Source organism: Chiloscyllium punctatum, chromosome 31 (assembly GCF_047496795.1).
Source record: "Chiloscyllium punctatum isolate Juve2018m chromosome 31, sChiPun1.3, whole genome shotgun sequence".
NCBI lineage: Eukaryota > Metazoa > Chordata > Chondrichthyes > Orectolobiformes > Hemiscylliidae > Chiloscyllium > Chiloscyllium punctatum.
Window position 1 is genome coordinate 56,727,551 of NC_092769.1, and position 124,681 is coordinate 56,852,231.

Here is a 124,681-nt window from a genome sequence, read left to right on the forward strand (position 1 = left end):
CGGAAATATTTCCATTTTCATATTCTCATTCTGATGGATTTTTTTCCTTGTGTGACGCCTGCAATTTGTTACATAAACTATATCCATTTAAGGTAACAATCTGAATCTTTTCCTTTCAGTAATGCCATCTTCTGTATTTGAAGTGAATATGTTTCCTTCTGTTTTTCTCCCTGACCATGAATCAGAGCTCTGCAGTGTCAGTGATGCCAGCCTTATGCAGTTTCAGAGTCAAGGAACTTGTCACCATGTGTTGGTGTTCAGTTCCCAGTGTACAACACTCCATGTTGGACAGGATGTTTGGGCATCTTTGACAATATGTCGTTGGAAATTGTTCAACAAACAGAAATTGCTGACGAAATGGCTAAAGATGTTGCAGAATTTTCTGGAATGAATGCAGAGCTAAACTTCCAGTTCCAGTGAACCTTCTATAAAGCTTTTTGTATTTTTATTTCCAGTATCCATAGTCATTTGTTTAATTGAAAAATTGTTCTGTGCCTATTCATTTCTGGAGAAACTCAGCAGGTCTGTCAACATCTGCAGCGAAAGAGAAACAGAGTTAGCGTTTCCAGTCCAGTGTGACAATTCTTCAAAACTGAATACAATTGCAAAATGGTATTTTAATCCCTTGCCAGATGTAGAGGATGGGTGGCAGGGAAAAGTGGGTGTGGCAAAAGATAAATGGACTTTTAGCAGTGGGGAATGAGAAGATTCCGTATAACGGGTCGAAATTAAGGGTTACTGGGGGAAGGGGGTTCTCTTTATTGAATGCAAGATAAAGAAGACACAACCAGACAAAGTCATACGGAGGCCAGGAGGGAGAATGTTGACCATGTGGTAATATATAGATCTGGCCACAGATTCGTTTTCACTGTCGTGATCATTACCCCTTTTAGACAAAGGAATTCAGGTGCTTGACTTCTTATTGGCACTAGTAAGCGTTTCATGCTGTCTTAGTATTGTAACATGGAGAAAAACAAATCACACTTTGACGTTTGGGCTGAGTGTTGGTTACCTGTCATTTTTAATATTGATTAATTTTGCAGTGCTTATCTTTAAACACTTGTTCTTGAAGTTAGTATCAGATGGAGTGTAGGATGTTGAGGGGTGGCATTATAGAAACATATAAAATCATGAGAGGTATGGATAGGGTGAATAGCCAAGGTCTTTTCCACAGGATAGAGGAATCCAAACATAGAGGGAATAGGTTTAAGGTGAAAGAGGGTAGATTTAAAAGGGACTAAAGGGCAGCAGTTTTACACAGAGGGCGGTGTGGGTATGGAATGAGCTTCCAGAGGAAGAGTGGGAAATGCAAGGACAGCTACAACATTTAAAACTCATTTGGACAAACATATGAATGGGAAACATTTAGAGGCATATGGACCAAATGAAAGCAGATGGGACTAGTATACTTTGGAAAACCTGCCCAGCATGGACATTCAGAAAAGCTTCTCGCAGAGTCAGAGTGGTTTTGTGAAAGGGAAATGATATTTTGCCCTGTTAAATCATGCAAAGTATTTCTGGAGATGCCTGTAAATGTAACAAGTGGACTTGATAAAGGGGATCTGGTGGACACGAGGCTTTCCAGAGATTTTCCACAAGGTATTACAAAACAAACGTTCTTACACAAAACAGAAGCTCTAGAACGTCGGATACTGTATTAACGTGGGATGATGATTGTCTAACACAGAAATCGGAGAGTCAGGATTAATGGATCTAAATGGTAAAGGTGTATCAGCTGGAGTACCACAAATATCAGTCTGATGGCATCAGTTATTTGCAATCTATACTGACAGCCTGAAGGAGGGAGCTGAGTGCAACGCACATCCAAGTTTGAGGATGACACTGAGAATCAAAAGGCAGGCTGTTATTTAATGGAGAGGACTTCCAGAAAAGGAACAGTAAAGGCATTGGAGTTTTCCTGTGTATGAAACATAAAGTCAGCATGCTGGTGCAGCAAGTAACTCGGTTGGTTCAGTCGGCGGTTTCCTGGGATGAAAGGGTTGAGTTATTGAGAATCTCTAAAATGGTGAGGCGATAATTCATTTGGGTTTAAATGAATGAAGAGTGCTACTGCTGAAACATACAAGACACAGAAGGGGTTGGAGAAGGTAGATGTTGAGAAGTTGTTTCCATTCTTGGGCAAAGTGTCGAACTCGAGGACATAGATACCGAATAAGGAACATCGATTTCAATCTGAGATGCATAGTAATGTCTTCTCTCCGAAGGTAGTGAATGTCTGGAATTCCCTGACCCGGAGAGGTGTGGAGGGATACAAGGAGTCGGCAAGAGAGTGGAGTTGAGCCCTGGAGTAGATCAGCCATGTTCTTATGAAATGACAGGGTTAGCTTGAGGGGCCGATTGACCTACTCCTGTTCCTATTTATTAATTTCACATGTTATGCTTTTGGAAAGTAACGGGTTATTTTGCTGGAAATCGTGTTGTACAATGTTGCATTCAGGGAGAGCAGAGGATTTGTTGTTTTAACCCTAGGTGGGATATGTAGCTGTATTCCCAGCGTATCTGGGTCTGCAACATGACCCACATCTGGAGCAGAAGTTACAAAGGGGGGAAGCCTGGAAACAGGGATTGGGGGTGGGGGTGGTGGTCACTTCCTGATCCAGTCTGGATTTTCCAAGTACATTTCCAAAACTGCACCTAACCATCGGAGTGGCTTCGATCTGCCCCTGTTTAGCATGTCTGAGGGCTGAATGGAACATCAGAACATAGGGCTGAGGGACACAAGTGGGCCATTCGGCCCTTTGACACTACTCCACTAATAAATAAGGTCATGGCTCATCTCATTGTGATCCCAGCTGCACTTTTCTTTCCATGCACCATTATCCCTGATTCACCTGTCCATGGAAAATCAGACAAAGCCAGCTTAGATATAATTTAAAGATCTAGCCATCCCAAACTTCTGGGTAAGAGAATTCCCACTTGACTGAAATCCTACTTTGTGTATTTCTCCTAATTCCTGCTCTGATGGAGGTTGGAGGGTATCACTGTTTCCTTTTCTCATCCCATTCCTCCACTGCTGACACATAATTTTAAATGTAACCAGGTTGGTGATATGGCAGATGATAAAGTTCTCAGACTGAGTCAGGTTCAGTGACAGGAACAAGTCAGGAAGATTTCTTTAGTCAGCCACAAGTAACTAATATAACTTACGGATGTGCATGGTGGATCTGTGGTTAGCACTGCTACCTCCCATCACCAAGTAACTGCGTTCAATTCCAACCTCGGGCAACCCTCCATGTGGATTTTGAACATTCTCCCCATGTCTGTGTGGGTTTTCTCCCAGTGTTCCAGTTTCCTCCCACTGTCCAAAGGTATCCAGCTTAGAGCGGATTGGCTATGCTAAATTGCCTATAGCGCCAAGGGATGTGATGGTTAGATAGGTTAGTCATGGGAAATGCAGGGTTACATGGATAGAGTAGGGGGGCAGGTCCGGGGGGGGCGGGGGATAGTGGATACTTTTACGAGGGTCAATGTGGACTTGATGGACGGAATGTCCTGCTTCTACAATGTCGAGATTCTATAAAAACAACAAGGAGTTTTGCTGTACAAACACCCAGTGGGTATCTATCTGATCACTCTCCTCGAGGCTTTGTATGTTTCAATAAGATCACCTCTCATTCCAAGAGTAACCTGTTAAAGCCTTCATAATATAAGACCCTCATCCCTGGAATACATGAAGTGAAATATCTATGAACTGCTTCCAATTTAATTATATCCTTTCTCAGGTAAGGAGACAAAAATAATCTCATACACAGATGAAGTTAATTTTAGTTTTCTCAGTGGTGAGAGTATTTGGAAATCTCTTCCTGGCAGAGCATTGGAGGCAGAGATATTGAATATGTTTGAGGCACACACAGAAGGTTCATAAATAATAACGGAGTCAAGGATTATCGAAGAATGGCAGGAATGTGCAGTGTTGGGGAAATGCTGACAGTGGTAAAAAATCACATTGCTCCAGAACATCCAGGAATATAATGCAAAATGAAATGATAATATCGATAAAATGTTAAGGGGAAATTCAAGATGGTGGCGATCTGGAAGGTCTGCTTTGTTGGGCTCTGCATCACAGCACGGCCAAAGTGCTTCCCTAACCCACTCCATCCCAGGAACTTACTTAAAATGCTTAATTTTGGAAAGATTTGAGATTTGGCAATTGTAGTAGTTTTAGTTTGTGTACTTTTTAAGATCTATGAGACTTTGTTTATTAATGATCAGTAATTCGAGTTCTTCGTCTCTCGAGTTCAAATGTTGCTACAGTGTGTTCTGGGTAATGATGTGCTTAAATAGTCTACCTGGAGCATTAAGGGGAGCCATTAGCCAGAAAAGATGAAAAATTTACTTTCTAGTCTTAAAAAGAGAGGATGGATGTTGTCCTGTTGCAGGAGATGCACCTTGATGACAAAGAACATTTGACTTTCCAGCAGGTCGCGTTTGATCGGGTTTATTTCTCCTCTTTTAATATTACGAGTTGGGGAGAAGCCATAATGGATAAAAAGAATCTTCCATTTAACCTACTAATAATCCCCAAAGCCTTGAACTATGGTAAATAATACAGTATTCTGAATGTTCATTGCACCCCCTTCCCACACCATCCCCCCCGCACTCCCCACCCACCCCACCCCCGGCGCACTCTCTTAAAATCCTGGTAGATGCATTTTCCAAATTCAGTTATCTTGCATCATGGCACATTATTGTAGAAGATTTCAACTGTCTTATGGACCCCACGGTGAACAGAATGTCTTAAGGTGCCCCAATACCCTCGTTATATTGTAAGCAATTAGTGAATTTGTGTGCAGAAAGAGAGCTGGTGGATATCTGGAGGCAGATCCACATCACAAGTAAGGATTTAATTTTCTTCTTTAACCGGCATAAATGCCACACGAGGGTTGATATCTTCCACATTCCTGCAACAATCTTAGATTCGGTGGCATCCTGCACAATTAGGAATATTACCATTTCTGACCATGAAGCAGTATACTTATTGATGAAGATTAAGGGCAATATAATAGATTCGAGACACTAGCGAATCAATCTCTTTAGTATTAAGACTAGTTGGTTAATTGAGTATTTAGATTAGATTACTTACAGTGTAGAAACAGGCCCTTCGGCCCAACAAGTCCACACCGACCCGCCGAAGAGCAACCCACACAGACCCATTCGCTGACATTTACCCCTTCACCTAACACTACGGGCAATTTAGCATGGCCAATTCACCTGACGTGCACATGTTTGGACTGTGGGAGGAAACCGGAGCACCCGGGGAAAACCCACGCAGACACAGGCGTAATGTGTAAACTCCACACAAACTGTCACCTAAGGCAGGAATTGAAGTGGGGTCTCTGGCGCTGTGAGGCAGCAGTGCTAACCACTGTGCCACCGTGCCGCCCACTGCAATGAATTCAGATCTTACTTAGCCATTAATTCAGATTTAACAAGTAAACCATCCATTCGATGGGAAGTTGCTAAGGCTTCTGCCGAGGGATTAATTAATCCTTAGGATGTCGCAGAAGGGTGAGCAGGAACGCTGGTTTGAGGCAGAGCTGAGGCCAGCCAAGAGGGCATACTGTGATAGACCCTCAGTGGCTAAGCTGCAGAGAATCACAATGCTTCGGTCTACGGTGAATTCCACGCTCACACAGACAGCCAAGAAGGTACTTACTTTTGCAAACCAAAGGCTGTTTGAACATGGTGATAAGCCAGGCAGGTATTTATTCTATCTTGCCAGGAAAACGATCGCCCCTCTTAAGCCATTACCTCAATTAGGGAAGGTACTGGGATCCTTCCCTTCAATTCCAAAAAGATTGATGCCCCCTGTCCGAGATTTTTCACCAAATTATTTCAGCCTGAACATTTTGAGGATAGGTGGATTAAGATGGAATCATTTTTCAAGAACCTGGGTCTTCCAGGAGTAACCCCTGAATAAGTGTTGTGCCTTAATGCACCATTGTCAGCGCAGGAAGTTGTGAAGCAACTTCAGAATGTAAAGGTGCACGTTCCTGACGGATTTCTGAGTGAATTTTATAAATGATTTATAAACCTATTGTCAGGGCTGATGTTTAACATGTTCTGTCACTCATACAGTCACGAACCCATCCCTCCATCCTTAAGAGAGACTCATATCTCTCTGATGCTGAAGGAATGAAGACCCCGGAGGATTGTGCTTCTTACACGCCAATCTCACTTTAAAATGTTGGTCTCAAAATCCCGTCTGAAACCCGTGCATTAAGGCTGGAAACTTTGCTGCCTTCCCTTACCAAAGAGGACCAAACAGGCTTTATAAAGGGCGGCAGATTTTTCTACAATGTTAAGTGGTTACTCAATATGATCCAAGAGTGTCAACATCAATTTGTCCAGGGATTATTGATCTCTTTAGATGAGGGAAGGCATTTGATTGGGTTCAGTGGCCGGATCTCTTCTGTACATTAGAACAGTTTGGTCTACGCAAAGTTTTTATCAAGTGGGTGAGGGTCATTTACCGTGATTCTCTGGCTGCAGTTCTCACTAATGGTGTGCCAACCAGTAATATTAATATTTCTCCAGGCAGCCGACAAGATTGACACCTTTCACCATTGTTGTTTACGTTGGGGACTGAGCCACTGGCGGAGGCCATCTGTAGGGATGTCAACATATCTGTCCCAGAGGTGGGATATCAGTCACGAAAGATTACATTATATGCAGATGAGGGTGTTTTTTTTTGTCAAATCCCGCAATTTCGTTCGGTCGTGTGATGCAATGCATTAATTTGCTTGCTGCCTTTCCGGGCGATAAGATTAATTTTACAAAGTTGGAGGCCATGCCTATGGAAGGTCTTAGGGAAATACTTGATACTGTGGGGAAATCCTGGTTTCCTTTTAAATGGTCACTGGGGTGGTTTTCCTATTTCAGTATATTCATTGCATCTGTCTTTGATCATTTAGTTAATGTGAACTATATCTATTTGTTGGACAAAATTAAACAAGACCTTCAAAGATAGGAGACATTTCCAAAATCCTGGCTAGGTCGGATAGCTGTTATTAAAATGAATGTCCTTCCTCATTTCCTTCACCCCGTGTGAATGCTTTTTTTGATGTTTCCCAGACAGATGAGGCATGTGGGCTGCACTGTGGCACAGTGGTTAGCACTGCTACCTCATACTGCCAGTGATCCGGTTCACTTCCCACCTCAGGCGACTGGCTGCATGGAGTTTGCACATTCTCCCCGTGTCTGCGTGGGTTTTCTCTGGGTGCTCCGGTTTCCTCCCACAGTAGAAAAATGTGCAGGTTAGGTGAATTGGCCATGCTAAATTGCCCATAGTGTTAGGTGAAGGGGTAAATGTAGGGGAATGGGTGTGGGTGGGTTGTGCTTCGGCGGGTCGGTGTGGACTTGTTGGGCCAAAGGGCCTGTTTCCACACTGTAAGTAATCTAATCAAAGGATTTTTTTTAAAAAATGGCTGGTTTAGCTCTTTTATCTGGCACCATAAGCGATTCTTTATCAAGCAAACAAAATTGTAACTGCCCCAAAGATTGTGGGGAGTTGATCACCCGATTAATCGCAATCAATTAAGTTTTTTTTCAACGTATTTGAGTGCCTGGGCCGCTGTGGTCTTGGCGTCACTATGGCTAGACATTGAGCCCTCTCAGACAAAGTGAACCCTTTTAGTCTGTCGTTCTTAGAGAAATTGACAACGTTTATGGAGTATTGTCAGAAACTAATGATGATCAATTCTGTTAAAGCATGAAGGACAATCCGTCAGATTGAGGGCAATACAGCCAAAACCATGTTTCTTAACCCCTATAATTGGAAGACCAGGTTGTCAACCAAGGATAATGGATTCCAGGTGTAAACTGTGGGCAGCAAGGGGGATACCTTGCTTGGGTGATTTAGAATTAGTAGAAGCCCTGCAGAGTGGACTCAGGTCCTTGGGCCCAGCAAGTCCACTTCGACCCTCTGAAGAGTGACCCACTCAGACCCATTCCCCTAACATGCTATATTTACCCTGGTTAATGCCCCAACTTACAGATCCTGGAACACGATGAGCGATTTAGCAATGACCAATTTATCTAACCTGCACATCCGCGTGACTGTGGGAGGAAACCTACGCAGACACAGTTGAGAATATACTAACTTCGGACAGCGAGTCACCCAAGGCTGGAACCAAACCCATGACCTTGGTGTTGTGAGTCAGCAGTGCAAACCACTGAGCCACCACGTGTTACTTGAGGGAGAAACAATTATATCATTTGGTCAAATAATTCGTAAGTATGGGCTACCTAGTAGAGACTCCTTCTGTTATTTTCGAAATTAGAGATTTGATTAAAAAATTACTTTGAACAGACACTTATAGATCCGACATAGAGAAGTGGGTTCTTACTGCGAAGAATACACTCTCTGTCAGTACCCTTTATCATTAGTTGGATAGTGTCCGCTCAGACAAGACTGTGAAGCTTCGTGACGTCTGTGCGAGAGAGTTGGGGTTTAGATCTCTTCGGAGACATGGGAGGATATTTGTGAAAATGCTCTAAGGATTTTGATCTGAAATAGGACCCATTCCATACAGTTGAAAATTCTTCACAGGGTCTATCTGACCCTAGATTTTCTGTCAAAATTCAAAGTTGGATTATCTTCAGCGTGTCCTAAATACAGAATGACTACAGGCACTCTGACTCATTGCATGTGGTCCTGCTGCAGGCTTCGTATATATTGGAGCTCTGCGGTAGGTGTGGTAGAGTGGGTCATTGGGACCGAATTGGAGATGGACCCGGTTTGTCTTTTCCTGGGCCTGCCCAGAGTATCTTACACAGATGCACATGGGAAAAAAATATATCCTTACTTTCTGGGCTAGGGAAAATATTATGTTGTGTTGTATGTCTGAAAACTCCACGGATCTGTTGGGACTTTGTAAACTCATCATGGAGAATATCCCTTTGGACTTTCACACCAGCATGGTGCAACAAAAAAACAGAGATTAATATAAGTCATAGAGTCATAGAGTCATAGAGATGTAAAGCATGGAAACAGACCCTTTGGTCCAACCCGACCATGCCGGCCAGATATCCCAAACCAATCTAAACCCACCTGCCAGCACCCGGCCCATATCCCTCCAAAACCTTCTTATTCATTTACCCATCCAAATGCCTCTTAAATGTTACACTTGTATCAGCCTCCCCGACATCACCTGGCAGTTCATTCCATACATGTACCATTCTCTGTATGAAATAGTTGCTCTGTTGTTCTCTATTATATCTTTCCCCTCTCACTCTAAATTTATACCCTCTCGTTCTGACGCCCCGACCCCTGGGAAAAGACTTTACCTATTTATCCTATCCATGCCCCTCATAACTTTGTAAAACTCTATTATGTCAGCACTCAGCCTCCGACGCTCCAGGAAAAACAGTCCCAGTCTGTTCAGCCTCTCCCTGTAGCTCAAATCCTCCAACGCTGGCAACATCCTTGAAATCTTTTCTGAACCCTTTCAAGTTTCACAACATCTTTCCGATAGGAAGGAGACCAGAATTGCATGCACTATTCCAACACTGGCCAAACTAATGTTCTGTACAGCTGCAACATGATCTTACAACTCCTGTACTCTAAACTCTGACCAATAAAGGAAACGCCTTCATCACTATCCTATCTACCTGCAACTCCCCTTTCAAGGAGATTTGAACCTGCACTCCAAGGTCTCTTTGTTCAGCAACACTCCCTGCGACCTTACCATTAAGTGTAAAAGTCCTTCTAAGATTTTCTTTCCCAAAATGCAGCACCTCGCATTTATCTGAATTAAACTTCATCTGCCACTTCTCAGCCCATTGGCAATTTGGTCAATCAGAGGTGACCCTCTCCGCTCTCCACTACACCTCCAATTTTGGTGTCATCTGCAAACTTACTAATTGTACCTCTTATGTCTGCATCCAAATCATTTATGTCAATGACAAAATGTAGTGAATTCTGCACCAATCCTTGTGGCACTGAATTTGTCACAGGCCTCCAGTCTGAAAAACAACCCTTCAGCATCACCCTATGTTTTCTACCTTTGAGCCAGTCCTGTATCCAAATGGCTCGTTCTCCATGTATTCCATGAGATCTAACCATGCCATTCAGTCTCCCATGGGGAACCTCATCAAATCCCTTACTGAAGTCCATATAGATCACATTTACCCCTCTGCCCTCCTCAATCCTCTTTGTTACTTCCTCAAGAAACTAAATCAAGTTTGTGAGACATGATTTCTCACGCACAAAGCCATGTTGACTATCCCTAATCAGTCCTTGCCTTAACAAATACAAGCACATCCTGGCCCTCACGATTCCCTCCAACAACTTGCCCATCACCAACGTCAGGCTCACTGGCCTATAGTTCCATGGCTTGTCCTTAACACCCTTCTTATACAATAGCACAACGTTAGCGAACCTCCAGTCTTCCAGCACCTCACCTGTGACTATCCATATTACAAATATCTCAGCAAGACGCCCAGCAATCACTTCTCTAGCTTCCCACAGAGTTCTGGGGTCACCTGATCAGGTCCTGGGGATTTATCCACCTTTACCCGCTTCAAGACATCCAGTACTTCCTCGTCTGTAATATCGACATTTTGCAAGGTGTCACCATCTATTTCACTACAATTTATATCTTCCATATCATTTTCCACAGTAAATACTGATGCACAATACTCGTTTAGTATCTCCCCCATACTTCATGTGCTAGGAAGAATATTCTGTTGTGTTGGATGTCTGAAAACCCGATTGGGTCTATTGGGTCGTTGTAAGCCCGTCATGGAGAATATCCCTTTGGACGTTCTCATTAGTATGGTGCACCGAAAAGCAGAGATTTATGTAACATATGGCAACCCTTTCTGGATTACCGCGATGCAGGCTTATTTGCCACTCTAAAAAGGACTATTATATAGCCATGACGATATTGTCTAATGAATCACATATTAGGAACTATGAACGTATGAATGTGTATCAGTTGATGCTCTCGAAGAACGAGATTTATCACTTTGTTATTATTTATTTATTATTTATTGTTTATTTTTGTTTTCTTCTGTCCGTTTAGAGACTTTAACTTATTTTGTATATACATGCACATGGGTGTAATTTTGTTCAGTTATTTGAGTTGTTTTGTTATTGGTTTAATATAATAATAAAAATATCTTTTTCAATAAAAAAGTTTGCTAAAAATTAAAATGCTAATATGGATAGATTAGAGTCCCAAATAACTCACATTAGAGAGACCACTCGTGGTGGTTTACGTTGAAGGTCACCACACGGGTGATAGGGTAAGGTTGAGAGAGGATCCCCTTCATGATAACCTCTGGGGAATTGAACCTGCGCTGGTGGCCTCCCTCTGCATCACAAACCAACCATCCAACCAACTGAGTGGGAGACTGTGTAACTGCTACACACAGAATCAGCCGCAGAAAAAGGGCAAGAGAAATTTTAGTGACAAGGAAAAAGGTGTATTTGATACAAAAATGTTCTCTGCTAGAAATTGCATTTTATAATGAGACAAGTGTTTGGAAGCTGTCTTTGGCTGAATACAATAAGGTGAGACAAGTGAAATAACCAGAATGACTAATTGTGATTGGATATCGATAACTATAAAATAAGTCCATGTTTTTGATTGGTCTGTGGAAAGCTTGCTGACTGTTGCATGAATTTATAAATCAGATGAAATATATTGTAAGCAGCGTCCGTCCCCATGAGAAATGCCTTCTGAACACATGCTAGAAGAAACCCGGGGTATGAAGTGTCTGAGAATCGTCTGCTCGGTAACAGAAACCTGGGGGTTGAATGACTGGAAGTTCCTGTAACATGGAGCTGAGAAAACCATCAGATCACCCCCAAACGTATTGAATGTTGGAGCATATTTGAAGTACTGAATGGTCTCATGATGGATTTTAATTGTGTGTGATTTGAAAAACGTGCATCTCTACTCCATTCCTCTTACATGTTACACACTGGGGCACTGCCGTTTTCCTGAAACTGGGAATAAGTTGGAACAATACCTGGAAAATTCCATAATTGGCATTCCCAGGACTATTCTATAACTATGTGGGTGGCATTAGAAAGGCAAGAGAGACAGAGAGAGAAGGTGCAGCATGCAGTAGTGAGAGTGGTGGAGCATGAGCCTTGTTCGGGGGTCGGTGCTATAACAGACATACAGTGAGTGTGAGGGAACAGAGAGAACACGGTGACCCTTAACCCTCCAGAGTGGGGAAGGTTATTGATGCTTTTCCTGTATTGCTGGACATTTCTTCAGACCATAGATACTGCACTGAGCTGGGTGGAGAGAGCAGACTATGCTCGGTGGGTCTGGTAGTGTGGCCCCCTCTGGGAAGAGAATGGTCCACTTTTGTACTTGCCCATCCACCAGGACCTCCATGTTGCTGTCGACAAACCGTGGTGTAATTTCCCCTTCGCTTCCATGTTTGGGGAAAATGTGCAGGGCAGCTCCAAAGTGAGAAAGCGCAACCGTGTGCCCATCGGCCTTTTCAAGATGGCACCAGTGTCAGTGATCACAGAATATCCAGGGGCATCCAGACGATTGTGAGTACCTCCAGTCATGATGGGTGGCAGAATCGGGCTGGCATTGAATGAGAGGGACACTATGGAGTGGGATGTGTAGTTAATGAGATGAGTTTGGTAAGATAGCACCAGGAAACTAGCTCGGCCTCGTGCAGACAACCCCTCTGTCACACCTAATTTAAATGTCACTGCGACAGTTTTTTGTTAGATTCAGCCCAGTGAGGTGAAGACTCTGCTGTCCTCACTCCCAGTTACAAAGCTGCAGAACAAATGCTCATCCAAAACTCTCCATCGCCTGAACTCACAGCAATATCCCTTTCACTCATAATTCTTCAAAATACAGACCCGTGTTGCATGATACTATCGAAATGTCTTCATTCTGAAACCTGTGAACATATCCTTCCATGACATTTTATCTCAGTCTCTCCACCACACCCCCGCCCCCCCGCATCCTATCTCCACCCCAAAACACACTCATTTACAGTCATATTGCACGAGACTGCCAGTATGACTGGTCATTTGGCCTAGCTGGTCCATGGCAACCAAAATGTACATCCAGACTCACCCCATTTCCCTGCCCTTGTTCTGTATCCCTCTAATCCTTTCCTATCTGTGTATTTGTCCAACTGCCTTTTCAATGTTGTTATTGTACCCACCTCAATCACTTCCACTGACAGCTCAGTCCATATGTGTACCACACTCTATGTAAAAAAGTTGCCCCTCAGTTTCCTTTTTATATTTTTTATCCTTTCCAAACATTAATGGATGTCCTCTAGTCATCGATTCACCAAACTTGAGAAAGAAGTTTGAAGTATTCACTCCATGCATGCCTCTCATGATTTTATAAGGGCTACACTTCTATAAGAACCCCCTCAGTTTCCTAAGCTGTAAAGAAATAAGTTCTAACCTCTCCAATCTCTGCCTATAACTTAGAGCTTATAGCCCAGGAAACATCACTGGAAATTTGTTCTGCATACTTTCTAGTTCAATAATATCCATTCTAGAGCAAGATGAACAAAACTGAACACAATACTCCAACTGCAGCCTTACCAACATCCTGTACAATTGCAGCATAACGTCCCAACTTCTATACTCAATGCGTTGATGAAGGCCAATGTGCCAACAGCTTTCTTCACTGTCCTGTGTATCTGTGACTCAAATTTCAGACAACCGTGCACCTGATCTCCAACGACCTTTTGTTCCACTACACGTCTTAAGGCACTATCATTCGTCATTAAACTCCTCCCTGGATTTGACTTTCCAAAATGCAAGACGTCACACTTATCTAAATTAAACTCCATTTGCTATTTCTCAGCCCACTTCCCCAGCTGATCAAGGTACTGCTGCAATTTGTGATAACGTTCCTCACTGCAAATGATGTCTCCTAATTTAGTGTCATCTGCAAACCTACTAACGTTGCGTTGTGCACTCTGGTCCAAATCATTGATATAGATAACAAACAGCAATGGGCCCAGGACCGACCACTAAGGCACTCCACTAGTTACAGGCCTCCAGTCTGACAAGCATACCTCCACCAAAGCCATTTGTTTCAGAACATTAAGCCAATTGTGTCGCCAATTTGCCAGTTTACATTGGAGTCCATGCGATCTAACCTTCTCGAGCGGCCTACCATGTGGAACCTTATCAAAGACCTTACTGAAATCCATATAGACGATGTCCACCATCTTTCCTCATCTACATTCCAGGTCACTTCCTCAAAAATCTCTATCAAACTTTGTCAGGCATGATCTGCCACGCACAAAGCTATGCTGACTGCTCCAAGTCAAACTCTGTCTTCCCAAATGCATCCATATCTTATATCTCCGAACCTTCTCAAGCGGTTTACCGAATACAGATGTGAAGCTTACTGGTCTATATTTCCCAGGCTTTTCTTTGCAGCCCTTCTGAATAAGGGCACTACATTTGCTACTGCCCAGTCTTCCGGGACCTTGCCCCTGAACTACCTTCTCTCGCCTTGTGCAGTGCTATTAGATATATCTGGTCAGGACCAAGAGATTTATCTGACTTTATGCATTCTAATATTTCCAACAACACCTCTACTGTGATATTGACTGTACCAAGATATCGCAACTAACCTCCCAAAGGTCACAGGTCTTCATGTCTTTCTTCATGATAAAAACAGAGGGGAAATTGAGGACCTCACCCATCTCTTGAGGTTTTGCACATGCATGCCCATTTTGGATTTTAAGGCGTCCTATCTCTCTCTAGTTGTTCTTTTTATTTCCTATACTGAATCTGGATTCATCTTCATCTGCTCAGCCAAGGCTATCTCATACCCCATTTTAGCCCTGCTGATTTCCTTCTTCAGTAAACTCCTTTAACCCATGTGTACCTCCAGAGATTCCCTTGGAACCAGCTGCCTGTACCTGAGCGATGCCTCCTTTCTTTCTGCTCAGAGCCGCAATATCTCTTGTTATCCAGGGTTCTCTCTTCCAGCCTCACTTTCCCTTCACCCTCACAGGAACATGCAGACCTTGAACTCGAGCTACCTCACTTTTGAAGCCCTCCCACTTTCCCGGGATCCTTTTATCTGGAAACACACTACTCCAATCAAGCCATGAAATCCCCTGTCTAATGTCAACAAAATTCGCCTTGCCCCAATTTAGAACTTGAATCTGTGGGCCAATTTTATTTCCCTACCATACCTATTTTAACATTAATACATCTCTGGTCACTTTTCCCAAAATGCTCCCCCACTTTATCTCCGTTACCTATCCTGCCCTGTTTCCCAACAGCAGGTCGAGTTTGTCCCTTCCCGAGTAGGACCCTGTATATGCTGCTTGTGGAAGCTTTCCTGAACACACTTAACAAATTACGTTCCACCTAAGTTCTTAACCCTCTGGAAGTCCCAGTCTATGTTAGGATAATTAAAATCACCTATTATGACAACCCTATTGCTCCTGCAAGTCTCGCCAATCTTCCTGCATATTTGTTCCTCTATTTCCCATTGATTATTTGAAGGCTTATAGTGCAACCACTATAACGTCACCAACCCCTCTTATTGTTTGCATCATTTACAAAATCTCATTGGTTATTATCTCAGTTATTTCATCTTTAAATACTAGAGTGATACGTGCCTTGATCAGAACTATTGGTATTTAAATTGTTTCCATTTACATCTCTTCCTCGGAGTGACTTTCACATTCGCAGCATCCCTTGTCAAGGCACAGTGGAGATATGGAGCTGTAAATGGATGGGAGCTGCACATCCTGTCAATTCCAACATTGGTTGCAAGTTTCCCACACTGAGCTGCGATCTAACACAGTGTTACCAAACAATGCAACAATCTGGGTTTATATATGAATGAACCAGTGCGGATTGCACAGCCCCCCACGCTCGACATTAAGCCCAGGATTATAGATCCAGCATTGGTGTGGGCTGCACAGAGTTTCACTCTGCACATAGCTGGGTTGGATTCAGCAGACACTAGCCGGATCTACACAGTGCTCCATCCTGAATATGTGAGTTAGATTGCGAATGTGAGAGAACTAAACATCCGGCTATGTCTTTATTTTTGTTTTAATTCTTGTGATTGGACTCTTCAAATCCTGACTCATCCAGTTAGACCCGACCCTCTGGATGAGTCATGGTAACTGTTGTTACAGCATCTGGGTCTGCAACATGACCAACAAATGGAGCAGAGGCTGCAGAGAGGACAGTCTCCGTAAAATGGAATGAGGGAATCACCATCAGATCAGCCGTGGTCCTAGTGAATGGTGGGGCAGAATTGAATGGACCACTGATGCAACATATTCATATATTTCTGTTTGTTCCAAGCAAACTCCCCTTCTCTCCCAGTGTCCCATACTATTGGGGAGTGAGTCACCTCCTCCTGTCCCTGCGTAATAGGATCCTTGAGCCTCACTATCCTCCAGATTTCCCTGTGCCCCAGTTTTGAGCAGTTGAGTGACTGGCTCCTGTTCATGTGTCCCAGTCTCGAACAGTTGAGTAACTGTCTCCTGTCCCTCTGCCCCAGTTTCAAGCAGTTGAATGACTCCCTCCTGATCCCAAGTTTGTGAAAGTCGATGTCCTCCTCCTGCTCCTGAGTAACAGGCTCCAATAGCTCTGTGCTCACCTGCTGCTCCTGTGGAATGGAGGTGAGGGACTGAATGGCCTCTTCACATTCTTTACAGCTTTTTCTTGACGAAAGACCTTTCCCCTGTTTCTGTAAAACACCATCAAATTCTGAATGATGTATTTTTGTATTTGACTCTCTGTAATTGAGCAAACAAGCCGATTGGCAAAATTCAGAAGCTGAATAGTCTCCTCCTGTTCCTGTGTTATAGACTGAAGAGTCAATAGACTCTCAGAGATGTACAGCACGGAAAAAGATCGTTCGGTCTGGTCATCCATACCGCCAAATATCCTAAATTAATCTCGTCCCCCTTGCCAGCACTTGGCCCATCTCCCTCTACACACTTCCCATGCATATATCCATCCAAATGCCTTTTAAATGGTGTAACTGTACCTGGCCCCACCACCTCTTTTGTCTGTTCAATCCATACACACAGCGGTCTCTGTGTGAAAATGTTGTCCCTCATGTCCCTTTTTAAATCTTTCTCCTCTCACCTTAAACTTTTGTTTTCTAATTTTGGACTCGTCTATCCTGGGAAGATATTGACTGTTTTCCTTATCTATGCCCCTCATGATTTTATAAACCCCTTTAAGGATCCCCCCCCCCCCCAGCCTCAACACTTGAAAATAGCCCCAGCCTATTAAAACTCTCCCTGTAACTCTAACCCTCCAACACCTACAATATTCTTTTAAATCTCTTCAGCACCCTTTCAAGTTTGACAACATCTTTCCGACAGTAGGGAGACCAGAATTAAAGGCAATATTACAAAAGTGGCCAACCCAATGTCCTGTACAGATTTAACATGTCATGCAAATGCTTCGACTCAAAGCACGCACCAATAAAGGGAAGATCACCAAATGCCTTCATCACTGCGCTGTCTACCTGTGACGGCACTTTCAAGGAACAGAGAACCTACACCACGAGTCTAGCTTTGCTGCCTCACAGGGCAGTGACCTGGGTTTAATTCCATCCTTGAATGACTCGCTGTGTGGAGTTTGTACATTCTCCCCGTTTCTGCATGAGTTTCCTTCGGGTGCTATGTTTTACTCCAACTGTATTAACATATACAGATAAGGATAGATTGGCCATGCTAAATTGGGAAATGCAGGCTCAGAGGGATAGGGCAGGTGTTTGTCCAGTGGGATACTGTTTAGAGGTTCGGTGTGCCCTCGATGGGCCGAAAAGCCTGTTTCCCCACTGTAGGGATTCGATAATTTCAATGGAGTTCTCCTTCACTGGCAGCTTTCGATAGGACACTACCTGTAAGTCTTACCTTGATTTGTCTTGCCCAAATGCAACACCTCATATGTAACTAAAATATACTCTATCTGCCACTCCTCGGTTCACCTCAGCAAAGTCTCATTATAGTCTGAGAGATCATTCCTTACTATCGACCACAACACCAATTTTGGAATTATCTACAAACTTACTGACCATACTTCATATAATCAAATGTAAATGATTTGTATCAGTGACAAAAGGCAGTGGACCCACTATTGATCTTTGCGGCACGCCACTGGTCACAGGTCTCCACGTTTAATGAACAAATGTCCATTGTCACGCCCTGTCTCCAATATTCAAGAAAATTTCGGATCCAAATGGCGAGTTCTCCCTGGATCCCAGCCAGTCTAACCTTGCTAACCAGTCTACCATGTAGAACATTTTGGTAATCTTACTGAATTCCATAAAGACAACATCCACTGGCCTGTCTTCATCAATCACCTTCATCACTTCCTCAAAAGATTACACCGAGTCAGTGAGACGTGATCTCCAATGTACAAAGCCCTCTTCAGTCCTTGTCTTTTCAAATGCATTTACATCCTTTCCCACAAAATCCCCTCCAACAATTTAGTCTCCATTGACGTCAGGCTCAGCGATCTATGGTTACCTGTTTTTTTTCCCTTACTTCTTAAATAATGCACTATGTTAGCAGCCCTCCAGTCTTTTGACACCTCACCTGTGTAAATCAATGATACAAATATATCAGCAAAATGCTGACCAATTTCTTTCCTTGCTTCTCACAAACATTTGGGATACAACTGATCAATTCACCTTTATGTGTTTTAAAATGTCAAACACCTCCTTGTAATATAGACACCTTTCAATGTTTCACTGTATATTTATTCATTCTCTCGCTCTTGTAATCTCCTCCTCATTAAATACTGAGGAGAATTTTTGTGTCATATCCCTCCAATCTCGGGTGGTTCCACACATAGGTAGTCTTACTGATCTTTAAGGGGCCCAGTTCTCCCCCTAGTTAATCTTTTACCATTAAAGGATTTGTAGAATTTCTTCAATGCCTCGTTAACCCTATTTCTAAAGCCATCTCGTGTCCACATTTTTTGGCCCGAATTCCCCGTTGACTATACACTTATTGCCCTTATATACCTATCGGGATTCACTTGATCTCAGCTCTGTTTACCTGACATATGCCTCCTTCCTTACCTTGACCATAACATCAATATATCTAACCATCCAGCACTCCCTGCACTCACCAGCCTTGCCCATCACACTAATGGGAACACGTTGGCTCTGGACTCTCTGAAACCACGTTTTGTTGGCCTTGCATTTACCAACCATCCCTTTACCTGTGAATAGGGTATTCCAATCAGCCTTTCACAGGGCTCACCTAACACTTTCAAAATTGGCCTTGTTCAAAGTTAGAACTTTAATGTTGACATCAGGTATTTCCTATTCCACAACTAATTGAAAACTAATATTTATGCGAAACAGACTTGAAAGTTAAATCAACACTTCCTGCCCCTCTATAATGGGCTCGAAAGTCTGACTAGGCTCCTCCTGTCCCTCTGTAATAGACTCAAGAGGCTTAATGGCCTCCTCCAGTTGTTCTAAACACACTCGAGAGGCTGCACGGCCTCCTCCTGTCCCTGTGTAACAGATCCGAGACACAGCAACCCATGGATTGTGAGCAGCCGTTAAACTGTATCTGATGGAGGTCCATCCTTTCTCAGATACAGAAACACAGACAACACAATGTACTGCAGGTGCTCTCTCAGTTACACTTTATGCAGCTGCAGCAACACATCTCTTTGTTCTGAATGATTCTGTTGACAAAATGTGCCAATATTCCAGCTTTCCACCTTTTCAAGTAGCAACAGGCGAATATGGGCTGAATGGTCTTCTCTTCTCCCTCTGTAAGAGGCCCATTGGGAGAGAATTTCTTCGGCCTGTTCCTGAGCAGCAGTCCCAATGCTCTATCTCAAGGTTATGAAAGGATTTGATAACAGGACATTAAAACCAGGATTGGCCGCACACTGGTCAATAAGCACCGTACTTTGTGTTCAGGTATCTAGAAACTTGCCCACAAACCCCCCCCCTTTTTTTTTATGCAGCCGATCAGTTATTTTATAACTGCCTCCTTTCATAAACAGAATAGAACATACATAGACCCCTGCAGTGTTCTGTTAATACTCTCATATACAAGGAAAAAAAGATATAAAATATTGAAAGATTTACGGTCCATCCCTCAGCAACCCTCATCCATTGCATCCAGTAAATGAAAAGTGATGAACTCGTTAACTGATCCTATTTGTTCAGTGACTGTGATTAATGCCAATCTCCATGGATTCTAATTATCCCAGTGGGGAGTTTCCATCTTTTAATGATAAATGGGCTCCGTTCAATGTGTCAACCCATAACATGAGCGGAACCATCACCGACAGCACTGACAGGGATTAGCAGATCCAGAGAGAAGGGGAGGAGAGATCAGAATCAGAGAACATGGGACTGGAATGTTCCAACAATGGAACAGAATCTGAGAACATTAGACAGGAATATTCCAACAATAGACAGGAGCTTAGCCAATTATGTTTGGTATCTTTCTGCATTTGATTGGATGCCCTTATCATTGCGGATCTATTACGCTCTTCTCATAATTCAATACTTTTATTATCCCTTCCTGGCTATCGTTGGTGTTATTGGTGAGTGTCACTATCCAGATTTGGTTTTTTATAAACCAGTTATGACTGTATTATAGTTATTTCATATCGTCTACACTTCCTGCCACTATTATTGTTCCAATCCAATCCAATCTCTCAATCTAGATATTCACTCTACAGACCAGTGCTAACTGCATCAATGAAGGTGTTCAATTACTGTCTCGCTCTCTGCTCTGGCAGTGTTACTCACGGATCTCTATGTTGAACTATTCAGTTTCAGGGGAGAATCATAATGCATCGTATCATTGCCTTTGCTGTTAAGAGCATGGAGGTCACCGTCTACTGTTCTGGTTACAAACTCCACTTCCTTCCACTGTTTCCATCCCATCCCTGGCCAATATCTGCAGCTGAAGCAGACAAGTCACAACTGTGGGATATCTCTTTGACTATGAGCTGATACTTGACACCATTCCCTGACATTTATAACTTGAAATACTCACTACTCCAGAATATATCTCACTGGTTTATTCCATCTGCTGTTTGAACCTTGAGCTATGAAGTACAGGCTTAATGAAGCCAATAATCTGCTGCTGACGGTCCCGGCTTCAAACCTGCCGAAGCAAATCTGATTCGACCTCACACCAAACTCCCATCCATCTGTCATTCATGTGCACGCGGATGTATATTGCTGTTTTGTCTGGCAATGCCTTTATTTTAACATTCTCAAACACTTCACCTCATCTGTCCATGAAACTTCCCTCGTTCTCTCTATTGATAAACAAAAAGCCTGCCAGCTCTTCTTATTTAAAATTGTTTTCTCCATGTGCGTTCCTTCTCAAACAATGAGTTTCGCATTCAACCACGCCTATCGCGCACACTGTCTCAGTCTCTGATGAACACACAGACAGAGCAAACCTTCCCATTATAGGCAGTAATCTGATGCAAGTATAGTTAGCATATGTTAGTATAGTTTTCAATACTCTCCAGATAGTGCAGTTCACTGAGCAACACACTAGCATGGTGTGCACAGCTCTCCATGCTGGGCTGTCATCTTGTCTCGGTTTATGTTTGTTTGTGGTGTTCGGTGAAGCAGATTCAGAATTTGATGTAACAAACCATTTCAGCTGATCTGACAATGCCTGTATTCAATGTTCTCATTCTTGTAATTTTACTCACGAAGATCTCACTTCTGCAGTTAGTCCCACTGCCCTGTCTTTTTCCCCATATTTACACAACATCTTTTCAGTTAATTAACTGCCTGTTTCTGTCTTTAATGTGAATCTCTCTGTCCCTTTGTATCTTTCCCTGGCCTTGGGTTTTGTCTCCCTAATGTATCGAGTGCTGGCATTGTGTAGCTCCGAAATAATGAAATGGCGTGTGTCAGGCTGTTGTTCACTTCCCGGTGTGTCCCATGTGCTGGTTCATGGACAGGTGTATTTCAGAAGTTATGAGACACATCCTTGTAACTTGGTGTGTACCTGTGGCTGTCCCTCTCAGGTGACCTTGCGATCAGTAACACGAGGAAGACCACTGAATAAAGGACCAGGCATCTAAATTGCCTGACAATGCTGTCACTTTTTTAATAAAAGGTTATTTTCTCCTTATTTTTAGTAAGAGGTCTTAAAGGCCAAACTTCCTACTGAAAACGGCTCAAGTAAATAACTTATGGGGGTTTTAGGGTTTTTAATAAATAGTAGTAACCATGGCCAGCTCGCATAGACCAGGCTTTCTAGGTTTCTTTTCATTGTAGCAATAATAATCACCAGGTGCTTGGGGTCCCAGAACGGGTGTAAGTTTTAGTAAATTATCCCTAGCTGCTATTCTCTCTGGAAGCTCACTTGATGCTCTTTCCTCCTGGATTGGAGAACTGTATGCAAGAATGCATGTTTGAATCTTCCTTTTTGCCAAGGGGTGTGTTTAGGTGATTGTAGTATATTGGAACAGTTCTTTTGTAGAAGGTACTGTATCCATTATTCTGTTATGGTTTCCAATAGTTAAGTTAGTCTAAATTCCTCTTCATTGTGTATGGATTTTGATTACAGTGTTTAAATACATTGTGTTTTGTTTAATGGCGAGTGATTTGACGAGTACCATCACATCTGGAACACCCACTTCACATCTTCCTTTAAAATAAGGAAAGGTTGGCATCCAAGATAGCTCCTTAAACAAGTTTGAGTCAGTCTGGTTGGTCTATTGCAAACTGGAGACTCTTATCTGGTTCTAAATCGGTAGCACCAAATTGGGTTTAGAATTACAATCCCTACAGTCCGCAAACAGGCCATTCGACTCAACAAGTCCACACCAACCATCCGAGGAGTAACCTACTCAGACCCATTCCTCAATCCTATTATTACACATTTACCCCGACTAAGGCACCTATCCCACACATCCCTGAAAACTACAAACAATTTAGCATGGCCAATTCACCTGACATGCACACTTTTGGATTGTGGGAGGAAACTAGAGAATCCAGAATAAGCTCATGCAAACACTGGAGAGTATGCACTGGGAGGGTATTGGGTTCAAAGGTCCTGTATGGTAGTTGTTAGTGTCTTTGGTTCCGGATGTTGAATTCGGATGGTTTAAACAGTGTGTTGAGTATAAAGACAATTTTCGTCACTAAGAGTTCTCTGGGTGTGGAAGAAGTAAAGTTAGGGGTTTTACAAAAGGTAATGAAGGGAAGCTGTAGGAATTGGCAGACAAGCTGGAGTTGGGGTTGTGTTTGTCTGTGCGAAAATGAGAGATAATTACAGCTAGAGCTCGGCAATTACATTTGGTGGAAACGCCATCAGAGTCTTTGGAAATGGCTAGAATTCAATTTCAAATGAGGCTCCTTGAACATGAAAAGGAATTGAAACAGTTTGAATTATGATAAAAAGTTGAAATAAAAAAAAAGGAAATGAAGACGAAAGAGAGAAAAAGAGAGAAGAAAAGCAGAGAGTTTCAACTTCAAAAGTTAGTAATTCGAGAGGAAAGTTGACATAGAAGGTGGAGATGAAGGCAGACAGTCGGCTGGATAAGGAGGATAGTGAGGATGAGCAACCCTATATAGCAAAAGGACTGATGGGGATCTGTTTAAGTACATCCAGGTATTATCTAAATTTGATGAGAATGATGGAGGGAGCCTTTTTAATATCATTTCAGAAAATGGCTAAACAAATGCAGTTGCCAGAGAACATGTGGATTTAGTTGATTCAAACAAAGCGGATAGGCATTTGCATCCCTATCAGAGGAGGTATCTGCTGAGTATGAGGAGGTAAAGAAAGCCATTTGAAGTGCATATGAGCTTGTGCAAGAAGTTGACAGACAGTATTTCAGGAATCTAAAATAGCATGCCTGGTTAAACGCACGTTGTGTTTGAAAGGATCAAACAAATTTTGAAAGGTGGGGAAGGGTATTAAAACAGAGCAAACCTATGACCCTGAGAGAGATTCTTATTTTGGAGAAGTTCAACAATTTACTTCCTGCAGTCATGAGAACTCATGTGGAAGAGCAGAGAGTAACAATGGGAAGGTTAGAAGCTAAAATGGCTGATGATGATGATTGAGTTCAGAAATCAAAGTTTGGTTTCTGTGAGAGATTGAGAAGAATGTGTGAGATTTTCTTAGAACATATCCCTGTGAGAGTAAGGTTTACTGGCATAGGCCAGGAGTAGCAGGTAAAGAGGTTAAAGCATTAAGAGGCAAAGAAGGAGGTAATTCTTTTATGCTGAGACATGAGGAGCTATGTCATTCAGAAGGACTATGGGAGAGATGAGAAGTGCTCCATTATGTAACGTGTGGTTGGAGTGTCCAGTGGAAACACCAACAGATTGATTCCCCAATGGGGAAGGAGGCCTTGAGCTTGGTGTTGGTGTTACAACATTTCAGCATTTAAATTGCAAATAACGTATCTGAGACAAATCGTTTTCACTGATCGTGACCCCTTAAAGTTTTTGGAGATGTTTTGGGAGAAAAATACCAGTCTGTGTCGACTGAGCTTATTATTTCCGCCATTCAATATGAGATTATACATGTGACAGGGTTAGAAAATCTAAGTTTTGACACGTTGTAGAAACTTGAGTGAAGAAAGACAAAGGCATTCTGTGGCAGGAGTAAAATGACTGAAATCGAATCTCGTGAACATTTGTATGCTCAGAGTCAATGTAATATATATGCATTGCAGTCAATAGACAATAGACAATAGGTACAGGAGTAGGCCATTCTGCCCTTCGAGCCTGCACCACCATTCAATATGATCATGGCTGATCATTCCTAATCAATATCCTCTTCCTGCCTCATTTCCATAACCCTTGATTCCACTATCTTTGAGAGATCTATCCATCTCTTTCTTAAATGAATCCAGAGGCTGGGCCTCCACTGCCCTCTGGGGCAGAGCATTCCACACAGCCACCACTCTCTGGGTGAAGAAGTTTCTCCTCATCTCTGTCCGAAATGGTCTACCCCGTATTATTAAGCTGTGACCTCTGGTTCGGCACTCACCTATCAGCAGAAACATGTTTCCTGCTGCCAGAGTGTCCAATCCTTTCATAATCGTATTTGTCTCAATCAAATCCCCTCTTCGTCTTCTAAACTCAAGGGTATACAAGCCCAGTCACTTCAGTTTTTCAGTGTAAGGTAATCCCGCCATTCCTGCCACTCTACTCATAGAGGAAGATTAGGAGGTCTAAAATGAATCCCTTTTTGTATATTGATGGATCATTTTATTAAAGGTGGAGTTGTGAGTATACTATCACTATAAAAAGGTTATTTTATCTAGGGATTTTTTTTTGAAGAGAGGTTATAAAGACAGAGGTGCAGAAATGCTGTCTGAAAACAGTTTAAGTAAATAATTGAGAAAGCCTTTAGGTTTTATTAAAACATTGGTAACAATGGATGGGCAGCGGCCAGCTCTCCCAGACCAGGTTTTCTTGGTTTGTTTTTAGCTGCAGCATTCAGAAGCTGTTGAGGATCCCGGAAAGGGTTGGAAGTTTCAATACCTGATCCCCAGCTGCTTTTCTCTCTGAGATCTCTGTTGATGTCGATATAACTTCGATCGGAAAACTGCATGTAAGGATCTGTATTTGAATATATCTTTGTGCCAAGCAGTGCATACCAAGAAGATACGGTATCTATTGTTTGTGTAAGTGTTCAAACAGAAAAGCTATTTCAAAATGTTCTTTTCTTTAAGTGCATTTTAACTAAAGCATTTCAATAGATTATATTTTGCTTAATGTCGAGTAGTTTGACCAATCACAACATATCTGGAACGCAAACTTCACATCTATTTGAAAAATAAGGAAAGGTCTAAGCGACCTTCTTAAAATATTTTGCAGGGATCTGGTCTGGTCTACAACACTTATAGTTGAGGAGTTTCTGACTGACTCTTATTGAAAATGTAGTGGAGGGGTTGGGGATGGTTTGCTGGAGGTTTGTGCTGTGAGCTGCCTGAGACATTCAGGGACACATGAGGATTTGCTGACCCATCTTTGGGTGGAGCCTGGGGACTGTAGTTACAGCGTCTGGGTCAGTAACATGAGCAACAAATGGAGCAAAGGTTACAGAGTGGGGAAACACTGAAAACACAGAGTTAGTATATGTGTGGAAAGGGATCTGTTGGAACCACCCGAGTTTTCCATTAACAGCATCGCAAGCTACACTTAATCCAGGAGCAGAGTGTGAGGGGACACTGATTAAACAAGGAGCTGGTCACAGAGCAGTGTCACCTCCTTTAACGCGTCCTGCAGCTTCACCCCAGGGGAAAGGACGGTGCTGCCAGTGGCTGTTCGGGTCACAGTTTCATTCAGCTTCTATGTTCTGGAACTTTCCAAACAGGACTGGGTGACATAGCAGTCATAGCCCAGTATGTTGCCATCAATGTAACCATTCGGTGACAGAGGATATATATGGTGGATGAGGTAAATACATTGTTTCACCCTCATCAGGGAGCTGCTGGGTGTATCCAGTATAATGGGATTCCCGATGGTGTACATGGCATCTGCAGAGTACCCATGTCAATGGGGAGAGGTAGAGGAACTGAAGTAGCTCTCTCTCTGTTAATGTTACCGTGTGTCCATGCACAGTACACTATGTTGGTGAATACCTCTGTCCTGACAGCAGCCACAGTTCCTTCATTCACAAGCAGACAGCAATCCCATCGTCTTCGGGTCTCCATGTAGAAAGGAATGAATGTATCTTGGATAAAGGCCGTCCCCTTAATACATGCTTGAAAACAGTATCCCCATCACCAACCAAACACTTCAAAACATTCCATGTGTACGGAGAGCAATGGGGTCACTTGGAGTGTCTGGGAGCAGACGATCAAGATGGAGAAAAACCTCACATGTCTGAACGGGTCTGAGAGAACCCCCCAGGACACAGTATCATTAATCCCTGTAATCCCTCTCCATTTCAGTAACATACTGCCTTCCATTATTACTGTAAATGAAATTACAGGTTATATCATGTTATATTGCACCTGCCAAATTATTATCCATTGCCTTTACATCTCTTGATAATTTAATCTCTTGCTTATCACAGCAACATGACCAAACTCAGTATCTCTATATCTGTTCCATCCTCCTGATCATTGATACAGATTGTAAATAGTGGAGGACCCAGCACTGGTCACTGTGTGACTCCACTGGTGACGTTCTGTCAAAGTGATTTAGACTGATTTTTCCGGAGTACCTGCTTCCTGTTTGATACACAGTCCTCTCCCATTACTGTGTAACACAGTGGAAAAGCTGAATATGAATGAGGAGAATCAGTCAGGAATCCAAACTCTCGAATCTACTCCGCCATGGAATACAATCTTGGCTGATGTCATCGCGACCACTGTTCCACATCCCTGCTATCTCTCGATCGTTAAACTCTGGTCTCTTGTTGGAAATTGCGGCTGATGAAAAAAATATCCACTCCACATCTGCACTTTCAATTATATTTCGCATTTTACAGACCTCAATGAGCTCTCCTATCGTTCTTAAAAAATCGAGAGTATAGGCCTGAACTGCTCAATTTCTCTTCATAAGACAAACACTTCAAATGTGGAATCATTCTAATGAAGCTCTTCTGAATTGCGTCCAATGGAAACACCTCATTCTGCAGGACACCCAAACTGTACTCCAGTTGCAGCCTCACTAATGCCTTGCATAGCTACAGCAACACTCCCTACCTTTCTACTCTATCCTTTTACAAATAAACGATGAAGTTATACTTGCATTTCTCAGTATTTGAAGTACCCGCAAGCAAGTTTTCTGTGATATGCAAGCAGGCACCCAGATCCCTCTGCACTTAAGCTCTTTGAAGTTTCTCTCCATTTAGATAATAATTTGCCTTTTTATTAGACTGGCCAACTTGAATAACCCCATATTTATCCACTTTAGTTTTCATTGCCAAATGTTTGCCCATTCATCCAATCTATACATATAGTTTTTAAATCTCTTGCATCATCATTCCGAAGTAATTTCCCGCCAATGTTAGTGTCATCTGAAAATGTAGCTATAGTATTTTCTATCCCGTCAACCGAGTAATAATGTCGATCCCAAATGGTTGAGGCATGAGAACCGAAATCTATGGCACCCAACAAATTGCATTTTCCAATATAAAATGATACATTTAATTCATCTGACTGCATTTTGTTGGTTTACCAATCCTCCATCCAAGCCAATAAATTACTCCTAAACTGATGCTGTCTGATCTTACCACTCACTCTTTGGAGAAGCGACATATCCGATGCCTTCACAAAGACCAGATATATTCCATCTCCAGGATTCCCACTATCCACCTTGTTTGTCACAACTTTAATAATTCAAGAAAACACCTCAATCGTAGTTTATCTTTTGTAAAACCATGTTGAGTCCGATGGATTGTGGTTGACGTTTGCAAATGTCCTCAACAATGGATTCTAATAATTTGCCTTAAATTACAATACTTTATTGTGACATTTTACTCCCTAATGTATACAGCTATTTTAAGTTCTTCCCTTTCTAAAACCTTTACGTTTTCTTTGAATTCCTGTTTGATGGGCAAAAGGGTTTTAAGAGATGTGCTCCAATTGCTGCATAAGCGGTATGTGTGGCTGACTGGACTCATCATCCTGCTGGTGTACAAAGTCAATGGGATGAAGTCTTTCTGGGGTTCCCATGTTGTCATCCAGAAGGCCAGAATGACCACCTCCTGTTGATGCGTTAGAGGGGTGGGGGATTATGGAATCTTCCCATTGCTGTGTAACATTTTGAGGGGCTGATGGGTCTTCTCATAATTTCTCCATAATCGGTGGAGATACTAAACGGTCTCCTCATGTATCCCAGAGATGGGACGAAGGGAGCAAAAGGTCTTCACTTGTTCCCATACAACAGGCACGTGTCTGAATTACCTCCTCCTTTCTCATGAAAGAAGTCTCAGATAGTTTTTATCCTAACACATTTCCCTTGCAAAAGATTCGGTGGGTCTGAATGGCCTCCTGTTATCCCAGTGTAACAATCTCCAGTCATTGTGTGACCTCTTCCAGTTCCTTTGTTACGGACTTGAGGAGGCTGAATGGACTGATCCTGTTGCTGTGTAACAGGATACTGGTGCAGCATTGCCTACTCTGGGTCCAGTGTTATAGATTCAAGGGGCTGATTAGCCTCCTCCTATAAATATACATCAGGCTCGAGGGGCTGAACAGCCTCGTCCTATTCTGGTGTAACAGGCTCGAAGGCCTGAATATCCTCCTGTTGTTCCTGTGTAACAGGCTGGAGAACGGAATGGATTCCCCCACGATCTGTGTAATTCTCTTCAGTTCTTGGCTCCTTACTGTCATCAATGTTGAAATAAGATCATCCTTTATTTTTGTAAACTCCAATGGATACTGGATGAACCTGATCATCCTTTCGTTATAAGCTAGCACGTTCATAGCAGGAATCAGCTGAGGGAACCATCTCTGAGCTGCCTCCAACATAACAACATCCTTTCTTCATTGAAGAGGTTAAATCTGTACACACTACTCCAGATGTGATCTCACTAAGATCCTGTACAGCAGCAGCAATGCTTTACCAGCCTGCTGTAAGGTTCCCACCCAGGTTAGAGCTGTTTCAGCACGCTGGGGCAAATATAGAGCATTTATGAACGATCATTGTCCTTCTCTACTTCACTAGCATAACGGGAGATCTGGAGAAAATGTCACAATGATGCTTAAGAAGATCATAAATGATGTGGCGAGATGATCTCTACCATTAATCTCCCCAAATCCCACATCGCTCAGATTCTCCAGAATCTAGTAAGGTGGAGTGCAAAAACAGCAAGGAGAAGGAAACATTGATGGGAGTTATATATCAAAGTGAAAGCTGCAATACAAATGCTGGACATGTTATAAAACGGGAAATGAGATATACACATTTGTGGCTACTGCAGTAATAACGTACTGTTGACATTATATCTAAACTGTGTTAACCCAACTGAATGCTAATGCTGGGAAAAATGGATTTCATGAGCATGTGTTTGATAGCTGGCATTAACATTTTGTCGAGCACTGAGCTAGAGATCAGGTTATTTAGAAATTGATGTTGAATGATCAAAAGAACTAATTGAAAACTTTGCTGTAAAGGACCTTTTGGGAACAGTGAACACAATGCATTGATTTTCTTTTATGCTGTTTGAGTACACGGTAGTTTTTGTTTTATTTGAAGTAACTGTTATAAATCTGAATCATGCAAGCCCTGAAGGTGTGAGGAGAAATTGGGGACTGCAGATGCAGGAGATCAGAGTCGAAGAGTGTGGTGCTGGAAGATCAGAGTCGAAGACTGTGGTGCTGGAAGATCAGAGTCGAAGAGTGTGGTCCTGGAAAAGTACAGTCAGGCAGCGTACTAGGAGAAGGAGAATTGACGTTCTGGGCATAAGCCCTTCATCAGGAATGAGGCTTATGGATGAAGGGGGGCTGAGAGATAAATGAGAAGGCTGTGTGGCAGGAGGGAGGTAGCTAGGAATGCGATAGGTAGATGAAGGTGGGGTTGAAAGTGATAGGTGATGAAGGGAGACAGAACGCCTCATCTACTACATACATTAAAGCCAATGTGGTCTTCTCTACATTGGTAAGGCAGGTGGATCATTTCAGAGAACATATCTGGGATAGCCACATTGACCAACTCCACCGCCTTGTGGCTGAGCACATTAACTCCCCTTTCCACTCTGCCAAGGACGTGAGAGTCCTGGGCCTCCTCCATCGCCAAACCCTAACCACCCGAAGCACAGATGAAGAAAGGCTCTTCTTCTACCTTGGGACCCTCCAACCACAGAGGATTAATGTAGGTTTCACCGGTTTCCCCATTCACCCTAACTCCACCTTTTCCCAGTCCAATCTTCCAACTCAGCATCCTCCCCCCTTTTGAACGTTCCTATGTGTTCATCTTCCTTCCGATCAATCTGGTCCACCCACCTCCCCGACCTAACCCTTTCAGCCTCATCTTCCACTATCTAGTAGATCACAGGAATTAGCTTCGAAAAATGCCAAGTACCGTAGTAAGCCAGGGGATTCGGAGAAATATAGGACCCAGTAATGGATGACCAAGAAAAGAAAATCAAAAAGCGAAAAAGCATAAAAACAAAAGAAAAACATAAAGACTGCTAAAAAAAAGTACATCAGTGTATGAAACAAAAATAAAAACAAGGTCAAATATGGAACATGGGTGTGCGGACAGAATAATTTATTGAAGACAACAGAGAAATCGCAGGGAAAAGAAACAGTTTCTTTGTGTCTATCTTCAAGGCAGAATATCCAGAAATTCTCCCAGAAATACCAAGTGACCATGGGGCTTGTGTAAGTAAAGTCTAAGATTATTCTTATAAGTGTTGAGGTCATGTTTTAAAAGAAAGCTGGATTGAGTATTTATAAATCTGACAGATCAGATGTACTTGATACAAGAATTTCAGAGGAAGCAGCAATAGGCATATTGATAGCATCGCAGATTATCACGTTGTTTTCCAATACATTCCCGAAAGATATTTAGCCAATCTGGATAAGGCAAAGGTTACAAATATTATCCAACAGTTTAAGAAAAGATGAAGATGGAGAGTGGTGAACTACAGATCAGTAACTTGTCATCCGCGGTCGGGTGTCTGTTGGGCTCGATTATAAAGAACGTGTTACTGGATATATAGAAGGTAATGGGAAAACTGGGGAGGATGATAATGCATCGATGAAACGAAAACCATAAGCAGCAAACATTTTTTGGAATGGTTTGAAGATGATTCTTGTGGACATAGGCAATGAGGAGCTAATGGATAACGTATCTTTGGATATTCAAGAGGACCTTTTTTAAGAACTCTCCCACTAACATCATAAGAAAAGTTAAAGTAAAAGGAATTGGGAAGAATTAGGTGGCACAGTGGTTAGCACTGCTACCTCACAGCGCCAGAGACACAGGTTCAACTCTCGCCTCAGGTGACTGACTGTGTGGCGTTTGCACATTCTCCCCGTGTCTGCGTGGGTTTCCTCCGGGTGCTCCGGTTTCCTCCCACAGTCCAAAGATGTGCAGGTCAGGTGAATTGGCCATGCTAAATTGCCCGTAGTGTTCGGTAAGGGGTAAATGTAGGTGTATGGGTGGGTTGCGCTTCGGCGGGTCGGTTTGGACTTGTTGGGCCGAAGGGCCTGTTTCCACACTGTAATGCAATGTAATCTAAACACAAGCAAATAGGAAACGAAAAATTAGGTTTACATTCATGTGAATGTAATTGAAATATAGAAGATGCCATGCGCCAGCTGCACAGAGTGTTGCTGAGACTAAACTGAGAGTATTGTGTCCCGTTTGGAGTCCCAATCTAAGATAGAATATACTACAGACGAACTGCAAAAGGTATTCTCCAGATTAATCCCTAAAATGGCAAGATTGTCAGATGTGGAAACTCAGCCTGTGATCTCGAGTTTCAAAAGATGAGAGGTGATTTTACTGAAACTTAGAAACATAGAGGGGAGACAACAACCGAGGGACATGAAGAAGTGCAAGCAGGAGAGATGAGGGAGAATCCCATGATATTCTACACGGACAAGTAGAACAGAATAATCAGCAACAGTTCGTGTCCATTAGAAACCAAAGGGGCAATCTGTGTGTCAACCCGGAGAACATTGATAGATTGTTACATGTAAACATCACAGCTGTTTTACTTGGGAGAAGGAGGATGCAGGTACAGAATTCAGGAAGATGGACTGGAAAGCTCTTGGAAAGAGATTGATGTAAAATACGAGCGGCGGTTTGAGGCTTTGTCTGGTATAAAATTGGACCAATCTGCAGGTCTGGATACTGTTGGAGTCAAGGGAGGAAAGACGCTGACTGGAAATTTTAATTAGAATCTGACAATAGGGGAGGTGCCAGAGGACTGGAGAACAGCTATTATGATTGCACTTCACAGTAAGGGTGGTAGAGATAGACCAGGAAACTATAGACGAGCGAGTATTAAATCACTGTTCGGGAAACTACTGGAGAAAATAGAGAAGGAGAAAATTGAACTCCAATCAGAATGGCATGGCTTGATCAGGGATAATCATCATGACTTTATCAGAGTGAAGTCACACTAATGGAGTTGATTCAATTAGTTTGAGGAGGTCGCTTATTTAGTTTTGATGCAATGCCTTTGACAAAGTTCCACATGGGAAACTGAAAAAAAAATAAAGTTAAATCTCAGAGTATCAAGGATAACTTGAAAAGTTACAGCGAAAATTGTCTTAGTGTCAGGAGGCAGAGGGTGGTGGGAGAAGGCTGTTTGTGTGATTGGAGACCAGAGTCCCCTGGTGTACCACAGGGATCAGTGCTGTGTCCCTTATTGTTTGTAGCATTCATAAATGATATAGATGTGAATCTGGAGGGGGAGTGGGGGGAGGGGTGGGAGTTGTGCTAAGTAAGTTTGTGTTTGACACAAAGATTGGCCGGGTGGTTGGTAGTGAGGAGGAAGTTCTGATTTTGCAGGAAAATACAAGTGGAATGATCAGATGGGCAGATCAATGGCAGATGGAATGTGATCCTGATAAATATGAGGTGATGTACTTTGGAAGGAGGAACTAGACATGGGGTGTACACAATGATTGGCAGCACACTAGGGAGCTCAGAGGGTATTTCTCCACACATCCCTGAATGCGACTGAACAGGGTAATGGACTAGTTAAGAATTGAACCGTGGGTGGAGCGTTTATTAATCATGGAGAAGATTATAAGTGCTATACAGGGCTTGGTTTAGTCCATGATGGAGTACTGTATGTCGGTCTGGGACCCTCATTACAGGAAGGATGTGATTGTACTGGAGGGGGTTGCAGAGGAGATTCACCAGGATGTTCCCTGGGATGGAGCATATCAGCTATGGAGAGAAGCTGGATAAGCTCGGGTTGTTTACTTTGGACAGAGAGGCTTAGGGGGATGTGATTCAGAAGGATAAGTTAACAAGGGGCATCGACAGGGTGGACAGACAGCAACTGTTCCTTCTAGACAGAGGGTCAAGAACAAGGGACATCACGTTTAAAGTGAAGGGTTTGAGGTTCAGAGAGGATTTAAAGATGACGTTTTCTTCACCCAGAGGGTGTTGGGGTCTGGAAAGTAAATTCTGAGAGGGGGGTTATCAAGGTTAACCTCTCAACTGTTAAAAGTACTTGGCCAAGCACTTGGAAGTGCCATAACATTCCAGGCTATCAGCCTTTTGTCGGAATGTGGGACTAATATAGATCGTGCTGTATTTCTGTTGGCACAGAGACTATGCTCCTGTGAGTATATGATGTGGAAGGTCAATGATTGAGCCGCTTTACACAAGAATTGATGGGTTTCTGAAGATAATGTTCACAAAGGTTATAAGAGTGAACTGTTATAGCTTGTCAAATTATGTCAATGTGAGAAGTATGAAAAAGAAGTGGAGGTTTTTTCCAGTTTGAAACCAGAGAATGGAGAATGGGAAACAGGGAAATGGCAAAACTATGAATCCACTGCTTCAGTTCTGTCTTCACAGTACACAGACAATACCAGGAAAACCAAGTCTGGCGTGGAAAACGAAATAGTACATGGAACATAGAACATAGTAAGTAAATCGTTTGGGAGAAATGATTGGGACTGAAAGTAATGGTCATAGACAACACTAACACAGGTTTATGAAATGGGAATTATGTTTGAGAAACAGACTGGGAGAGAAATGAAAGAGAAGCAATGGATGTAAAACATGTGGATTTTCAGAAAGATTTTGGTAAAGCTCCAAGCCTAGTTTGCAAAATCAAATCTTCGTGGATTGGGGTGAATATATGGCCATCCTTCTAGAATGGGACAGCTGGCAGGAAACAGTGAATAGAAATAAACAGACTTGTGAAGCAACAGCCTGACATTGTATTTAAGGTCTGATTCTGTGAGTATGACTATACCCCTGACACCCCATCACCTTCCCCGGATATCTCCTCTCTCACCAGCAGGACAGACAAAGCAGAAGTGGTGGCACCGTGGGATACAGTTTGAAGGGAATTGTTCTGGGAGTCCTCAACAGTGACTCTGTATCCCATGAACTCTCATGGCGTTAGTTTACACATGGGAAAGGAAACCTCCTGCTGATTACCATGTACCAGCCTCTTCCAACTGATGAGTCAGTACTCCTCCAAGCTGACCAACACTTGGAGGAAGCTCTGAGGGTGGCAAAGGCACAAAATGTACTCTGGGTTAGGGACGTCAATGTCCACAAAAAGAGTGGTTCACAGCAGCATTACTGATTGAGCTGGTTGGGTCCGAAAGGATATAACTTCTCGACTCGGTCTGCGGCAGGTGGTGAAGGAACCCACAAGAGGGAAAAGCCATATTTGACTACAGCCTTACTAATCTGCCAGCTGCAGAAGTATCTGTCCATGGCAGTATCGTGTAAAAGTGACCACTGCATAGTCATTGTGGAGATAAAGTCACACTTGCATATTGAGAATAACCTCCACCATTTTAGGTGGCACTGTCACCATGCTAAATAGGACAGACTTTGAACAGATCTAGCAGCTCAAGTCTGGGTTTCGATAATATGTTGTGGGTCATCAAAAGCAGCAGAATTGTGCTCCAGCACAACCTCATGGCCTAGCATATCCTCCTCACAACAATTACCATCAAGCCAGAGGATCAACCTTGATTCAATGGAGTGTGCAGGAGGGCAGGAGCAGCACTGGGAATACCTGAAAATGAGGTGTCTGCCTGATGAAGTCACCAACCATGACTACCTGCGTGCCAAACAGCATAAGCAGTTCGTCATAGACAGAGCTAAGTGATCCCACAAGCAACGGTGCAGATCTCAGCTCTGCAGTCCTTCTACTTCTAGTAGAGAATAATTATGGACAATGAAACAAGTAATCGGAGGAGGACATTCCACAAGTATCCCCATCCTTAATGATGGAAGAGCCTAGCACTTCAGTGCAAAAGATAACGTTCATGCATTCGCAACAATCTTCAGTCAGAAGTGCTGAGTGGATGATCCATCTCGGCCTCCTCCAGTGGCCCTCAACCATTCAGTTACCAGTCATCAGCCAATTTGATTCACTCCACAAGATATCCAGATTCAGTTGGAGACACTGGATACCTCAGAGGGTACATAACCTGACAACATTCTGGCAATAGTACTGAAAAGTTGTTCTCCAGGCCTTGTCACTGCCCTCACCAAGCTGTTCCAATACCGTTACAACAACATTTCCCCGATTACATGGAAAATTACCCCATGTATCTCCTGTATATAAAAAGCAGACCAAATCCAATCCGGCCAATACCACCGCATCAGTATACTCTCGATCATCAGTAAAGTGGTGGAAGGTCTCAGTGCTTTCAAGCAGCACCTGCTCAACAATACCCTGGTTAATGACGCCCAGTTTGGGCTCCACCAGGGCCACTCAGCTCCTGACCTCATTACCGTGGTTCAAACATGGACAAAAGAGCTGAATTCCAGAGGTGGGGTGAGAGTGATAGCCCTTTAAATCAAGGCTGCCTTCGCCCAAGTGAGGTATCAAGGGGTCTTAGCAACACTGGAATCAATGGGTATCAGGAGCAAACTCCCCGCTGGTTAGAATCATACCTGACACGTAGGAAGATGGTCATGGTTGATAAAGTTCAGTCAACTCAGCTCCAGGATAAATCTGTCGGAGTCCCTCGGGCAGTGGCCTAGGCCCAAACATCTTCAGGGCTGCTTCATCAATGACCTTCCCTCCATTTTAAGGTCAGAAGTGGAGATGTTTGCCAATGATTGCACAATCTTCTGCAACATTTGTCGCTCCTCAGATACTGAAGCAGTCCATGTTCAAATACAAGACCTGGACAGTATCCAGGCTGACAAGTGGCAAGTAATATTCACGTCACACAAATGCCAGACCGTGAACATCACGACTAAAATACAATCTAACCTGCCCCTTGGCATTCAATGGTGTTACTGTCACTGAATCCACAGTGGACTGCGGCGGTTCAACAAGGCAGCTCACCACCACCTTCTCAAGGGGCAACCAGGGACAGGCAATAAATGCCGGCCCAGCCAGTCACACCCAGATTCAGGAAATAAATATCATTTTTAAAAAGAATAACAGAGGAAGTTTTCTGGGATATCACAGAGATCGGTGCTCAGGTCCCAGTTGTTCACAATACCCATTAAACATTTAGTTGCAGGAATCAAACACAATATATCCCAACCTGCTGATAGAACTAAAGGATGTTGGATTGCGAGTGGGTGAGGAGGTTGTAAAAAAGCTTCAAGGTGACTAAGACAAGTGGAGTGAATGGGCAAATACGTGGCAGATGGAGAGCAAGGTGGGTTGAGGTGACAGTGTGCCCTTTGGTTGGAACAAGAGATTGGCAGCTTTTCGTTTGAAAAAGGATTGTTTGAAACATGTTGATCTGAAAAGCGACGTATGGGCCTTTTTGTTGTTTCCTTCTACGCGCCCCTCTGAGGTCCCTGCAGCACAGTGAGGTCTGAACCCACAAGGCAACACTGGGATTGGCATTCACACGCTGCCCAGTGTACATAGACCTACCAAGTGGGGAGCTGTAACATTGCAAAGGATCTGGATCTCCCTGTAGACCAGTCACTGAAAGCAATATTGCAGGAGCAAGAACCAGATAGGAAGATCAATGATGTGCTGACCTTCATTTCAGGGGGATTTGAGTCCAGGAGTAAGCGTGTCTTACTGCAGCTGTAGAGAGCTTTGGTGAGACCCTATCTCAAACACTGTGCAGTATTCTGCTGATTTGGTCTGAGTACATAATAACGGACAAACCTGACATTGAGGGAGAGCAGTGAAGGATGACCAGACCGATCTCTAGGATGACAGGCTTGTTGTGGGAGCAGAGTTTGGGGCGACTGGGCCTGTATTCCATGGGGTTTAGGAAAATGGGTGGAGATCTCAGTGAGATATATAAAGATCTGACAGGGTGAGATGGATTGGAAGCAGGGATTATAATTCCCCTGGCTGTGGTGTCTAAAACAAGGGCCCACAGTATTAGGTACAGACAGACCATTCTGCAATGAGATGACAATAAATGTCTGCACTCAGCGACTGGTGAACGTGGGGAATGCGCTCGAACCTGGAAGCCAAGACACTGAATATAAATAAGGATTTAGAGATAGTAAAGGAATGGTGGGAGAGAACGAGAACGATATGGAAATAAAGGGTCAGGTATCATTATATTGAATTGGGTAGCAAACTCGACAGACCAAATGGACTACTGCACTTCCTACTTTATAGCTTCCCACAGTTAATCACATTAAGGGATGTGTACAGTGTGTGGGAAAAGTGCAGTGTGTATATATTTGAACATGAACTGGAATGGGGAAGGCTCAATGTGTTGTATGACCTACTCCATTCCCGATGTTTCTATGTAGTCTGTAAATGTTGTCACAAGCTCTCAGATGTTAGGAAGGAGGTCTCTGCAGGGTCAACAGGACTGTGTTTCTCATTCAATTATTCCGATACTGAGGCTGGGGCCGGGTGTTCTGTCTGGTTTTATCCTTTAGACCTCGGAACAGTTTGATACAATAGAATGTCTTGTTTGGCGGATTCAGAGACCATTGAAGAGTTTATCACATGTCTGTGTGTCTGCAGTCACGTTTAGGCCAGACCAGGAAAGCACGGGAGATTCATTTTCTAAAAGGACATTTGTGAAGCAAATTGGTGTGAACAATCGACATTGGCTTGAAGGTCACTATTTACGGACACCAGATTTTGCATCCTAATATTTTGTCAATTGTGTTTAACTTCCACCAGCTGCCAGTGCATTAGCCTGGTCTGGATTAGTAATCCAGTGACCTTTCCACAGCAGCACCATCTCTACATGGGGACCTATCTGAAATCATACTGAGCAGGTTATTTCTGTGCTGTTTGATAACTCTGTCAAAAAGAACTCCCACCAATTTGACTGTCGAGGTGGGTCTGAGGGGGAGGTAACTGGTCAGATTGTAATTATAATCCTCTTAGGAACTGGACATAGTTGAGTAATTTTCCACATTACCAGGGAGATGTCAGAGTTGGAGCTGGAATGAAACAGTTTCCCCAGGGACACGGCTTGTTGTGCAGCACAAGTCTTCAGTCCTATTACAGGAATGGGGTCAGGGACCATTGCCTTTTTCGTACGTACTGTGTTCAGCTGTTTTTTCATGTCACGAACAGCAAATTGAATTGGTTGAAGACGGGCATCTGTGATTCTGTGGGTATCATGGCGAGGGTGAGGTGGATCATCAACTCCACACTTCTGGCTGAGGGTGGTGCAGATACCACATCCTGGTCTTTTACACTGATGTACAGGACTGTTCAATTATTTAGGATGGGGATATTTGTGGAGTCCTTTGCTCCAGTCATTTGTTTAATCATCCATCACCATTTATGACAGAATGTGACAGGATTGCGGAGCTTCGATCAGATCTGTTGGTCAAATGTGGTAGCTTTAATGGGTGAGCATCAGGTTTAGGTTCACGTGGTTCTGACCCTGTCATGTTCACTCACAGTCATTACTGAAACATAGATCGTATTGATGGTAATGGCAGACTGAGGAAATTATTCGAGGCTAAAAGTTACAGGTTGTGGTTGAATGCTGTTTTGCTTCTCCTGCTGTAGTCTACAGCACTACATAAATACGCAGTTTTGAGCTGCAATATCTGCAATGCAATTCTGCTGTCTGTCCCTTAGTTCACATCGAGACCCATTCACCCATCAGTCATGTACTCAGTGACCTACTCTGGTTTCTGATGTGGTAACACTTCCATTTTCATACTCTCATTCTGCTGAGGGTCTCTTCCCGGGTCATGCTTTCAATCTGACACATTCTGCAAAACAATTAACTGATTTTAATCAATTGTTTAATTCATCTGAATCTTTTTTCTTGAGTAATACCATTTTCTGTGTTTAAAGTGAATGAGTTTCCTCTGTTTCTCTCCCTGACCATGATTAAGAGCTCTGTTGTGTCAGTGATGCCAGCCTTATGGAGTTTCAGAGCCAATGAATTCTCTGGATTCCCAATCATCTTCACCACATTGTATGTTTCTTTTTTTGGTTTGATGCCTTATTACTCATGGTTGCCTTGTCCTGCCATGAGTATGTTTCATCTCCTTTGGGATGAATTTCTGATATCCTCCGAAATATCCCCAGAAATTCCTGCTTTTGCTGTTCCATGGTCTGCCCTGCTCAGCTCCCCTTCCAATTAACTCTGGCCAGCTCCTCCCACATGCCTTTGAAGTTACATTGCACATTTATAATCACATTACATCAAGAAGAGAGCAATAGATATAAACCGAAAGAAGGAGCTTTGAGAGAAGAGACGCAAAGAATAATTGGTACATTTCTTAACTAGATACAAAGAGAGAAAGAGCGAGACAACATAGATGAGGAAATGTGAAAAATGAGAAAACTAGATCATCGAAAGAAATAGATGCATATCCCTCAATGTTTTGGCAATTCCTGTGCGCTGTGGTCATTTGTATAGTGCATGGACAACAGAGCAATGTGTTCAAATGCTGGCTCTGATGCCAGAATTTTTATTTCCAATAATATGACAGACACTAGCTTTGGAAAATATCCAACAGGCCAACATATTGAATTCTGGTAGAAAGGGGATTAACTGAAATAAGTTGGGACACCAGAAGCAAGCATTTATAACACATCCTGATAAGAAGGAGAGATTGGAGTGGAGAATTCCAGAAAAGGAGGGATCGTTGAGAGAAAGGGAACATATCATTTTAGATGAGAATCAAATGATGTTTTAATGTTTTATAAATTCTTTACATCATATGCATCACTTTTTGTTAACTGTGTCTCCGTTATTCATTTAGAATGTGTTGTGCACATATGAAAAATGTTACTTATCTGCACACACACATTGATTAAACAGTGCATATAAAATCATTGTTCCACCATTGAAACTGTCCTGTTGTTGTGTTACGCGGATACACGAACACCAACTAGCCACCAAAAGACAGGACGCACTATCACTATGTTCCATACATACAGACAAAGAAGGGCACCACTTTGACTGAGACAAAGTACACATATACTAAGACACGCAAGGACATTCTGAGAGGAAAGGCATTCTGACCAGAAGTCCATCAATAAACGCATCAATTTAGATCCTATCTACCTACTCTTGTAAAACAAAAGAACTGGAAATGACATCACCCATCTTAAGAACCCAAGACCTAAAAATAGAGAGGCGCAACATACCACCAGCACTTCAGCAGAGACTCTCACTGATGATGTTACCTAGTCATAGTATCGAATCATCAGAAAACAAACCTTCAAGCACAGCGGGCTAACTTGCATACATACAAACTGTTATTTTTCTTTTATTAGTGGAATTTGGGAGTTCTTTGTCACTCATGTATTAACAGATTACGAGGTGAGGTGAGCTTTCTTGGGTTTGTGGTTTTAATTAACAGAAGTGCTCGACATAGATGTCTCCACAGTTTGGGGCCATGCCGTAATGGACTGGGACAGATTTGAACAGATTTCAGGTACAAAATGTCCCAGCAAATTCCAACACGTTGCAATTAGTGACCTAGATCTTCAAATAAAACCGGTCTGAAAATCTGTTTAATTTTGTTTACTGGTGGTTGTTTAAATTAAAAGTGAGGGAAAAGGCTTTTAAAATTACTAAAGAGGTTCCCAAATTTGCCAAGAAAGTTTAGAAAGACAGAAGCAGGACATTTTTTAGAATTAGCAAATAGGTTGGAATTGGGTTTAACCAGGGACAAAAGGAAAGCTGAAATTGTAATGGATTTGGTCAAGCAATTTGATGTATCAAAGAAACAGACAAGTGCAGTCGAGTTAGAAAAAACTTAAATTGCAAATATGGCAACTGAAGTTAGAAGATAAAGAAAGAGACCGAAACAGAGAGAGAAAAAAGAGGAGAGGAAAAAGAAAGAGAGAGAGAATTTGAGATTCAGAAGTTGGGAATTAGACAAGAAAGTTGAATTAACAGGATGGAGATGAAGGGAGAACGTCGGGATGTATACAAATATATTAGTACCTTGCCATATTTCGGTGAGAAAAATGTCAAAACTTTTTTTATTTCATTTGAAAAAAATGACTCGGCAGATGACGTGTCCAGTGAACTTGTGGGGAATGCTCGTTCAGACTAAGCTGGTGGGCACAGCTGGTGAGGTATGTGTAGCGCTGTCAGATGAGGGATCAAGAGATTATGCAGGTGTCAAATTGGCTATTTTGATTGGTTATGAATTGGTACCAGAAGCATGTAGACAGAGGTTCATTAAAATAGAGACGGAACCAGGTCAGACTTATGTTAAGTCTGAAAGAATTAACTGCAGTCATTTTGATAGTTGTGTGCTGGACTTAAAAATAGATAAGACCTGTGAGGCTCGAAGGGAGATTATTCTGCTGGAGATGTTTAAAGACTCACTTCCAGAGATGGTAAGAATTCATGTGCACGAACAGAAAGTTCAAGAAGCGAGAAGCGCGGCAGAAATGGCAGGTAAATATGCATTGGTGCATGAGATGAAATTTAGCTTCCGGGAGAATTTACATGCAATGAGGGATAGAAATTGGGAGAAGGGAAGTTCACACATTACAAAGCAAACAGTAGCGCACAATAGTTTACCACAGGTGAAAAAAGAAGCCCAAAGGGGTTGAAAGGAGGTGAAAGGCCTCAGGTGTTCTCAGTATAAGGGAGTGGAACACAGAAAATGACAGTGCTGATGGTTTAGGGAGGGCACTGGGAAAAGGTGTTTTCATTGAAGTAAGCTGGGACACACTGTGATGGTCGTTGAAGGAAGGCACTTTGGGGAAAGATGCGGTAGAAGAGGCTAAGCCAGTGGCATTAGTGAAACTGGTAAAGGAGACCCCAAGTAGAGCCGAGGAGCTGCAGGAGAGTGCACAGCCGAGGCAGGGTCTGGGTATGGAGTCGGTACCTGATCTCTGAAAGAATTCACCTCTGTAGATAAAGTTTACTTAGAAAGATCGGGGGAGAAGGACAAGAAGTTATAATTTTGTGAGATGTGGGATCTGCTCAGTCTCTAATAGTTGAGAAGAGAGACGCTGGAAAAGCACAAAAGATCAGGCAGCATCCAGACAGCAAGACAATTTAATATCAGGCAGAAACCCATCGTCAGGAATTTGGGGGGGGGGGCGGAGACAAGGGGGCTGAAAGATAAATACGAGGGTAGTAGCTGGGCTGGTGGGAGGGTCACTGGGAAGGCGATAAGAAGATGTAGGTTGGAGTAATAGTGATATATCGGTTTGGAGGGTGGAGTCGGTAGGTGGGAAGGAAGCTGGGCAGTTCAAGAGGGCAGTGCTAGGTTGAACGGTTGGATATGGAAGAGGTTGGTGGAGGGGAGATTTGGAATTTGGTGAAGTCAACGTTGATGATGGTTCTAGTTTGAGGGTTCTAGTTGTCCTACCACCTATCCACAACACCCTCCTCTCCGAGCTATCACCATCACACCCCACCTGCGTCTACCTATCGCCTTCCAAGCTATCTTACACCCAGCTCCACTCCCACTCTCCTATTTATTTCTTGGCCCCCTTCCCCCTCCCTTACCCCACCTCCCACTTTCCTGATGAAGAATTTATGCCTGAAACGTCAACTCTTCTGCTCCTCAGATGCTGCCTGGTTGGCTATGCTTTTCCAGCCCCACACTTTTCAACTCTCACCTCCAGCATCTGCAGCCCTCACTTTCTCTCGGCCTCGAATAGTGAGAGATGAACGTATTTTCACTCTTTCTGTCATATTAATCAAGATCGTGACAATTTGTGGAATGGGGTTAGAAATTAAGTATTCCCTTGTGTAATATCAGGATGGAATGCCAAATCAAGGTTGGGGCAGTAACAGTGACAGTGAGTAACAGAGTGTCAGTTCCAGGAGTACAGTTTATTCTTGTGAACGATTTAACAGGATCCAAGGTGGGAGTGGCACCCCTTGTATTGGAGAAGGCAAAAGGAAAACTAGGGAATTGGGGAGTTAAAAGAAAAATACCCAGGATTTTTCCAGACTGTATAGTAACAAGATTCCACTGTCATCAGTTAGAGCAGGAAGGAAAACCGAAATAAAAAGCCAAAGGAGTTGATGTGCAGTTAACTGACCCCCTGTTTGCAGGAAAAACCTGAACAGGCAGAGGGTCAGGCAGAGGGGTTTAGTCCAGAAAGGCTCATGGACTTACAACAGATATATACACACACATTCACAAACACATACACATGCACACACACAGAAAAGGAATCAGAATATATTGTCGAACATTATTAACTTAAAGATAGAATCATAAAATTAAAATGGAGACCCCGATAGGTTACTGCAGAAGGGAAATGGGCTGAAGTGCACGATATTGTGTTAGCAGTAACGTACAGTGTTACGGGTAGCACATAAACTAACTGCAGGGGGTCACCTAGGTGGACAGAAGAATCAGGTTAAGGTACAGAGGCATTTCTAGTGGCCTGGAATGCACAAGTACGTGGTTTTTTTTTGTTGCACATGTCAAACATTCTAAACGATAGGTCAGTCACAGGCAGTAATAAAACCAGCACCTTTGTTACCAATTCCTGCATTCGAAGAACATTTCACGTAGGTTATGATTACTTGTGTCGCTCCCCTATCTAAAAAAAAGGTGGAAACCATTATTTGCTAGCCATAATGGATGTGTCTACCAGATTTCCAGAGGCAATTCTATTATGGAGTGTTAAGGTAAAAAGGGAGGTGGAGGAGTTGGTATCTTTCTTTACTCACTGTGGGCTCCGCAGAGAGATTCAGTCAGACCAAGGTCTCATGTTACCGCTCAGCTGTTTAAGGAAGTCATGGATAGCTTAGGCATACAGCAGTTTAAATCAAGGGCGTCCCATCCTGAATCCCAGGGAGCCTTGGAAAGTTAGCATCAGACGCTGAAGACCATATTAACAGTGTACTGTCAGGATTACCGGAATGATTGGAATGAAGGTGTCTCATTGAATTGTTTGCCATTGGACAAAAATTATTTGCCCCAAATAAATCTACTCAGTTTACTTCCTTTGAGTTAATATATGTACATGAAGTGAGAGGTCCTTTGAAATTAATTGAATATAAATTAACAGGACCGAAGTCAGAGATCTCACACTCGGATTATGTATCTGAGGTGAGGGAGAGATTAGATGGAGTAGGTGAGTTCGCTAAACAGCACCTGAAGGGCACAGCATAGAATGAAGCAAGTGGCAGATAAAAACTCGGAAATTTTGACGATTTCCTGTGGGGATGACGTATTGTATTGTCACCAGTGATAGGAATTCCCTTCACAGCCAGGTTTAGTGACTCAGGAACAGAGTTACAGTCAGATGAACAAATTGTGCAGTTTAACTGTATGATGTAGTGACCTTTAGCAAGTGATTTAAAGCTCACACGTTACAGTTGGCAGAGCATGTTGAACGATTACAAGAAGCAAACTTGGTAATAAACTTAAAGAAAACAGCATTCACGAAGGCAGAGGTGCCGTTCTTGGGACATTACATTAGACATGGAAGATTGACCCCATGGAACACAAAGACGAAGGGCTTTGAGGAATTTCCACAACCAACCTCGAAGAAAGAGGTGCTTCGATTTTTGGAACTGAGTGGATTCTATTGGAAGTTTGTTCCAAACTTCAGCAGCTTATGAGCACCACTGATGGACTTAGTAAAGAAGAACACCGAATTGTGGTGGACAGAACAATGCCAGGAGGCATTTGAGAATTTTAAAGCAGGATTAATCACCGCACCAGTTTTAGCCATACCAAATATTCTGAAACCCTCGGGATATCGGGGTCGGAGATGTATTGATACAGAAATATGATGATGGGATTGAATGGCCAATTGGCTACTTGTCAAAAAAACTCAATATCCACCAGAACCAAAATACAACATCTCCATTACTGAAAAAGAATGATTAGGTTTCGCACTGGCCTGACAATATTTTAATGTTTATGTGACAAATAAATTGTTGGAGATGGTTGTGGACAACGGCAAACATCTCGCGTTTTTTGGAATATTTAAAGACCAGAATATGAGAATATTTCATTGGAGTCTTATCACGCTGACTTTAAACTTACACAATGTACATGCTGTGGGTCCTAAAATGTGATAGCAGATGTGTTTTTGCGGATTTAAAGGAACAGGTGTTGATAAGATTTGACTTATCCCAGTGTTTTATATGTGTGCAAAATTAATATGAATGATATAACTGAGATTAATACTTTTGTATTTCATAATAATGGGATTAAGAATTAGAGGAAAGGAAACGAAGCCATCTTTTCATTCTGATGGTTCTTTTTTTTCTGAAGGGGGGTGGTGTTATGAAGCCGAAAGCATGTCAGGTCACTTTAAGACAGAACGGGTTTTGTTGAATACAAAGTACAGCACAGATGCCAGCTAAATGTCTGATTGTTCCATATGTCACAAATATTATTGTTTGGGTACCTGGAAAGCAATCAAATGTGAGAATTATTGTATCATTGGAAGTATATATATCCAGCATTTTGAACACTAGAGGGAGAGCCGCTGCCATCCAACAGCAGAGTAACTGCTGCAGAGCAGGAGTGGTAACTGACCATCTCAAACACTCTCTATCAAAGATACATGTTCATGTAAACCTACTTGCAATAAAAACATGACCCAGGGAGATCAGCAGCTGGAAGAGTGAACACAGCAGGGAAGATAGAGACTGTGTGGTCTTGAGATTGTTATGTTTCATATGTGGGTTGTTGGAACAGCAGATTTTGACAGAGTCAGAGTCAGATAGTAAGTAGCTAAGAAAAGAGGGGCTTGTATTTGTGAAGCCCCTCTAGTGTTCACTATTAAAGTTTCGAACTTAACTTGTTAATTTTTGTTTAAATAGTGGAATGTAGGAGATCGCTGTCGCTCATATTTTAACAGATTACGAGGTGAGGCGAGCTTTTCTGGGTGTTTGGTTTTAATTAACAGAGGGGTTCGAGTCCACCTTGTAAATGTCCATCCACGCTAACCCCAATTCCCTGCAGTTGGCCAATATCATCCTAGACTTTTCCTATCCACATATTTATCCAAATGCTTTTGAAATGTTGTTAATGTACCCCCCTCAACCACATCTGCTGGCAGCTCATCCACGTACCAGCCTCTGGGTAAAGAAGTGGCCCCTCAGGTTCCCTTTTATTCCTTCCCCTTTAACCTTAAACTGATCCCCTCTAATCCTCGATTCTCTACACCTTGGAAAAAGACTGAGAGCATTAACCCTACCATCGTGATCTTATTCAGCTCTAAAAGGACTCCCTCAGTCTCCTTCACGCTAAAGAAAGGGTGCTCGCTTGTCCAAACTCTCCCTATAACTCAGACCAATGGGTCCTGGCAACGTCCTTGAAAATTTCTTCTGCACTCTTTCTAATTTAAGAGCATCCTCCCTATAACAATGTGACAAAACTGAACACAATACTCTCAGTGCAGCCTGACCAAAGTCCAGTATAACTGCAACATAACTTCCCAGCTTCTCTGTACTCAATGTCCTCCCTGATGAAGGCCACTGTGCAAAAAGCCTTCTTCACTGCCCTGTCTACCTGTGACTCCACTCTTAGAGAACCGTGCACCTGAACTCCAAGGTCTCTCTGCCCACTACACTCTTGAAGATCTTTCCATGCACCATGAATCTCCTACCTTGATTTGAGTTCCCAAAATGTAAGACATCACCCATCTCTATTAAATTCCATTTGCCATTTCTCGGCCCACTTCCCCACTTGATTAAGGTCCTGCTGCAATTTCTGATAAACTTCCTCACTGATCACGTTACCACTTATTTTAGTGTCATCTGCAAACTTACTAATCATACCTTGTACATTCTCAACCAAATCATAGATAACAAACAGCAATGGACCCAGCCTCCGGTCTGACAAACAACCTTCCACTCAATCCTCTGCTTCCGACCATCAACCCAACTGTGTATCCAATTGGACAGTTCCCCCAGCATTCCACGTGATGGAACCTTCCTGAGCAGCCTGCCATGTGGAACCTTCTCAAAGGCCATACTGAAATCCATAGAGACTACGTCGACTGCTCTGTCCTCATCAACCTTCCTGGTCACTTCACCAAAGAACTCTAAGAAATTTGGGAAGCATGATCTCCCACTCACAAGTCTATGCTGACTGCTCCGAATCAAACCCTGTGTAACTAATGGGTGCAGTCAATGGTATGCTGTCTTCATTGTAAGATGATTCGAGTACATAAGTAAAGCCATCTTCCTGCTGTTGTAGAGCCTTGCTGAGAGAGCATTCGGGGCACTCTGTACAGATTTGATGCTCTTTGTAAGGAATGATCTCCTTACCACAGACACTGGTGATGGTAACATGAGGATAGAGTGAATAAGCTGAGTGTTTAATCTGTAGAGCTGTGAGAGACGAAGAAATTGTGATGCTGAAACACGAGGAGTGGCAGCGATCACTTATTTCCAAAAGAGACATTGATAGGGAGAGAAATTCCATACTTTACCCAGGATTGATTGGTTTGATTTATTGTCACGTGTACCTCAGTACAGGGAAACACGTTGTTTATGAGCAGTGGGGGAAGATCATATTAAGCAAGGCCAGACAAATCATAGGGTGGAAATAGACTTGGACAGAGTAAGGCATACAGGTTACACTGAACAGGACATGCACTAGACAAGGTCAATATGAACAAGATCACCATTATTTGAACTTAGAGAGTCCATTCATCAGTCTATCGTGACTTTCCTAATAGTTTATTTGCCTAAATTAACTCTCCCCACGTTATTGTGCAGTCGGCGTGTGAACCCTGTACTGAACATCAGGTTATTCACAATCCCTAACAGCAGCCACAATACCTTCCATCTGAAACAGGTAGCCATTCCCACCAGCTTCCACCCTACATAGAGAACACCAGGCAGCCTTCTCGGAGATGGTACGTGCCTTCTTGAGATTTCACACAACACATATGATTTCCCTGCTCACCGTGAGTAACCCACGTTAAAGTCCCACATGTGTATCATGAGCGTTGGAGCCACGAGGTACAACGTGGAGCAGTCTGTTTGTGCAGCCTCTGCTCCAATTGTTCATCACGTTAGAGCATCAATTAGGAGACACTGAGAACTGCCCATGCTGGAGATCAGAGTAGAGAGTGGTTTGCTGGAAAAGCACAGCAGGAGAGTCGACATTTTGGGCATAAGACATTCATCAGGATCAGCATCAATTACCTTATTCTGCCCCCGTGTAAGTGCATTGAGGTGGAAATGGCCTTCTACTGTTCCTATATAAATGGCTCAACTGGCTGAATGGCCTCCTCTTGTTCATGTGTAAGTAACTCAAGGGGCTGAATGGCCTCGTTCCGTTTCTGTGTAATTGACTCAGGGGACTGAATGACTTCTTCCTTGTCCAATTGGACAGGGCCAAGGGCCTGACCTTTTACCCCTGGTTCCTGTTTGAAAGCTCGATGTACTGACAAGTGTGATAATGCTGCAGCTTTAAGAGGTTATTTTGTCCTGGTTTCTTTTAAGAGAGAGATTGAATGATCGTTACCAAGCTGGTTAGTTAAGACCACTTGAGTAAACAGCGAGGGAGGCCTTAGGTTTATTTTAATGCAGCCTGAATGGGTGTGACCAGCTCTCACAGATTAGGATCTTTGAGTTTGTGGCAATCTGTGACGGAATATTCAGTTTTGCCAAAGGCTGTCTTTATGGGATTTTCGTATATCGGAACAGTTCATTAGTAATATCTCCACGCTATATTATTCTGATAACTTGTCCAATAGAATTAAGTTATTCTAATTTCCTTTTTCTTTGGTTTCATTTTATCTTTCGTGTTTAAATAGTGTTTAGCTTCACACCGAGTATTTTGACCAGTCACATTGCATCTGGAACAGACAATTTACATTCCCTTTAAAATAAGAAAACATTAGAGTCGAGGAGACTGCCTTCCAATATTTTCGAGGGGCTCTGGTGTGGTCCATCACACTAGACTCCTTCTCTTCCTGAGTAATAGGCTGGAGGCACTGAATGGGCTGTCCCTGTTCTTCTCCAATAGTGTCAATGGGCTGAATGGCTTCCTCATATTCCTGTGAAACCAGCGTGAGGTGCTGAATGAACTCTATTTTTACTGGGGCAATGTGCAGTGTCAGGCAGTGCTGTTACATGAATGTTACTGATACTTTAACAGCACAAGTCTCAATGGAGTCTGGGTCTTGTTGCACATGAACACAGATCAGTTCAGGAGCTGAGAGGGGAACAAAATGTTCTGAACATTGTGGAATCTTCAGTGACTATCCCCACTTCTGTTCTTATGTTGAGCAGGGTGAGGTTGGGGAGACATTGATGAAGCAGCTGAAGATGTTTGTGAAGAGGAAGCTACCCTGAGGATCTCCCACAGAGGTGACCCAGGACTGAGATGATGACCATCTTCCTTTGTGCCATGTTTGACACCAAACACTGGAGAGTTTACTCTGATTCCCATTAAGTCCCGTTTTGTTAAGCTCCTTTATGTCAACAGACTCAACCACTGTCTTGATATCAGGGTCTGTCATTTTTACCTGAACCCTTGTCTCAACCTCTTTTGTGCACATCAATAAACCATGATATAGGAGCAGCAAGTGTTTTCTTCAAACAGGTGGGATTGAATGTCAGGATTTCTCTTCTCAAGAGTGTTCGGGGAGCGAGATGTCTGAAAGTATTTGAAGAGGAGGGAGATGGATATTGATCTGTCAGAGAGGTGAGGGCTATGAGGAATTGGATATGAAAGAGGATTTGAGACCAAGAGCAGATCAGTCACGATCTTAGTGAAGGGCAAGGCAGGTTTGGGGAGTGAATGACCTGCCCCTGTTTCTGATGTTCTTACATTCTGTTATTGGAGTGTTAGTGGGTGTTATTTTCATGAATGTGCAATTACTAAATATTGCAGTCAGGGAGACCAGATGATTTTGTGAGCCAACTCTGGTTGAGGTATGGGGGCTGTATTCACAGTGAATCTGGGTCTAACCATGACCAACAAATGAAGCACAAGTTGCAGAGAGGGGAAGCTCTGTAAAGAGAGATGAGGGGCCTCTTTCATACCCGTGCCTGGATTTTCCAATTACACTTCCCAAATCACTTCAAAGCATGTGGGACAGTATTGAGAGGATGAATGGTCTCCTCTATTTCTGTGCACCAGGTTATAGGAGTAAGTAGCCTCCAACTGCTCCTGTCTAGCAGGTTTGAGGGGCTGAATGGAACACAGGAACATTGGACTGAGGAGCAGGAGTGAGTCATTAGATACTTTGAGCCTTCTCCACCTGGCAGTAAGATTGTGGCTGATCAGGTTGGGGTCTCAGCCCCACTTTCCTGTCTGTGTCCCATTATCTGTGACTCACTTCTCTGTCAAATATTTAACTAATGCAGCTTTCAATCAATGTGAACATAGAGGCACGATAAACTTCCAGTGAAGATAATTCCCACTTGAAAGGTCCTTTCAGAATTTTTCGTCATCCTTCTTATAGAATCAGAGAGTCATGCAGAATGGAAACAGACCCGTTAGTCCAATCTGTTCTCTCCGATCAGATATCAAATCTGATCCAGTCCCATTTGCCAGCATTTGACCAATATCCCTCTTCTTTCAGATACTTTTTAAATGTGTGATTGTAACCGCCTTCAGAACTTCCTCTGACAGCACTTTATGTACACACACCACTCTCTGTGTGAAACATTTATCTTCAGGTCCCTTCTAAATCATTCGCCCTCTCCCCTCCAACCTATGCCCTCTTGTTCTGGACTCCCCAATCCTGGGGAGCAGAACGTGGCTGTTCAGAATATCCATGCCCCTGATGGTTTTATAAACCTCTATAATGTCACCCTTCAGCCTCTGACACTCCAGGAGAAAGCACCTCAACCTAGCCAGCCTCTCCCTACAGCTCAAACCTCCAGTCCTGGAACATCTGTGTGTCAGTCATTTCTGCAGACAACCAAGTTGTACGCAGTATTCTTAAAGTGGCCTCACCAACATCCTGTACAGATGCACCATACCACCACAACTCCTATATTCAATCCTCTGACTGATTAAGGCAAATGTGCCAAATGTGTTCTGCACCACACTGTCTATCTGCGACTCCACTTTCAAGGAACTATGCACCTGCAGCCCTATGCCCCGTTGTTTCACAACATGCCCCAGGACCTGACCAACAATTGTATAATTCCTGCCCTGGTTTGCATTTACAAAATGCAAAACCTCGTATTTATCTAAATTAAACTTCATCTGTCCATCCATGCCCCTTTGTTCCATCTAATTGTGGTCTTGTTGTAATCTGAGATAATCTACTACACCACCTTTCTGATGTCATCTCTAACCTTTCGAACTATGGCCCCAATATTCACATCTAAATCCATTACATAAATGATGAAATGCAGTGAACTCAGTATTGATTCTAACAGCACACTGCTGCTCACAAGCCTCCAGTCTGAAAAATATCCCTCTTCCTTCAAGCCAATTGTGACGAGCTTCCTCTGTATCCCATGTGACAGAAAGTTACTGATCTGTCTACCAATCGGAATGAAATACTAGCTATGAAGAGAGGCTGAATAGGTTAGGTTTATTTTCACTGGAAAAAAGGAGATGGGGTGGGGGGTACCTGATTCAGGTTTACAAAATCATGAAGGGTATAGCCAGGGTGGATAGAGAGGGGCTTTTTCCCAGAGTGAAGGATTCAGTAACGAGAGGTCGTGCTTTCAAAGTGAGAGGTGGAAAGTTTAAGGGGGATACACGTGGTAAGTACTTCACACAGAGGGTGGTGGGCATTTGGAACGCTAGCAGAGGTGGTGGAGGCAGGCGCGGTAGATTCATTTAAGATGCGTCTGGACAGATGCAGGAGTAGGTGGGGAGCAGAGGGATACAGATGGTTAGGAATTGACCGACAGGTTTAGACAGTACATTTGGATCGGCTCAGGCTTGGAGGGCGAAGGGCCTGTTCCTCGGCTGTAAATTTTCTTTGGTCTTTGTTCTTTAAATGAACACCTTGCTGAAGCCCATATAGTCAATGCCTACCAAACTGCCTTCATCAATCTTCTTTGTCACCTCTTCAAAAAACTCAACCAAATTAATGAGACATGATTTCCCATGCAGAAAGCCATGTTGTCTACTCTGAACAGCCCTTTCCTTCCCAAATGTATGTAAATGCTATTCCTCAGAATCCCCTCCAACAACTTACCCACCACTGACATCAGGCTCACCCGTCTAGAGTTCCCCGGCTTTTTGGGGTCACTGTTTCCTTTTCTAGTCCCACTCCTCCACTGCTCACAACAAATGTTAAATGTAACCAGTTTGGTGATATGGCTGATGATATCGGTCTCAGACTGGGTCAGGGTCAGTTTTAGGAACAAGTCAGGCTAGTTTCTTTAATCTGCTCAAACAACACGTTTATGATCGAGAGCAATGTTACTCCAACTATGGTGGAAAGATTAATGGCAAAGTGTTTGGGTATTGCAAATATATAATCAATGGCTTAGAAAGGATGGATGCTAAGAAATTGTTTCCGTTAGGCGAGGAGACTAGGACCCATGGATACAGCCTTAGAATCAGAGGGGGTCAATTCAGAACAGAAATGCGGAGACATTTCTTCCGCCAGAGAGTGGTGGGGCCTGTGGCATTCATTGCTGCGGAGTGCAGTGGAGGCAGGGATGCTAAATGTCTTCAAGGAAGAGACTGCTAAATTCTTGATGTCACAAGGTATTAAGGGCTACGGGGAGAATGCAGGTAAGTGGAGTTGAAATGCCCATCAGCCCTGATTAAATGGCAGAGTGGACTCGATGGGTCCGATGGCCTTACTTCCCCTCCTATATCTTATGGTCTAATATTTCCCTTTCTAAACACACATACACAGACACAGACACACACACACACACACACACACACACAGACACACACACACACACACACACACACACACACACACAGACACACACACACACAAACACATGCATACAAACACATGCATACACACACACACAGATTAACAAAATTTCCGCAATTTTAACTTGAAACAACTTTGTCCAGATATTATTGTAACTCCTGATAAAAGTAAAAATTGAGATTGTCCAAAACGTTATTCTGCTTCTGAAGATATTGTACTCACACAGCTGCTAGCAATGGGATTTCATCCTGGGAGAGTTGAATTTGGCTGAATTCCCTTTGGTTTAGGCAGTGAGGAGATTCCAGTGAATTCGGCTCAGGGAGCACCCAAAGGGTAGCACGGTGGTTAGCACTGCTGCCTCCGAGCACTAGGAACTTGGGTTCAATTCCAGCCTTGGGTGACTGTCTCTGTGGAGTTTGCACATTCCCCCCTTATCTGTGTGAGCTTCTAATGGGTGATCCAGTTTCCTACCACAAACTGTGTAGGTTCGGTGGATTGGTCACGCTAAATTGTCTGTAGTGTTCAGGGATTTTTAGGTTAGCTTCATTAGTCAGGGGTAAATATAGGGCTATGGGTTGTGAAGGTTGGTATGGAGTTGTTGGGCCGAAGGGCCTGTTTCAACACTGCAGGGATTCTATAAAAATAAGAATGGTAACGATGACTGCAGATTTTTTTTTAGCTCGCGCACGTTGCTGTGATGAGGAACCACAAAGGAGAGAGTGCAAGAGGCCATTCTTTTTCGGGCAGATTACAGTTTCTCCCTCTCTGAGTTGAATCACACAGTAATGTCATCCTCTCCCAAACTGGACCATGTGAGGTCTCCTTGTACATTGTCCAAACTATGTCTCCATCACATTCCCTGTTCCATGTAGGTACATCATTGCTACTGTCATACACCGAGCCATATCCTTAGCAGAAAATGGTCTCGGCCGATTTGAAATATGTTTACATGGCCTTGCGTCAATAAAAAATAAAATAATTAATGTATTCAGAATACCTGTGTTAAAATGCATGCATTTTGTAACAAATACAGAAATTTGCTGGAAAAGCTCAGCAGGTCTGTCAGCATCCAGATGCCTTTTACATGCAGTAGTTGGACCAGCCTCCATCACTTCCTCTGGCAGCTCATTCCATACGCACACCACCCTCTGTGTGAAAATGTGCCCTTTAGGCCTCATCAAAACTTTTCCCCTCTGGTTCAGAGTCAGGGACACTACCCACTACACTACCATACCCAGACTTGGGTCAAATTTTAGTGCCCACTTTCAGCTCAGTGTGGATTTATTATAATCAGGTTCCCATTACTGAACTACACAAAACACTTTGTATTGTTAAACAAATACAAGATATTTGTCTCAACTGTAGGATATTGAGTGTACTTGCTATGCTATCAAAGTTAACTATAAACATCTTTAATTGCTATTATCTGTAGTCTGCAATATTAAGGAAAGAAATCCTGCAAACACACTCTGCCCAATGAAGAGTCTTAAATAGATATTTATTACTGAACACCAGAGACGAAGGAAGAGCTTAATTTCTGACTCCAAAACACCGATCACTCTTACCCACCTCTAACGTGCGACTGCCCTCTTCCTAAAACCATGAAGTGACACCAGGCCGCTGATTACTGTCCAGCCTCTCCTCCCCACTGACTGTGTCTGCAATCTGTCCCTCCTCTCCCTAACCACACAAGGCAAACCAAGCTCAGGGTCTTTGTGATAATCAAGGCCGGAGTGTGCAGGCCTCCTGGAGAGGGAGATGGGCATTTTAAAATTGAAGGGTGAGGGGGAGGTGACAGTCATATCACACACTGGGCTGAGGGGTGGCAGATGGAGTTTAGTTTGGATTAATGCGAGGCATTGGATTTGGTAAATCAAACAAGAACAGGACCTATACAATTAAAAGTAGGGTCTTTGTCAGTGTTGTAGAACAGAGACCTAGGCCGTCAGGTTTAATTCTTTAAAATTTGCATCTCATATAGATATTGTGGTAAAGAAGGTGTTTAACACACTTGTCTTCATTGGTCAGACCCTTTGAGTATCGGAATTGGGATATCATGTTGAGGATGTACAGGACATTGGTGAGACCTCTTCTGGAATACTGTGTCTGGTCTGGTCATCCTGCCCGCTCACTCCATAGGCACACCACCCTCTGGGTGAAAAAGCTGCCCCTTAGGTCACTTTTAAATGTTTCCCCTCTCACCTTAAGTCTATGTCCTCTAGTTTTGGACTCCCCGTGCCCTAAGAAAATACCTTGACTCTTCACTTTAATATTATTGACCTTGATATTATTAAACTGGAGAGGATTCAGAAGAGATTAACCTGGATGTTGCTGGGAAAGGAGGGAGTGAGCTACAAGGAGAGGCTGGATAGGCTGGGACTGTTTTCACTGAAGCATATGAGATTCTGCGGTAACTTTACACAAGGGCTGATGTCTTTTCCCTAGAGTTGGGGATTCAAAACTGAGGGATATTTTAAGATGTGAGGAAAAAGATTTACAAAAGTCAGGAGAGGTAATTATGTAAGACAGAATCTGGCTTGGGTGTGGAATGAACTTCTAGAGGAAGTGGTGAAAGCAGGGACAGTTACAATGTTTTGAGGACATTTAGATCAGTCCATGGATAAGACATCAGTTTGGATGGTGCGGTGAGCAGCTGCCCTCTCCCTCCCCCTCTCTGAAAGTATCCCTGTTGGTTTTCACCCTCTGCAAATGCCTGTGCATTGGCGTGTGGAGGCTAGCAGAGGGTGGCATTGCATCACTTTAAGCACCACAGAGACTGCCAGACCTGCCCCACACACAGACACACAGATACACACAGCAATTGTTAGGACACAACATTGAGCTCATCTGGTAATATAAACGAAACATAAAGAAACGCTCAATTTGTCTTGTAAACTGTTAAAATATGAGTGACAGAGAACTCCCAAATTCCACTGTTTAAACAAAAATATCAATTTATTTTTAACTCTGAAAGTGAACATTTTACATCAACTATTCACAACTCTGAGAGCCCCTTTCTTTAACTGCTTATTACCCTACTCCAACTCTACAGTAATGTACTGTTTCAAAAAGACACTTATTAAAATTACATAAACGTAATTTCAAACCCACACAGCAGCTGTTGTTCCATCTGACCTCACACCAAAATCCCTTTTTCCCATCTTTCCTGGGAAGACAGGCTCATGTTACAGGATGTTATCGAAGTGTCTACATTTCAGCATTCTGAAACCTGGGAACACATCCTTCCATGACACTGTCTCTCAGTCTCCCCCTCTCTGTCTATACCCCAAACCCCTCCCATGTGGTGATATTTAAACTGATTCCCCGCCTGGTCTCTGTGGCAGTGAGGTTCATACCCACAACACCCCCTTGTCATGGCAACAATGGGGATATGGAGCTGGAAATGGGTGGGAGCTGTACATCCTGTCAGTTACAGAACGGGCTGCAAGTTTCCCCACACTGGGCAGGGATCTAACACAGTGTTACAGAGGAATGCCCTGGGGTGGGGTACAGAGCTCCACATGCTGGGAGGGCAACTGCTCCTGGGTTACAGATCAATGCACTGGGGTGGGGTACACAGTCCTACATGCTGGGAGGGTAACTGCTCCTGGGTTACAGATCAATGTACTGGGGTGGTGTACACAGCCCTACATGCTGGGGGGGTAACTGCTCCTGGGTTACAGATCAATGCACTGGGGTGGGGTACACAGCCCTACATGCTGGGAGGGTAACTGCTCCTGGGTTACAGATTAATGCAATGCGGTGGTGTACATAATCCTACATTCTGGGAGGGGAGCTGCTCCTGGTTTACAGATGAATCCATGGGTGATCACTGCACAGGTCCCTGTGCTGGTCAGACTATCTAGTTGAGGTTTATAGATAATACAATGATGTGGTTTGTGCAGCTCCCAATGCTGGATGGATATTTGTTTTAGGTTTAGACATTAGTGTCCTGTTCTGTTCTGCACAGCTCCCCGTCCTGGACAGATATCTAGTCTGGGTTTATGGATCAATGCACTGCTGTGGTCTCCACAGCTCCCTGTCCTGGACAGATATCGAGTCCGTGTTTATATATCAATGCACTGCTGTGGTCTGCACAGCTCCCCGTCCTGGACAGATATCTAGTCCGGGTTTATAGATCAATGCACTGCTGTGGTCTGCACAGCTCCCCGTCCTGGACAGATATCTAGTCCGGGTTTATAGATCAATGCACTGCTGTGGTCTGCACAGCTCCCCGTCCTGGACAGATATCTAGTCCGGGTTTATAGATCAATGCACTGCTGTGGTCTGCACAGCTCCCCGTCCTGGACAGATATCTAGTCCGGGTTTATAGATCAATGCACTGCTGTGGTCTCCACAGCTCCCCGTCCTGGACAGATATCTAGTCCGGGTTTATAGATCAATGCACTGCTGTGGTCTGCGTTGCTTCCCGTCCTGGGCAGATATCTAGTCCGGGTTTATAGATCAATGCACTGCTATGGTCTGCACAGCTCCCCGCCCTGGACAGATATCTAGTCCGGGTTTATAGATCAATGCACTGCTGTGGTCTACACAGCTCCCTGTCCTGGACAGATATCTAGTCCGGGTTTATAGATCAATGCACTGCTGTGGTCTACACAGCTCCCCGTCCTGGACAGATATCTAGTCCGGTTTTATAGATCAATGCTCTGCTGTGGTCTGCACAGCTCCCCGTCCTGGACAGATATCTAGTCCGTGTTTATAGATCAATGCACTGCTGTGGTCTCCACAGCTCCCCGTCCTGGACAGATATCTAGTCCGGGTTTATAGATCAATGCACTGCTGTGGTCTGCATTGCTTCCCATGCTGAATACTCGCTGGAGGAACACCGCAATCCAGGCAGCATCAGGAGGTATAGAATTTGATGTTTCAGGTGTAGCCCTCCTTCAGGATCCTTACAGAATGGTTACACCTCCTGATGCTGGCAGGATTGCTGTGTTCTCCCACCTTCCTGACTGTCTTCTTTGGACTGCAGCATCTGCAGCTTTTCTCTCTCTATCACAGCTTCCCAAACTGGACAGATGTCGAGCCTGCGTTTGAAGATAAGTGCCCTGACATGATCTGTGTGCAGTGTTCCACTCTGGACAGATTGCTGGATTGTATTGACCAGTGTAATGGATGAATCTGGACAGATTGCTGGGTTGTACTGAGCAGGACACTGGCCTGGTCTGTACAGTGAACCACGGTGAACAGATATCTCCTCTGGGTGTATGGTGTCTGGGCTGGTTCTGGGAGGTGGATTGAGAATGTGGTATATCTAACCATTTCAGCTGATCTGGGAATGCCTTTAGTTCCCATTCCTGTGATTGGACTCTCCTTCTCTCACCTCATTAATGTTACAGTGTGTCCAGGAACAGTACCTCATGTTGGTGGGGTGGGTAGGGGGGAAAGGTCATGGACAGGTCAAGGGGTTACCCGGAACGTTCTGTCCCCAACATTCTATAACTGACATTTCCCGGAACGTTCTGTCCCTGACATTCTATAACTGCCATTCCCCGGAACGTTCTGTCCCTGACATTCTATAACTGACATTCCCCGGAACGTTCTGTCCCGACGTTCTATAACTGACATTCCCCGGAACGTTCTGTCCCTGACATTCTATAACTAACATTTCCCGGAACGTTCTGTCCCTGACATTCTATAACTGACATTCCCCGGAAGGTTCTGTCCCTGACATTCTATAACTGACATCCCCCGGAACGTTCTGTCCCTGACATTCTATAACTGACATTTCCCGGAACGTTCTGCCCCCGACATTCTATAACTGACATTCCCCGGAACGTTCTGTCCCTGACATTCTATAACTGCCATTCCCCGGAACGTTCTGTCCCTGACATTCTATAACTGACATTCCCCGGAACGTTCTGTCCCGACGTTCTATAACTGACATTCCCCGGAACGTTCTGTCCCTGACATTCTATAACTAACATTTCCCGGAACGTTCTGTCCCTGACATTCTATAACTGACATTCCCCGGAACGTTCTGTCCCTGACATTCTATAACTGACATCCCCCGGAACGTTCTGTCCCTGACATTCTATAACTGACATTCCCCGGAACGTTCTGTCCCTGACATTCTATAACTGACATTCCCTGGAACGTTCTGTCCCTGACATTGTTTGCGAACGGCCGGACGTCAGTGAATTGAACAAACGATAAGATCCCGAGGGAAGAGATCCCGTTCCAGGGAGAAGGAGACACTGTTCCGAAGGCCCCTCAGGCAGTTAAAGGGGTGAATACATTTTCCCTGCGTTTACATTTCTCCCCGACACAGGATCGACCACAATTTAGACCAAAATACAGGAATTCCCAAACTCCGTTTGTCTTCAGGAAACTGGGAGAGAATCCTCCAGGACAGCAACGTTCCCACCCTCCGTATTAGGAACTGGGAAGGAGTGACCTGTGTCTGCTCTCGAGTGATCGAGTATGTGGGAATATTCTAGAAACCATCTGTCCTTATGGATGTGTCTCTGTGTGTTTGGGGAGGGAGGGTTTCTTGTGGTAGATGTCACATTTTTGTAAGTAATTCCGACCTTCCCATTTGTTATTCCAGCTCCAATTATTTTAATAAATCCCTGAATACAGGGACACATTTGAAAATCTCACTGGGTCCCCAATCAAACGGGTCCCTTTGCCTCCAGGCTGATGGATAATGGGTTTGTTTTCCTTCCTCACAGTTAACGTAGTGACCATCTACGTCCTGCTTTATAAAGATTGTGGATTGTCTCCATGTGTCAGACGTTACCTGGGGGCCATGGCAGCGGCGGATCTCCTGGTCATTATCCTTGACCTGATCCTGAGACACATTCCCATTGTTTATGAGGAACAGTTTTATTTCCTGAGGGACTCCGTCCCCGTGTGTAATATCCACGCCGTCCTGCTTTATGCAGCCACTGACTGCTCTGTCTGGTTCACCGTTACTTTCACCTTTGATCGGTTTGTGGCCATTTGTTGCCAGAAGCTGAAAAGTAAATATTGCAGAGAGAAAACGGCGGCTGTGGTTCTGGGAGCAGTGACTGTGCTGAGCTGTTTAAAGAACATTTCCTGGTATTTTATGCTCAAGGCTCGGTATTGGCTGATGAACGCCCCCTGGTTTTGTTATGTAACAGAGGCTGTTCAATCCTCCATTGTCTGGGTCACAATCGAGTTCCTCCACCACATTCTAACCCCGGGTGTCCCATTTCTCCTGATTCTGCTGCTCAATGTTCTCACCGTCAGACACATTTTAGTGACCAGCAGAGCCCGCAGGAGACTCCGCGCTCACACCAATGGGGACGCTCAGTCTGACACTGAAATGAGAAACCGAAAAAAATCCATCATTTTACTGTTTGTGATCTCGGCCAATTTCATCCTGTTATGGTCAACGTTAATGCTGTTTTCTATATGGAGACGGATGTGGTGGATTGGGTATCGGTCTGTGTATCTCCATTACTTTGTGCAGGAATTGGGCTTCATGCTGCAGCTCCTCAGTTGCTGCACAAACACCGCGATTTATGCCGTGACCCAGACTAAGTTCAGGCAGCAGCTGAAGAATGTGCTGAAATATCCCTTCACCCAAATCCATCCATCCATCAAATTCCCTCATTAATCAATCAATCCGGGATTTTCTCATTTCAGTTCAGTGTTTCAGCGATGGAGCAGCCTGTCGCTATGGTAACAGACTGAGGGGAGCGCTGGTTTGTCCATCCTTATCCCCCAGGGGGGTTACAGGGAAACATTTCAATGTTTCTCACAACTCAGGGGCCAGTGAGAAAAGGCACCATCCCACTGACTGTATCCATCACTTCCATTTGTAACCAATAACAATGTTGATTAAATCGTGCCGAGCAGCAGAGTGACCGATGTTGTTGTGTGTCTTTGTGTTGGAGAAGCTGAGCTGGAGAGAGACAGACTCAGCCCCAAGTCCTGGTCCTCAGTGAAGGGGAGGGCACCGCGCCCTGAGCTCAGGAGCTGGGTTTAACTCCCTCTGTCCCCCCCCACACTGCAGCCTGGCCTCCCCATTTCCTCACCCCCACTTTTCCTCCTCAATTCTCTCCCTCTCTTTCTGCACACTCTCTCTTTCTCACCACCTCTCCCTTTCACTCTCCCTGGTCCCCTCTCAGACATCCCCCCCAACCCCGGTTTCTCCACCTGCCTCCACTATTCTTTCTGCCTCACTCTCCCCTCTCTCTCACACCCCCAACATGAATTTCTCCACCTGCCTCCATTCTTCTCTCTCCCCCTCACCCTCACTCTCTCTCTCTCCTGCCGTCTCTGTCTCCCTCCTGCAATTCCGTCTCTACCCCCATTTTCCCCGAACTCCTACATCCCGCATCTCTCTATCGTCTCACCCCCAACCCCCACACGCAGCCTCAACACCACCCCCAGTCTCTGGGTCAGAGTAAGAGGGAATGACCTGGGAGATCGGACTATGTCAGATCTAGAGGAAGGGTGGGAGAGAGATTCAGTCAAAGAGAAACGATGGGAGGTGGGGAGAGAGAGAGAAACGGAATTCAGGGGATCGAGAGTAAGAGAAGTTGGAGAAAGAGTGATGGAACAGGGAGAGAGAGAGCAAGAGAGAAATAGGGTGAGAGGGGGAGAGAGAGAGAGAGAGAGACAGGGGAAGAGATAATAAAGAGGGGCGAGAGAGAGGGGCGAGAGAGTGAGGGTGAGAGAGAGGGGAAAAGGGTGGAAGAGAGGGGGAGAGAGGGGAGAGAGAGCAGGGGAGAGAGAGTGGCCAGAGAGAGTGGGTAGAGAGAGTGCGGAGAGAGAAAGTGGGGGAGAGAAAGAGGGGAAGGAGAGAGAGGGGAGAGAGAAAGGGGAGAGAGCGCGGAGAGAGAGAGGGAAGAGAGAGCAGATAAAGGGAGAGGGAAATGAGCGAGAGGGGAGTGAGAGTGGGAGAGAGAGGAGGGAAGAAAGAGGAGGGGAGAGAGAGGGGGGACAGAGAGGAAGAAAGAGAGGAGGAAGGAGAGAGGAGGGGGAGAGTGGAGGGGACAGGAGGGCGTGAGAGAGGAGTGGGGGTAGAGAGAAGAGGGTAGAGAGAGGGGGTTAGAGAGAGGGTGAGGAGAGAGTGGGGTAGAGAAAGGGGCATAGAGGGAGGGGCATAGAGAGAGGGGGTAGAGAGAAGGGAGAAGACGGGGGGAGAGAGTGAGATGGGCAGAGAGAGGGCTGGGGAGAGAGACAGGGGAGGGAGAGGATGGGGGAGAGAGAGAGGGTGGGAGAGAGAGAGGGGAGGCCGAGGGAGTGGAGGGTGAGAGAGGGGGCGGGAGAGAGAGGGGGAGGGAGAGTAAGATGGGAGGGAGAGTAAGAGGGGAGGGCGAGAGAGGGGATGGAGAGAGAGGGGAAGGACAGGGAGAGGGGAGGGAGAGTGAGAGGGGAGGGAGATTAAGGGGAGGGAGAGTGAGAGGGGATGGAGAGTGAGAGTGGAGGGCGAAAGAGGGGAGGGAGAGAGAGGGGAGTGGGTGAGAGGGGAGGAAGAGTGAGAGGGGAGAGAGAGTGAGAGGGGAGGGCAGGAGAGAGGAGAGGGAGAGAGAAAGGAGGGAGAGAGAGTGGAGGGGAAGGCGAGAGTGAGGGGAGGCGAAAGAGAGAGGGGACGGCGAGATAGAGGGGAGGGCAGGGGTGAGGGTGAGAGGGGGGAGGGCGAGAGAGGGGGAGGGAGAAAGAGAGCGGAGGGTGAGAGAGAGGGGAGGGAGAGTGAGAGGGGAGGGAGAGTAAGAGGGAAGGGAGAGTAAGGGAAGGAAGAGTGAGAGGGGAGGGAGAGGGAGACGGGAGGGTGAGAGAGGGGAGGGAGAGTGAGAGAAGAGCGAGAAAGAGAGGGGAGAGAGAGTGAGAGGAGAGGGAGGGTGAGGGGGAGGGAGAGTAAGAGGGGAGAGAGATTAAGAGGGGAGGGCGAGAGAGGGGATGGAGAGAGAGGGGAGTGGGAGAGAGTGGAGGGAGAGTGACAGGGTAGGGAGAGTGAGAGGGGATGGAGAAAGAGAGGGGAGTGTGAGTAAGAGGGAAGGGAGTGTGAGAGGGGAGAGAGAGTGAGAGGGGAGGGCGAGAGAGGGGGAGGGCGAGAGGGGGGAGGGGAGGGCGAGAGAGAGGGGAAGGACAGTGAGGGGGAGGGAGAGAGAGGGGAGGGAGAGTGAGAGGGGAAGGAGAGTGAGAGGGGAGGGAGAATGAGGGGAGGGTGAGAGAGGGGGAGGGCGAGAGGGGGGAGGGGAGGGCGAGAGAGAGGGGAAGGACAGTGAGGGGGAGGGAGAGAGAGGGGAGGGAGAGTGAGAGGGGAGGGAGAGTGAGAGGGGAGGGAGAATGAGAGGGGAGGGTGAGTAAGAGGGGAGGGAGAGTGAGAGGGGAGCGTGAGGGAGAGGCGATAGAGAGAGAGGGGGAGAGCGAGGGGGGAGGTCGGGGGAGGGCGAGAGAGGTGAGGAGAGGGCGAGAGAAAGGGGAAGGACAGTGAGGGGGAGGGTGAGTGAGGGGGAGGGAGAGTGAGAGGGGAGGGAGAGAGAGTGGAGGGAGAGTGAGAGGGGAGGGAGAGAGGGAGGGAGAGTGAGAGGAGAGGGTGAGAGACAGGAGGGAGGGAGGAGGGAGGTAGAGAGTGGAGAGCGAGAGTGAGAGGGGAGAGAGGGGGTGGGATGGAGACGGGAAGGAGAGGGGGGAGAGTGAGAGGAGGGTGAGAGAGGGGAGGGTGAGTGAGAGGGGAGAGCGAGAGAATGGAGGGGAGGGTGAGAGAGATTGGAGGGAGAGTGAGAGGGGATGGAGAGAGGTGAGGGCCAGAGAGGGGAGGGTGGTAGAGCAGATGGTGAGAGTGGGGAGGGCGAGAGAGGGGAGGGAGAGAGAGGGGAGGGAGAGAGACGGGAGGGAGAGAGAGGAGAGGGAGAGTGAGAGGGGAAGAAGAGTGAGAGGGGAGGGAGAGTGAGAGGGGAAGAAGAGTGAGAGGGGAGGGAGAGTGAGAGGGGAAGAAGAGTGAGAGGGGAGGGAGAGAGAGGGGAGGGAGAGTGAGAGGGGAAGAAGAGTGAGAGGGGAGGGAGAGTGAGAGGGGAAGAAGAGTGAGAGGGGAGGGAGAGTGAGAGGGGAGGGAGAGTGAGAGGGGAGGGCGAGAGAGATGCAAGGAGAGAGAGAGGGGAGGGAGAGAGAGGGGAGGGAGAGAGAGGGGAAGGAGAGAGAGGAGAGGGAGAGTGAGAGGGGAAGAAGAGTGAGAGGGGAGGGAGAGTGAGAGGGGAGGGCGAGAGAGATGCAAGGAGAGAGAGAGGGGAGGTCGACAGAGCGGAGGGAGAAAGAGAGGGATGAGAGAGTGACAGGAGAGGGAGAGTGAGGGGGAGGCAGAGTAAGAGGGGAGGGAGAGTGAGAGGGGAGGGAGAGGGGAGGGAGAGAGACGGGAAGGAGAGAGAGGAGAGGGAGAGTGAGAGGGGAGGCAGAGTAAGAGGGGAGGGAGAGTGAGAGGGGAGGGAGAGAGGGGAGGGATGGAGACGGGCGGGAGAGAGAGGGGAGGAGGAGTGAGGGGAGGGTGATCAATGAGAGGGTGAGAGAGATGGAGGGAGAGTGAGAGGGAAGGGAGAGAGAGGGGAGGGAGGGTGAGATGGGAGGGCAAGAGCGAGGAGAGAGAGAGTGAGAGGGGAGGGCAAGAGAGGGGAGGGAGAGTGAGAGGGGAAGGAGAGTGAGAAGGGAGGGTGAGAGAGGGGAGGGATAATGAGCGGGAGAGTGAGAGATGGGTGGGAGGGAGACGGGTGGGAGACAGAGGGGAGGGAAAGTGAGAGGGGAGGGAGAGAGGGTAGGGATGGAGACAGGAGTGAGAGAGAGGGGAGGAAGAGTGAGGGGAGGGTGAGAGATGAGAGGGTGAGAGAGAGGGAGGGAGAGTGAGAGGGGAAGGACAGTGAGAGGGGAGGGCCAGAGCGAGGGGAGGGAGAGAGAGAGGCGAAGGAGAGAGAGGAGAGGGAGAGTGAGAGGGGAAGGAGAGTGAGAGATGGAGGGAAAGAGAGAGGGGAGGGCGAGAGAGATGGAGGGAGAGAGAGAGGGGAGGGAGAGAGAGGGGAGGGAGAGAGGGGAGGAATGGAGACGGTAGGGAGGGAGAGAGAGGGGAGGGAGAGAGAGGGGAGGGTGATCAATGAGAGGGTGAGAGAGAGGGATGGAGAGTGAGAGGGAAGGGAGACAGAGGGGAGGGAGGGTGAGATGGGAGGGCAAGAGCGAGGGGAGAGAGAGTGTGAGGGGAGGGAGATTGAGAGGGGAAGGACAGTGAGAGGGAAGGGCCAGAGCGAGGGGAGGGAGAGAGAGAGGCGAAGGAGAGAGAGGGGAGGGAGAGTGAGAGGGGAAGGAGAGTGAGAGATGGAGGGAAAGAGAGAGGGGAGGGAGAGAGAGGGGAGGGAGAGAGGGGAGGGAGCTTGAGAGGGGAAGGACAGTGAGAGGGGAGGGCCAGAGCGAGGGGAGGGAGAGAGAGAGGCGAAGGAGAGAGAGGAGAGGGAGATTGAGAGGGGAAGGAGAGTGAGAGATGGAGGGAAAGAGAGAGGGGAGGGCGAGAGAGATGGAGGGAGAGAGAGAGGGGAGGGAGAGAGAGGGGAGGGAGAGAGGGGAGGAATGGAGACGGTAGGGAGGGAGAGAGAGGGGAGGGAGAGAGAGGGGAGGGTGATCAATGAGAGGGTGAGAGAGAGGGATGGAGAGTGAGAGGGAAGGGAGACAGAGGGGAGGGAGGGTGAGATGGGAGGGCAAGAGCGAGGGGAGAGAGAGTGTGAGGGGAGGGAGATTGAGAGGGGAAGGACAGTGAGAGGGAAGGGCCAGAGCGAGGGGAGGGAGAGAGAGAGGCGAAGGGGAGAGAGGGGAGGGAGAGTGAGAGGGGAAGGAGAGTGAGAGATGGAGGGAAAGAGAGAGGGGAGGGAGAGAGAGGGGAGGGAGAGAGGGGAGGGAGCTTGAGAGGGGAAGGACAGTGAGAGGGGAGGGCCAGAGCGAGGGGAGGGAGAGAGAGAGGCGAAGGAGAGAGAGGAGAGGGAGAGTGAGAGGGGAAGGAGAGTGAGAGATGGAGGGAAAGAGAGAGGGGAGGGCGAGAGAGATGGAGGGAGAGAGAGAGGGGAGGGAGAGAGAGGGGAGGGAGAGAGGGGAGGAATGGAGACGGTAGGGAGGGAGAGAGAGGGGAGGGAGAGAGAGGGGAGGGTGATCAATGAGAGGGTGAGAGAGAGGGATGGAGAGTGAGAGGGAAGGGAGACAGAGGGGAGGGAGGGTGAGATGGGAGGGCAAGAGCGAGGGGAGAGAGAGTGTGAGGGGAGGGAGATTGAGAGGGGAAGGACAGTGAGAGGGAAGGGCCAGAGCGAGGGGAGGGAGAGAGAGAGGCGAAGGGGAGAGAGGGGAGGGAGAGTGAGAGGGGAAGGAGAGTGAGAGATGGAGGGAAAGAGAGAGGGGAGGGAGAGAGAGGGGAGGGAGAGAGGGGAGGGAGCTTGAGAGGGGAAGGACAGTGAGAGGGGAGGGCCAGAGCGAGGGGAGGGAGAGAGAGAGGCGAAGGAGAGAGAGGAGAGGGAGAGTGAGAGGGGAAGGAGAGTGAGAGGGGAGGGAGAGAGAGAGGGGAGGGAGAGAGAGATGGAGGGAGAGAGAGAGGGGAGGGAGAGAGAGGGGAGGGAGAGAGGGGAGGGATGGAGACGGTAGGGAGGGAGAGAGAGAGGCGAAGGAGAGAGAGGAGAGGGAGAGTGAGAGGGGAAGGAGAGTGAGAGGGGAGGGAGAGAGAGGGGAGGGAGTGAGAGAGGGGAGGGAGAGAGAGGGGAGGGAGAGTGAGAGGGGAAGAAGAGTGAGAGGGGAGGGAGAGTGAGAGGGGAGGGCGAGAGAGATGCAAGGAGAGAGAGAGGGGAAGGAGAGAGAGAGGGGAGGTCGACAAAGCGGAGGGAGAAAGAGAGGGATGAGAGAGTGAGAGGAGAGGGAGAGTGAGGGGGAGGCAGAGTAAGAGGGGAGGGAGAGTGAGAGGGGAGGGAGAGTGAGAGGGGAGGGAGAGAGAGGGGAAGGAGAGAGAGGAGAGGGAGAGTGAGAGGGGAAGAAGAGTGAGAGGGGAGGGAGAGTGAGAGGGGAGGGCGAGAGAGATGCAAGGAGAGAGAGAGGGGAGGGAGAGAGAGAGGGGAGGTCGACAGAGCGGAGGGAGAAAGAGAGGGAGGAGAGAGTGAGAGGAGAGGGAGAGTGAGGGGGAGGCAGAGTAAGAGGGGAGGGAGAGTGAGAGGGGAGGGAGAGTGAGAGGGGAGGGAGAGAGGGGAGGGATGGAGACGGGCGGGAGAGAGAGGGGAGGAGGAGTGAGGGGAGGGTGATCAATGAGAGGGTGAGAGAGATGGAGGGAGAGTGAGAGGGAAGGGAGAGAGAGGGGAGGGAGGGTGAGATGGGAGGGCAAGAGCGAGGGGAGAGAGAGTGAGAGGGGAGGGCAAGAGAGGGGAGGGAGAGTGAGAGGGGAAGGAGAGTGAGAAGGGAGGGCGAGAGAGGGGAGGGATAATGAGCGGGAGAGTGAGAGATGGGTGGGAGGGAGACGGGTGGGAGACAGAGGGGAGGGAAAGTGAGAGGGGAGGGAGAGAGGGTAGGGATGGAGACAGGAGTGAGAGAGAGGGGAGGAAGAGTGAGGGGAGGGTGAGAGATGAGAGGGTGAGAGAGAGGGAGGGAGAGTGAGAGGGGAAGGACAGTGAGAGGGGAGGGCCAGAGCGAGGGGAGGGAGAGAGAGAGGGGCGAAGGAGAGAGAGGAGAGGGAGAGTGAGAGGGGAAGGAGAGTGAGAGATGGAGGGAAAGAGAGAGGGGAGGGCGAGAGAGATGGAGGGAGAGAGAGAGGGGAGGGAGAGAGAGGGGAGGGAGAGAGGGGAGGAATGGAGACGGTAGGGAGGGAGAGAGAGGGGAGGGAGAGAGAGGGGAGGGTGATCAATGAGAGGGTGAGAGAGAGGGATGGAGAGTGAGAGGGAAGGGAGACAGAGGGGAGGGAGGGTGAGATGGGAGGGCAAGAGCGAGGGGAGAGAGAGTGTGAGGAGAGGGAGATTGAGAGGGGAAGGACAGTGAGAGGGAAGGGCCAGAGCGAGGGGAGGGAGAGAGAGAGGCGAAGGAGAGAGAGGGGAGGGAGAGTGAGAGGGGAAGGAGAGTGAGAGATGGAGGGAAAGAGAGAGGGGAGGGAGAGAGAGGGGAGGGAGAGAGGGGAGGGAGCTTGAGAGGGGAAGGACAGTGAGAGGGGAGGGCCAGAGCGAGGGGAGGGAGAGAGAGAGGCGAAGGAGAGAGAGGAGAGGGAGAGTGAGAGGGGAAGGAGAGTGAGAGGGGAGGGAGAGAGAGAGGGGAGGGAGAGAGAGAGGGGAGGGAGAGAGAGGGGAGGGAGAGAGGGGAGGGATGGAGACGGTAGGGAGGGAGAGAGAGGGGAGGAGGAGTTAGGGAAGGGTGAGAAATGAGAGGGTGAGAGAGAGGGATGGAGAGTGAGAGGGAAGGGAGAGAGAAGGGAGGGAGATTGAGATGGGAGGGCAAGGGCGAGGGGAGGGAGAGTGAGACGGGAAGGAGAGTGAGGAGGGAGGGTGAGAGAGAGGAGGGAGAGTGAGTGGGGGAGGGGAGGGCCAGAGCGAGGGGAGGGAGTGAGAGGGGAGGGTGAAAGAGGGGAGGGAGAGACAGTGGGGAGCGCGAGAGAGAGGGGACGGAGAGTGAGAGGGGAAGGAGAGTGAGAGGGGAGGAAGAGTGAGAGTGGAGGGCGAAAAGAGGGGAGGGCGAGAGTTGGGGGAGGGAGAGAGAGTGGGAAGCGCGAGAGAGAGGGGAGGGAGAGTGTGAGGGGAAGGAGAGTGAGAGGGGAGGAAGAGTGAGAGGGGAGGGCGAGAGAGAGGGGAGGGCGAGAGAGGGGAGGGAGAGTGAGAGGGTAAGAGAGAGGGTAGGGAGAGTGAGAGGGGAGGGAGAGAGGGGAGGGATGGAGACGGGAGGGAGAGAGAGGGGAGGAAGAGTGAGGGGAGGGTGAGAGAGGGGAGGGCGAGAGAGAGGGGAGGGCAAGAGCGATGGGAGGGAGAGTGAGAGGGGAGGGAGAATGAGAGGGGAGGGCGAGTGACACGGGAGGGATAGTGAGAGGGGAGAGTGAGAGAAGGGAGGGAGGGAGACGGGAGGGAGAGAGAGAGGAGGTAGAGTGAGAGGGAAGGGAGAGTGAGAGGGGAGGGCCAGAGCGAGGGGAGGGTGAGAGAGGGGAGGGCGAGAAAGGGGAGGGCGAGAGAGAGAGAGGTGAGCGAGAGAGGCAGTTGAAAGAGAGGGGAGAGTGAGAGAGAGGGAGGGTGAGTGAGGGGGGAGGACGAGTGACACGGGAGGGATAGTGAGAGGGGAGAATGAGAGAAGGGAGGGAGGGAGACGGGAGGGAGAGAGAGAGGAGGGAGAGTGAGAGGGGAGGGAGAGTGAGAGGGGAGGGAGAGTTAGAGGGGAGGGCCAGAGCGAGGGGAGGGTGAGAGAGAGGGGAGGGTGGGAGAGGGGAGGGCGAGAGATGGGAGGGTGAGAGAGAGGGAGGGAGAGAGAGGGGGAGGGGAAGAGAGGGGGATGGAGAGTGAGAAGGGAGGGCGAGAGAGGGGCGGGCGAGAGAGATGGGAGTGAATAGAGAGGGGAGGGCGAAAGAGGGCAGGGAGAGAGAGGGGAGGTAGAATGAGAGTGGAGGGAGAGTGACAGGGGAGGGAGAGAGATTGGAGGGCGAGAGAGAGGGGAAGGCGAGAGAGAGGGGAGGGCGAGAGAGAGAGGGGAGGGTGAGAGAGAGGGGAGGGTGAAAGAGAGAGGGGAGGGTGAGCGAGAGGGGAGGGTGAAAGAGAGAGGGGAGGGTGAGAGAGAGGGGAGGGTGAAAGAGAGAGGGGAGGGTGAGCGAGAGGGGAGGGTGAAAGAGAGAGGGGAGGGTGAGCGAGAGGGGAGGGTGAAAGAGAGAGGGGAGATTGAGAGTGCGGAGTGCGAGAGAGCGGAGTGTGAGAGCGTGGAGGATGAGAGAGGGGAGGGCGAGACAGAGGGGTGAACGAGAGAGGGGGTGAGAGAGAGGGGAGGGCGAGAGAGAGATGGGAGTGCGAGAGAGAGGGGAGGGCAAGAGAGAGCGACAGGGAGAGAGAGAGGGGAGGGCGAGAGAAGGCGACAGGGAGAGAGATGAGAGAGAAAAGGGTGCAAGAGCGTGATTGAGAGGGTATGAGAGATCGAATGAGGGAGAGAGTTTACGAGAGAGATGGGGGAGCAAGGGGGAAGACTGAGAGAGAGGGAGGGGGATAGAGAGAGGGAGAGAGGGGACAGATACGAGAGAGAGTGTCTGACAGAGAGAGAGAAAGAGAGACAGTGAGCGAGCAAGAGAGATGGTTGAGACAGAGAGAGAGAGAGAGAGAGAGAGAGAGAGAAGGGGCGGGATAGAGAGAGAGAGAGAGAGGACTGCAGAGAAATAGAGGTGGGAGAGTGAGAGAGAGAGGTTGTGAGAGAGAGAGAGAGTGAGAGAAGGGAGAGCAAGATAGAGAGACGGGCCAAGTGAGAGGTAGAGAGTTGAGAGAGGGGCGAAAGAGAGAGAGGTCGCAAGAGACGGAGGGAAGGCCGAGAGAGACAAAGACAGACCGAGACAGAGGGGTGAGAGATGAAGAGAGGGTGCGAGAGCGATGAGGCAAGAGCGAACGGGGGAGAGAGGTGGCGAGAGAGAAAGAGAGAGGCAAGAGAGAGAAGCAAGAGAGAGGGGCGAGAGAGAGAGCGAAACTGATGGGAGAAAGACAAGAGCGAGACAGATTGAGAGAGGAGAGAGAGGCGGGTGATAGAGGGAGGGATAGAGAGAGAGAGGGAGAGAGTGACTGAGAGTGGGGTGAGACAAGGGTAAGAAAGAGTGAAAAAGAGAGAGAGAGAAAACGAGACAGAGAGGGAGAGAGGTGAGAGTGAGAGAGCAAGAGAAAGGACAAAGCAAGGGTGGGAGAGAGGGAGAGTGTATATGGAAGAGAGGGTGAGGGAGAGAGGGAGAGAATGAGTGAGAGAGAGCAAGAGAGGGACGACAGAGGGGCGAGAGAGGTGCGACAGAGAGAGAAAGGGGAGAGAGAGGAGTGAGAGAGAGAGTGAAAGAGGAGAGAGGGGGAGAGAGAGGGACAGAAACTGCGAGGGGGAATAGAGAGAGGGATAGAGAGAGAGCACAAGCGAGCGAGGGAGACCAAGCGAGTGAAAGAGAGACGGGGAGAGCGAGAGAGAGGAGGACAGAGAGAGAGAGATGGGGACAAGCGAGAGACAGAGTAATGAGAGAGAGGGGTGCAAGAGAGAGAGGAGCTGGGGGGGGGAGGACTGAGAGAGAGAGAGAGAGAGACGGAGAGAGAGAGCAACAGACAGACAGAGAGAGAGAAAGAGCAAGAGTGAGAGAGAAGAGTTGAAAGAGGGAGGGAGGGCAGAGAGAGGGAGACAGAGACACAGACAGACAGACAGAGCACAAGCAATAGAGAGAGAGCACGAGTGAGAGAGAGCGAGCAAGAGAGAGAGTGAGATGAGACAGAGAGGGAGGCAAGAGAGAGGGAGAGAAGGAGGGAGAGAGAGACCGTGAGAGCGTAAGGGAGGGTGAGAGGGTGAGAAAGCGCGAGCGAGATGAAGAGAGCGAGAGGAAGAGTGAGAGAGAGAGAGGGGGCAAAGAGAGGGATAGAGATAGAGCGGGAGAGAGAGAGAGGAAGAACAAGAGAGAGAGGATGCGAGCGAGGGACAGAGGGATGAGAGAGAGAGAGGGCACAAGAGCGAGACAGAGGCAGTGAGAAAGGGAGGGAGAGCTGAGAGAGCTGAGAGAGCTGAGAGAGACAGAGAGACAGACGGTGTGAGAGAGATAGAGGGGGCGAGAGAGAGATAGAGGGATGAGAGAGAGGGAGAGAGGGGCAAAAGACACAGACAGAGGCAGCAAGAAAGGGAGGGAGAGCTGAGAGAGCAAGAGAGTCCGGGAGACAAAGAGACAATTTGAGAGAGAAAGAGGGGCGGTGGGGGGGGTGGGGCGGGAGGCAAGAGGGGGATGGAGAGGGGGAGGGAGCGGGAAGGGGGCAAGCGAGATGGCAGAGAGAGAGGGCAGAGAGAGTGGGGGAGAGAGAGGGGGAGAGAGAGGGGAGAGAGAGGGGAAAGAAAGAGGGGGAGAGAGGGTAGAGAGAGTGGGGGAGAGAGGGGGAGAGAGAGGGTGAGAGAGAGGGGAGAGAACGGGTGTAGAGTGGGAGTGAGATTTTGGGGAGAGGGTGGGAGAGACAAGGAAATAGAGGGGGGAGAGAGAGGGGAGGAGAAGGGGGAGAGAGAAGGGGAGAGAGGGGTGAAAGAGAGGGGGAGAGAGAGACGGGGAGAGGGAAGGGGAGAGAGAGGGGAGAGAAAGGGTGTAGAGAGGGAGTGAGAGTTTGGGGAGAGAGTGGGGGAGCGACAGGGAGAGAGTGGGAGAGAGAGAGGGGAGGAGAGAGATAGGCGTGAGAGAGCGAGGGTGAGAAAGAGAGAGAGTGAGTGAGAAAGAGAGCGTGGGTGAGAGAGAGGAGGGTGAGAGAGGGGTTGGGGGTGAGAGGGGTGTGAGAGAGAAGGGGTGAGAGACAGAGGGGGTGGGACAGAGAGAGAGAGAGAGACAGTGTGGTGAGAGAGTGACATGGGAGACAGAGAGGGTGAGAGAGAGAGAAAGAGAAGGTAAGAGAGAGAGAGGGGTGAGAAAGAGGGAGAGTGAGTGAAACAGAGAGAGTGTAAGTGAGACAGATAGAGCGTGAGTGAGAAAGAGAGAGCTGGTGAGAGAGAGGAGTTTGAGAGAGAGGGGGGGTGGGGGTGAGACGGGGATGAGAGATAATGGGTGATGGAGAGAGTGAAAGTGGGAAGGGGGAATAGGGAGAGTGGAGTGAGAAGGAGAGTGTGTGAGAGAGAGTGGGGTGAGCGAGAGGGGTGAGCGAGAGGGGTGAGAGGGGGAGGAGTTAGAGAGAGAGCGCGGGGTAAGAGAGAAAGGGTGTGAGAGGCGATGAGAGAGAGGGGTGAGAGTGAGGGCGTGAGAGACTGAGGGTGTGAGAGAGTGAGGGGCCGAGAGAGTGAGGGGGTTTGAGAGAAGGGGTGGTGAAAGAGAGAGAGGCAGTGAGAGAGAGGGAGTGTGAGAGAGAGGGGTGTGAGAGTGAAGGGTGAGAGAGAGGTTGAGAGAGAGAGGGGGTGAGAGAGAGAGGTGGGATGAGAGAGAGGGAGGGTGGGGGTGAGAGAGAGAGGGATGAGAGAGAGAGAAGGTTGAGAGAGAGGGGTGGGAGAGAGCGGTGAGAGAGAAGAAGGGGTGAGAGAGTGACAGGGTGGAAGAGAGGGGTGGTGGGAGAGAGGGAATGAGAGAGAGAGAGAGCTGGGTGAGAGGTCGGTGAGAGGGAGAGGTGGGAGTGAGTGACAGCGAGGAGGTGGGGGAGAGAGAGGGGGAGAGAGAGGGAGGGTGAGAGAGAGAGATGGATGTGAGAGAGAGCGAGGGGTTGAGAGAGAAGGGAAGAGACTGAGGGGGTGAGAGAGTGAGGGGATGAGAGATTGAGGGGGGTTGAGAGAGCAGGTGGTGAGAGAGAGGGGTGTGAGAGAGAGAGGCTTGACAGAGAGGGGTTGAGAGAGAAAGAGAGGGGTGAGAGAGAGTGTGAGAGAGAGTGATGAGAGAGAGGGGGGTTGAGAGAGAAAGAGAGGGGTGAGAGAGAGAGGGGAAGGGAGAGAGAGGGATTGGTGAGGGGGTGAGAGAGTGAGGGGATGAGAGAGTGAGGGGGGTTGAGCGAGAGGGTGGAGGGTGAGAGAGAGGGGTGAGAGAGAGCGGGGTCGAGAGGGAGGGGTTGAGAGAGAGAGAAGGGGGTGAGAGAGAGTGAGGGGTTGAGAGAGTGGTGTGAGAGAGGGGGCCGAGAAAGGAGGGGAGAGAGGAGGGGAGAGAGCGGGAGAGGGGGCAGAGGGAGTGAGAGGGGGCAGGATTGGGGGCAGAGAGAGAGGGCGCAGAGAGGGGGGAGAGAGATGGGGAAGAGAGAGGGGGAGGGAAGGGTGAGAGAGGGGGGAGAGAGAGGGGTAGAGAGGGGGAGAGAGATGGGGAGAAGAGGAGGAGAGAATGGAGGAGATGGGGAGAGGGAGAGAGAGGGGGAGAGAGGGGGTGAGAGAGAGTTGTTGAGAGAGAGGGTGTGAGAGAGAGGAAGTCAGAAAGAGCGGGTGAGAAACAGGGGTGTGAGAGAGAGAAGGGGTGTGAGAGAGAAGGGGTGTGAGACAGAGGGAGTGGGAGAGAGAGGGAGATGTCGGCTAAGAGAGAGAGAGTGGGGTGAGAGAGTGAGATGGGAGTGATAGAAAGAGGGTGTGAAAAACAGGGGGAGAGAGGGTGTAGAGACTGGGGTCAAGAGAGGGGGTAGAGAGAGGGGAGAGAGAGAAGGGAGAGAGTGTGGGAGAGAGAGGGGGTGAGAGAGAGGGGGTGAGAGAGAGTGGGTGAGAAAGAGAGAGAATGTGAAAAAGAGAGAGTGGGAGAGAGAGAGGTGTTGAGAGAGAAGGGTGGGTGAGGGGGTGAAAGAGAGAGAGTGAGAGAAAAAGAGAGAGAGTGAGAGAAAAAGAGAGAGAGTGTTGAGAAAGAGAGAGTGTGAGTGAGAAAGAGAGAGCAGGTGAGAGAGAGGGGGTGAGAGAGGGGTGTGGGGTGAGAGGGGGTGAGAGACAGAGGGGGTTGGACAGAGAGAGAGAAACTGTGGTGAGAGAGAGAGGGTGAGAGAGTGAGATGGGAGTTAGAGGGGATGTGAGATAGGGCTAAGAGAGAGAGGGAGTGAGAGACAGGGAGTGTGAGAGAGCGGGGTGAGAGAGCGAGGGGTGAGAGAGAGAGAGAGGGATGAGAGAGAGAGGATTGAGTGAGAGGGAGGTGGGAGAGAGTGGGGTGTGAGAGAGAGAGGGGTGAGAGAGAGAGGGGTGAGAGGGTGAGAAGGTGGAAGGGAGGGGGTGTGAGATAGAAGGGGGTGTGAGAGAGAGAGGGGGTGAGAGACAGTGGGTGTGAGAGAGACGGGGATGTGAAAGAGAGTGAAGGAGATGGGGAGAGAGGGGGTGAGAGAGAGGGGGAGAGAGGGGTAGGGAGAGGGGGAGAGAGGGGGGTGAGAGAGAGTTGGTGAGAGAGATTTGTTGAGAGAGAGGGTTGTGAGAAAGTGGGTGAGAAACAGGGGTGTGGGAGAGAGAAGGGGTGTGAGAGATAAGGGGTGTGAGACAGAGGGGGTGGGAGAGAGAGAGAGATGACGGTTAAGTGAGAGAGAGAGTGGGGTGAGAGAGTGGGGGTGTGAGACACAGGGAGAGAGAGGGAGTAAAGAGTGGGGTGCAAGAGAGGGAGGGGAGGGAGAGAGTGGGAGAGAGAGGAGTTGAGAGAGAGGGGGTGAGAAAGAGGGGGTGAGAAAGAGAGAGTGAATGAAAAAGAGAGAGAGTGTAAGTGAGAAAGAGAGAGCGTGAATGAGAAAGAGAGAGTGGGTGAGAGAGAGGGGGTGAGAGAGGGGGGTGGGGTGAGCGGGGTATGAGAGAGAAGGCGTGTGAAACAGAGGGAGTGGGACTGAGAGAGAGAGAGACTGTGGTGAGAGAGAGAGGTGAGAGAGTGAGATGGGAGTGACGGGGGTGTGAGAGAGGGCTAAGAGAGAGAGGGAGTGAGAGAGATGGAGTGTGAGAGATCGAGGTGAAAGAGCGAGGAATGAGAGAGAGGGGTTGAGAGAGGGGTTGAGAGAGGGGGGTGAGAGAGAGGGAGCGAGAAGGAGAGAGAAGGAAGAGAAAGAGGCAGAGAGATGGTGGGAGAGAGGGAGGGGGTGAGAGAGCGAGGATGTGTAAGAGTGTGTGTGAGAGAGAGGGTGATGTGAAAGAGATTGGGGTGGGGGAGAGAGGGGTGATGGAGAGAGAAAGGAGAGAGAAAGAGGAGGTGAGAGAGAGATGGATGTGAGAGAGAGGGGGGTGAGAGAGAGAGGGGTGAGAGAGGGGGGTTGAGAGAGAGAAGGGGTGTGAGAGAGAGAAGGAAGGTGAGAGAGAGGGGAGTGAGAGAGACGGGGGTGAGAGAGAGAGGGGTGAGAGAGAGTTGACGAGAGAAAGGGTTTGAATTAGAGGGGGGAGAGAGGATGAGAGAGAGAGGGGTTGAGAAAGATGGGTTGAAACAGAGAGGAGGTGAGGGGGAGGACTAAGAGAGAGAGACGGAGATAGAGCGACAGACAGAGAGAGATATAGAGCAAGAGTGAGAGAGAAGAGGTGTGAGAGGTAGGGTGGACTGAGAGAGATGGAGGGAAAGAGACAGACAGAAAGAGCATGAGCAACAGAGAGAGAGAGCGAGCACGAGCGAGAGAGAGTGAGCGAGAGAGCGTGAGATAAGAGAGGGAGGAAGGCAAGAGGAAGGGAGAGAGGCAGGGAGAGAGAGAGAGCGTGAGAAGAGGGTGAGAGAGTGAGAGAGAGAGAGCACGAGGAAGAGAGCGAGTGGAAGAGTGAGAGAGAGAGGATGCGCGAGAGAGAGAGGGGGTGAGAGAGTGGTGCGAGAGAGGCAGGCGAGAGAGGAGGGGAGAGAGGGGGCGAGGGAGCGGGAGGGAGAGGGGCGGGATTGGGGCAGAGAGACGGCACAGAGAGGGGGGAGACAGATAGGGAAGAGAGAGGGGGAAAGGAGGGGGAGAGTGGGGGAGTGAGATGGGGAGGAGAGGGGGAGAGAGTGAAGGAGATGGGGGAGAGAGGGAGTATGAGAGAGCCGAAGAGCGAGAGGGTGAGAGAGGGGGGTGAGAAACAGGGGTGTGAGTGAGAGAAGGGGTGTAAGAGAGAATGCGTGAGAGACAGAGGGGGTGGGAGAGAGAGAGAGACGATGGCTGAGAGAGAGAGAGTGGGGTGAGAGAGTGAGAGTGGGGTGTGAGAGAGGGGGTGTGAGAGACAGGGGGAGAGAGGGGGTAAAGAGTGGTGGGCAAGAGAGAGGGTAGAGAGAGGGGAGGGAAAGAGTGGGAGAGAAAAAGGAGTTGAGAGAGCGGGGGTGAGAGAGAGAGGGGGTGAGAAAGAGAGAGCGGGTGAGAGGGGGTGAGAGAGGGGGGTGGGGTGAGAGGGGGGTGAGAGAGAAGGGGTGAGAGACAGAGGGGTTGGGACAGAGAGAGAGACTGTGGTGAGAGAGAGAGTGAGATGGGAGTGAGAGGGGGTGTAAGAGAAGGCTACGAGAGAGAGAGTAAGAGAGAGAGAGTGTAAGAGAGAGGGGTGAGAGACGGAGGGGTGATAGAGAGTGGTTGAGAGAGAAGGTTGAAAGAGAGAAGGGGTGAGAGAGAGAAGGAGGGTGAGAGAGAGGGGAGTGAGAGAGAGGGGGGTGAGAGAGAGACGGTGGAAGAGAGGGGGTGTGGGAGAGAGAGGGGGGGAGAGAGCTGGGTGAGAGGGTAGTGAGAGGGAGAGGTGGGAGTGAGTGACAGAGAAGGGGTGCGAGAGAGAGGGGTGATAGAGAGAGGGGATGAGAGAGGGAGCGAGAAGGAGAGAAAGGGGATGAGAAAGAGGCAGAGAGTTGGTGGGAGAGAGGGAGGGGCTGAGAGAGCGAGGGTGTGTGAGAGTATGTGTGAGAGTGTGTGTGAGAGAGGGGATGTGAAAGAGATTAGGATGGGAGAGAGAGGGGTGACGGAGAGAGAGGGGAGAGACAGAGGGTGTGAGAGAGGGATGGATGTGAGAGAGAGAGACAGGGGTTGAGAGGGGGTGGTGAGAGAGAGAGGGGGTGTGAGAGAGAGAGGGGTTAGAGAGAGAGGGGAGAGAGAAGGGTTGAGAAAGATGGGCTGAAAGAGAGAGGAGGTGAGGGGGAGGACAGTGAGAGGGAGAGAGAGAGAGCGACAGACAGAGAGAGAGAGATAGAGCAAGACTGAGAGAGAAGAGGTGAGAGTGGTAGGTTGGACTGAGAGAGAGAGAGAGTGAGACAGACAGAGAGAGCATGAGCGACAGAGAGAGAGAGAGCACGAGCGAGAGTGAGCGCGAGTGAGACAGACCATGAGATGAGAGCGAGAGGGTGACAAGAGAGAGTGAAAGAGGCAGGGAGAGAGAGAGAGAGCGTGAGAAGAGGGTGAGAGAGTGAGAGAGACCGCAAGAGGAAGAGAGAGAGCGGAAGAGTGACAGAGAGAGGATGCGAGAGAGAGGGGTGTAAGAGAGAGGTGCGAGAGAGGGGGCTGAGAGAGGAGGGGAGAGAGGAGGGGAGACAGGGGGCGAGGGAGGGTGAGTGGGTGGGATTGGGGGCAGAGAGACAGCACAGAGAGGGAGGAGAGAGGGGGCAGAGAGGGGGAGAGAAAGGTGAGAGTGAACTGGAGAGAGAGGAGGAGAGAGACGAGGGAGAGAGGGGGGGAGAGAGAGAGGGGGGAGAGAGGGTTTGAGAGAGAGGTGTTGAGGGAGAGGGCGTGAGAGAGAGGAAGTGAGGGAGAGGGGTGAGGAAGAGAGGTGTGAGAGAGAGAGAGAAGGGGTGTGAGACAGAGGGGGTGGGAGAGAGAGAGACGTGGGGTGAGAAAGAGAGTGAGTTGAGAGAGTGAGAGTGGGGTGAGAGAGTGAGATGGGAGTCAGAGAGGGGGGTTTGAGAGACAGGGAAGAGAGGGGGTAGAGATTGGGGACAAGAGAGGGGGTAGAGAGAGGGGAGAGAGAGAGGGCAGGAGAGAGGGGAGAGAGAAGTGAGAGAGGGGAGAGAGAGAGGGGGTTTGAGAGAGAGGGGGTGAGAGAGAGGGCGTGAGAAAGAGAGAGAGTGAGTGAAAAAGAGAGAGAGTGTAAGTGATAAATAGCGAGCATGAGTGAGAAAGAGAGCGGGTGAGAGAGAGGGGGTGAGACAGAGGGGGGGATGAGAGGGGGTTGAGAGAGGAGGGGTGCGAGACAAGGGGGGGACAAAGAGAGAGAGACTGTGGTGAGAGAGAGGGGATGTGAGAGAAGGCTAAGAGAGAGAGAGAGGGAGTGAGAGAGGGGTTGAGAGAGTGGGGTGAGAGAGCGAGGGGGATTGAGAGAGAGGGTTGGTGGTGGGAGCGAGAGGGGTGAGGGAGAGAAAGGGTTTAGAGAGAGGGAGGTGGGAGAGAGAGGGGGTGAGAGAGAGAGCTGGCTGAGAGGGCAGTGTGATGGAGAGGTGGGAGTGAGTGACAGAGAGGGGGTGGGAGAGAGAGAGGGGTGAGTGAGGGAGGGGGTAAGAGAGAGGGAGCGAGAGAGTGGGTGATGTGAAAGAGATTGGGGTGGGAGAGAGAGGGGTGATGGAGAGAGAGGGGAGAGAGAGGCGGGTGAGAGAGAGATGGACGTGAGAGAGAGAGGGATTGAGAGAGAGGGGGTGAGAGACTGAGGGGGAGACAGACTGAGGGGATGAGAGATTGAGGGGTGTTGAGAGAGGGGGTGGTGAGGGGAGTGAGAGAGAGAGGGAGTGGGAGAAAGAGGGGTGAAAGAGAGGGGTTGATAGAGAAAGAGAGGGGTGAGAGAGAGACGGGTGAGAGAGAGGGTGTGAGAGAGAGTGGTGAGAGAGAGGGGTTGAGAGAGAAAGAGAGGGGTGAGAGAGAGAGGGAAAGAGAGAGCGGGGTGAGCCATGGGGGTGAGGGGGGAGGAGTTAGAGAGAGAGCGCGGGTTAAGAGAGAAAGAGTGTGAGAGAGAGAGGAGTGGTGAAAGACGGTGAGAGAGTGAGGGTTTGAGAGCAAGAAGGGGGTCAGAGAGAGAGAAGGGGGTGAGAAGGAGGGTTAAGTGAGAGGGGTGAGAGAGAACGGTTGAGAGAGAGAGGGGTTGAGAGAGAGACGGGGGAAAGAGGAGGTGTGTGTGAGAGAGAGAAGGTTTGAGAGAGGGGGAGAGAGAGGGGTTGAGAAAGATGAGTTGAGAGAGAGGAGGTGAGGGGGAGGACTGAGAGAGAGAAAGACGGAGAGAGAGAGTGACAGACAGAGAGAGAGATAGAGCAAGAGTGAGAGAGAAGAGGTGAGAGAGGTAGTGTGGACTGAGAGAGAGAGAGAGAGAGAGTGAGACAGACAGAGAGAGCATGAGCGACAGAGAGAGAGAGAGCACGAGGGACAGAGAGCGAGCGAGAGAGACCGTGGGATAAGAGAGAGGGAGGCAAGAGAGAGGGAGAGAGGCAGGGAGAGAGAGAGCGTGAGAAGAGGGTGAGAGAGTGAGAGAGAAAGAGCAAGAGGAAGAGAGCGAGCGGAAGAGTGAGAGAGAGAGAGGACGCGAGAGAGAGAGAGAGAGGGGGGTGAGAGAGTGGTGCAAGAGAGGGGGCGAGAGAGGAGGGGAGAGCGGAGCGGAGAGAGGGGGCGTGGGAGGGGGAAAAGGGCAGGATTGGGGGCAGAGAGATGGTGCAGAGAGAGGGGGCAGAAGGGTGAGAGAGAAGGGGAGAGAGAGGGGGTAGAGAGAGGAGGGAGAGAGAGGGGGAGAGCGGGGAGAGAGAGGGGTAGAGAGAGGAGGGAGAGAGAGGGGATGAGAGAGAGGTGTTGAGAGAGAGGGGGTGAGATAGATGAAGTGCGAGAGAGGCGGTGAGAAAGCGGGATGTGAGAGAGAGAAGGGGTTTGAAACAGAGGGGCAGGGGGAGAGAGAGAGAGGGGTGAGAGTGACAGTGGGGTGAGAGAGTGAGATGGGAGTAGAGAGAGGGGGTGTGAGAGACAGGGGAGAGAGGGGGTAGAGAGTGGGGGCAAGAGAGGGGGTAGAGAGAGGGGAGAGAGAGGGGGGGGAGAGAGAGAGGTGTTGAGAGAGAGGGGGTGAGAGAGAGGGGGTGAGATAGAGGAAGTGCGAGAGAGGCGGTAAGAAAGCGGGGTGTGTGAGAGAGAAGGGGTTTGAGACAGAGGGGAAGGGGGAGAGAGAGAGAGAGGGGTGAGAGTGACAGTGGGGTGAGAGAGTGAGATGGGAGTGAGCGAGAGGGGGTGTGAGAGACAGGGAAGAGAGGGGGTAGAGAGTGGGGGCAAGAGAGGGGGTAGAGAGAGGGGAGAGAGAGAGGGGGAGAGAGAGAGTGGTTTTGAGAGAAAGGGGGTGAGAGAGAGAGGGAGTGAGAAAGACAGAGAGTGAATACAGAGAGAGAGTGTAAGTGAGAAAGAGAGAGTGAGTGAGAAAGAGAGAATGGGTGAGAGGGGGGAGAGACAGGGTGTGATTGAGAGAAAGAAAGTGGGGTGGGGGGTAAGAGAGAGTGGAGTGAGAAGGAGATGGTGTGAGAGAGAGAATAGGCGAGAGAGAGAGGGGGTGAGCGAGAGGGGTGGGGGGAGGGGTTAGAGAGAGAGAGAGTGAGGGGTAAGAGAGAACGTGTGTGAGAGAGGGTGAGGGGGTGAGAGAGAGAGGGATTGAGAGAGAGGGGTTGAGAGAGAGGGGTGAGAGAGAGAGGGTTGAGAGACAGAGGGGGTGTGTGTGAGGGTGTGAGAGAGTGAGCGGATGAGAGAGTGAGGGTGGTTGAGAGAGATGGTGGTGAGAGAGAGGGAATGAGAGAGAGGGAGTGAGAGAGAGGGAGTGAGAGAGAGGGGTGAGAGACAGAGGGGGTGAGAGATAGTGGGGTTGAGAGAGAGACAATGGGATGAGAGGGAGGGGTCTGGGGGTGAGAGAGAGGGGTGAGTGAGAGGGTTGAGAGAGAGAGAGCGTGGAAGAGAGAGGGGGTAGGAGAGAGAGGGGGTGAGAGAGAGAGCTGGGTGAGAGGGGGTGAGACAGAGGGGGGTGAGAGAGAGAGGGGGAGTGCGAGTGAGAAGGGTGTGAGAGAGAAAGAGGTTGAGAGAGAAAGAGGGGTCTGAGAGAGAGAGAGGGGTGAGAGAGAGGGGAGTGAGGGACAGAGAGGGGTGGGAGAGAGTGAGGGGGATGAGAGAGCGAGGGCGTGTGAGAGTGCGTTTGAGAGAGGGGGATGCGAAAGAGATTGGGGTGGGAGAGAGAGGGGTTGACAGAGAGAGAGAGGGGGAGAGAGAGAGGGGTGAGAGACAGAGAGAGTGCGAGAAAGAGGGGTGATAGAGAGAGGGGTTGAGAGAGAAAGAGGGGGGTGAAAGAGGGGGAAGAGAAAGAGGGGGAGAGAGAGAGAGGAAGAGAGCAAGACGAAAAGTGAGAGAGGATGCGAGAGATTGAGGGGGGCAAGCGAGGGGAGCGAGGGGGGTGAGGGAGGGGGAGGGAGAGGGGGTGGGAGTGGGGGCAGTGAGAAGGGGAGAGGGAGGGGTGAGAGAGGGGGAGAGAGGGGAGAGAGGGGGGAAGGGGGAGAGAGATGGCAAGAGAGAAGAGAGAGTGGGGAGAGAAGGGGAGAGAGAGAAGGGGCAGAGGGGGGAGAGAGAGGGGGAAGGGGGAGAGAGAGGGGAAGAGAGGGGGGAGAGATGAGAGAGATGGGGAGAGGGGGGAGTGATGGGGAGAGAGTGGAGGAGAGGTCGTGACAGAGATGTGTTGAGACAGAGGGGGCGAGAGAGAGGGAGTGAGAGAGTGGAAGTGAGAGAGAGGGTGTGTGAGAGAGGTGGGGTGAGAGAGGGGGTGAGAGAGAGGGGCTGAGAGAGAGCGTTTGTGATAGAGGGGGTGGGAGGGATGGGAGAGAGAGGGTTTGGGAGAGAGAGCTGAGTGAGAGGGGGTGAGAGAGAGAGGTGAGAGGGGGAGTGGGGAGAGAGAGTGAGGAGAGAGGGGGGAGGGGTAAGTGGAGGGTGACAGAGAGAGGGGGTCTGAGAGAGATCATGTTGTTAGAGAGTGGGGGAGTGAGAGAGAAGGGGAGTGAGACAGAGGGGGTTGGAGAGAGACAGAGATGGGTGAGAGAGAGGGGTAAGAGAGAGGGGGGTGTGAGAGAGAGTGCGAGTGAGAGGGTAAGAGAGAGGAGGTTTGAGAGAGAGAGGGAGAGAGAGAGCGAGTGAGGGGGTGAGAGACAGAGGGGTGGGAAAGAGAGGGGGAATGGAAGAGAGTGGGGGGTGGGAGAGAGAGGTGGGTGGGAGAGAGAGTGGGGGGGTGAGAGAAAGGGGAGAGATAGAGAAGGGATTGAGAGAGAAAGGGGGACAACAAGAGAAAGAGGGATGAGAGAGATGGGACGCGAGAGAGAGAGCAAAAGTAGTGAGAGAGGTGGTGAGATAGACAGTGAATGACGGGTTGAGAGAGAGAGAGAGAACGAGTGAACGGATGAAAGAGTTAGAGGGGTGTGAGGGAGATGGGGTGAGAGAGTGGGCGGTAGAGAGAGAGACAGAACGAGAGCAAGGAGGAGGGAGGAAGAAAGGGGTCAAAAGAGAGAGAGAAATGGGGCAAACGAGAGAAAAAGGGAGCGAGAGAGGGAGTATACAGAGAGAGAGAGAGAGCGGGGTGTGAGACAGAGTGCGAGAGGGAAAGGGAATGAGAGAGAGAAAAAGGGAGCGAGAGACAGAAGGCAATAGAGCGAGAGAGAGGGCGGGATAAGAGAGAGGGCAGGGGAGAGAGGGGTGAGAGAGAGAGAGGGGAGAGAGAGAGAGACAGAGAGGTGGATAAGAGAGAGAGGGTGTGAGCTGGGGAGAGAGGGTGAAGGGGAGTGTGAGAGAGAGAGAGGGGGGTGAGGGAGAGGGTGTAACGGGCAGAGAGGGTGAGCGGTGACAGAGAGAAAGGGGTGAGAGAGAGAGGGTGAGAGACAGCGAGGGGGAGAGATATAACAAGGTGAGAAAGAAAGGGGGTGTGTGAGAGAGAGGGCTGAGAGAGAGAGAGGGGCTTAGAGAGAGAGAGCGTGAGAGAGAGAGGAGGTGAGAGACAGGGGGTGAGAGAGATAGTGAGTGGGGAGAGAGAGGGAGTGAGTGGTGAGAGAGATGGAGTGAGAAAGAGAGGGGGTGAGAGAGGGGTGAGAGAGGGGGAGAGGTGGTGCAGAGAGAGGGGTGTGAAGAGGTGAGAGAGTTAGAAGGGCGTGAGAGAGGGTGTAATAGAGAGGGGGAGAGAGAGTGGGATGAGAGAGAGTGAGGGGGTGAGAGAGAGCGAGGGGGAGAGATATAACAAGGTGAGAAAGAAAGGGGGAGTGTGAGAGAGAGGGGCTGAGAAAGAGGGGCATAGAGAGAGAGAGGGGGTGAGAGAGAGGGGGTGAGATAGGGAGAGTGAGAGAGAGGAGGGATGAGAGTGGGAGGGGAGAAAGAGGGACGGGACGAGAGAGGGAGGGTGAGAGAGAGAGGGGTGTGAGAGGGGAGGGAGGGGGAGAGACGGGGAGCGAGAGAGGGGGGAGAGAGGGGGAGAGAGGGAGGGTGTGAGAGAGAAGGGTGTGAGAGCGAGGTGAGAGAGAGGGTGAGAGAGAGGGGTGGGGGGAGAGAGAGAGAGGGGAAGAGAGAGTGGGAGAGAAGGTTAGAGAGTTAGAGTGGTGAGAGAGGGGTGACAGAGAGAGGAGGTTGAGGGGGGTGTAAGAGGAGGGTGGGGGGATGAGAGGGGGCGGTGCGTGAGGGAGTGTGTGGGGGATGGGGTGGAAGAGGGGGTAAGAGAGGGAGGTGAGGGAGGTGAGGGGGAGATAGCGGGGTTTTGAGAGGGAGATGGGAGAAAGAGAGGTGTGTGAGAGAGCTGGGTGAGAGGGCGGTGAGGGGGGCTGAGAGAGAGAGAGGTGGATGAGAAAGAGAGTGGGGGTGAGAGAGAGAACTTGGTGAGAGAGGGGGGATGAGAGAGAGCAGAGGGTGTGAGAGAGGGAGATGGGAGTGAGAAAGAGGGTGGTTGAGAGAGGGGAAGAGAGAGAGAGGTTGAGAACGAGGGGGGTGAGAGAGAGAGGGGGTGAGAGAGAGGGAGTCAGAAAGAGAGAGGGGATGAGAAAGAGATAGAGAGAGGGTTGGAGAGAGGGAGGGGGTGAGGGAGAGAGGCTGTGTGCGAGTGTGTGTGTGAGAGAGAGAGTGATAGAGGGAGGTCAGACAGAGGGGATGTGAGAGACATTGGGGTGGGAGAGAGAGGGGGTGACAGAGAGAGAGGGTAAGGGTGTGAGAGAGGGTGTGAGCGAGGGAGAGAGTGAGGGGTGTTGAGAGGTGAGGGTTGAGAGAAGGGGGTGAGAGGGAGGGGTTGAGAGAGGGGGTGAGAGAGAGCGGGTGAGACAGAGGGTGTGAGAAAGAGAAGGGGTGAGAGAGAGGGGTGAGAGAGAGAGAGGGGTTAAGAGGGGTGGGTGAGGGGGGTGAGAGAGAGAGGGTTCGAGAGAGAGGTGGAGAGAGAGGGTGGTTGAGAGAGAGAGGGAGAGAGAGAGGGAGAGAGAGAGGGGGTTGAGAGAGAGGGGTGAGAGAGAGAGAGAGTTCGAGAGTGAGGGGGTAAGAGAGAAAGCGGCTGAGAGAAAGGGGTGAGAGAGAAGGGGTGAGAGAGCGAGGGGCTGACAAAGAGAGAGAAGGGTGAGAGAGAGCGAGGGGTGAGAGAGGGGGGTTTAGAGAGAGAGGGGGTTTGAGAGAGCGAGAGACAGCGGGTGAGAGAGAGAGGAGGAGGAGGAGGGGTGTGAGAGAGAGAGGGTGAGAGGAAGGGTGAGAGAGAGAGAGTTTGAGAGAGAGGGGGTGAGAGAAAGAAGGGTGAGAGAGAGAGGGGTTAGAGAGAGAGAGGTGAGAGAGGTGTGAGTGAGAGAGGTGTTGAGAGTGAGGTGGGTTGTGAGAGAGAGAGGGAGTAAGAAGGAGAGTGGGGGATGAGAAAGAGACAGAGAGAGGGTGGGAGAGAGGGAGGGGGTGAGAGAGAGAGGGGTAAGAGAGAGGGGCAGTTTGAGAGAGTGCGAGTGAGAGGGTAAGAGAGAGGAGGTTTGAGAGAGAGAGGGTGAGAGAGAGCTAGTGGGGGGGTGAGAGACAGAGGGGTGGGAAAGAGAGGGGGAATGGAAGAGAGTGAGGGTGGGAGAGAGAGGTGGATGGGAGAGAGAGTGGGAGAGAGGGGGGGTGAGAGAAAGGTATTGAGAGAAAGGGAGACAGCGAGAGAAAGAGGGATGAGAGAGATGGGACCCGAGAGAGAGAGAAAGCGAAAGGGGTGAGAAAGGGGGAGAGATAGACAGTGAATGAGGGGTTGAGAGAGAGAGACAGAGACAGAGAGAGAGAACGAGTGAACGGATGAGAGAGTTAGAGGCGTGTGAGGGAGAGTGTGTGAGAGAGTAGGGCGCTAGAGAGAGACAGAACGAGAGCAAGGAGGAGGGAGGAAGAAAGGGGGCAAAAGAGAGAGAGAGAAATGGGGCGAACGAGAGAAAGAGGGTGCGAGAGAGGGGGTATAACAGAGAGAGAGAGAGAGTGGGGTGTGAGACAGAGCACAAGAGAGAAGGGGAATGAGAGAGAGAAAAAGGGAGCGAGAGACAGAATGTAATAGAGCGAGAGAGAGGTGGGGATGAGAGAGAGGGCGGGGGAAAAAGGGGTGAGAGAGAGAGACAGAGAGGCGGGTAAGAGAGAGGGTGTAAGCAGGGAAGATAGAGTGAAGGGGTGAGAGAGATAGAGGTGAGAGAGAGGGTGAGGGGTGACAGAGAGAGAGAGGTGTGAGTGAGAGAGCAGGGTGGAGAGAGAGAGGATGTGAGAGAGAGAGAGAGGGTGAGAGAGGAGTGAGAGAGAGGGGGTCAGAGAGAGCAAGGGGGAGAGATATAACTAGTTGGTTGAGAAAAGGGGTATGAGAGAGAGGTGCATGAGAAAGAGGGCCTGAGAGACGCGGTGAAAGAGAGGCGGTGAGAGAGAGGGGGTGAGAGAGATAGTGAGTGGTGAGAGCGAGAGGGAGCGAGAAAGAGTGGGTGAGAGAGAGGGGTGAGAGAGAGGGGTGAGAGAGGGGGAGAGAGGGGGGAGAGGTGGTGGAGAGAGGGAGGTGTGAAGGGTATGAGAGAGAGGGTGTAATAGAGAGGGGAAGAGAGAGTGGGATGAGAGAGTGGGGTGAGAGAGAGGGGGGCTGTGAGAGTGGGAGGGGCTGAGAGAGAGAGATGGGCTGAGAGAGAGGGGGTGAGATAGGGAGAGTGTGAGAGAGGAGGGAAGAGAGTGGGAGGGGGAAGAGGGACGAGATGAGAGAGGTAGGGTGAGAGAGAGGGGTGTGAGAGGGGTAGAGAGGGGGAGAGAGAGAAGGGGAGAGAGAGGGTGGAGAGAGAGGGGAGAGAGAGGGGGAGAGAGTTAGAGTGGTGAGAGAGAGAGGGATGAAAGAGAGAGTGGGTTGAGTGAGGGGGTGAAAGAGGAGGGTGAGGGAGGGGGAAGAGGGAGGGGAGTGAGAGGGGGCGGTGTGTGAGGGAATGTGTGGGGGATGGGGGTGGGAGAGGGGGTGGGAGAGGGGGATGAGGGAGGTGAGGGGGAAGATAGAGGGGCTGTGAAAGGGGGATGGGAGAGAGAGAGAGGTGTGTGAGAAAGAGCTGGGTGAGAGGGTGGTGAGGGGGTGCTGAAAGAAAGGTGGGTGAGAGAGAGAGTGGGGTTGAGAGAGAGACGTTGGTGAGAGGGGGGATGAGAGAGAGGGGAGGGTGAGAGAGAGGGGTATTGAGAGAGAGAGATAGATGGGAGTGAGAGAGAGAGTGTGTGAGAGAGGGGAAGAGAGAGAGAGAGGGTGAGAATGAGGGGGGTGAGAGAGAGAGGGGGTTAGAGAGATGGAGTCAGAAGGAGAGAGAGGGAATGAGAAAGGGATAGAGAGAAGGTGGGAGAGAGGGTGGGGTGAGGGAGCGAGGGTGTGTGTGAGTGTGTGTGAGAGAGAGAGAGTGAGAGAGGGGGGTGAGAGAGAGGGGGAGAGAGGGAGGGTTTGAGAGTGGGAGGGTGTGAGAGAGGGACGGGATGAGAGAGGGAGTGTGTGAGAGAGAAGGGTGTGAGAGAGAGGTGAGAGAAAGGGTGAGAGAGAGAGGTGGGGGAGAGAGAGGGGAAGAGAGAGTGGGAGAGAAGGTTAGAGAGTTAGTGTGGTGAGAAGGAGAGGGATGACAGAGAGAGGAGGTTGAGGGGGTGTAAGAGGAGGGTGAGGGGGGTGAGTGGGGGAGGTGCGTGAGGGAGTGTGTGGAGGATGGGGTGGAAGAGGGGGTGAGAGAGGGGGGTGAGGGAGGTGGGGGGGGAGATAGCGGGGTTTTGAGAGGGAGATGGGAGAAAGAGAGGTGTGTGAGAGAGCTGGGTGAGAGGGCGGTGAGGGGGGGGCTGAGAGAGAGAGAGGTGGATGAGAAAGAGAGTGGGGGTGAGAGAGAGAAATTGGTGAGAGAGGGGGGATGAGAGAGAGCGGAGGGTGTGAGAGAGGGAGATGGGAGTGAGAAAGAGGGTGGTAGAGAGAGGGGAAGAGAGAGAGAGAGGTTGAGAACGAGGGGGGTGAGAGAGAGAGGGGGTGAGAGAGAGGGAGTCAGAAAGAGAGAGGGGATGAGAAAGAGAGTGGGGGTGAGAGAGAGAAGTTGGTGAGAGAGGGGGGATGAGAGAGCGCGAAGGGTGTGAGAGAGGGAGATGGGAGTGAGAAAGAGGGTGGTAGAGAGAGGGGAAGAGAGAGAGGTTGAGAACGAGGGGGGTGAGAGAGGGGGTGAGAGAGAGAGGGAGTCAGAAAGAGAGAGGGGATGAGAAAGAGATAGAGAGAGGGTTGGAGAGAGGGAGGGAATGAGAGAGAGAAGGGTAGGAGAGAGAGATGGTGTGAGAGAGCGGGTGAGGGGGTAAGAGAGCGCGGAGGTTTGAGAGAGAGAGGTTGAGAGAGGGTTTGAGAGAGAGAAGAGGGGTGTGAGAGAGAGAGTGAGAGAGGGAGGTGTGAGAGAGGGGATGTGAGAGACATTGGGGTGGGAGAGAGAGGTGTTGACAGAGAGAGAGAGAGAGAGAGTGTGTGAAGGGTTGAGAGGGGGAGTGAACGAGGGGTGTTGAGAGGTGAGGGTTGAGAGAAGGTGGTGAGAGAGAGGGGTTGAGCGAGGGGGTGAGAGAGAGGGTGAGACAGAGGGTGTGAGAAAGAGAAGGGGTGAGAGAGAGGGGTGAGGGAGAGAGGGGTTGTGAGGGGGGGTGAGAGCGAGGGATGTGAGGGGGGGTTGAGAGAGAGGTGTGAGAGAGAGAGGGTTCGTGAGAGAGGGAGAGAGAGGGGGTGGGACAGATGGGGAATGGAGAAAAATGGGGTGGGAGAGAGAGGGAGAGAGAGAGAAGGGTGAGAGGGAGAGTGAGTGAGAAAGAGGGGAAGTGGAAGAGAGAGAGGGGTGGGAGAGAGAGAGTGGGGTGAGAGAGAGTGGGGTGAGGGAGAGAGCGGGTGAGTGAGAGAGTGGGGTGTGAGAAAAAGGGGGAGAGACAAAGTGGGAGTGAGAGTGGGTCAGAGAAAGAGTGGAGGTAAGACAGAGAAGGGGTGGGAGAGAGGGCGTGGGAGAGAGAGGGGTGGGAGAGAGACGGTGAGAGGGAGATGGGGTAAGAGAGAGAGGAATGAGAAACAGACAGAGAGAGGGTGGGAGAGAGGGAGGGAATGAGTGAGAGAAGGATAGGAGAGAGAGAGATGGTGTGAGAGAGCAGGTGAGGGGGTAAGAGAGCGCGGAGGTTTGAGAGAGAGAGGGGTTGAGAGAGGGTTTGAGAGAGAGAAGACGGGTGAGAAAGAGAAGGGGTGAGAGAGGGGGGTGGGAGAGAGAGTGGTTGAGAGAGAGGGGTGGAGAGAGGAGGCGTGAGAGCGAGGGGTGTGAAGGGGGTGAGAGCGAGGAGTGAGAGGGAGAGGGTTCGAGAGAGAGGGAGAGAGAGAGAGATGGGGATGGGAGAGAGAGGGGTGAGAGAGAGAGACGGTGAGAGTGAGATGGGGTAAGAGAGGGAGTGAGAAGGAGAGAGGGGGTGAGAAAGAGACTGGGAGAGAGGGTGGGAGTGAGAGAAAGAGAAAGGTAAGAGAGAGGGGGTGTGAGAGAGAGTGGGTGAGGGGTTAAGAGAGAGAGGAGGTTTGAGAGAGAGAGACGGGTGAGAGACAGTGCGGGTGAGGGGCGAGAGGGGGTGAGATATGGGGTTGATAGAGAGAAAGGGGGTGAGAGAGTGGGGGGCTGAGAAAGATAGAGAGGGAGGGTGAGAGAGAGGGGGTTTGAGAGAGCGAAAGAGAGTGGGCGAGAGAGAGAGAGGGGATGAGGGGGTGAGAGAGAGTGTGAGAGAGAGAGGGTGAGAGAGAGGGAAGGGGGTGAGAGAGTGGGTGAGAGAAGGGTGAGAAAGAGAGAAGGGGAGAGAGAGAGAGGGCTGAGAAAGAGAGAGAAGGGGAGAAAGAGAGGGGGTCAGAGAAAGAGTGGATGTGAGGGGTGTGGGAGTAGGGGTGAGAGAGAGGTGGTGAGAGAGCGGGGATGAAAGAGGGCAGGGTGAGGGAGAGGGGGGCTGAGAGAGAGAGAGGGTGAGAGAGAGAAAGGGTGAGAGAGAGAGGGGTTGAGAGAGAGGGGTTGAGAAGAGGGGTTGAGAGAGAGGGGATGAGAGAGAGAGGGGGTTTGAGAGTGAGAGGGATTGAGAGAGAGGGGAGTAAGAGAGGGGGTTGAGAGAGAGGGTGTGAGAGAGAAAGGGGTTCGAGAGAGACGGGATGGGGGAGAGATGGGGATGGGAGAGAGACGGGTGAGAGAGAGAGAGGGGTTGAGAGAGAGGGGTTGAGGGAGGGGTTGAGAGAGGGGTGAGAGCGAGGAGTGAGAGAGAGAGGGTTCGAGAGAGAGGTTTTGAGAAAGAGTGGTTGAGATGAAGAGGGGGTGGGAGAGAAATGGGGATGGGAGAGGGGGTGAGAGAGAGAGAGAAGGGTGAGAGAGAGAGTGGGGTGAGAGAGAGAGGGGGTGAGAGGGAGAGGGAGTGAGAAAGAGAGGGAGTGGAAGAGAAAGAGAGAGGGTGAGAAACAGGTGGTGGAAGAGAGAGAGGTGCCGGAGAGAGAGTGGGGTGAGAGAGAGAGTGGGGTGAGAGAGAGAGAGGGGGTGAGTGAGGTGAGGGAGAAAGGGGGACAGACAAAGTGGGATCGAGAGTGGGTCAGAGAAAGAGTGGAGGTGAGACAGAGAGGGGGTGGGAGAGAGGGGGTGGGAGAGAGGGGGTGGGAGAGAGGGGGTGGGAGAGAGAGAGGGGTGTGGGAGAGAGGGGGTGGGAGATAGAGGGGGTGGGAGAGAGGGGGTGGGAGAGAGGGGGTGGGAGAGAGAGAGGGGGAGAGAGAGAGGGGGTGGGAGAGAGAGGGGGTGGGAGAGAGGGGGTGGGAGAGAGAGAGGGGGAGAGAGAGAAATGGGAGAGAGAGAGAGGGGGAGAGAGAGAGAAATGGGAGTGAGATGGAGTAAGAGAGAGAGGGATGAAAACTAGACAGAGAGAGGGTAGGAGAGAGGGAGTGAGTAAGAGTGAGAAGGGTATGAGGGAGAGGCAGTGTGAGAGAGAGCGGGTGAGGGGGTGAGAGAGAGCATGTTTGAGAGTGAGAGGGGTTGAGAGAGAGGTGTTGAGATAGAGAAGAGGCGTGAGAAAGAGAAGGGGTGAGAGAGAGGGGTGAGAGAGAGGGGGATTGAGAGTAGGGGTTGAGAGCGAGGGGTGTGTGGGGGGTTGAGAGCGAGGGGTGAGAGGGAGAGGGGTAGAGAGTAGGGGTTGAGAGCGAGAAGAGGGGTGAGAAAGAGAAGGGGTGAGAGAGAGGGGTGAGAGAGAGGGAGATTGAGAGTAGGGGTTGAGAGCGAGGGGTGTGAGGGAGAGGGGTTGAGAGTAGGGGTTGAGAGAGAGAAGAGGGGTGAGAAAGAGAAGGGGTGAGAGAGAGGGGTGAGAGAGAGGGGGATTGAGAGTAGGGGTTGAGAGCGAGGGGTGTGAGGGGGGGTGAGAGCGAGGGGTGAGAGGGAGAGGATTCGAGCAAGAAGGGGAGAGAGAGAGATGGGGATGGGAGAGAGAGGGGTGAGAGAGAGAGAAGGGTGAGAGTGAGAGACGGTGAGAGTGAGATGGGGTAAGAGAGGGAGTGAGAAGGAGAGAGAGGGGATGAGAAAGAGACTGGGAGAGGGTGGGAAAGAAGGAGTGACTGAGAGAAAGAGAAGGCTAAGAGAGAGAGGGGGCGTGAGAGAGAGCGGGTGAGGGCTTAAGAGAGAGAGGAGGTTTGAGAGAGAGAGGGGGGTGAGAGACAGAGCGGGTGAAGGGGCGAAAGGGGGGTGAGATATGGAGTTGAGAGAGATAGAGAAGGGGGATGAGAGAGAGGGCCTGAGAAAGAGAGAGAGGAATGAGAGAGAGAGGGTGAGAGAGAGAGAGGGATAAGGGGGGTGAGAGAGAGGGTAAGAGAGAGAGAGTGAGAGAGAGAATGGGGTGAGAGAGAGAGCGGGTGAGTGAGAGAGAGGGGATGAGGGAATGAGAGAAAGGGTGAGAGAGAGAGAGACGGGGGTGAGAGAGAGGGTGAGAGAGAGAGTGGGGTGAGAGAGAGTGGGTGAGTGAGCGAGAGGGTTGTGACAGAGAGAGGACGATGTGAGGGGGTGTGAGAGAGAAAGGGGGAGAGAGAAAGGGGAGGAGAGACAAAGGGGGAGACAGAGTGGGTCAGAGAAAGAGTGGAAGTGAGACAGAGAAGGGGTGGGAGAGAAGATGTGGGGGAGAGAGAGAGATTGAGAGAGAGGGTGAGAGTGAATTGGGGTGAGAGCGAGAGGGAGTGAGAAAGAGAGAGGGGAGGAGAAAGAGAGAGAGTGGGAAAGAGGGAGGGAGTGAGAGAGAGAGGGTAAGAGAGAGAGAGATGGGCTGAGAAAGAGAGAGGGAGTGAGAGAGAGGGGGTGAGAGAGAGGGGGATTTGATGGTGTGAGAGAGCGGGTGAGAGAGAGGGGATGAGGAGGTGTGAGAGAGAGAGGGTGAGATGAGAGGGTATGAGAGAGAAGAGGGTGAGAGAGAGAGGAGGTGAGAGAGTGGGTGAGAGAGAGAGGGGTGAGAAAGGGAGAGAAGGGTGAGAAAGAGAGAGGAGGAGAGAGAGAGGGCTGAGAAAGAGAGAGGTGGTAGAAAGAGAGGGGGTCAGAGAAAGAGTGGATGGGTGGGGGGGTGAGAGAGGGGGTGTGGGAGAGGGAGTGGGAGAGAGGGAGAGTGGGGGTGAGAGAGAGGTTGGTAAGAGAGCAGGGATGAGACAGAGGAGGGTGAGACAGAGTGGGGATGAGAGAGAGAGATGGGAGTGAGAGAGAGGGGGGTGAGAGAGAGGGGAGTGAGAGAGAGGGGGGTGAGAGAGAGGGGAGTGAGAGAGAGGGGGGTGAGAGAGAGGGGAGTTGAGAGAGAGGGTGTGAGAGAGAAAAGGGTTCGAGAGAGACAGGGTGGGAGAGAGATGGGGATGGGAGAGAGAGGTGTGTGTGAGAGAGAGAGAAGGGTGAGAGAGAGAGTGGTGAGAGAGAGGGGGGTGAGATAGAGAGGGAGGGGTGGGAGAGAGAGTGGAGTGAGAAAGAGAGTGGGCTGAGAGTGACAGCGGGTGAGTGAGAAAGAGGGATGAGAGATGGGAAAGAGAGAGGGGTGAAAGAGAACGAGAGAGGGGAGAGAGAGATATGGTTTGGAAGAGCGAGAGAGAGCAGGTGAGAGATAGAGGGGATGAGGGAGGTGAGAAAGAGGGTGAGATGAGAGGGTGAGAGAGAGAAGGGGTGAGAGGGAGAGCGGGTGATGTGAGGGGGGTGAGAGAAAGGGGAGAGACAAAGGGGAGAGAAAGAGTGGAGATAGAGAGAGGGGGAGAGAGGGTGTGGGATTGAGAGAGAGGGGGTAAGAGAGAGAGGTGGTTTGAGAGAGCGAGAGAGAGCAGGTGAGAGAGAGAGGGGTGAGGGGGGATCAAAGAGAGAGAGTGAGAGAGAGGGGTGTGAGAGAGAGGGGAATAAGAATAAGAGAGATTGGGGTGGGAGAGAGAGGGGGTGACAGAGAGAGGAGTGAGGTGGGAGAAAGTGAGGGGTTGAGAGATGGGGGTTGAGAGAGGGGGATGAGAGAGAGGGGGGTTGAGAGAGGAGGGTGAGGGAGAGAGGTGGTGAGGCAGAGGGTGTGAGAGAGAGAGAGAGGGGTGAGAGAGGGGGAGTGAGAGAGATGGGGTTTGGGAGAGAGGGGGTGAGAGAGAGAGGGGGTAAGAGAGAGAGGGGGTGAGAGAGAGAGGGGGTGAGAGAGAGGGGTGTGAGAAAGGGTAGTGAGAGAGAGGGGATGAGAGAGAGAGGGAGTGAGAGAGAGGGGTGTGAGAAAGGGGTAGTGAGAGAGAGGGGGGTGAGAGAGGGGGTGGTGAGAGAGAGCGGGGTGAGAGAGAGGGGGAGAGAGAGAGGGTGAGAGAGAGTAGGGGTGAGAGAGAGAGTGGGTATGAGAGAGGGGGGAGTGAGAGAGAGGGGGTTGAGAGAGAGGGGCAGTGTGAGAGAAGGGTGAGAGAGAGAGGGAATGAGAAAGAGAGAGGGTGGGAAGAGGGGGAGAGAGGGGGTGAGAGATGGGGTGAGAGAGAGAGGGGAGAGAGTGACGGGTTGAGAGAGAGTGATGGGTTGAGAGAGAGAAGAGGGTGAGAGAGAGAAGGAGTGAAAGCGAGGGTTGAGATGGAGAGGGGTTGAGAGGGAGGGGGGTGAGAGAGAGGGGCTTTGAGAGAGAGGGTGTGAGAGACAAAGTGGTTCGAGAGAGACAGGGTGGGCGAGAGATGGGGATGGGAGAGAGAGGAGTGAGAGAGAGAAGGGTGAGAGAGAAGTGGTGTGAGAGAGAGAGTGGTGAGAGAGAGGGGGTGGGAGAAGGAGAGGGGTGAGAGAGTGGACTGAGAGAGAGTGGGGTGAGAGAGACAGCGGGTGAGTGAGAAAGAGGGGTGAGAGAGAGGGGTGTGAGAGAGAGGGGTGAGAGAGAGATCGGGTGAGAGAGAGACAGGCTGAGAGAGAGAGAGAGGGTGAAAGAGAGTGGGTGAGAGAGAAGGGGTGAGAGAAAAGGGGTGAGAGAGAGGTGAGAGATAGTGAGGGGTGAAAGAGAGAGAGGGGTTAGAGAGAGAAGGCCTGAGAGAGAGGAGGTGAGAGAGACTGGGTGACAGAGAACTGGTGAGAGAGGGGGAGAGAGAGAGATTTGTGTTAGAGAGAGGGATAAGAGAGAGAGGGGTGAGAGAGAGAGAGGGATGAGAGAGAGGGGTGCGGTAGAGAGAGTGGTGGAAGAGAGAGCGGGTGAGAAAGAGACAGGGGGTGACAGAGATACAGGCTGAGAGAGGGGGGAGGGAGAGAGTGGGTGAGAGAGAGGGGGTGAGAGAGAGAGGAGTGAGGGAGAAAGAGGGGTGGAAGAGAGAGCGGGTGAGAAAGAGACATTGGGTGACAGAGAGACAGGCTGAGAAAGAGAGGAGGTGAGAGAGAGAGAGGGCCTGAGGGAGAGGGGGTGAGTGAGAGAGGGTGACAGAGAAGGGGGGAGAGAGAGAGGTGTGTGTGAGAGAGAGGGGTGAGAGAGGGGGTGTGTGAGAGAGATCAGGGTGGGAGAGACTGGGGAGAGAGAGGGGGCTGAGAGAGAGAGAGGGCTGAGAGAGAGGGGGTGAGAGAGAGAGGGGTGTGAGAGAGATCGGAGTGGACGAGAGAGCGGGTGAGAAAGGGGGGGTGAGAGAGAGACAGACTGAGAGAGGGTGAGAGAGAAGGTGAGAGAGAGGCGTGAGAGAGAGGGGATGAGAGAGGGGGTAAGAGAGAGTGAGTGGAAAGAGAGTGAGGGGTGAGAGGGTGAGGGTGAGAGGGGCGATGAGAGGGATCGGGGTGGAAGAGAGAGCGGGTGAGAAAGAGAGAGGGGGTGAGAGAGAGTGGAGGAGTGAGAGTGGGTGAGAGATGGGTGTAGAGAGTGGGAGAGTTGGGGAGTGATGGAGAGATGGGGAGAGGTGAGAAAGGGGTGAGAGAGGGGTGTGAGAGAGAGGTGAGAGAGAGGGGGGAGAGAGAGGGGGGAGAGAGAGGGGTGGGGAGGGGAATGAGAGAGGGGTGTGAGAGAGGGGTGAGAGAGAGTGGAAGAGAGAGAGGGGGAGAAGGGGGAGATAGAGGGAGGTGAGAGAAAGTGGGTGAGAGAGAGGCGGAAGAGAGAGGGGGAGAGAGACAGGGGGAGGGAGAGGGGTGAAAGAGAGGGTGAGAGAGAGAGTGGGAGAGGGGGAGAGAGAAAGGGGGTGAGAGAGGGGGTAAAGAGAGGGGGAGAGAGAGGAGGGAGAGAAAGGGGAGAGGGTGAAAGGGGGAATGAAGCGATAGGGTGAGAGAAAGGGGGTGAGAGGGGGAAGAGAGCACGAGAGGGGCAGAGAGAGAGGGTAAGAGAGTGAGAGGCGGGAGAGAAACAGGGTGAGAGAGATGGGTTGAGAGTGCGAGGGGGTGTGAGCGAGAGAGAGAGGGGGGGCAAGAGAGAGAGAAAGGTGCAAATGAGCAGGAGGGAGGGGATGGAAATGAGACAGAGAGTTTGAGAGCGAGAGAGCGCACGAGAAGGGGACAAAGAGAGAGAGAGCGAGCGAGAAAGAGAGAGAGATAGCGAGGAGGCAGAGCGTGATAGGGAGAGATAGAGGGCGATCCAGTGACAGAGGGATGAGAGAGAGAGGGATGGGAGGGGAGAGAGAAGTCGGGTGAGAGAGAGAGTTTGGGTGGAGAGTGAGTGAGGGGGTGAGAGAGAAAGAGAGGGTGAGAAAGAGAGAATGAGAGTGAGGGGGTGAGAGAGAGAGTCAGAGAGAGATGTCTCAGGGAGGACCAGTCCAGCAGAGGTGAAAGCAGGTCCCTCACAAGATGATGTGAATGAAGCCTAGAATGTAGCTGTTCCTTCCCCAGCTCTGTGTCTATGTCCTGTCTTCCAGGTCTGAATACAGAAGGTCACTAACCCCTCCCTGTGCTCTTCACTGTGAGTGATCTTACCGACTGCAGGATTTACTGAAGGCTCCAGACCTCCCTCTTCATGTCTCTCTGACTGACCAACCGTCTTTGATGTGGTTATGGACGAGACAAGAGTTAGGAATTCGGCTGAGACAGGAACATCCAGATGACCTACAGGAGAAAGAGAAACAGACAGAATGGGAAATTAGACTGATGCAGTGAAGGTTACACATGGAGAATGGCACTGAGTCCACAGAGATCTGGAAAATCCCTGTCTCCATCCCTGGCCTGTGCTGCTGCGTCTCTCTGGAATGGAGAATTCTGTTGGCTCAGGATCTGGAGTAGCTGCAAGAGTGAGAGACGCTGACAGAGGCAGCAATCAGACCCACACAGTGAGGGATACCACATGGAGAGATACTGAGTGATATCACCAGAGTGCAGGAAGGTATCAGGATCACACAATGGTCATGATGAAAGGGTTGTGATTCATGGTGCACGGGGATCAGTACTCAGTGACGGTTGACCTACGAGTGGGACAGGTGATGGCCTCGTGCTATTCTCACCCGACTGTTCATCCAGATGTTAATGCCGGTGTCCAGTATAACCCATCTAACTGCTTAATATCCTTTTAGGAAGGAAATCTATTGTAGACAGCGGGTCTGGCCTACACATGATCCAGACCCAGAGCGATGGGGTTGACTCTAAACTGATCTCTGTAATGATCCAGCAAGGCACTCAGCTCAAGGGCAGCTTGGGGTGGGCATGCGATGCTGGCCAGCCAGAGACAGCAACATCCCATGAGTGAATTAAACACAACACTGCTGGGAGCAGTGTCCTGGTCAACCATGTCGGTAGGCTTATGGACAGGGCTTTAAACTGACAGAGAGGATGCAGGGCCAGGGTTCAGGTGAAAGGAACTTTCCAAATCCAAAGAGAAAATGGTGATGTAGCTGAAGACAAGCAGAAAGGAACAGGAAGAGACAGAGTTTAACTGAAACTGTACATCAGTGAATTGGACTGTGACAAGAAATTGTGGAAAGAGTCAATTGTGATGTTCTTTTTTGGAATGGACAAAGTCTCTGCAATAAGGAGGATGGACTGGGGCACAGAGATAAATGAGATTTAGTGGTGACAGGGTGAACAATTGGTGGAACATGAATATTTTATTGTACACCTCCTTGAGGGGTGTCAGGGAGTGCAGGATGGGTAACCCTGACAGTAATGGGTAACAAAGGCATTACAGCGAAAGCATTTGGCCTTAGATTATGCAGCTGAATCAGTCTGAATGCAGATTCTGGGTCACGTGTCAAAAACACAAGCAGGAGAACAGTTTAGAGGCTGCCTGACAGCAATTCATTGCTCAACCCTGTTACACATTCCAATGTATTCCTGTGTAATGCAAAGGCACTGTGATAATTCTGGGAGACTTCAGTCTTTGTATAATCTGGGACAGTCACATCGGCAAAAGGGATGGTCTCCGAACTACTCTTTGAATGTTTGTGTCAGTGTTTCTTGAAATAACACATTGTGGAAACGGCCAGGGAGGTGACTATCTCAGATCGCCCGTTGGGTGATGACGCTGAGGGAAGGAGTAATGTCCCACTGAGATATCCTCTGGGAAATTGTAGTGTAGTGGAATTCAGTGAGATGATGGATTTTTAAAGTGACCATAAAGCACACCCAACAATCACAACCAAAGCCATTGACATGTGTTTGAGAGGAGAACTGACCAAGGTAAACAGGGGAAACAGTGAAGTGTATGGCTGGAAATGGACAGTGCAAAACATTTACAGTCAGAGAGATGTCCGGCACAGAAACAGGGCCTTCGGTTTCCAACTCATCCACACCACCCACCTATCCTAACATAATCTCATCACATTTGCCAGCACTTGGCACAAATCCCTCTCAACCCTTCCTGTTCATATACCCATCCAGATGCCTTTTAAATGCAGTAATTGTACCAGTCTCCACCACTTCACCAGGCAGGTCATTCCATACACGCAACACCCTCCACATCAAAACGTTGTTCCTTACGTTCCTTTTATATCTTTCCCCACTCATCCTGAACCTAGGCCCTCCAGTTCTGGACTACCCCATCCCAGGGAAAAGACCTTGTCTGTTAATCCTAACCATGCCTCTCATGGTTTTATAAACCTCCATATGGGTTACCCCTCAGCCTCAGACATTCCAGGGAAAACATCCCCAGCCCATTTCACCTCTCTCTTTAGCTCAAATCCTCCAATCCTGTCAGCGTCTTTGCAAATCTTTTCTGAACCCTTTCAATTTACACAACATCATTCCAAAAGGGAGGAGACTAGAATTGCACGCAATATTCCAAAACTGGCTTATCCAATGTCCTGTGCAGCCACAACATGACCTCCCAACTCCTCTACGCAATGCACTGATCAGTAAACACAAGCATACCAAACTCCTTATTCACTATCCTATCAACCTACAATTCTCCTTTCAAGGAACAATGAACCTACACTCCAAGGTCTCTTTGTTCAGAAACACTCCCTGGGACCTTAATATTAAGTGTATCAGTCCTGCGAAGAGTTGCTTTCCCAAAATGCAGCCCCTCCCATTTATCTAAATTAAACTCCATCTGCCACTCCTCAGCCCATTGGCCCATCAGTTCACTATCCCATTGTAATGTGAAGTAACATTCTTCACTGTCCACTACACCTCCAATTTTGGTATCATCTGCAAACTTACTAACTCTACCTGCTGTGTTCACATCCAAATCATTTATATAATTAATGGAAAGTAGTGGACACAGCACCGATCCTTGTGGCACTCCACTGGTCACAGGTCTCCAGTCTGAAAAAAACACCCTCCACAACCACCCTCTGTCTTCTACCTTCGTGCCAGTTCTGTATCCAAATGGCTGGTTTTCCCTGTATTCAGTGAGATCTATCCTTGCTCTCCAATCTCCCATGTGGAAACATTTCGAATACCTTACTGAAATCCATGTCGCTCACATCCACCTCTATGCCCTCATCAATCCTTTTGTTACTTCTTCAAAAAATATCTTGAGCCATGATTTCCCACGTACAAAGCAATGCTGACTATCCCCAATTAGACATTGCCTTTCTGAACACATGTAATTCCTGTCCCTCATGTATCCGTCTCTCAAGTGCCCACGACTGACGACAGGCGAACCAGTCTGTAGTTCCCTGGCTTGTCCTTACCACCCTTCTTAAACAGTGGCACCATGTTAGCCCAACCTGCAGTCTTCTGGTACCTCACCTGTGAATATCGATGATACAAATATTTCAGTAAGAGGCCCAGCAATCACTTCTCTAGCTTCCCACAGAGATCGAGATTACACCTGATAAGGTCCTGGGGATTTATCCACCTTTAACCATTTCAAGACATCCAGCACCTCCTCCTCTGTAATGTGGACATTTTGCAAGATGACATCATCTCTTTCCCAATGCTACTTCTCAAACCATCATTCTATTCGATATCTTCCATGTCCTTCTCTACAGGAAATACTTGTTCAGTTCCTCCCCCATCTCCTGCAGCTACACGTGCAGGCTGTCTTGATCATTGAGGGGCCCTATTCTCTCCCTAGTAACCCTTTTGTCCTTTTTGGATTTATAAAAACATTTTGGATTCTCCTTAAATCTATTTGCCAAAGCAATCTCATGTCCCCTTTTTGCCCTCCTGATTTCCCTCTATCCCTAAACAACACTGCACTCACCCCCTCCCTGACTGATCCCTACCCAACACTGCAATCTCCCCATCCCTGACTGATCCCAGCCAACACTGCATTCTCCCCCACGACTGATCCCAACCCAACCCTGCAATCTCCCCCTCCCTGATTGATCCCTACCCAACACTGCACTCACCCCCTCCCTGACTGATCCCTGCCCAACACTGCAATCTCCCCCTCCCTGACTGATCCCTACCCAACACTGCAATATCCCCCTCCCTGACTGATCCCTACCCAACACTGCAATCTCCCCCTCCCTGACTGATCCCTACCCAACACTGCAATCTCCCCCTCCCTGACTGATCCCTACCCAACACTGCAATCTCCCCATCCCTGACTGATCCCAGCCAACACTGCAATCTCCCCCACGACTGATCCCAACCCAACCCTGCAATCTCCCCCTCCCTGATTGATCCCTACCCAACACTGCACTCACCCCCTCCCTGACTGATCCCTACCCAACACTGTAATCACCCCCTCCCTGACTGATCCCTGCCCAACACTGCACTCACCCCCTCCCTGACTGATCCCTGCCCAACACTGCAATCTCCCCTCCCTGACTGATCCCTACCCAACACTGCAATATCCCCCTCCCTGACTGATCCCTACCCAACACTGCAATATCCCCCTCCCTGACTGATCCCTACCCAACACTGCAATCACCCCCTCCCTGACTGATCCCTACCCAACACTGCAATATCCCCCCTGACTGATCCTTACCCAGCACTGCAATCACCCCCTCCCACGGAAAAAAAATAACTAGAGAGAAAATAGGACCCTTCAAGGACCAAAGTGGACGTGTGTGCAGAATCAGAGGAATTATTTCCCCTCTGTGTTGACCTTGGAGAAGGACAAAGAGGCTTGGGAACTTGGGCAAGTTAGTGATGATCTCTTGGTGTCAGTCCATATGTGATGAGGATGTTAGGGGATTACAGGGTGACCTGGACAAGTTAGGTGAGTGGGCAGATGCATGGCAGATGCAGTTTAATGTGGATAAATGTCTGGTTATCCACTTTGGTGGCAAGAACAGGAAGGCAGATTACTACCTCAATGGTATCAAATTAGGTAAAGGGGCTGTTCAGAGAGATCTGGGTGTTCTTGTCCACCAGTCAATGAAGGCAAGCATGCAGGTACAGCAGGTCGTGAAGAAGGCTAATAGCATGCTGGCCTTCATAACAAGAGGGATTGAGTATAGAAGCAAAGAGGTGCTTCTGCAGCTGTACAGGGCCCTGGTGAGACCACACCTGGAGTACTGTGTACAGTTCTGGTCTCCAAATTTGAGGAAAGACATTCTGGCTATTGAGGGAGTGCAGCGTAGGTTGACGAGGTCAATTCCTGGAATGGCAGGATTGCCTTACACGGAAAGACTGAAGCGACTGGGCTTGTATACCCTTGAGTTTAGAAGACTGAGAGGGGATCTGATTGAAACGTATAGGATTATGAAAGGATTGGACACTCTGGCAGGAGGGAACATATTTCCGTTGATGGGGGAGTGCCGAACCAGAGGACACAACTTAAAAATACGGGGTAGACCATTTAGGACAGAGATGAGGAGAAACTACTTCACACAGAGAGTGGTGGCTGTGTGGAATGCTCTGCCCCAGAGGGCAGTGGAGGCCCAGTCTCTGGATTCTTTTAAGAAAGAATTGGATAGAGCTCTTAAAGATAGTGGAATCAAGGGTTATGGAGATAATGCTGGAACAGGATACTGATTGGGAATGATCAGCCATGATCATATTGAATGGCGGTGCAGGCTCGAAGGGCAGAATGGCCTACTCCTGCATCTATTGTCTATTGTCTATTGTCTATTGTCATATCACAGGAGAGGATGTGTTGAATGCATTAGAATGTATGAAGTTGGATAAATCTCCTGGACCTGACCAAACATATCCAACAGCACCTCAAGAGGCGAGGGAAGTTCTTGTGGAGTCCCTGCTGATCTTTTTGCCTCACTGTTAGCCACGGGTGAGGTCCCGGAAGACTGGAGGACAGCATATGTTGCGCCCTTATTCAAGAATGGCTGCAAAGATAAACCTGGGAACTATAGATCAGTAAATCTAACATCCGTGGTAAGTAAGTTACTTGAGAAGATGCTGAGAGATTAGATCGACATGCATTTGGAAATACAACATTTGATTGGCAGTAGTCAGCAAAGCCTTGTGCATGGGAGACCATGCCTCACAAATTTGTCAGCGTTCTTTATTGAAGTGATCAGGAAGTTTGACGAGGGCAGGCCAGTACATGTAGACTCTACAGATTTCAGGAAGGCCTTTGATAAGGTTCCACATGGTACCTTGCTCTGGAAGGTTAGATCGCATGGAATCCAGGGGGCGTTGGCAAGCTGGGTACACAATTGGCTTGATGGTAGGAAGCAGAGGGTAACAGTCAGACTGGAGGCCTGTGACTCGTGGTGTGCCTCAGCGGTCATAGAATCATAGAATCCCTCCTCTGTGGAAACAGGCCCTTCGGCCCAACAAGTCCACTGGCCCTCTGAAGATTATTTCACTCAAACCCATTCACCTACTTTATTACTCTGCATTTACCCCTGACTAATGCAACTTACTTACACATCCATGAACATTCTCGGCAATTGAGCATTGCCAATTTACTTGACCTGCAGATCTTCGGATTGTGGGAGGAAACCGGTGCACCCAGAGGAAATCCACGCAGACATGGGGAGAACATACAAACTCAGTTGGTGTGGCATGGTGGCTCAGTGGTTGGCACTGCTTCCTCACAGCGCCAGGTACCCAGGTTCGACCCCAGCCTCGGGTGACTGTGTGGAGTTTGCACATTCTCCCTGTGTCTGTGTGGGTTTCCTTTGGGTGCTCCGGTTTTCTCCCCATTCCAAAGATGCGCAGGTCAGATGAATTGGCCAGGCGAAATTGCCCATATTGCTAGGTGCATTTGTTAAGGGTAAATGTTGGGTAGGGAGAATGGCTCTGGGTGGGTTACTCTTCAGCAGGTCGGTGTGGTTTGTTGGGCCAAATGGCCTGTTTCCATACTGTAGGAAATCTAACCCTAACAGAATCTAACCCACACAGACCATCCAGTGAGGTTGGAATTGAATCCAGATCCACGGTGCTGTGAGGCAGCAGTGCTAACCACTGATCCATTGTGCCACGCAGCTGGTCAGTGCTAGGCCCATTGCTGTTTGTCATCTATATCAATGATTTGGATGAGGATGTTTAAGGCATGATTAGAAAGTTTTCAGATTACACTAAAATAAGTGAGGAAGGGTCTCAGCAATTGCAACAGGACCTTGATCAGCTGGGGAATTGGGCTGAGAAATGGCAAATGGAGTTTAATACAGACAAGGGCGAGATCTTACATTTTGGAATGTCACATCAAGACAGGGGTTTCATGGGGAATGGTAGGGCCTGAAGGAGTGCAGTGGAACAGAGGGTCCTTGGATTCCAGGAGCACGGCTCTCTGAACTCAGGGAGACAGGGCAGTGAAGGAGGCTTTTGGCACACTGGGCCCTTCACCAGTCAGGGCATGGAATATCGAAGTTAGGAAGTTCTGTTGTAGTTGTGCAGGATGTTGGTGAGGCCGCACTTGGAATATTGTGTTCAGTTTTACCCACCTTGCTATAGGAAGGATGTTATTGTTCTAGAAAGAGGACAGAAAAAATTTACAAGGATGTTGCCAAAACTCAACTAGACAGATAAAGAGAGAGGTTGGACAAGCAAGGACATTTTCTTTCGTGTGTAGGAGACTGAGGGGTATCCTTATAGAGGTGTATAAGATCATGGGAGGCATGGATAGGGTGAATGCACTCAGTCTTTATCCAAGGCTTGGGGAATCAAGGATGAAAGGGCATCAGTTTAAGGAGAAAGGGGAAGATTAAAAGGGAACCTGAGGGACAATGCTTTTACCCAGGGGGTGGTACACATACGGAATGAACTACCAGTGCAAGTGGTCGAGGAGGATACATTTAAGAACAATTAAAATGCACTTGGACAAATACATAGAGAGGAACGTATTGGAAGGATTTGGTTCAAGTGCATGGAAACGGGGTTAGTGTAGATGGACCAGTTTGGGCCAAAGAGCCTGTCTCCATGCTGTAGAACTCTATGACTCTATGAGTATACCCAGGTGTCCCATAATACAGAAGCGACCAAAGCAATAGGAACACGAGCCGGGACAAATGTGAAACAGTCCTGCAGAATTTCACAGGAAGCCAGCTTGGCCTTGCAGTGAAGGGTTCCTGGTACAGGAGCTGTGGTGAGATGCCCATAGAGAACCGGGGAAGGAAGCTGGAAGGCTCACTCCACTGACGATAGCCTGGAGGACCCCCAGCTGGGATAAGGCAGCTGGGATCCGGTCACCCCAGGGAAACCTACAGGCTGTGACCGAGCTTGGTCTCCGACACAATGAGCAGGACAGAAGGTTGCAGGAACATGGGACTACTCCAGTTCCAATTGGGAAGAGCCCAATCCAGTGAAAGGAGGGTCTCTGGGGATGGGGAGGCAGCCTCAGGTTACATTGACAATCTGGAAGGACAGTGTATGAGCTCCAAGCAGCTGCATGGGTCCTGTACACCTGCAACATGGAACAACACACATCAGGCCCTAGTAGGAGGTGTCAGGAGCAAATACAATCCCTAGGGAACTAGGGGTCCTCCCAGAATGGGATAATGTGTGCCTTTGGGGTTCTACCTCCCCAGGGAGATAACATCCACACCCGCTCACAGATGGGGACTCCCACTGCCTTGTTCTCAGGTCACTGCATCTTTTGCCCCCAGCCCTGACCCACAGCCGAACTCAGATTCCATGAATCCTGTGGTTCCCCAGTGTAAAGCAGCTTATGGTCTTCACTCCGTACACAACAGCCATTCCAGGCACCCAGCTGGTGGGCAGCACCAAAAAGGCCACTCTCTTTGATCCTGTCTCAAACCCAGATACATTTTTGAATGAGATAGACCGACAGTCTGTCATACACGGACTGGATGCTGACAAATAAATTAAATTAATCACCATGTGACTTTGTCCACCAGGCCATTCAGCCCTCCCTGAGGGACAACAGTGAGGGAGGGACATCCATGATGAAATGAAGGCAGCAGTCCTCACTGCTCGAGAAAAGTCCCATCCCGGATTAGTAACAAACAGCGTAAATATTTGTTCCAGGAGAACACCCACACTAACATGTCTCACTGTCAGTTACAGCAGCTCACCAAGGGCTGGGTTAATGACAGCTGTAAGGACACTTTCGGTGGGGCACTGGGCCGGGTGCGAGGGATTCCAGTTATCCCAAGTGATAATGTTAGGATGGGGATCTTTGAAGACGAACGTATCGGAATTATATTAAAAAAGGTACTTGGATGGGTTATCATGATTCCCTCCCACATGCTGTGGAGATAGAGGGGACATTGACAGGGACCACACTTACGTAAATAGAGAATAGACAATAGACAATAGACAATAGATGCAGGAGTAGGCCATTCAGCCCTTCAAGCCTGCACCGCCATTCAATATGATCATGGCTGATCATTCCCAATCAGTATCCTGTTCCAGCCTTATCTCCATACCCCTTGACTCCACTATATTTGAGAGCTCTATCCAATTCTTTCTTAAATGAATCCAGAGACTGGGCCTCCACTGCCCTCTGGGGCAGAGCATTCCACACAGCCACCACTCTCTGGGTGAAGTAGTTTCTCCTCATCTCTGTCCTAAATGGTCTACCCCGTATTTTAAAGTTGTGTCCTCTGGTTCGGCACTCCCCCCCATCAGCGGAAATATGTTTCCTCCTGCCAGAGTGTCCAATCCTTTCATAATCCTATACGTTTCAATCAGATCACCTCTCAGTCTTCTAAACTCAAGGGTATACAAGCCCAGTCGCTTCAGTCTTTCCGTGTAAGGCAATCCTGCCATTCCAGGAATTGACCTCGTCAACCTACGCTGCACTCCCTCAATAGCCAGAATGTCTTTCCTCAAATTTGGAGACGAGAATTGTACACAGTACTCCAGGTGTGGTCTCACCAGGGCCCTGTACAGCTGCAGAAGCACCTCTTTGCTTCTATACTCAATTCCTCTTGTTATGAAGGCCAGCATGCTATTAGCCTTCTTCACGACCTGCTGTACCTGCATGCTTGCCTTCATTGATTGGTGGACAAGAACACCCAGATCTCTCTGAACAGCCCCTTTACCTAATTTGATACCATTGAGGTAGTAATCTGCCTTCCTGTTCTTGCCACCAAAGTGGATAACCAGACATTTATCCACATTAAACTGCATTTGCCATGCATCTGCCCACTCAGCTAACTTGTCCAGGTCACCCTGTAATCTCCTAACATCCTCATCACATTTCACCCTACCACCCAGCTTTGTATCATCAGCAAATTTGCTAATGTTATTGCTGATACCATCTTCTATATCATTTACATATATTGTAAAAAGCTGCGGTCCCAGCACGGATCCCTGCGGTACCCCACTGGTCACTGCCTGCCATTCCGAAATGGAGCCGTTAATCACTACCCTTTGTTTCCTATTAGCCAACCAATTCTCTATCCAATCTAGTACTTTGCCCACAATACCGTGCGCCCTAATTTTACTCACTAACCTCTTGTGTGGAGGAACAGGCCAGACCATGGCATTCCCATTGCCTGTCATTAAAGAATTCGGGTCCTCTCACATCAAGCTGTGGTCCTAACCACACTCACCTTGATATATCTCGGGATACCGGTGGTTAGGATTGCAGGCTGTAACAGATGGGTACGATCATGGTGAATAATGCCTGGATACACCCCCAGGGACTGGAAGGTAGATGGAACTCCCCGGGTGATCACCTTAGTTTCCTTCATTTGCAGTGTTTGAGTGTTCCTGGCTGGGTCAGTATTGATTGCCTGTCCGTAGCTGCTCGGGAGCTGGTTTTGGTGGTGAGCTGTCTCCTTGAACTGTTGCAGGTGGTGGACCCACAATGTCCTTCGGGAAGGAATTCCTGGAGTTTGAGCCAGGAGGTCCCATTCCCTTGCATTTATTCTGCTCACCGGATGTTGGCTATGCATCACAATTCTGTATGGATTCTCAGAACGGAATATGTTTTGTCGAAACAGTTTGGAGAGCCACAGTCACTCAGTGGTGAGCACTGTTACCTCACAGCGCCAGAGACCTGGGTTTGATTCCACTCCTGAGCCACTGTCTGTGTGGAGTTTGTACATTCTCCCTACATCTGTATGGGTTTTCTCCCACTGTTCAATGGTGGGCATTTTTGACAGATTGCCCATAGTGTCGAGGGATATCCGGTTAGCTGGAATAGCCATGGGAAATGCAGGGTTTCACAGATATCATCAGGGGATAGATCTGAGTTGGATTCTCTTCAGAGGGTCATTGTGGTCTCGATGGGCTGAAGGGCCTGTTTCTGTTCTGTAGGGATTCTATGATATCACTTATCAGCCATATGATAATCGGTTTGACCAATGTACAAAATGGCTTTCGCTCAAACAGCAGGCTACTCTGACAACAAACATAACCAGCTTTTAAAATTAGGTTTGTAATTCATTGTATAAGCTTCTTTCTATTCAAAAGACTGGGTGGGGGAGGGGGAATGGGTGAAATGTTCCTGCCTCCTTGCTAAAACACAGGTAGACAGCTAAGAGATGCTGGGTATATTGGACAAGTTATACTCCCAAATCACAAAAGCCAGACAGCAGCCAGATGGTTATCCCATCAGCATAATGTAAAAGGCAACAGTTCCCCTGGGCAGACATATCCCTAATAACGTCTCCACCAAACAAAGGAGGGCCCAGACAGGAAGGTACCGGGTCCTGCTACACAAAGAAACTAACAGGACCAAGCCATCCAAATGATTAGCAACGCTTCAAACTATTAACTGATTCTCTGAATTGGCCAGAAGTATAGAAAGTTCGGAGAAACCATCCAGAAATGAACGAAACCAGGGATCACCTGCTGACTGATCTCTTGAATTTTCTGGAGGCTTTCTGAGGTGACCAACATGGCAAGGGACAGAGACCAGCTCACCATCCAGAGAGAGGGAGAGAGAGAGGGAGAGAGAGACAAGCTGAAGGAAACCTCAGGAGCATGGGAGAGAGGGAGTGTGAAAAACCATTGAGAGAGAGAGAGCTGGAACCAACTGGAATACTGAGTGTCACCCCTTCAGTCTGTCCATGCTTTAACGCCTGTTTGTCTCAGTCTGACTTCCCCTTCTCTCTTTGTCCTTCTGTCTCCCTGTCTGTCTCTTTCTCTCAATCTGCCTTTCTCTCACACCATCCCTCTCACTATCTGTCTCTGCCCCATCTTTCTCTCATCCCCCTTCTCCATCCCCACTCGCTCTACCTCTCTCTCTTTTTCTCACCCTCCCTTTCTCTTTTTCTTTATTTCAGACCTGAAAGTGCTCACCCAATTTTGACCCCGCTAAAAACATTTGCCCCTCATTTTAACTCTCCTCCCAAATTTATTCCCTTCCCCAAATACCTTCCCTCCCTAATACCTACCTTACCAACTGTGCCCCCCTCAAATATTTCGCTGCCCCCAACATTGCTGTGATCCCCACTCCCTGAGGCAGAGGGATTTGAGTGGAAAAGTGTGGAGCTGGAAAAGCCCAGCAGCTCAGGCCTGACCCATCGACTCTCCTGGCTGACCTGCTGTGCTTCTCCAGCTCCACACTTTGTAACTCTGACTCTCCAGCATCTGCAGTCCTCACTTTCTCACACAGGTAAATGAGTCTGGGTTGACTGACTCGCCTGTAACGATTTTAATGTACAGCAAGATCCCAGTCCGAGAATTACAGAAGGTTTACATCACAGATGGAGTCCTTTCTGCCCATCATCCCCCCTCACCCATTAAATGATCCTGGACCGGTTCAGGATCCTCAGGATTGGCCCCTGAATGGCCTCATTGACTATCCTTCCTGTGCAGACCTCTTCACAACCCTGTCTCAGATTTTGCATCACATGCTATCCCTCCCTCCATCTCTCTCTGACAACAGCCCCTCCTTTCTCCACCAACCCCAAAACCCCATCAAACCCTCCCCCTGTCTCTGGCTGTCCCACTCTCTCCTTGTCTCCCACTCTCCCCCTTCCCATGCAGACTCACAGTCCCTGGGCTGGAGGACATAGTGCAGAGACTAACTCACCTTTTGACTGACTGCAGTAATGCACAACAAGATCCCACTCTGAAACCATCGCCAAGTACACACACTGTCCTTCTCCCTCCATATATGCCCTTCTCACTTTCTGTCTCTCCCTGTCTCTCTCACTCTGTCCTTTTCTCACTCCACCTCCTTGACTCTTACTGCCCATTTCTCTCTCTCCACTTTCTCCATCTCCACTCTCTCCATGTCTTTCTCTCTTTTTATCATTCTCCCTTTCTCTTTCTCTTTTTCTTTATTTCAGACACACTCAGAAAATTACTTCATGTTCCTTCCACTCACCCCCTCCCCACAGTGGGTGTAAAACCTAGGAGAGACCAGGCACTGAGGCAAGCTCTTCCCAATGCCCCTTCCCCCAGTCACTGGGACAGAGCAGAGGGGTCCAGGGAGAAAGAGGGAGAGCAACTACAGGAGAGAAAGAGAGATGGATGGACAGACAGTGAGAGGGAGGGAGAGAACAAGAGAAAGGCAGAGGGGGGTAGAGGAAGTGAGAAGAACTGAGAGAGAGCAGACAGAGACAGACAGAGAGAGAGAGAGAGTGTGTTAAACTCCAGGAAGAGAAATACAATGTCAGACAGATACAAGGAGAAAATGGGAGGAGAAAGACAGGGAGAGTTCAGGCAGACAGCAAGACAGAAATCCCAGGGAGAGATATAGGACAGAGAGAGAGAGGAGTTACAACAGCAGAGAGATAGAGCTGAGAGAGTGGGGTGGTAGTGGGGGCTATGATGTTGCTAGAGTGATGTACAGACAGGAATAGCAAGATCCCACAGAGCTGAGAGACAGATGCAGAGAGAGATGAGCAAGGTGTTAGTTTTGTGAAAGACTGAATGATTAAGCATTCCTGAAAAACCAGGTGAGGTGACAAAGGGGGAAGGGAATCTACTGGGAAATGTAAACAGGACAGAGATGTGAAGGATGGTGAGATATAGAGATTGAAGGAAAGATGTGGGAGAGAGAACTGGGAAAAACAAAAACAGACATGAGAGCTGCAGAGAGAGAGGGAAGGAGTGAAATCTGTGGGATCAGATCCCTCTCTAGCATTATGCTCCTTTGTCTCTCCCCGTTTCCACAGACGGCCTGAATCCCACGATTTGTGTGTGTGTGTGTGTGTGTGTGTGTGTGTGTGTGTGTGTGTGTGTGTGTGTGCTCTCGTCTGATAATTCCGTATCGCAGAATAATTTGATTCTCTGTCTCTGTACTGTCCAGGTTTCAGCTCCCAAATCAATACTAAATCATTCACGATTCTATTGAATAGTAGAGCAGGCTCGATGGGCTGAATGGTCTCCTCCTGTTCCTATTACAGATGGTTTTATGTCCTTAACACTACCTCCCAGCTCTTGGTCCCCACACTGGAGGTTATGACTCCACAAGGCCCTGATCTGTAGAGTGCTGCACCCTTCCGTGAGTCTCGGAGGGAACCAGTCTGATTTGGATTGGAGTTGGAGCCTCTCAGTGAGAAGTGAAATCTCCTTGAGGTTCCCCTCAGTCTCTCACTGTAAGGTGGAGCAGGCCAGTCTCAGGGAAGCAAACAGCAGGCCCGGTCTGCCCTGTCCTCCAGCTCCATTTCAGAAGGCCACATGGGAGGGGCTTGGTTCCTTCATCAGCTTCCCGTGCTCTCCCTTCTGGGTTAGGGTGGGGGCCGAATGGCCTTGCTCCTGGCTCTTCTTGAGGTGCAGTCTGGCAATGATTGTGTTATACACGGCATGCCCCTGGAGTGAGGTTGGTTAGCTCAGTTGGCTGGTCAGTTAGCTTACTACACTAGCTGAAGTTACTCTGAAGGACTCTCCTTCCCAACCTCTCCCCTCAGTTGGGCCATAGTCACCCTCTGATTAAATCCCCACCAGACCCCGCTCTGTAATGAGGAGCTGTCCCATGCTCTGGTAAGACTACGGTGACATTACATTGGTTTGTACCTGGAGCTCTGTGTGCAGGACTAGTCACTGCATTACCAGAGGGATGTTAGTGTGTGGGGAAGGTTTACTGGATGAATCCCCACTGGAATGAACAGCACTCTCTTTCCCCCAGTTAATTCACTCTTGCAGCCTTTGTGTCTTTGGAGACACGAGGACCACCTCACCTGAAATAGCAGCTGGATTTTATATTCATGGGCACCTGATAAGATTGGCTAGTTTACACACACACACACACACACACTCTCTCTCTCTCTCTCTCTCTCTCTGTCTCACAAACACTCACTCTCTCAAACATACACACACTCTCACTCCCTCAAACACATACACACACACTCTCTCACAAACACACACTCAGACAGACACGTAAAAAAACACATAATCCCTCTCTCACACACACAGACACACAGAGATACGCACACATGCACTCTCTCTCACACACACGGACAGACACTCGCTTTCTGTGTCTCTCTCTCACAGAGATAAGCACACAAAACCACAGTTACTGTACAAACGTGGAGGAAGGTTCAATGGAGAGGTCACTTTCCAAGGACTGAACCCTGATCTCGCATGATGACTGCTCCAGGGAGACAAACAGCAACTGCAAATGACTTGTTGGATCTTCCTGTGCACCGCATCTTGCATCGATAGCATTGGTCTGTTTGGGTGCCTGCTTTTCTAGAGAGTCTCCAAGCATCAAGTGACCATACATTGACAACAGTTTTTCTCCAATCCATGTTTAAGGCACCTGGTGATGTTATTTTTCACTGATTGTTTAAAAAGATCTGAATCTTTTAAAATGGACGTGGCCTCCATCCCAAACCATTTCCACAAGCCACGCTGACCATCCCTAATCAATCCTTGCTTTTCCAAATCCATGTAAATTGTCTCTCAGAATGCTCTCCAACAGCTTACCCCCCACTGCCATCAGGTTCACAGCTCCATAGTTCAATGGCTGTTCCTTGCAGCCTTACTTCAATAATGGCCCATCATTAATCACCCTCCAGTCTTCAGGCACCTCACCCGTTGCCACTGATCGGTCCATCTGACAAGGTCATCTCCATCCTTCTGTAATCTAAGGCTATCATCCTCAGTATTTATCACCCAACCAATCTTCATATCATTCATGAACCCAATGATTAACCCTCCACCATTCAAATCTAAATCTTTTCTATCAACCACATCAGTAAGACCCCAACAGTGAGACATGAACAGACAGAGATTTCTAATTGGGCCATCACTGTCTGCTTCCTGCCACTCAGCATTCTGCGCCAAATTCCTTGGATCTTGAGTTTTTATGTTCACTATCAGTTTCCAATATGGGTCCTGATAAAAGCCTTACTGACCTCCAAGCAGGCGACAGGAAAGTATTGCCCTTATTTAAACACCTGGTCACCTCCTTAAAAAGTGCAATCCCATTGGTCAGACCCGACCCCTCCTTAACACAACCATTCTGACTGGTCTTCATGTACTCCAGTCTCTTTAAATGCTGATTAATTCTCTCTCCCAAAATTGCTTCCAACAGACGTCCCACCCACGATATTAGCCTGACTGGCCTGTAGCTGCCTGGTATATCCCATGTCCCTTCTTGAATAACAGTACCACATGGTCAGTCCGACGACACCTCTCCTGTGGCCAGAGGGGATTTGAAAATGTTTGCAAGTGTACCTGCTACTTCCTCCATCACCTCATTCGGTAAACTGAGATACATTTCCACCGTCTTTGGAGATTTATTGGGTTGGAAGAAGGCCAGACCACTCAGAACCATCTCTCTCTCTATATATATGCTAATTCATTTAATTGTATCAAGGAGCATCTTCACAATTTCATATCAACCCTGTCCCAATGAGCACTGACAAAATGAATCCATTCACTGTAGCCTCTGGGTCCATGCACAAATTCTCACTGTGTTCCACAACTTACTCTTTCTGTCATTATCAATTCACCCTTAATGTCACTGTAAGGTACTTTCAGATTTTTATTTCCTCTCTTAGCACTCCTCTCTCCCAGGTAATTCGCCTGCGATACGATTTGGAGGAGTGTGGATTAGCATTGGGAAGCTAAGAAATGAGGAACACCCGACTGTGCTGAGTGTGGGGCAGTGGGATTCATTTGGGATGAGGACATGGAAGCTGAGGAATAAACCTCAGTCCTGCAGCATGAAAATATACAATTGAGCTGGCAGGTCAGTCACACGAAACGAAAACTTGATCCCTGGGAAAAGAGGGTGGTAACCAAATGAAGGCGGTCTGTTTGAACACAGTCTCTGGAATCTGGACGTGGGAATCATTGCTGAGCAGGGTATGTAGGAAGCAGAGGCAGAAATATACTGAACAATTTCAGATATTCCTCTTAGACCACAAGACATGGGAGCAGAAATTAGGCCATTCAGCCCATCTGATAGTGTGGCACTCACTCAGTCCTGCCTCTCTTACAATGCAGGGATCCCCCAGACTGATGCGCTGACAGTGCAGCACTCCCTCAGTCATGATCCTCTGACAGTGCAGCACTCCCTCAATACTGACTCTCTGACACTGCAGCACTCCCTCAGTACTGACCCTCTGACAGTGCAGCACTCCCTCAGTACTGACTCTCTGACACTGCAGCACTCCCTCAGTGCTGTCTCTCTGACACTGCAGCACTCCCTCAGTACTGACCTTCTCACAGTGCAGCACTTCCTCAGTACTGACCTTCTCACAGTGCAGCACTGCCCCCAGATTGACCCTCTGACATTGCAGCAATCCCCCATTACTGACCCCCCTGATAGCGCAGCACTCCCTCAGTAGTATCCTCTGACAGTGCAGCATTTCCACAGTACTGACCTTCCGACAGTATGGCACACCTGCAGTGCTGACTCTCTGACAGTGCAGCCCTCCCTCAGAACTGACCTTCTGACAGTGCAGCACTGCCTCAGTACTGACCCCCTGACAGTGCATATCTCCTACAGTACAGTCCCTCCGACAATGCAGCTCTCAACAGTACAGACCCTCGGACATTGCAACACTCCCTCAGTAATGACCCTCTGACAGTGCAGCACTCCCTCAGTACTGATCCTCTGACAGTGCAGCACTCCCTCAGTACTGACCCTCTGACAATGAAGCACTCCCTCCGTACTGACCCTCTGACATTGCAGCACTACCTCAGTCCTGACCCGCTGACAGTGCGGCCCTCCCTCAGAACTGACCCTCCGACAGTGCGGCACTCCCGCAATACTGAGCCTCTGACAGTGCAGCGCTCCCTCAGTACTGATACTCTGACAGTGCAGCACTCCCTCAGTACTGACCCTCTGACAGTGCAGCACTCCCTCAGTACTGGCCCTCTGACAGTGCAGCACTCCCTCAGTACGGACCCTCTGACAGTGCAGCGCTCCCTCAGTACTGACCCTCTGACAGTGCAGCACTCCCTCAGTACTGATCCTCTGACAGTGCAGCACTCCCTCAGTACTGACCCTCTGACAGTGCAGCACTCCCTCAGTACTGACCCTCTGACACTGCAGCACACCCTCAGTACTGACCCTCTGACAGTGCAGCACTCCCTCAGTACTGACCCTCTGACAGTGCAGCACTCCCTCAGTACTGATCCTCTGACAGTGCAGCACTCCCTCAGTACTGACCCTCTGACAGTGCAGCACTCCCTCCGTACTGACTCTCTGACACTGCAGCACTCCCTCAGTACTGACCCTCTGACAGTGCAGCACTCCCTCAGTACTGGCCCTCTGACAGTGCAGCACTCCCTCAGTACTGACGCTCTGACAGTGCAGCACTCCCTCAGTACTGGCCCTCTGACAGTGCAGCACTCCCTCAGTACTGATCCTCTGACAGTGCAGCACTCCCTCAGTACTGACCCTCTGACAGTGCAGCACTCCCTCAGTACTGACTCACTGACACTGCAGCACTCCCTCAGTACTGGCCCTCTGACAGTGCAGCACTCCCTCAGTACTGACCCTCTGACAATGCAGCACTCCCTCAGTACTGGCCCTCTGACAGTGCAGCACTCCCTCAGTACTGATCCTCTGACAGGGCAGCACTCCCTCAGTACTGACCCTCTGACAGTGCAGCACTCCCTCAGTACTGACTCTCTGACACTGCAGCACTCCCTCAGTACTGACCCTCTGACAGTGCAGCACTCCCTCAGTACTGATCCTCTGACAGTGCAGCACTCCCTCAGTACTGACCCTCTGACAGTGCAGCACTCCCTCAGTACTGACTCTCTGACACTGCAGCACTCCCTCAGTGCTGACCCTCTGACAGTGCAGCACTCCCTCAGTACTAACCCTCTGACAGTGCAGAACTCCCTCAGTACTGACCCTCTGACAGTGCAGCACTCCCTCATTACTGGCCCTCTGACAGTGCAGCACTCCCTCAGTACTGACCCTCTGACAGTGCAGCACTCCCTCAGTACTGACTCTCTGACACTGCAGCGCTCCCACAGTGCTGTCTCTCTGACACTGCAGCACTCCCTCAGCACTGACCCTCTGACAGTGCAGCACTCCCTCAGTACTGACTCTCTGACACTGCAGCACTCCCTCAGTACTGACCTTCTCACAGTGCAGCACTGCCCCCAGATTGACCCTCTGACATTGCAGCAATCCCCCATTACTGACCCCCCCGATAGCGCAGCACTCCCTCAGTCGTATCCTCTGACAGTGCAGCATTTCCACAGTACTGACCTTCCGACAGTATGGCACACCTGCAGTGCTGACTCTCTGACAGTGCAGCCTTCCCTCAGAACTGACCTTCTGACAGTGCAGCACTGCCTCAGTACTGACCCTCTGACAGTGCAGCTCTCCTACAGTACAATCCCTCCGACATTGCTGCACTCAACAGTACAGACCCTCCGACATTGCAGAACTCCCTCAGTAATGACCCTCTGACAGTGCAGCACTCCCTCAGTACTGATCCTCTGACAGTGCAGCACTCCCTCCGTACTGACCCTCTGACATTGCAGTACTCCCTCAGTCCTGACCCTCCGACAGCGCCGCCCTCCCTCAGTACTGACCCTCCGACAGTGCGGCACTCCCTCAGTACTGACCCTCTGACAGTGCAGCGCTCCCTCAGTACTGACTCTCTGACAGTGCAGCACTCCCTCAGTACTGACACTCTATCAGTGCAGTACTCCCTCAGTACTGACCCTCTGACAGTGCAGCACTCCCTCAGTACTGACCCTCTGACAGTGCAGCAATCCCTCAGTACTGGCCCTCTGACAGTGCAGCACTCCCTCAGTACTGACCCTCTGACAGTGCAGCACTCCCTCAGTACTGGCCCTCTGACAGTGCAGCACTCCCTCAGTACTGACACTCTGACAGTGAAGCACTCCCTCAGAAATGACCCTCTGACAGTGCAGCGCTCCCTCAGTACTGATCCTCTGACAGTGCAGCACTCCCTCAGTACTGACCCTCTGACAGTGTGGCACTCCCTCAGTACTGACCCTCTGACAGTGTGGCACCCCCTCCATACTGACCCTCTGGCAGTGCAACTCTCCCTCAATACTGTTCCGATGACAGTGCAGCACTCCCTCAGTACTGACCCTCTGACAGTGAAGCACTCCCTCAGAACTGACCCTCTGACAGTGCAGCACTCCCTCAGTACTGACCCTCTATCAGTGCAGCACTCCCTCAGTACTGACCCTCTGACAGTGCAGCACTCCCTCAGTACTGACCCTCTATCAGTGCAGGTCTCCCTCTGTACTGAACCTCTATCAGTGCAGCACTCCCTCAGTACTGACCCTCTGACAGTGCAGCACTCCCTCAGTACTGACCCTCTGACAGTGAGGCATTGCACGTATACTGACCCTCCCACAGTGTGGGGCACCTTCATACTGACTTTCAGATGATGCGGCACATTCTCTGATCATTCAGTACTCCCTCAGAACTGACCCTCTGACACTGCAACAGCCCCTTGGCCCTGCGCCCCTGACGGTGCTGCAATCCCTCAGTACTGACCCTCTGACAGTGCAGCACACCTTCAGCACTGCTCCTTTTACACTGTAGCACACCCTCAGAAATGACGCCCTGACACAACAGCATTCCCTCAGTACTGACACTCTGACACTGCAGCACTCTCTTTGCACTGACATTTCTACAATGTGGCATTCCCTCAGTACTGACCCTCCGACAATGTAGCCCTCCCTCAATACCGATGCACTTACAGTGCAGCACTCCCTCGATACCGACCCTCTGATAACGTGGCATTTTCTCAGTACTGACTCTCCGACTGAGCAGAACTCCCTCAGTACTGACCCTTTGGCAGTGCAGCTCTCCCTCAGTACTGACCCTCTGAAACAACACTCCCTCAGAACTGACACACTGACCGTGTAGCGCTCCCTCAGTAATGACCCTTTGAGTGTGCATCACTCTCTCAGTACTGACCCTCTGGCAATGCAGAAATCACTCAGTACTGACTGTCCGGCACATAGTGTGGTGCTCCCTCAGTACTGACCCCCTCACAGTGCGGTGATCCCTCAGTACTGACCCTCTCACAGCGCAGTGATCCCTCAGTACTAATCCCCTCAGAGTGTGGTGCTCCCTCAGTACTGACCCCCTCACAGCGCGTTGATCCCTCAGTACTGACCCCCTCAGAGTGTGGTGCTCCCTCAGTACTGACCCCCTCACAGTGTGGTACTCCCTCAGTACTGACCCCCTCACATCGCGGTGATCCCTCAGTACTAATCCCCGCAGAGTGTGGTGCTCCCTCAGTACTGACCCCCTCACATCGCGGTGATCCCTCAGTACTAATCCCCTCAGAGTGTGGTGCTCCCTCAGTACTGACCCCCTCACAGCGCGGTGGTCCCTCAGTACTAATCCCATCAGAGTGAGGTGCTCCCTCAGTACTGACACCCTCACATCGCGGTGGTCCCTCAGTACTGACCCCCTCGCAGTGTGGTGATCCCTCAGTACTGACCCCCTCACAGCGCGGTGATCCCTCAGTACTGACCCCCTCACAGCGCGGTGATCCCTCAGTACTAATCCCCTCAGAGTGTGGTGGTCCCTCAGTACTGACCCCCTCACAGCGCGGTGGTCCCTCAGTACTAATCCCATCAGAGTGAGGTGCTCCCTCAGTACTGACACCCTCACATCGCGGTGGTCCCTCAGTACTGACCCCCTCGCAGTGTGGTGATCCCTCAGTACTGACCCCCTCACAGCGCGGTGATCCCTCAGTACTGACCCCCTCACATCGCGGTGATCCCTCAGTACTAATCCCCCTCAGAGTGCAGTGCTCCCTCAGTTCGAACCCTTTCACAGTGCAGTGCTCCCTCAGTAGTAACCCTCTCACAGTGCGACACTCTGACAGCATGGCCATCCATTAGTACTGACCATCAGAGAGTGCGCACTTCATCATTACTGACCCTCTCACTGCACAGCAATCCCTCCGTCCTGACTCACTGACAATGCAGCACTCCCTCCATACTGACCCTCTGACAATGCAGCACTACCTCCACACTGATCCTCTGTCAATACAGCACTCCCTCCACACTGACCCTCTGACAATGCTGCACTCCTTCCACACTGACCCTCTGAGAATGCTGCACTCCCTCCACACTGATCCTCTGATAATGCTGCACTCCCTCCATACTGACCCTCTGACAATGCAGCACTCCCTCCACACTGATCCTCTGACAATGCTGCACTCCCTCCACACTGATCCTCTGTCAATACAGCACTCCCTCCACACTGACCCTCTGACAATGCTGCACTCCCTCCACACTGATCCTCTGACAATGCTGCACTCCCTCCACACTGATCCTCTGATAGTGATGCACTCACTCAGTACTGACTCTGACAGTGTGGAAGTGGCCCTATACTGACCCTCCGACAGTGTGGCCCAATCTCAGGACAAAACCTCTGACAGTACAGCACTCCATCATAACTGATACTCTGACAGTACAGCACTGCCTCAGTACTGACTCATTGACAGTGTCGCACTCCCTCTGTACTGACTCATTGATAGTGAAGCACTCCCCCAGTACTGACCCTCAGGCTCGGTCCTGCTCCTCTGACAGTCCAGCAGTGCCTCAGTACTGACCCTCTGACAGTGTAGCACTCTCTCTGTACTGACCTTCTGACAGTATGGTGCTCCCTCAGTACTGACCCTCTGTAATTTTTGACCCACCCTAAGCTTCTTCATTACGCTGATTTGAACAGAGGTAAAGAAACAGAGTTAGTGACCATCCACCGTCACCCTGTTATAAAACTTATTTTCAAATGTGGCTTGTATGTGATTCCCACAGCCTCTAATAGTTGCCTGGAAGGTGGGGGTGAGCTGTACTCTCCTGCTGCAGTCCTTGGGTGTCCCACAGTGATGTTAGGGAGGGAGCTCCAGGAGTTTGACCTGAACCATGTAAAGAGCTCTCTTACTGGAGTGCCCTTTTTAAAGTTGGGAAGTTAATATAGACCAGGAGGACCCAAGAGCTGCAGTCTTGTCAGGGAGAGAGGCTGGTGGGTCACACACCTCAGGTGAGAGGCGAGGTTGAGAAGCTGGGGCCTTCATGGTAATTTCAGACATGATAGAGATTGAACCAACAATGTTGGCATCACGAACCTGTTAGCTGTGGTAACAGACCCCCCTTTGTAGCAGAGGGATTCAATCCCTTTAATAGAGCAAGCTGGAGAATTCAACACTAAAATCAATCTGTACGGACGCACTAGAGACCTGAAACATCAATACAGAGATTGCTGAAGAAGCTCAGCATGTCGAGCAGCATCTCTGAAGGGAGAGGGAGAAAGAGACAGAGAGAGAGTTCACCTTTCAATCCAGTGATTTCTGCGGGAAAGTTCCTTCAGAACAGACCGTTTTGAGGAAGAGTCACTTGGAATGCGAATTGTTCCTCTCTCTCTTCACCGTTGCTACCTGCTGAATTGTGCTGAATTTCCCCACCATCTGTTTACTTGAGAACTTGACCTGATCCAAGTGTCACTGAGTAATTCAGTCTGTGTTCAATGCCCTGAGGCTGCTTCTGCTGAAAGTTGACAAACAGGTTTAAGGCTGTGTAAGGTATTGTATTCGGAGGGCGGGCTACATGGGAGAACAGATACAGAACAAAGGCACACGGAAATGTTAGGTCTGAGCTGTTCCTTCTGAACTAATATCACAAAGTTACATTGATCAGGATCTTTGTGAAGTGCCTTTGTCAAGTGACCCTTCCTCAAAACCCTGAGATTGGGCCACACTGTCAGAGGGTCAGTATAGGGCCACTTCCACACTGTCAGAGAGTCAGTACTGAGGGAGTGCTGCACTGTCAGAGGGGTCAGTACTGAGGGAGCACTGCACTGTCAGAGGGCCAGTACTGATGGAGCGCTGCACTGTCAGAGGGTCAGTACTGAGGGAGTGCTGCACTGTCAGAGGGTCAGTACTGAGGGAGTGCTGCACTGTCAGAGAGTCAGTACTGAGGGAGCACCACACTGTCAGATGGTCAGTCCAGACGGCAAGCCTCACTATCAGAGGATCTGCACTGAGAGAGCACTGCACCATCAGAGGGTCAGTACTGAGGGAGTGCCTCATTGTCTGAGGGTCAGTACTGAGGGAGTGCTGCACTGTCAGAGGGTTAGTACAGAGAGAGTGCTACACTGTCAGATAGACAGTACCCTGAGGCACTGCTGGACTGTCAGAGGTGCAGGACCGAGGCAGAGGGTCAGTACTGAGAGAGTACTACACTGTCAATGAGTCAGTACTGAGGGAGTACTACACTCTCAATGGGTCAGTACTGAGGGAGTACTACACTGTCAATGGGTCAGTACTGAGAGAGTACTACACTGTCAATGGGTCAGTGCTGAGGGAGTACTACACTGTCAATGGGTCAGTACTGAGGGAGTACCACACTGTCAATGGGTCAGTGCTGAGGGAGTGCTACACTGTCAATGGGTCAGTACTGAGGGAGTACTTCACTGTCAATGGGTCAGTACTGAGGGAGTGCTACATTGTCAATGGGTCAGTACTGAGAGAGTACTACACTGTCAATGGGTCAGTGCTGAGGGAGTGCAGTACTGTCAGAGGTTTTGGCCTGAGATTGGGCCACACTGTCAGAGGGTCAGTATAGGGCCACTTCCACACTGTCAGAGAGTCAGTACTGAGGGAGTGCTGCACTGTCAGAGGGTCAGTACTGAGGGAGTGCTGCACTGTCAGAGAGTCAGTACTGAGGGAGCACCACACTGTAAGAGGGTCAGTCCAGACGGCAAGCCTCCCTATCAGAGGATCTGCACTGAGAGAGCACTGCACCATCAGAGGGTGAGTACTGAGGGAGTGCCTCATTGTCTGAGGGTCAGTACTGAGGGAGTGCTGCACTGTCAGAGGGTTAGTACTGAGGGAGTGCTGCACTGTCAGAGGGTTAGTACAGAGAGAATGCTAGACTGTCAGATAGACAGTACCCTGAGGCACTGCTGGACTGTCAGAGGTGCAGGACTGAGGCAGAGGGTCAGTACTGAGAGAGTACTACACTGTCAATGAGTCAGTACTGAGGGAGTACTACACTGTCAATGGGTCAGTACTGAGGGAGTGCTACACTGTCAATGGGTCAGTGCTGAGGGAGTACTTCACTGTCAATGGGTCAGAGCTGAGGGAGTGCTACACTGTCAATGAGTCAGTACTGAGAGAGTACTACACTGTCAATGGGTCAGTACTGAGGGAGTGCTACATTGTCAATGGGTCAGTACTGAGAGAGTACTACACTGTCAATTAGTCAGTACTGAGGGAGTCCTACACTGTCAATGGGTCAGTGCTGAGGGAGTGCAGTACTGTCAGAGGTTTTGGCCTGAGATTGGGCCACACTGTCAGAGGGTCTGTATAGGGCCACTTCCACACTGTCAGAGGGTCAGTACTGAGGGAGTGCTACACTGTCAGAGGGTCAGTACGGAGGAAGTGCTACACTGTCAGAGGGTCAGTGTGGAGGGAGTGCAGCATTGTCAGAGGGTCAGTGTGGAGGGAGTGCAGCATTGTCAGAGGATCAGTCTGGAGGGAGTGCAGCATTGTCAGAGGATCAGTGTGGAGGGAGTGCAGAATTATCAGAGGATCAGTGTGGAGGGAGTGCAGCATTATCAGAGGGTCAGTGTGGAGGGAGTGCAGCATTGTCAGAGGATCAGTGTGGAGGGAGTGCAGCATTGTCAGAGGATCAGTGTGGAGGGAGTGCAGCATTGTCAGAGGGTCAGTGTGGAGGGAGTGCAGCATTATCAGAGGGTCAGTGTGGAGGGAGTGCAGCATTGTCAGAGGATCAGTGTGGAGGGAGTGCAGCATTGTCAGAGGGTCAGTGTGGAGGGAGTGCAGCATTGTCAGAGGATCAGTGTGGAGGGAGTGCAGCATTGTCAGAGGATCAGTGTGGAGAGAGTGCAGCATTGTCAGAGGGTCAGTGTGGGGGGAGTGCAGCAGTGTCAGAGGTTCAGTATGGAGGGGGTGCAGCATTGTCAGAGGATCAGTGTGGAGGGAGTGCAGCATTGTCAGAGGGTCAGTGTGGAGAGAGTGCAGCATTGTCAGAGGTTCAGTATGGAGGGGGTGCAGCATTGTCAGAGGATCAGTGTGGAGGGAGTGCAGCATTGTCAGTGGGTCAGTGTGGAGGGAGTGCAGCATTGTCAGAGGGTCAGTGTGGAGGGAGTGCAGCATTCTCAGAGGGTCAGTGTGGAGGGAGTGCAGCATTGTCAGAGGGTCAGTGTGGAGGGAGTGCAGCATTCTCAGAGGGTCAGTGTGGAGGGAGTGCAGCATTGTCAGTGGATCAGTGTGGAGGGAGTGCAGCATTCTCAGAGGGTCAGTGTGGAGGGAGTACAGCATTGTCAGAGGGTCAGTGTGGAGGGAGTGCAGCATTGTCAGAGGATCAGTGTGGAGGGAGTGCAGCATTGTCAGAGGATCAGTGTGGAGGTCGTGCTGCATTGTCAGTGAGTCAGGATGGAGGGATTGCTGTGCAGTGAGAGGGTCAGTAATGATGAAGTGCGCACTCTCTGATGGTCAGTACTAATGGATGGCCATGCTGTCAGAGTGTCGCACTGTGAGAGGGTTACTACTGAGGGAGCACTGCACTGTGAAAGGGTTCGAACTGAGGGAGCACCACACTCTGAGGGGATTAGTACTGAGGGACCACCGCGCTGTGAGGGGGTCAGTACTGAGGGATCACCGCGCTGTGAGGGGGTCAGTACTGAGGGAACACCACTCTCTGAGGGGATTAGTACTGAGGGACCACCGCGCTGTGAGGGGGTCAGTACTGAGGGAGCACCACACTCTGAGGGGGTCAGTACTGAGGGACCACCGCGCTGTGAGGGGGTCAGTACTGAGGGAACACCACACTCTGAGGGGATTAGTACTGAGGGACCACCGCGCTGTGAGGGGGTCAGTACTGAGGGAGCACCACACTCTGAGGGGGTCAGTACTGAGGGACCACCGCGCTGTGAGGGGGTCAGTACTGAGGGAGCACCACACTCTGAGGGGATTAGTACTGAGGGACCACCGCGATGTGAGGGGGTCAGTACTGAGGGAGCACCACACTCTGAGGGGATTTGTACTGAGGGACCACCGCGCTGTGAGGGGGTCAGTACTGAGGGATCACCGCGCTGTGAGGGGGTCAGTACTGAGGGATCACCGCGCTGTGAGGGGGTCAGTACTGAGGGATCATCGCGATGTGAGGGGGTCAGTACTGAGGGAGCACCACACTCTGAGGGGATTAGTACTGAGGGATCACCGCGATGTGAGGGGGTCAGTACTGAGGGATCACCGCGATGTGAGGGGGTCAGTACTGAGGGATCACCGCACTGTGAGGGGGTCAGTACTGAGGGATCACCGCACTGTGAGGGGGTCAGTACTGAGGGATCACCGCACTGTGAGGGGGTCAGTACTAAGGGATCACCGCGATGTGAGGGGGTCAGTACTGAGGGATCACCACACTCTGAGGGGATTAGTACTGAGCGATCACCGCGCTGTGAGGGGGTCAGTACTGAGGGATCACCGCGAT

At 49.2% G+C, this 124,681-nt stretch overlaps 1 long non-coding RNA gene across 1 annotated transcript; it reads right to left on the reverse strand.

Annotated features, from left to right (window-relative positions):
* Nucleotides 1-60,526: 60,526 nt before the first annotated feature.
* LOC140456838 (uncharacterized) lies at nt 60,527-120,603 on the reverse strand. The gene is made up of 3 exons (XR_011953175.1): nt 120,502-120,603; nt 97,030-97,192; nt 60,527-60,763 (listed from the first exon to the last, which is right to left on the reverse strand). It is a non-coding gene; the product is annotated as an uncharacterized lncRNA (long non-coding RNA).
* Nucleotides 120,604-124,681: the final 4,078 nt, after the last annotated feature.